At 43.4% G+C, this 144,179-nt stretch overlaps 2 protein-coding genes across 4 annotated transcripts; both read right to left on the minus strand.

Moving 5' to 3' along the window:
* Positions 1-36,127: 36,127 nt before the first annotated feature.
* On the minus strand, positions 36,128-57,717 carry SELENOO (selenoprotein O). Of its 2 annotated transcripts, XM_073328288.1 has the most exons (9): positions 57,116-57,711; positions 53,980-54,183; positions 52,858-53,038; positions 46,192-46,322; positions 45,470-45,750; positions 45,114-45,264; positions 40,840-41,025; positions 38,119-38,275; positions 36,128-37,394 (listed from the first exon to the last, which is right to left on the minus strand). In XM_073328288.1, exons 1-9 carry the CDS (start codon positions 57,691-57,693, stop codon positions 37,197-37,199), a joined length of 2,067 nt encoding a protein of 688 aa, XP_073184389.1. In that variant the 5' UTR covers positions 57,694-57,711; the 3' UTR covers positions 36,128-37,196. The 2 variants fall into 2 exon arrangements, with proteins under 2 accessions (XP_073184389.1, XP_073184390.1); XM_073328289.1 differs by lacking the exon at positions 38,119-38,275 and having other exon boundaries at positions 37,332-37,394; positions 57,116-57,717.
* A 7,051-nt stretch (positions 57,718-64,768) lies between these two features.
* On the minus strand, positions 64,769-114,675 carry TRABD (TraB domain containing). 2 transcript variants are annotated; one of them, XM_073328290.1, is made up of 11 exons: positions 114,513-114,675; positions 96,206-96,267; positions 93,506-93,584; positions 92,840-93,006; positions 90,322-90,462; positions 86,311-86,421; positions 85,331-85,431; positions 78,628-78,767; positions 76,351-76,518; positions 72,091-72,202; positions 64,769-67,961 (listed from the first exon to the last, which is right to left on the minus strand). In XM_073328290.1, exons 1-11 carry the CDS (start codon positions 114,664-114,666, stop codon positions 67,784-67,786), a joined length of 1,413 nt encoding a protein of 470 aa, XP_073184391.1. In that variant the 5' UTR covers positions 114,667-114,675; the 3' UTR covers positions 64,769-67,783. The 2 variants fall into 2 exon arrangements, with proteins under 2 accessions (XP_073184391.1, XP_073184392.1); XM_073328291.1 differs by lacking the exon at positions 85,331-85,431 and having other exon boundaries at positions 76,351-76,523.
* Between the last annotated feature and the right edge of the window lie 29,504 nt (positions 114,676-144,179).

Here is a 144,179-nt window from a genome sequence, read left to right on the forward strand (position 1 = left end):
CCCTCAATTTTTATGTCATCTGCAAACTTTATCAGTGATAATTTTATGCTTCTTCCAGGTCATTGATTAAAAATGATAAAATATGGTCAAGAACCAATTGCTGTGTGACCCCCTAGAAACAGACCCACGCAATGAAGCTGCCCCGTTTACAGTTATATTTTGAGACCTGCCAGTTAATCAGTTTTTAATTCATTTAATGTATGCCATGTTAATTTTATATTGTTCTAGTATTTTAATCAAAATGTCATGCAGTAAAAGTCAAGCGCTTTACAGAAATCCAAGCATATTACAGCAATACTATTACCTTCTCAAATAAATTTGTTACCTCATAAAAAAAGTTAGTGTGACAGGATGTATTTTCCATAAACCCATGTAATTCATGCAAATCAACATTACCGGTCTTTATTAATCGAGTCCCGTATCAGACACTCAGTTATCTTGCCCAGGATTGATTTCAGGATGACAGGCCTATAATTACTCAGGTCATCCCATTTACCTTTTTTAAAAACTGGCACAACATTAGCTTTCTTCCAGTCTTCTGCAACTTCCCCACTGCTCCATGACTTATTGAAAATCAACATTAATGGTCTGCAAGCTCTTCAGCCAGTTATTTTAAAACTCTTGGATGCAAGTTATTTGGATCTGTCGATTAAAAAATATGTAACTTTGGTAGCTTAACATCCTATAGAGATACTAATGGAATAGAAAGAGTGTCTCATCACATATAGTGATAACTATATCATCTGTGTTTTCCCCAAATACAGAGCAGAAATATTTATTGAACCCTTCTAGTTTTTCTGCATTATTATTGATAATTCTACCATCTTCATTTAGTAATAGACATTGTCAGGATTCTTTTTGTTCCTAATATAGTTAAAAAATTCCTTGTTCTTATCCATAATGCTGCTATCCCTAGATTTCTCCTTGTGTTTCTTGGCTTCCCTTATCAATTTCCTACAGTGCTTACCTTCTGCTTTATATTCATTACTATCCACTTCCCCTTTCTTCCATTTGTGTATACGCTCTCTTTCTCTCTCTCTCTCTCTTTTCACTTTCCCTATAAACCAGGTTGTTGTTTTTTTAAATCAGCACAGCCGTATTCCTTGACTGTGGCTTTTGGGGCATTTAGGAAAGTGTTCTTAACTAATTCTGAATTATCATTCACAATTTTCTGATTAAATTCATTCTCCCAAACTGGTCTCACAGCTGTGACTAATGATAACTGATAAATGGGAGCCCTCTTCAGCTCTGGATAATAAAAGAACATGGAGTATGGGCTATGAGCTACTGTTTTCACCCATTCAGCGGATTAATGAAGGGCCAGATCTATTTATGTTCACTTGTAGAACCCACATTAAAAGTCTGAGGCTGAGTCCTAGATAAGGAAATTAACTATATATTCTGCATTTTCTAACAATATTATGAAGGACCCAAATTTTCTCTTTGCTCCTGACAGTATGGAGGAATAGCTGTCTAATATAATTAATGGTGATCATTGAGGGTGCTGGATAATTCTTGAGCCATATGACAGACTGTGATGAAGTGGAGAAACTGCCTGCCAGCACAGTAGGGGTTAAAGCCAGCCTCGCCTCCATTGTACCTGCTGCCAATGCTAGGCCTGGATGGGGGAGAAAAGGAGAGAGCCTGGCTCAGTTCAACATTGACTGGCAAAGAGGTAGGCGCTAGCTGTCTCCCTACCTGAGTGGAGGGGTCACTAGCCTTCCAGCCTGGGCAGCCACCAGGGACCCCAGCCAAGGGACACTGAGGAGGAGACGTAGGAGTCTCCGGCACATGCGGTAACTGGGTGATTGCAGCACAGAGACATTGTGTGGTTTGGCCTCACCAAACTTATGCCTGCCCCACCCAGAGGCACCTAGGACCATAGCAGGGTGCTGCCCAAGGTTCATGAGGGAGCTCAGGAGGCAAGCCATGCTCCAAATGGAAGGGACAGTGGTAGGAAGTAGCCAAAGGCAGTGTATTTAGACTTTTTGCTGGGAGAGTCCCCTGTTCAGGGGTTGGCTCACACAGGACCTTGGGTTGGGACCCAGTTGAGAGGGAGGGTCCCACTACCTAAAAGACTAAGGTACTTCAACTCAGGGAACCAAAGGATTGGAGGTTCGGCCTGCCAATCACTAGGCAGCCCAGTCCTCCAAGCTCCCTGTTAAACATAAAACTGAGAAGTTGCCATTCTACCACCAACTTCAAATTGGGCACAGTGCCCTCAATAAGATAACTAGTTGTTAATCACTACTGTTCTGTTTCTATTGATAGTATATGCCTACAGGTGTTTGGAGGAGATTAACCTCAACCACATACTGTCGGTGTCTGAAAATAGCTCAGTTCAAACCAAACTACATGCATGGTTGGGAGCTAGACTAGAATAAATCTAACAGGCCAAAAATAAGATAAAATATGATTGAAATGAAAGTGTAACAGAATTTTTCAAAGAACTAGTGGGTCAAAGGAGAGGATGGCTGAGCTCAGGGAATGAAAAAATACCTACACAATTGTGCACCTGTTTCCATGTGCAGAATAGGTGAATGAGCATGATAATGGCTAGCTAGAGGCACAGCTATTCACTTATTGTTCATTCACCCAGTTATTGAACAGCTGAATGTGCTGAATTTCACCGTAATCCATCCACCTCATTTTGTTTGTTTGTTATTCCACGCTATTTTATTTAGTCCAACATGGTCATTTGTAATCCAGCTTCTCTTAGTTCATTTTGGATATACAATAGCTGTATACTTGCTTCCAAGTACAACAGAAGAAAAAAAAAAGAGGAAACAGGATTTCCACTCTTTATTGGAGTTTTACAGAACTAACGTGAAGTACATTTTACTTTCAGCTCACTAAAGAGTAATGAATGAATCCAATCCCAAGTTCCCCAGTACACTCCAGACAGCCAGCCCTGACATGTTTCTTTCATATGCCACTCTCCATTGAGATTAGCCATGCCACAGTGACTGAACCACCACCCGGAATAACCTATATCCTGGGCATAATTGGTGTATGCATGTCCACCAGTTATACATACATTGCAGCCATCATTGTCTCTGTCATAGGTAGTGAAATTATGGCCATTTTGATCCCCAAATTCTTCTGTGCCTCTGAATGCATCTCCTAAACAAAGAAAATGCTGTCATTGGAATTTCAGTGAGATGGTGGCATTCAGTGATATGGTAAACTATGGCATCTTACAAACTTTTTTTTTTTTGGCAGGAGTTGGGGAGTCGGGGGAGAGCAAGCAGCACTGCACTCTGCAAACCCAGAACTCCCACTGAAATCAATGGCAATTTCCTGCAGTATCTCGGAAGACCTTAGTGAATTAAGTTTAAGTATCTTTGGGATCCATTGTATTAAATGAATGGCTTATATATTATTGTGAGCCAGGATTGTATGTAACCTCTCGAGTGAGGAGACATGTGAGCCCTGGGGGTTTAAAAGAACTACATTAAACAATAAGAAAAGGAGTACTTGTGGCACCTTAGAGACTAACCAATTTATCTGAGCATAAGCTTTCGTGAGCTCCAGCTCACTTCGTCGTCTGATGAAGTGAGCTGTAGCTCACGAAAGCTTATGCTCAAATAAATTGGTTAGTCTCTAAGGTGCCACAAGTCCTCCTTTTCTTTTTGCGAATACACACTAACACGGCTGCTACTCTGAAACCTATATTAAACAATGTGTCAGACAAGAATGGACTCTTGGAACAACAAGAATTAAGTGGCTTTCCTGGGAAATATTTAGGGGGACGTACATGCAAATTCCCCACCTCCAGTTATGCAGCCTTTTGAAGCATCTCCCTGAAGAATGGGCATTGTCTGCTGATCACCTGTTACTTGGCACCAAAATCAAAGTCCCAAGCTGTATAAAGGAAAAACTGAACTATTCACATTTGTTCTCTTTCTGAATCTGAGACAAGGATCCGTAACCATGGGGAAGTCCCAGTTGTGGATTTTGAAGGACTGACACATACCAGAGCCTGAGGTGGAGTTGGGGCTGACCACTGGTAAGGTTTTTTTTAGCATGCATGTAGGTTCTTTTATCGTTTTTAATATGTTTTATTTGTAATGATTTCACCTTTAGAATAAATGTGCTTGCTTAGGGCTTGTCTACACTTAAAACACAACAACAGTTCAGTATAGACACTACCTACCCACATGAGTGGTTCTCCCATTGACATAGTAATCCACCTCACTGTGACAGGTAGTAGCTAGGTCGTTGGAAGAATTCTTCTGTTGACCTAGTGGTGTCTCCTTGTGAAGCTAGGTCATTTTAACTAATCCACTCAGGAGTGTGGATTTGTCACACCCCTGAGTGATGTAGTTATGTCGACCTAATTTGCTAATGTAGACCTGCTCTTAGAAAGACTTGCAACTGTGCTGTTCATGGCCTCTGGAGAGAAAGCAAAGTCCAGATGCTGACTTCTTAGGGAATCTGGCTTGCTGGGGATATCACAGTGTAGTCAGGGAACTGTGCACCCTGGAAAACCTCCAGTCAGGAAGCAAAGAGATGCAGGTTTCTCCCCAAGAGAAGTGATGGCTCAGGAGTCTCGAGTGGGTACTCTTGGAGGACCACAGAGGGGAAATACTGATACAATTGCCCTGAGCTGAGACAGTTATAGTGGAAAAAAAACATATAGTTTGGTAGGGATTTTCTACATTTTCTTTTGGGAATGGTGGGAAGTAAGGGGTCATTATCATCCTGCAACTATAGACTAATTACAGGAGCTGTTACTGTGGTACCTCACCCTACAGGATAGGCTTTTCTTAATTGGCAGCCATTACTTTGCTTTATTAGTATGTAAAAAGCCAGCAAAGTAAAACAAAACCAAAACAAAACCCAAACCAAACAAAAACCCAACCTTACAGGGAGGGGAACTTTCCAGCCTCTTTTATACATTGTAAAGAAGCAAAAAAGGGCACAACTAACTTTCCCCCTTTAAGTAGTCGCCGTTAAATCTTTTTGTTTGATTGTTCAAATAGCATTTTCCTATATGGGAACGAATCCTACTTCCACTGATGTATATAGCCATCCTTCCACTGATTTTTATGGTTGGATCAGGACATAGGTGAAGAGTTCTCCACTGGACTGTCCCCATTCAGAGATTTCTACCATATTTTAACTCTTCTTCCCCCGCCATCTTGCACTAGGCGTCATAGTTAGGATTGCTTGCTGAATAATGGTATATGCCCATCTTGAGTTAGGAAAAGGAACTGAACTAGGGGACCTTTGGTTTGATCATCCACAGATTCTACATGTATGTTAGGAGGTGTTAAATTTTTCCCTTCCCCCCTCCCATTTTCTGACACACTCTGGTATCTAATAAAAAGATTTTTACTATCCTTTTACATTTTTGAATCAGCTTGACTTCTTGGAGTATTTACCTACATTTCCTGTAAAGTTCCCTAGAGAAAGTTGGTATAATTCACTTTCATTGCCAATTTTGAAGGTATCATATAGCACATATGCGAGCTCTTCTTTGCAACTCATCATATCCACTCTTAGCTGGCACACTTTGCCTGGCTGCTGGCTCAGAGCATTAATGCAGTCCAGCCCCAGCCAATGTTCATCTGGAAGAAAGTTTATATAGTTTCTCTATCAGGATGATGGTGTCTGAGAGTTTTATTTCTCTTCTATATAGTTTCATATACCATCCTCATCACCACAGAATCCTAACACCTTCCACTAGTCCATTAAGTGCCATGCCTAACATATCTCCAAATTAAATTTTACCAAGTTAGTGATGAGCTGCCAGCATGTTAACAAAACTGTAGTTTAGGAATTGGGTAATATCCCTTTGGGAGCTGTCTAGTGGCCTTCCTGCCTTCTGTTGCAGAAGCCACCAAAACCTAATAGGGTTCTGTATATAGCCTTGGATGTTTGCATATAGTTAATAAACATGGTTATTTGGAGCCCCAGCTGTGGCTGTGTGGTTTCCTGATACTCCTAATGTTGTGTAGAGAGCACAGACACAATAAAATTCCTCTCTTCCCCCCCCTCCACTCAGGCTGTGGTAAACTGTATGCGTCACAGGCATAAAGAGCAGGGAAGAACTGGGGAATCTATTCAAATATTTTTCTCATTTAAACAAACATATTTCCTGAACAATAACCAAGCAAGAAGACAGCATCACTTGGCCAACAAATTTTAGAAGTGCCCTTTGATGGAAACATTTATGCTTGTTTCCCCCAACACAATATACAGGCCATATTATTAGTACTGTACAGTGTCCAACTTGTGATATTGAAATGGAGGGTGAGAATGTGTAAAGACCTTATCAGAGGTGCAATTATATGTGTCCTCACTTTGGAAATACTTGACACTTGGTGCAAACTTCTACAACAGCAATTTAAAATGTGTGCTCTTTGAAATTCTTTCCATGAGCTGAACAGAGAAGTGAACACTGACAGAACTGATAGATCTGTTGTGGAACTAAGTTAAAATTGGAGTTCTTGATCTTCAGATCCTAGGGAGGCCCAGGATATAGTGCAGGGGGAATCTAATGGACCAAGAGCCTTCCAGGTAAGACACCATTCTCTAAGTCTCTACTAAAGCACATGGTGTTTGTCTTGTTTGGTTGGGGGGTGTTGGTAGCTACCAGCAAGTGTCTTTGATTTATGGGCAATCACAGACCTTGTTGAAGCTGATGGGAATGCTAATCATCCTTGATTCAGTCTAAATGAGGGAGCAGTTAAGTGCCCTTTTATTTGGAATATGAGACATGTAGGGCTGGGAGGGACCTTGAGAGGTCATCAAGTCTGGACTGAGGCAGGACCTAGACTCTCCCTGGCAGGTATTTGTCCAACCTGTTCTTAAAAACCTCCAATGGCAGGGATTCCACAATGTTCCTTTTTAACCTATTCCAGAACTTAAGTACCTTTACAGTTAGACTTTTTCCTAATATCTCATCTACAGCTCCCTTGCTGCAGATTAAGCCCATTACTTCCTGTTCTACCTTCAGTGGACTTGGAGAACAATTGATCACGTTCCTCTTTGTAACAGCCCTTAACATATGTGGAGAGTGCTATCAGGTGCCCGCCCTCTCTGTCTTTTTCTCAAGATGAAATATGCTCAGTGTAACAGTGGCTTTATGGAAATATGCTTATGAATGTAAATATATAACTGGAATATGTTTTATGCTACATATGCCATGTAACATATCTCTGTAGAGGTTATGATCTACTGAATCTATTAATCCTATGTGTATGCACGTATCATTTTTGTATTCAAAGTTATGAACATTGGATGTGTACTGGCTTGATTTCTAAGTAACCTTAATAGAGCATTTGGTCAGTTCCTTGAGAAAGGAATGTGCAAATTAGGTGCCCAATCAAGAAACACTTAAAGGACAATTTTCAGAGTAACAGCCATGTTAGTCTGTATTCGCAAAAAGAAAAGGAGTACTTGTGGCACCTTAGAGACCAATAATAAATTGGTTAGTCTCTAAGGTGCCACAAGTACTCCTTTTCTTAAAGGACAATGACTCTTGTAAGGCTCCAATCCACATAAGAAGTCTACCTGAGGCCATTCGAGGAAGCATGTGAACCATGGCTGCCACCCGTAAGTTCTGAGTCATGCATGGACATGTGATTTGCCCATGTGACTCCAAAATGGCATTTTGGGATGTATAAGTAGGGGCATAGCGAGCAGATCGAGGGACGTGATCATTCCCCTCTATTCGACATTGATGAGGCCTCATCTGGAGTACTATGTCCAGTTTTGGGCCCCACACTACAAGAAGGGTGTGGATAAATTGGAGAGAGTCCAGCGAAGGGCAACAAAAATTATTAGGGGTCTAGAACACATGACTTATGAGGAGAGGCTGAGGGAGCTGGGATTGTTTAGTCTGCAGAATAGAAGAATGAGGGGGGATTTGATAGCTGCTTTCAACTACCTGAAAGGGGATTCCAAAGAGGATGGCTCTAGACTGTTCTCAATGGTAGCAGATGACAGAACGAGGAGTAATGGTCTCAAGTTGCAGTGGGGGAGGTTTAGATTGGATATTAGGAAAAACTTTTTCACTATGAGGGTGGTGAAACACTGGAATGCGTTACCTAGGGAGGAGGTAGAATCTCCTTCCTTAGAGGTTTTTAAGGTGAGGCTTGACAAAGCCCTGGCTGGGATGATTTAACTGGGAATTGGTCCTGCTTCGAGCAGGGGGTTGGACTAGATGACCTTCAGGGGTCCCTTCCAACCCTGATATTCTATGATTCTATGATTCTATGAAAACTCCATCTTGGAACTGGACTTTGCATAGGAGAGAGGAGGGGGTCTCCATTCACAAGAGAAAATCTATTTAAGCCCATGGGAGACCCCTTCATTTTGTCTTTGGCTAGCTAAAGAGAGAGCCTCTCCACCCCCAAGGATACCTGAAAGAAACTGGAACAAAGGACAGTAACTACGGGGTGTGCGAGTGATTGCTGGATCCGGACTAGAAGGAGATTAGTCCGTAAAAGGAAGCTTCCTGGAACTGGTGAAGTTTTGTCTGTATTCAGTTTTATTAGACATAGATTTGCGGGTTTTATTTTATTTTGCTTGGTAATTCACTTTGTTCTGTCTGTTACTACTTGGAAACACTTAAATCCTACCTTCTCGTATTTAATAAAATCACTTTTTACTTATTAATTAACCCAGAGTATGTATTAATACCTGGAGAGCGGGGGGCAAACAGCTGTGCATATCTCTTTATCAGTGTTATAGAGGGTGAGCAATTTATGAGTTTACCCTGTGTAAGCTTTATACAGGGTAAAACAGATTCATTTGGGGTTTGGACCCCATTGGGAGTTGGGCAAGTGTTAAGGACAGGAACACTTCTTAACTTGCTTTCAGTTAAGTCTGCAGCTTTGGGGCATGTGGTTCAGACCCTGGGTCTGTGTTGCAGCAGACTGATGTGTCTGGCTCAGCAAGACAGGATGCTGGAGTCCCAAGCTGGCAGGGAAAGCAAGAGCAGAAGTAGTCTTGGCACATCAGGTGGCAGCTCCCAGGGGGTGTCTGTGATCCAACCCATCACACTCAGTTTTTCTTTAACCTTTCATCATAGGTCAGGCTTTCTAAACCTTTAATAATTTTTGTTGCTCTCCTTCAAAGTGTCCTCCCAGATTGGTGTCACCTCTAAATTTTATACACGTGGTTTCCACTCCATTATCCAAGTCATTAATGAAAATACTGAACAGAACTGGATCCAGGACAGGCACCTGAGGGACCCCACTAGATACATCTTCTCAGTTCCACAGTGAACCATTGATATCTACTCTTTGAGTGGGGGCTTTAACCCAGTTATGAACCCACCTTATAGTATCTCTAGACCACATTTCCCACAATACCCTAGAATGTCATGTGGGACTGTGTCAAAACCCGTACAGAAAATGAAGATATCACATCTACTGCTTCCCCTTATCCAGTAGACAAGTACCATGTCAAAGAAGGAAAGTAGGTTGATTGGGTATTATTTGTTCTTGACCAATCCATGTTGGCTATTACATATTGCCACATTATCCTCTAGATACTTACAAATTCATTTAGTTTAGTGATAACTGAAACAACAGAATGACAGGTTTCAGAGTAGCAGCTGTGTTAGTCTGTATTCGCAAAAAGAAAAGGAGTACTTGTGGCACCTTAGAGACTAACCAATTTATTTGAGCATAAGCTTTCGTGAGCTAATGCATCCGATGAAGTGAGCTGTAGCTCACGAAATCTTATGCTCAAATAAATTGGTTAGTCGCTAAGGTGCCACAAGTACTCCTTTTCTTTTTGAAACAACAGAAGTCACTCACTGCCCAAAGCCATAAGACCAGCATGGCAAGGCTAGAGTAGCAGCTGAGCTATTGGGGTGAGGGTTTTCCCTGGGAACTTATTGCAAACAGGGTTTGGGCACTGGATTCCAGCTGGGTGTGTGATTGTGTGTGTCAGTAGCAGAAAAGGAGCAGGAAAACTGGGAGAAAGCCACAGCAGTATTAATAGTGTGGCCCTGGGAACAAGCCAAGATAGAGAGCTTCTTTTGGGCAGTGTACTGGCTGGCAGCAGGCTTAGATTTCTGAACAAGAGACCTGTCTCCTGGTGTGTGTTCTTACTGCATTAGGGAATCAGGTTTCATGTACATTCTTGGTAAATAAACAGGATTGAATGCAAGAAATACCTCACTATCTATCACCAATCTCTGCTCCTAACGGAAACAATTCAGAAAGGCCCTGAATATTGGCTAACTGTTCTGGCCTAAAGAAGCAACAATATATTCTCTCTCAGCTCCCACAACAGCAGTATCCAGCGCTGGGGGGAGGGAGGGAAATCCTTCGGGCCAAGGAAAATCACCTGAATTCTCTGGTTTATTTGTGGGAAATTAACAAGTTGTGCCCAAAAGTCCTTTCCAACGCTTTGCACTATGTGGGTGGAGCAGCTGCTTTACTGAAAAAGAACTGTACACCAAGTGCCTGTCTTCTCAAACCACCTGTTTCATGAAGCATTCCAGTTACAGAATGTCTGCACTCCATTCTGCATTGCATCAGCTTGTACCTGAGGACTGGAAACACTTTCAACTGAGACACTATGATTTGCCTGGTATATCAAGTCCCTCAGGTGCATGGCCAGACAGATAGTGACTTTAATCCACCTTTGCTTTTCCCTGATTCCAAGGCCACCTTGGACCATTCAGGTTGCTCTAACTTATTCCTGGCTACCTACAGCCCCAAAATGCTGTTCAGGTAGCTAGGAATCAGCTGGACATACATGTTCTGGCCACATCCCACTTTGCTCAGCCATATCTCCCAAATAGAAGATCGTAGGAGCTGTTCAGAGGGCTTATGCCAATAGGAGATTCTGCATCACAGAAATCCCCCACTGCCTGGATCCACTGGATATACAGTAGGGCTGGTTAAAAAATTTTCTTTCAAAATCATTTTTGATGGAAAATGGGGATTTGACTACATTACATTTTCTGCAAAAATTGTCTGCTTTCGAAGGAAAATGTTGACTTTTCATGAAAAAAAACGAATGCCCAAAACCAAAAATATATTGATTTGGAAATGCTGCTGCAGTGCCTCCTGGGTATTGTAGTTTGGTTGTCTCATGTCACTATTCTTTTATAAGGGCTGGACTACATTTCCCATGATACACTGCCTCCCTGCCAAGAGAGGAGATCATGGTGCATGATGGGAGATGTAGTCTATCCAGGGAGCCAGCCCACTGAACAGAGTAGGCGCTTGAGATACCAGAACCACAACTCTCATCCCATAGCAGCATTTCCAAATCAAATATATTTCAGGGGTTTTTTGTCAAAAGTTTTCAATATTCAAATTTCTGCCAAAAATTGAAGTTTTCAGTGAAAAACAAAACCATTTTTCATCCAGCTCAACTACCAAATCATTCTGAGACGGTGAAGCAGCACAAAGTGGCACAGCATGGCCATGAATCTGGCCCTATATTTAAATATTATAGTTAATAGAGGGAAAATAGAGCTGACTTGAGTGTTAAAACAACATTTAATTACTCTTAGGAAATTGGCAAATCCTGAGGCTTTTGGTACTGCTTAATTTCCAGGGTTGACTTGGGACTTAGGATCATCAATTGCTGTGGGGCAAAGGCCTTGGTTTGACTTTTCAAAAATCTATATGCTCCATTTTTGCCCCCCCCCCCTTCCATGACTTGCAGGATATAACATCATCCCATACATGTTCTAGATGAAGACACAACTTCCCCCCGTGATGACTCTGGGGGGGCTGCTAGGGTGCACTGCAGTAAAGAGAAAGCAAGGTCTGTGCTTGCCATGAGAAGGTACTGGAGTAGGCTGGGATTGGCCCAAAATCATTACCAATAACCCCACACCCTCTTCCCTAATGTATGTAAGCTGTCCTGGCCAACCTTACTGCTGGGCCCATCTCCTCCTCATACCCGGAGGCATTACACAAGCAGCTATGTAGGGAGCACTGGCGAGCCCCACTGAGCTGGTCATGGGCACAGATGGGAGAGGCTAGGGGCAGAGTGCATCCGATTCATGACCATTCAGAGGGGCAGCCTTTTTTAATACCTATCCACTGGGGTGGGAGTGGAGAAAGGCTTGTTGTGTGGATCTAGGAAAAGAAGGAAGCCAAGACTACTGCAAAGGAGAAAATGATGCGGTTCAAATATATATATATATTTTTTGGATCCAGTCTGTTATCTTAGCTGGTGACAAGTGTAACCCTTCTGCCCGTCAGAGTTGGCAGCAACAAGGGCCGGGTTCAATATCTAGGGGTTCCATTCCAATAACACAATGCAAACCGGCTCGAGCCCCCACCCAGTGACCTGGGACAAATATATACCACCCCCGCTGGGCGCCTCCAAGAGGCAATACTTCCCCTCTCGCAAGCACATAGTCTGAGTGTAGCAAAAGTCTTTTAATAACAGAGAGAAACAATGTGGCATTATGTTTGGGAAACACCACCAACAGGATTCATAACACAACCCATGAGCAAAAAAAAACCCACCCCAGGCAAATTGGGGCATGCCCTTTTCCCTTTGGTTCTTGAGTCCAGCAATCCCAAATCACCCAAAGTCCCAAAAGTCCAATGCCCCAAAAGTCTCTGTCCCTGGTCAGGGCAGCCCCAGAGTTCGAAAGTTTATCCGTGGAGCTTTACCTCCCAACCTGGGTGGAAATGGGACAGGGGTAAGAGGCACCTTACGTGATCTGAAGCTGACTGCCCCATAGCTCCATAGCGGCGCTCCGCTCCGCCAGCCGCCCCACAAACTCCTTCGCTCAGCTGCGCTCCGCTCCGCCAGCCGCCCCACGAACTCCTTCGCTCAGCTGTGCTCCGCTCCGCCAACCACCCCACGAACTCCTTCACTCAGCTCCACGGCCCACAAGCAGCTCCTGCCATCCACACACTGCGCCGCGTCGAACTGCTTCACCAGCCGTCCCGCAAACTGCTCCACAATATATCTTCAGGCTCCCCCACTACTTAACACAACACTCAGTGATTTCAGCTCATAATAGGGGAGCCCCAGTGCTGGTGCACTGTCAGCCCAAAGTAAGCTCAGCAGCCTATAACTAGACTTCTAATGAAATCAAAATTAGCTGTGATATTCTACAGTGGAGAGAGGAGGAAGTGCAATTAGCATGTAAGGCCCTCACCAAGGGGCCCATGCCACCAAGTATTACTACTTGTCCCCAGCCTCTCTCCATTCACACAGTTTTGGAACCCATGACCCTTGCCTAGCGAGTGCTACTTAGTTGATGGTGAATCCCTCCATCATAACAAAAGGCCACGTGCAGTTCCAAGCATAGTTCCCATAATCAGGGTAATAACAATTTATTCTTCCTGCCCCAATAACAGAGACACTGGGGATCCCACAGCAGCCAAAGTGACCATTTGGGCAGCTATGGTCTCATTCTAGGCGTGGTGGGTGTGCCTATGCAAATGAGATCGGCCCCTGAAGTTCTTTTCCACAACTTGCCACACCTCACCACCAGATGTCAGGGTGGAGCTCATCCTGACACTGCTTACATCAGTATACCTGTTCTAAAGGTTTAACTGTAATATACACTGTACAGGCATTTAGACTTCAGATTTTGAGTCTTAATTTTAAGGCCTATTTAAATGCAAGCTTCCTTGTAGGAACATTCTTACATATATGCAACATGTCCAAATCTTTGTTTGTAGCTGTCCCAGACCCTCATGAAGTTCACTGGTTGACCATTTTCACCTTTTCCATGGCGCCTCTGAAAAATAGTCCATCCTCCATCTTCACGCTTCTCACAGAACACCTATGAGGCAAAGACTCAACCTAAGGTAACGTTACAGCAGATTATCCACTTCATATACTGTTATGAGCAGGGTGGAATCTTATTATGGGTTGAATTGAAACCCCTGTCCCCCGAGACAAAAGGAGTGTGTAAACCCACCCAGGCGCTTTTGACTGAGTGTTGTTTTGGGTAGGGATGTGTCTGTGGGGGGTGGGGGAGACAGAACAAGAAAACCTGAGAACGAGAGCCTAAAGTTGCTGCTGAAAGCATGGTGGCTGATCCTGGAAGACACCTGAGAAGGGTTTCCGGGGCAGGGAAGCAAGCTGAAAAGGGTGCTCTTGGTGCTATGAGAAAAAGAAGCTGTTCCCTGATATTTGATTCTTTCTGCATTAGAAGACACAGAATTTGTACATTCTTTGTAAATAAATTGAACTGCATCAAAGAAAATACCAGACTCCATCAATTTCTATTTCCAGCTGGAACATCCCCAGGGCCCTGAAACTTTGACTAGCCACTTGGGTCAAAAAGGGCCAACAATACTATAATGAAAAAAAGGGAAATGGCCCAGGTCTTGTTTACCTGCTAATTCTGTCTGGTCAACAAATAGTACAATGGAATTCCAGGTTTAAAGTCAACTTTTAATTTGACTTTAAGCTAGAACAAAAACTTTTAGAACATAGATGGAAAAAACTGCCATGAAGTTTAGTGAAGTCATCTAATTAGCCAGTAAACATTGGGCTCATAGAGTGGACTGTTTCCTTTTCAAAGGAGATGGGGACACAGAATCAGTACGTTGTCATAGCTTAGTTACATTAAAAACATTTCAAGGCAGATATAGCCTTGAGCAGCTGTGCCAATTTACCTACACAGCACTTCTCTTGAACAACTCTGTGTATTCCTCAGTCCGCACAAGCCCTAGGTGCGTTCCCTTCAGTGGAACTGCCCTTTCCATTTTCCCAAACAGGCTGTGCACTTCAAGTCCCCCAACAAAGAACACATTTCCCGTTGTTGTTAGCTTAGCTGTTTTACCTCTGTAGGTTATACAGGTACCTTACCATGGGCGGTGGGTATAATAGGCCAGTGGAAGCGCCTCTGGACACCTGGGCTGTGGTGGCCCTGCCTGCACGCCACCCCTTCCCTGAGATCCCCAGCAACCACTGCTGCCTGGCGAGTCTCTTCTCTCCTCCACTCCACCCCCTCTCCGCAGGTCCCCGCCCCTCACCACATTCCTCCTCCCCTCCACCTCCTCTCCCACAAGGCTGCCCGCCTCTCCCCAGCAGCCAGTGAGGACTCAGCTCCAGACGGCAGCCTGGGGCTTGGGCTGGCTGGCAGCTCAGGGCAGCTCAGCCCAGAGTTCAGGCCAGTGCTGGGGCCAACAGCACAGGCTGGGCTGAGCTGGTGCTCAGGCCAGTGCTCGGGCCAGTGCGCAGGCCAGCCCTGGGGCTTGGGCCAGTGCTCGGGCCAGCTTGGAGGTTGGGGCGGTTCGGCTGGGGCTCCTCTGGCCACGGGAGGATGGGGGCAACTCAGGGCTCCGGTGTGCGAGGGGGGAGAAAGGGGCGGGGTAGTGGTAGGGGCACGGCCTTAGGTGGAAGGGCTGGGGCTAGCCTCCCCAAAGGGGGTTTCACCCACCACACATGTACCTTATTCTCTGCTAACCTGATTCCTCTTTGGGTGCAGCCATTTTGTAGACACAAGGCAATCCACTTGAAATCAAATATTAAGGAACTTCAAAAACTTCAACTTGGCAATGTCTAGTTAAGGGTCAAGAACATATTGCCACTGTATCTAAATGAAGGTTTTCTAACCATCCAGAGATAAAATTACAGCTAAACTACTGTATAAAGGACACAGGAGATGACCTTCAGTTGCCAGCGTGCATTGTCTGGGTCATGTTTTTTTCTTAATAAAACACAGATGACCATGAAGCACCTAATTGGGAAGATATTTTCACAGTCTAGTTGTAAGTATTCTGGCGCCACAGTAAATTAGTGAGCTGGATCTCTAGAAAGAGCAGTTCTCAAAGTCTCTTTATAAATGCTTGCTTTCATAGTTGACATCGCAGTTCACAAAGGCCTTGATCCTGCAATCCAATCTCCATCGGAGAACCCTTGCACTTGTGTGGCAATCCATTGACTTCAGTGGCCCTCCCCGAAGGTGTAAGGGTACACCCAGACAGATCGGCGTGGAGGATGGGGGCCAAAGTTTGGCTATGGATATTTTTATAAGTGTAGGGCTGTCTGGATCCAGGATTTTGATACAAGACCAACAAGAAATGTCCAGAATTTTTGGATTTGTTCTGTTTGCTGGAACAGGGTTAATGGTGGCTTAAAGAATTTGTAACAGTCTTCTGAGCAATCTGAGTACAAAATTCATTTCAGAAGAAGAGACTCCCTTATGACTGTCTGTCTATCTAGTGCCAAATCACAGTATCATCTAAGCATTCTATCAACACTTTATCTAGTGGCTGATACAGAAGAAACAGCTAGCTATTTGTACTAGATGCTTTCTAGACAGATCTGAAACAGCCCCAATACTGGAAATAGCATCTTACCTTAAAAGGCTTTGCAACTTTTTCTGGTTTTATCAGGTAAACTCCACTTTCAGCATTAGGATTTTCAGCAAATATTTCTGTGCAATCACATCCTTTAACTGAAAAAAATTACAGGGTTTTTTTTTTTGAGGGGTGGGGAGGGATTGATTTTGTTTGTTTTTAAAGCTGAATGAAGTGTCTGAGGTGGGAAAGGGTGCTATATACTAGCATTTTTATTACACCTGGTCAAAAAATGTCCATTGAAACTTTTCTTTGACAGAACATGGCTTTTGATGGAAATTTTTGCCAAAAAATTGCTTGCATACAAAATGTTCTATTTTTCCATAGAAAAATTGCATATTTGTAGGGCAGGGGAAGATAACTATTATGAAAGCCAAAATATTTTGAAGAAAAATTTCAGCAAAAATGAGCGTTTGTTTTCATCAACAATTTTCACGGGAGAAAAAATCATTTCCTGTCCAAATCTGAAAACCAGACTACTTATTTTATGTGCCTTGGCGAAATGTTTCAAACATGGTTTATGTGTCAAACTCCACTAGAAAAGCCAACATTTCTTTTGGTTGAGGAGTTTGAAATTTACTGCCCTTGGAACTCTTCCAGTCCCACCAATCTTAAGGCTTGATGCAAGAAGCCATTGAAGGACTTCCATTAATTTCACGGGGCCTTGGATAAGGCCTTTAGAACACCCAGTTTTCACTGCTGTGGGCACTATGGAAATAAGTAATAATAATTTATGTAAGATCCATAAATAGAAAAAGAAAGACGCAAAGTTATATTTTGGCAGTGCTGCCATTCTTAAATTTAACATTACCATTGCTCTTGATGTCTGAAATTATTTTAGCTTATCACATTCTCTATGCAAATATATTTATTTATCTTTGTACTGGTAGCTGATTAATATCTGAATTAATAATGGATTAGTGGCTAAAATATTTACTCAACTTCTATCATATCATTAGCAGCCTCTGCGGTCATCACCTGCAAAGAGATTGCATAGTGTTTATTTTACACTAAGCTATAACACTAGTGGTACAATGCATAGAAGTTTTGCGTAACTCAACAATACAAACAGATGAAAACTAAAAGAATTCCTCCTTTTAAAAGGATTTCTAAGAGAAGGAAGAGCTCTGTAAATGAAACATTCACCATCTACTTTTAAGATTTAATATATGAGAGAGACAAGCTGGGTGAGGTAAAATCTTTTATTGGACCAGCTTCTGTTGATGAGTGAGACAAGCTTTCGAGCTACACAGAGCTCTTCTTCAGGTCTGGGAAAAGTAATCAGGGTTTCCAGACCTGAACAAGAGCTCTGTGCAGCAAAAAAGCTTGTCTGATCCACCAACAGAAGTTGGTCCATTAAAAGACATTACCTCACACACCTTGTCTCTCTCATATCTTGGGACCACTATGGATACAATACTGCAAACATTTAATATATGAAGTATTTTTAATCCACACCCACTCATTGTGGCACTCTGTTCCCCTTTAGTGGTGGCTGGGCCAAACATAGAGGCTCATGAGCCTGTTACAGCCTGGACTAATAGACTTGGCTCTCTTACCTTAGGCTGCAGCGACTCATGCTTAAAGTTCTAGAGGGTCAATGTTCAACCCCCACTGGCAATGACCCATCCAAGGGAAGGCAGTACCAGGTTGATGAACATCTGTATGTGGCCCACCCACCACTGGGTTACAGATCATCACTTGACACACAAAGTGGCTGCTTGGTCCAATGAACATGGGATTAGCCTGGGAGGCAGGAAAGCTGATTTCTCTACACGACCACAAGACTTGAGAAAGCCACTTAACCTCTAAGCGTTTCAGTTTCCCCATCTGCACAATGACGATTATAATGCTTACTCACCTTTTGTAAAGCTATTTGAAATCTGTGGATGAAAAGTACTATTTAAGTACTAAATATTGTTCTGATCTGTTATTAAAATGTAAAATTCACTCTCTAAGTCAGTATCAAAACATAAAAGCATGAAATAAGTCAGCTTGATTGGTCAGTGAAAACTCCAATTTTCATCAATTTGGGCCAATAAACTTGTGTTTCTTTTTATGCGTATACTGAAGTAATGGTATATCTCACCTTTGCACTTGCTTGCTGAAAGTACAGGCTTAATAAGACTATTGCAATGCTGTTTAATCAGCCAAGAAAATTCAGTTTCATAACTGAAACAGAAAAAATTTAGAGAAATAAATTCAAACTGTTGTGTTCCTTTAGCTAAGAAGAGCAGGGAACAGTGATCTCTACCATCCTAGCAGAGGATTAGCCACTGCACAACATGATAGTGGGCTAAATTCATCCATGGTGTTAGTTATTTAAGTCAATGGGGCTCCTTTTGAACCACTGCTTTTATTACTGACCATTTAATGTAAGAACCTATTGCAAAGGAGGTGATTAGTAACATTTATTCCAGAAAATTATATACCTGCAACAAATACTAGTCTTAATGGCACTGCATGTTTTCAGTTAAATTTCATTTATTGTTGTCGCAATTACAGGGCTAGCTGCACCTCTGTCCCCCTCCTGGTCTGAGTGCATCCCCTCAGGTGTCAGGTCTCATGCCTTTACCTGTCCTGGGGTGGAATCCCACAATTCTCCTACTCTTAGACCAGGTCCTGGACTACCATAACCTGTGTGTCAGCCATTCCTAGCTGCAGCTCAAACTGGGCTCAGCACCTGTGGTTCTTCCCTTCCAGAGACTATGTCCAGTGACAAGACCGCCTTCTTAAAAACCATGTCTACCTTACCTAATGGATCACCATTCCCTGACTGTGATCTATGCAGCTCTAACTTCTTCACCCCCCAGTTTGTATCTGTGCCTGGTTTCCCAAACATCTAAGCCCCTCCCTTAAGATAGAGTCTCTGTTTAAAGTGTCAGAGGTCTTTTGTGCTTCTGAGTTTCTGGTCTTGGCCATCGTCATCAAAACCGGTTTTGTAGGTTGGCTGGAGCCGGAGGTAAAATTATCAGAGCGAACATATCCGGCTGACTCGTAACAATTCTCATATGTTTGCTGAGAGATGGCTTATCTTTTTGCTCCCTGCTTACTTTTCCCAACAGGCCCCTATTAAACTAATCCAATATATTGATACAATAAACATTCCAATAACAAGGCCAACTTAGAGTATTTATAAATTATTACAGAACAGCTCGAAATCCATCACAACTATACATATAGCAACAGGACCTGGGTGCTATACAGTGCAAGAAACATGAACATATCGCACTCCCACAATCTGCAGCCCAGATGTATGTCGCAAGCAGCACTGCCCACCGTTCAGCTCTGCCCTCACCCTGCCTAACGCATCCCACTAACCAGAACCAGAAATACAAATGATGGAAGAATAGAAACAAACCCAAGAGCAATTCAAGGAAAAGCCGGAGGGAACAAAAACCCTTGCAGCGTGACCAGATTGAGGCTCTGGCTCAGAACACAGCCAGAATTAGCAAGGCCCAGGACAAGCTATGGAAATGAGTCCAGAATAGCCCCAAGGGACAATGACGGTTGTTGGCAAAATAGACATGGGAAAGTGAGCTCAAAACCTTACTCCCTCCTGCAAATCTCACCTCTCCCAGCTCCCCCCAGCTGCCCCCTATAAATCACTCTCCCACCCCCACATCAGTCAGTTGCAGAAATCTGCCCTTTATCCCTTCTACCCCCAGGGGAGTGGAGCAGGACAGAAATAACTTTCCCAGGGACCTGGTGGGGCATGGTGCCAGGAAATGTTCTCTCTCCTTCCTGAAGGAGAGCTGGCATTGGAGGGAGGGGCCAGGGGTCCGTAGGAACTTAAATCTCAACATTTTGGCCATTGCATTTAATTAATATGGCATCTCTGATTTTTAGGAGGTGAAGTAGCAGCATCTCCAGTTACGGATGAGGAGCTGAGGAGCCTTTATCCATAAGGAATTGGCCTGATTTTCAAAAGTCCTGAGCACACACAAATCCCATTACAGTCAGTCTGAGCTGTAGGTGCCCCTCTCCTTTGGGAATCAGGCCATTTACATTTAGACACAAATATGAATTTAGGACTCCAACTCTAAACACCTTATTTTGAAAGTGTTGGGAATTATCACTGCCAGCCCAGCTCCCCCTCAGCCCTCCGCCTTCCTGCCAGCCCAGCTCCCCCTCCCCACTGTGCCTGCCTGCCCGCCCAGCTTCCCCTCCCCACTGTGCCTGCCTGCCAGCCCAACTCCCCCTCACCGCTCTGCCTGCCTGCCAGCCCAGCTCCCCCTCACTCGCCCTGCCTGCCAGCCCAGCTACCCATCACCACTCTGCCTGCCTGCCAGCCCAGCTCCCCCTCACCCACTGTGCCAGCCCATCTCCCCCTCATCCACCCTCCCTGCCTGCTAGCCCAGCATCCCCTTGCCCCCGCACCCACCCTGCCAGCCCAGCTCCCCCTCACCCACTCTGCCAGTCCAGCTCGCCCTCATCCATCCATCCTCCCTGCCAGCCCAACTCCCCCTCAGCCCTCTGCCTTCCTGCCAGCCCAGCTCCCCTTCACCTGCCCTGCCAGCCCAGGTGTCCCTCACCCATCCTGCCTGCCATAGAACCAATATATGCAGTTTTATCTTGCTATCCATGTTCCGTATTGGGAAAAGTGTAAGAAGCAGGTTACGCAGGCTGGTTCTGTTAATCCACTCTGGCACACACAGACATTGGCAGTCTGTGTGCCAATGCACCTATAAATGTAAACTCAGCTGTAACTCCACCTGCAACAGCAGCAGCAGCTTCCTTACCTACTGTGTTCAACAGAGCATGTCCTCTGCTTCACTGAGAGAATGATGAGAGCAACAGCGCTCTGGGTGAAAGGGACGCCCGGGAGGAAGAATGTAGCCAGGTGGCAGAGTGGAGGCCAACTCTCTCCTCCACCGAGAGGATGAACCATTGCCTCTCACCTGGAGGTGGGAAACAGAGGTAGGAAGGGGAAGGCCTGAGCCTTGATTACCTGGTGCTCCAATTGTAGGCACAAGTGCGGGGAGAAGCAGTTTATCTGAAACATATTAAATAATTGTACAGGCTTAGCCTGACCATGGTGAGCCTGACCCAAAGCCCCTGAAGGAAATGCCGACGTTGCCATTGGTTTCACTGGGCTATGGATCAGGCCCAGAATGAGCAGAGCTCCTGCCTGTCAGAGTCTAGACATTTGTGGTCGTATTTTCAAGATGTTTCATTCTTTGATATGGCACAGTAGGGTTATAGCACAGGTGGTGCCTAGCCCAGGCCCACAGATGCATGGAAGCTGTCACTAGGGATCTTTGGGGAGGTCGACTGGGGACTCGCTTTGTAACACCATTGAAATACACTGCAGGAATTGAAACAAACTAATAATGTCCAGGAAGGAATGTACCAGGGTGACACACTATGATTGTGACCTAACTCGGGGAAGGCATGTCCACAGTGAGCACACACAAACACACACACCCACACGAATGATAGGATCTGCCATATTTAAAGAGAACAAAGGTCTGGTTAGTTCAAAATTCTGTCTCTCGTGGTGATCTGTTTTAAATGGCGGTTTAGATGCGGGCAAAAAACAAACCAAGCACACACCCTAAAAAACCTGGACAACTGTACAGTATTTTTCATCCTGGCCCCAGCAGGTGGTCAGGTTATGCTCTGCAGCATGACATATTACCACTCCTTTGCCACTCTATTGAGTGCACCTGCCTTCTCATCTAATGTGCAGGGCCAATTGAGTACATATTATGTAGAGCTGTAGTCTGACTGCCTGAACTTAAGCATTGGAACAGTATTGCCACAGGGTGAAATTCCAACAGCCAGCTAACCCCTTTTGAGGCGGATACGTTGCGTGCCATGCAGTTTACTATGTTCTGGATCTTTCAGAAGAGACCTTGAAAAGCAAGCGCTGTACAGTCAACAAAGATTGAGCTGAGTTAGATAATAGTTAGAGTTAGATAAAAACAAGCAACTGGTCAAAAATAAAAATAAGTGGCTGTATACAAATATGAGCTGCTTAAAAGAAAAAGCGGTGAATTAGACTGCCTTGTAATGGATAAAGCCTTTGATAATATAGGTATGACTGAAAGATGGTGTCATGATGCCATGACAGATGTGGAGCTGATATGTACTCATGTTATGAGTACTGAGATGTAACCTTTTTATGAACACTGTATGTGATCTGGTCAGCAACGGGAAGTTGTGGTATAGTGACTCAGACTATCCTGTATAACTATCACTCTAACTTACTAGAGGGCTGTGAGAAGAGCAAACAGGAAGGCAATAAAATCAATCTACCTGAGGACACCCCAAAACACGCTTGACAGACAATGGGTCAAGCTGTTAGCTTCAAGACTCCTGTCTCTGGTCACTAATAAGTAGGGTGACCACCTGTCCCTTATTTTAAGGGACAGTCCCTTATTGCATTGATTTGTCCCTTCCTTAGGGGGACCAGCTGTCCCTTACTTTAAGATGTATTGAAATGTATTAAAACTAGTATGTACCATTTTAAACATTATATTGAAGCTTATGGTAATTGCATTGTATACCTGAGGGCAGTAGAAATGTACACTCGAGAGAAAAATACATGATGTGTTAAGGGAAATGGTTTTTCCCTAAAAATAAAGAAGCAGTAGTTTTCATGTTTTTTCTTTCCAACGAAGGAGGTCACCCTACAAATAAGTTGCAAGCTTCACTTTGCCAAAGCTCTGCAGCTAGAGCTCAAAACGCTAACAAGTTAAAAAGCCTTTCTCAAGGGCAAAAAGGGTACACTTGTCAACAGCTGTCTAGGGAGACAGGCTGCCAAGAGGAACTCTGCAGATGGAGTCCACGTGGTAGGGCCTTTCCCCCTCCAGGGAATGGTAAACCTGAAGGGGAAAGATAGACAAGCATAAAGGCTAGTTTATTGTTTTTAAGATGTTTTCTCTGAAATGCTTTTGTTCTAAATTCGCTTTAAGGAGCCTGTTTGGTTACTGATTACCACTGTCATTGCTTCCAGAGGGAACAGAGCTGCAGGCACTAACGATAAGTCAGGCCTGCTGAGGTAAATCACAGTTGATATACAGGGGACTAAAACTCAGAGCTCAGTCTGAGAGTGGAAGAACTGTGTTACTTCACCCCAAGAGACAGCTGGAGGCCTGAGACCTACTAGAGGCAATGCACTCAAAGAGACCAGGAGGGGGAGTCAGAGGTGCGTTAAACTGACAGCCACAGACCAATGGGATACTGTAATACCTGGTTACAAGACAGACTATCCCAGAGAGGTGAGGGAGTACTGCCATATCTAAAGGATTCCATAGATACCAGTGAGATAAACATTCTGACTGGAGAGGAACACACAGTTGAATCTATGTGGATACAAATCTCAAGCTGTAGGGATGTAAATATAGACACAGGGTTTATAGTACTGGCCTGTGGATCAAAAAAAGAAGAAAAAAAAAGGAAATTGTGTGCTCAGTGTTGAGAAAGTGGCAAAAAATTGTTTCTCTAAACTTTGTCCCATCTGACCAGTTTCTGTGTGGGTAGCTGAAGTCCTCCATTATTATCACATTATTAGAGGTTGCTGCCTCTCTGATCTCTAAGTGCTTTCTTCTTGAAACAGCTAATTCTAGCTCACACAACAGGCGAGACTATGCTCCTTAGTTTTAGGTAACAAGGGGCGATAATTCAAGAAGTAACAGTGGCTGAGGTCCAGATCCTTAAATGTATTTAGGAGCTTGTCTGCCTCTTTACATGCCTAAGTCCACCAGTTAGGCTCCACTGAAATTTTCAAAGCCACCACTCAGCTGCCACCTGACCCCCATAAACACCTATGTCCCCTAGGTGCCTACATTTCCACCAGTTGGCATTTTACTGCTACCCAATAGCTAATAACCTAGCTCAAGCTGAGGCCTGGAAGCAGGCTTTTATAAGCTAGATGGGGAATGCCTATCTCACTCTCAGGGCCCACTCCTGTAAGTGTGCGCTGAGCATACCTATGATGCTTGGGGAATCTGGCTAGGCATAGCTTATGAATTCTGTTTGATACAGGGGGCTCTTTAAGTGTATCTGTGTCAGACTGCAGACTCCATTTTCAATGTGAGGCTTACTGCCTTGTCTGTTGTCCTTTTACCTCCATGTTGGACTGAAATTCCATTGGCTGGTGGCCCAGGGATAACATGAGTGGGTCATTAAGCTTTGATGGTCAGCTATTCAAATAGAAACCACTACATTTGGCAAAGAGTTTGGCTGCCCCTGAGAAGAATCGGTCTGCCCAGGATGGATGGTAATCAAGCAACAGATCACCCGGTGAAGGACATTGATCACTGGATGATGAGGCTGAACAGTGTCACCTGAAAAATGGGACAGGAGATTATAAAAGACACGGTCTCTCACCAGCCATTTGGGAGAAGCGACCAGAAGAAGCTTGGTGATGAGTGGAAGGGCATTGACTGCAGTGGTCAAAGGGAGAGAACCTGCATGATTCTGAAAAGCCATGTGCAGCAAGGGAAACCCAAACTCTGCAGAGGACTCTGCCCAAGCCCCGAGAACTCTCTGGAGTGGTGAGGAAGCCGAGGCAGGGAAACATGTAGAGGTGTGTTTATTATTTTGTTGACCTCTGTGCTAAGTAAAGAGTAATTGTGCTTAGAATCCTGTGCAAAGGTTATTTGTGTGGCTGTCAGCTTTCACTGTTATGTGCCCTGGAGAGTTAAACTGTAAACCCAGAGTGCCCAGGATGGGGAATCCTGAGAAACGGTGTGCTTAAGCTACAGGAGAGTGTGAGGGGTCTTCACTAGTCCCAGGGACTAGGCTGTTGGATTCTGGGGGTTCTCAGCACTCAGAAGGGGTTGCTTGGCAGATGATCAGCACCCTGAGATTGTGCTTAGAGACCCCAGCCAGGGGAAGTACTTGGATTCTGTTCAGACTCAGGAGGCTGACAGCACATGGGGCCCAGTGAGATGGGCCCCCAACACAACAGCCTTGTAAGTGTCTAACCAGGGTTGTGTGTGTGTGTGTGTGTCAATGTCTAAGATCTGATGTCCATCAGACTCTGCAGCAGGAGGGCTGGATGCAGGCCACAAAGCGGTGGGAGGATGCCATTAGTGAACGGGACAGGTGCAACTCCCTGGGCAAGGCTGATGCAGGAAAAAAACATTTGTCAACAGATTTTTGAGCCTTTGGCCAGTGAAATGTCCAAGGAGTGGGAAGCCGGCTTGTCTAGCTGGACGATTCCTTGGGATTCTGCTGAACCTGTGCTCACCCTGTCTGGGCAAGAGGACACTCCCAGCTGCTGAACAGAAAGCAGCAGCAATGCTGGGGACTCCCTTTCTGGCTGGACAGTCTTGGCAGTTTATTTATTTCATTCCTGGCTCCCCACCAGGAGGCTGGCTGCCCCACCCTACCCTTGGGCTGTTGGCTCCCCACTCCCCACCGGGAGCATGGCAGCCGCCCGGGCTCTCCACTCCCCGCCGGCAGCCATGGGCCACATTTAATGGAGGCTGAGAGAGGCTAAGCCTCCCAAAAACCTCATGCTACTGGGGGGAGGCAGTGGTGGAGCAGCGAGCAAGGGCGAGGCCACACCTGGAAAAGGCGGGGCAGGGGGCACAGGCAGCAGCTTCACCCACCGCCCATGAGCAGATCCTTGGTGCAGCTGGGCCCCCAGAGGGGAGTGGGGAGCCTCATTGTAGCCGGGCTCCAAACAGGGAGCTGGGCGCAGGGAGCACAGGCAGCAGCCTGGCTGGAAGAGGGGACCCCAGGCTCTAGATGGAAACTCGCACCCCCAGCTATGAGTGGCTTTCTTGTCAATTTCACAGCTCCAGCATGGAACCATGAAATTAAGAAGAATGACAGCCAACAGCCAATGTAAGTAACCTGCAGTGTCTACACAGACACTGCATTGACCTAACTACACCAACATAAGCCCTATACCTCTTGTGGCGGTGGAGTTATGATGTCAGTGTAGCAGGGCACTTACATCCGCGGGAGAAGGCACTGTACACTGACATTAGGTGGCTATAAGCTACCTTACATCAACCTCACTGTAGTGTAGACCAGGCCCCAGTATTGTCTCTTGAAGTTGTTCCATTGGGGCTACTTGCTTAAAGAGGCATTGGGCCAAAGAGCGTGCGAGACTGACACTATAGTCTAGTGGTTAGGGCACTGAGATGGGACACCCATGGTCCACTCCCCTATGCTCCAATGCCTCGTCAATCAGTTATAAAAAGTGGAACAGCTTCAACAGGTGAGATTGAGGGAACCCACGTCAGAATATCTCATTGCCCAATGGTTAGAGTGCTCTGGAAAGTTGGGAGATCCCGTGTTCAAATCCTTTCTCTCCCTCAGGCAGAGGTGGGACTTGAACCCAGGTCTTCGACATCCCAGGTGACTGTGCTGCCCACTGGGCTAAAAGTTAGAATGTGGGTAGTTCATGTGCCTCCTGCTGGATTTTGAATGGTGCTTAGGCGAGTAGGTGCGCTCTGAGCCAACCTACCAGGTCCAGCAGGCAATGTAAGGTGGGACTGTCTATCTTCCCCCAGTTTATGGGCTGCGCTGGGGCGTAAGCATCCAGCGTGACCCTAGGACTAGAATGACGTAGCAGTGCACATGCCTGGAGGCAGACACGTAGGCACCTATGCAACTTTTATCTTGAAAATTTAGGCACCAAATGAGTTTAGCTGCCTAAAGAGTTAGACAGCAGACAAGTTGGCGTGTTGGGGATCTCAGTGAAGCCTAAAACTGGGACGTAGATGCTTACATTTGAGATTTAGGTGCCTCAGCCCCTTTGTGGTGCTGGGCCTTACTGCAGATTGAGGTGTGCAATATTTCCCTTCAAGTTGATTTTCTTCTAAAACGTGAATCAAAGGCTTGACTAGCAAAAAATGCCCAGTCTGGAATTTCATTAAAAATCTTGCTGTTGGCTAACAACAAACCCACCATGATGGAGTTGCTGACATGAAACTGCTGAGTGTCCCATTCCAAGGTACAGCACAGTGGCTCAAGGCACTCCCTGCCTGCCCCCAGCTTTATGGCTATTGAGATGAAAATGTGACTGCTGGTCCTGTATCATTGACATGTTGGCAATACTGCCCCTGAGATAAAGGGTGCATGGTGTTAACAGTAGCTCACATACTGAGGCATAAAGCACAAAACCTTGTGGTTCTCCAGGCTGAAGGGGAAGCCTTCATTTATTCCACAAATGGAGGGGTAGGTAAAGAGCCTAAATGCTGCAAATGCAAATTTCAGCTTTGCTAGCATTTGACTCATATTATTATGTGTAAATTGGCACAGAGCCGGGCAAGCTACCACCACCAGAGGAAACATTTTGTGCTTGAACATTTATTGTCCACAGAGAGCCCTGATCGCCTCATTCCCCAGGCAGGGCTATGCAAGCAAAATGATTTTTAAAAGGTCTTGTGTCAGGGTTTTATAAACCTAAAAGCCAGCACCTCTTAAAGACTGATTTCCAGGGGTCAAGTTTCCTGGACCTCTTCATAGTTTTCTGCTTGTAATTACTCTATAGGTGGAGGAGGAAAGCAGGTGGTTATGGACAGTGGTGAGCTGGAGCCGGTTCGCACCGGTTCACTAGAACCGGTTGTTAAATTTAGAAGCCCTTTTCGAAGCAGTTGTCCCGTGAGGGCTGGAGCACCCAAGGGGAAAATTTGGTGGGTGCAGAGCACGCACCGGCAGCTCCCCACCCCACACCCGGCCCCAGCTCACCTCTGCTCCACCTCCTCCCCTGAATGCGCCGCCCTGCTCTGCTTCTCTGCCCCTCCCCCCCGCACCCCGGCTTCCCGCGAATCAGCTGTTTGCACGAGAAGCCTGGGAGGGCTGAGAAGCAGGCGGTGGCTTCGCGCTCAGGCCCAGGGAGGCGGAGGCAGAGTGGAAGGGGGCACGCAGGGGAACTGCTCCCCGCCCCAGCTCACCTCCGCCTCCCTGGGCCTGAGCGTGAAGCCACTGATTCGCGGGAAGCAGGGTGGGAAGGGCGGAGAAGCAGAGCGGGGTGGTGCATTCAGGGGAAGACGCAGAGGCAGCGCAGAGGTGAGCTGAGACCGGGCGTGGGGTGGGGAGCTGCTGGTGGGTGCTCTGCACCCACCAAATTTTCCCCGTGGGTGTTCCAGCCCCAGAGCACCCAGGGAGTCGGTGCCTAAGGCGCCACTTTTGATGTGATCAGTGGGGGGAGTGACCACTCCCCCTGCTGCCCCCCTAGCTATGCTTCCCCGCCCCTAGGAGCCAGAGGGACCTACTAGATGCTTCCTGGGAGCTGCCCCAGGTAAGCACCGCTGGGACTCCCCAGCTCACCCCCCAGCAGGTCCCTCTGGCTCTTATGGGCGGAGTGGACACCCGCTACAGTGGCCCACGAGACCCTCCTGCCTAGTTCTGGGGGCAGTCAGAGGACAGGGGAGGGGGGTGGATGGGGCAGGGGTCCGGGGGTGGGTGCGTCAAGGAACGCGGGGGGTTGGACTCCCTCGTGAGGTGAGGAGGGAACTGGTTGTTAAGGTTTTGGCAGCTTATCACTGGTTATGGACCTACGTTAGCAGGATGGTAGGAAAGCAGGGATCTTACTTCCTGTACGGCTATAAGGCAGGTGAAAAGGGAACCTTGATCTTTGGAAGGATGTGGGCAAGGGATAGAGGAGACCTGCTATGGGGCTAGTATGGGATCATGCTATTTGATCCTTGAATGGATTTTTAGGTGTTGCATTGCCTAACTTGTAGGCACCCTGCCACCCAGTGGAACCTGAGTTAGGCACCCACAACTGTGGGTTAGGCACCCAGGCTCCCCATACAATGAATGGGGAGACTTGGGCACATGAGAATGGAATTCATGGAAGCCAGCAAGCCAAGCAGGGAGCTGCTTAAGCAAGTCAGTAGGAAATACTGGGGAGAGGGATGGGGCCTAAGCTCTGCCCCTCAAATGGAGAGGGGGTGGGGTGTGCCCAGTGGTCAGCACAGTCATCTCAGAGGTGGGAGACCCACATTCAAATCATCACTCTGCCTAACATAGAGCCAAGACTTGAATCCAACTCTCCCAGGTGACTGCACTAGGCTATAGAGAGACTATAGCAGGGGTTCTCAAACTGGGCATTGGGACCCCTTGGGGGTCACAAGGTTATTATATGGGGGGTTACTGGGCATCGGGACCCCTTGGGGGTCACAAGGTTGTTACAAAGCTGTCAGCCTCCACCCCAAACCTCACTTTGCCTCCAGCATTTATAATGGTGTTAAATATGTAAAGAAGTGTTTTTAATTCAAAAGCAGGTTGGTGGGGGTCACACAGAGGCTTGCTATGTGAAAGGGGTCACCAGTACAGCAGTGAGAACCACTGGACTATAGGCTACTGGCTATGATGGGTGTGTGTATGTCTCTCTCTCACCTTCCTTGCCCCTGGTTTTTCAGAGTAGGGTAGGGCAGGGTTACCTAAGTGGCTGACCTGGCTGTCACCAGTCTAACTCTAGGAGAAGATTCATGGCAGAGAATCCTTAGTGAAGGTGACATCGAGTGGCCCAGATCCATGCTAGTTAGGTTTCTAATTATCTTTGAGGATTTGGCCATAAGCTCCACCCTGGCTAGCTTCTGTGAGTCCCTTGCTTACATGCCTAACTCTCCCCATAAAATGCACAGGGAATCCAGGCATCTAACTCAGGCCTCAGAGTAGCAGCTGTGTTAGTCTGTATTCGCAAAAAGAAAAGGAGTACTTGTGGCATCTTAGAGACTAACAAATTTATTTGAGCATAAGCAGCTGTAGCTCACGAAAGCTTATGCTCAAATAAATTTGTTAGTCTCTAAGATGCCACAAGTACTCCTTTTCTTTTAACTCAGGCCTGTAAGTTCCAGGGTTTAGGTGTTGCATTGTTCAAGTACCTCTGTGGATTTAGTTTCCTATCAATCTGGAGATGAAAAGTCATTTTTAGATAGTGTCAATATCTGGTCATCCAAGCTTAGGAGCCTGAGGCTTAGCAATGCTTTGACAAATGGGAACTTCTTGGCTAGTTCTTCAAAGTGTTTCTCCTTTCTGACCTGCACGCTGGGTTCAACATGAGGCAGATGCTCTTCATCTAAGACGGTGGTTCTCAACTCCGGGCTGGTTTGTTTACCTGCTGCGTCCGCAGGTTCGGCCGACTGTGGCTCCCACTGGCCGCGGTTCGCCACTCCAGGCCAATGGGGCCTGTGGGAAACAGCACGGGCCGAGGGATGTGCTGGCTGCCCTTCCCGCAGCCCCCATTGGCCTGGAGCGGCGAACTGCGGCCAGTGGGAGCTGCAATCGGCCGAACCTGCGGACGCGGCAGGTAGATAAACCAGCCCGGCGAGCCAGGGGCTTTCCCTGAACAAGAGATGGACCAGAGTTGAGAACCACTGATCTAAGAGCTCATTTCTTCTAGGCCTTCTGACATCGAGCAGTAGTGGTGGTTGCATCATCTGCAAATGATGCACATTGGTTATCATTGACATTGGTGGCAGCTAAGTCCCTGGCATCTCCTGGTCTCTCCCAGCTGTCATCATGATGACGAGCATATCAATTATGTTAATTTAGAAGCCACTTCTGAATGTCAGGTTGCTCCACTCACACACTTCCTGTGAATGCTTTAGAGCAGTGGTTTTCAAACTGTGGGTCGCGACTCATGCTGGGTTGCAGAATGTAAGGCACTGGGTCACGGGTGCTCTGATCAGCACCGCCGACAGGGCCATTAAAGGTCCCGTTGGCAGTGCTGCCTGGCTAAGGCAGGCTAGTCTTTACCTGTTCTTAAGAATGTAAGAATGGCCACACTGTGTCAGACTAAAGTCCATCCAGCCCAGTATTCTGTCTTCCGACAGTGGCCAATGCCAGGTGCCCCAGAGGGAGCGAACCTAACAGGTAATGATCTCGTGATCGACCTCCTGCCATCCATCGCCACACTCTTGACAAACAGAGGCTAGGGACACCATTCCTTACCCATCCTGGCTAATAGCCATTAATGGACTTAACCTCCATGAATTTATCCTGTTCTCTTTTAAACCCTGTTATAGTCTTAGCCTTCACAACCTCCTCAGGCAAGGAGTTCCACAGGTTGACTGTACGCTGAGTGAAGAAAAACTTCCTTTTATTTGTTTTAAACCTGCTACCCGTTAATTTTATTTAGTGGCCCCTAGTTCCTATATTATGGGAACAAGTAAACAACTTTTCCTTATTCACTTTCTCCAACAGCAGACAGCAGCAGGTCCCACTCCTAGGTGGGGGGGGGGGCGGAGCACGAGGCTCCACGCACTGCCCCTGCCCCAAACACTGGCTCCATATTCCAACTGGTCACTTCCCATCCAATGGGCACTGGGGAGGGGTGAAGGGCAGTGCCCGCGGGTGAGAGCCATGTGGAGCTGCTTGGTGCCTCTGCCTAGGAGCCAGACCTGCTGCTGGCCGCTTCTGGGGTGTAGCGCGATCCGTGGTGCCAGGACACACAGGAAGCCTGCCTCTGCACCCCTGCTGCACTACTGACCTGGAGCCGCCTGAAGTAAGCCTGTGCCCCAACCCCCTGCCTCAGCCCAGGGCCCCTTTCTGCACCCCAAACCCCCTGCCCCAGCCCTGAGCCCCTCCCACACCCCAAACCCCTTATCCCCAGCTCTGTTGGGTCACAGGCATCAACAATTTTCTTCAGCTGGGTCGCCAGAAAAAAAGTTTTAAATCCACTGCTTTAGAGCCTTCCAACACACTTCTTTTCCTTCCTCTGCAACCTACTTCCCTGACATGCCCTAGGCACTCCTCCAAGCCTCCCTTCCTTGCACCTACGTTCATTCTTACGATTCTGGCATTGAGATCGTGACTGGCATTTGCTGGGGAAGCCCACATGGGGGACTGGAGTTGTGGGGGAATGAATATACATTAAAGAAGTTGCACTAAAGGTGGGTGCCTCACAAAAATAGGCATGCACAGGAAGAGTAGAATAATCAGGAAGCAGGAGTTTCTTGGAGAAATGTGTTTCTACAGCAGCACCTCTGGAGAACCAGGTCATAACTAGCTTTCCCTCTTACTTCTCCATAAAGGCATGATGGAGCAGGCCAGCTCATGCATGTTTAGTAACTGATGGCATTTAGTAACTGATGGCAGAAGTTACAACTGTAGCAAACAGCGTGACTGGCCAAACCTCCATTCATGCATTATTTTCAGTCTCAAGTTGCCCTTTCTTCTTGCTAGAACACTCTGCTCCACGGCAGATTTCAAATTTCAAGCGGAGACTTCCAGCCTTGGCCCCTGAGCTGCTGGAATCTCTGCACCTGCTTCAGCTCCTGTATGGAGAAGTTGGGGGAGATAATAGTGCATGCATCTTATTCTAAAATCCTCAGAAGGCAATATAAAAGTATTCATATTTTTAATCTTCTAGCAATGAGCTAGGTACTACTGTAAATACAGCTACTTCTAAAGAAACCAAGCACACTGTAATAAAGAGTGCAATAGCAGGCCAGCAATTTAAAGCATTAACAAGGAAGGCAAAATTGCAGCTTTATCTCATGGTACACTTTTTTTTTTAAAGAGTAAGATATGAACACTTTTTAAACTGTACACAAGTAAACATGAATTAATGGCAAAACAGGCAGCTGTAAATTTACAAGCTTATGAATAGAGATTGGTGGTTACATCTTATTCAATCATGAGAGCAACACACCACTGGCTTTATGCTACTGGAAGAATTCAGAGACTTGCCCTGTCTTACATTTCTCATTTGAAAGCTCTGCAAGCTGCTACAAGGTTATATCTACTCAGGAGTAGCTCAGATAGGTGCCAAAGTGCTTTTGAAAATCCCAACAGGCACCTAAATAGCTTTTAAAAATCCAGCACTGAACTTAATCTCCTGGGTCCAAGTCCTGCCTTAATATAAAGCCCCATATCCAAAGTCAAGCACTGAGAGACTCCAATAGTCTCAAATAAATTCTTAATAGAAATATTTGTTTTTCATGCTACAGGTGGTCATGGCACTTCAATTTATCTTAACATTCTTCCTGAATGCCTTCACCTGTTGGAAGAATTTAGTCCAAAGGGGAAAATGATTTGTGATAGACTGACACAGATTCACATGAACGTACCACATCACCTTGGTCTAAAAATTTTCTTCTTTTGGTCTGAATCTGGTCTAACAGAAGTGAGAGTTGATCTGATTTAGAAAGAATCTGAATCAATTGAAGGCAGATCACTGTTTTTTCAAACTTTAGTCAACAGGGCTTTTGCAACACTCCTCACAGTGCTAGCAGCTTTCCCCTTCCCTTTCTGGGGTGATATTTACATGGTATTGACTCACTCTGTTAAACAAAACAAGCTTGGTTGCATGGTCTGTTTTCAGTGCCCTCAAATTCACATATGGAGTGTTAATCCCGGTTGGCAGTCGTTTCACTCACAAAGCCAGCAACTGAGAGAGAACTCACTTGTACAAAGATGAATTCTTTCTAAAAGCAAGGTAAGTTGTACCTGCTAGTATTTCTCAGATCCGCATGTCTACGACAGCCACTCTGTCCTTTGACTACATCATACCACCATTGGTCTGATACATGTACAAGTAGACATGTTTGGATTTATTTTTTCAAAGAAAGCCAACACAAAAGCACCTCTTAAGACATACTTTTAATATGTGGCATTCTGTCAATGTCAGTCTGAATAGTAGTTTATGAAGCCTTATGTATTAATGTGTTATGTAATAAACTCTTTGGTATTCTTCTTCCACAGGTAGAGAAACAGTGTGATTGTTTAAACTGCTTTATTTCCAAGCTTGTCAGCATTTGAGGAAGATGTTAGAGTAGGACAGAGCAATCCTAATGAACAATAAAGTTTTTTCTATGTGACTATTATACTGGGAGAGGTGTTGCCATGGTACATTTGAATGTCCCTAAAATCAGTTTCCAATATACAGTATACCCCCTGCTTGATTTTTCTGACTGACAGATGTATTATTTGAAATGCTCAAAACCAGTTTGTGACAGAACGTGGGTATCCTCCTAATTTCTGAGCAAAGAAAGGCACAAGATTTCAATTTTACTTTTTGGTTCCATACTTTGATTAGTTTTTGCTGAGAAGGCAAAAGCTGATCAATCCAGGGAGGCTGGTTACTCTTAACAATACTAAGATGAAGCCTTGTACAGTAATTGATAAAGCACACTTTAAAAGTTTTTGCACTCCTAGTGGAAGCAGCATGGCTAACCCTTAAAATAATAAAGCACAAAGGTACCACTTGAACACATTCTATTCTATGTAACAGTGTGACTGACACTAGGAACGTACTATCCAAGTGAGTAAATATTTTGACTGTTTTGGATCTGCTGGCAACTTCTTTCAACCAGTAGCAGCTCCCTGGAGAGACTGCAATATTGCTTTCTTTTAATGTGAATTTAGATCACATTGGTTGTCATTTTAAAATTGATCTTTGATGCATATTGCCTTAAGTTGTGGTTTCCCCATATGACATTGAGAAGTACACAGCACCATGTACTATACAAGAGTGGGTTGCTGAGAAACACTTAAGGGATGATAGTGACAAACGGTGTGGAAGATTAATCTTTTTTGGTCAGTATCGCAGAAAAAAAAAGTGAAACTGGAATACTGGCCAAGGATAACTATTTAGAAACAAGTTTGCTTTACAGGGTTTGGGCTGTCAAAATCCATAACTAATACTCTTAGAAATTGTGAGTAAGATTCACAAAGTTACTCTTCCATTATTTTTGCAGAGTCCAAAAGAAATAATGAGATTTCATTCATTGTATAAGCTTCCTGCCTGAAGCAGTCTTAGTACAGGTCATAAGCCTACCCAAAAGAATTATAAACAAAGCAGAAGTTTCCAGCGTTCTTTACTGGTATGTGATGTGATCCATGGGGATATGTCTACACTGCAATAAAAAACCCACAGCACCAAGTCTCAGAGCCCAGGACAGCAGACTCAGGCTCACAGGGCTAAAAACTGCAGTCTAGATGGTTGGGCTCAGGCTGGAGCCCAGAGTCTGAGACCCCAAGCCTGAGACAGCTGACCCAGACAGCTGCAGCTATGCATCTCTGACTGCAGTGTAGATGTACCCATTATAGTCAGAGAAAGAGCTCAGCATTATTTCAATGCCCAAATCGGGAGAACCCCAAAACAGTCTGAGCTGGCTAAACCACAGAGAAAGCTTAAGGTACATAAGCTACTGCTAAGGGTTTGTTTGAGTACCCAAATTATCCCCACTGCTGATACTACAGCCATCTCTTTTTCCCACAGCACACTTATCTTTATTCAATTTCTTTTCCTTTGTCCCTGATGATAATCATGCAAACCAAGTTTAAAAACAAAAAACTTAAATCCAACCTCCACTTAAAAATATAAAATGCTATAATTTAAAAAAATAATAATGCTTTAAACTACTGCCCTCTAGACTAAAAAACTGAATTAAGGTGACTGAAGTGGCTTAGCTCTGGAATACATTTTTCCAGTGAGAGACACATAAGAATGGCCATACTGGGTCAGACCAAAGGTTCATCTAGCCCAGTATCCTGTCTTCCAACAGTGGTCAGTGCCAGGTACTTCCAAGGAAATGAACAGAACAGGGTAATTAAGTGATCCATCCCCTGTCATCCATTCCCAGCTTCTGACAGAGGCTAGGGCCACGATCCTGGCTAATAGCCATTGAGGGACCTATCCTCCATGAATTTATCTAGTTTTTTTTTTTTTTGGAACCCTGTTATAGTCTTTGCCTTCACAACATCCTTTGGCAAGTTCCACAGTGTGCAGTGTGTGAAGATGAACTTCCTTTTGTTTGTTTTATATGACCAATCAGGATCTATTTCCGACTCCCTAAGTACTATTTTAAATTAACAAGGAACAGTTTCACACTGCACATATAATGAAATATACAACATTCAGAGCTCTTCCTTTCACCTCAAACATATCATCAGTATCCATCAAAATACAGAAGCAAAACTGCATAAAGTCAACAAGAGGGGAAGTAGGAGTATCATTTATATATTCTCAGACATTGCCACCCCAGATTTTAGCAAATAATATTAAAATGGCAGCTTTCAGAGTAACATTTCCATAGATTGATGATGATGGATGGATAGATTAAAGACTAAGTTATACAAGAAGAAAGTACGAATACAAAAGTTGCATTGAATAATCCTGAACAAGTACACATCTGCCAGTTTAATGTAGAAGGAACTGCGTCAACAGCATAATCAATCAGATAATGAACGCTTATATTAAGTACTGGGTAGCTTATAGGGAACAAGCTAAGTTGGCAAAGTGATCTTGTTTAGATCAACTGACTTACAAGTTGCAGTCCAAGATTTTAATAAATATTTGTACATGTATATTTCACACAAACATATTAAAGCTGAATATATTTTTCTGCTAGGACTTCCAAGTGCAAATATGTATATCCCCCTAGGTTCTGATTTCTATACTATATATTATAAAAGAATTATACTCCATTGCTTCCCCCCCACATCAGCCTGCAAAAATTCTCTTAAAAAAAAAACTGATGTTAATATGAAGGTTCACAAGAAATGAACTACTCAGTTAAAGGAATCATAGCTTCAGAGAAGCAATGATAGGCCTATTCCTCCATTAAAGAGGATCAAACATCCCTGCAGAGTAAAAGCATTAACCACATTTTGGGACTAAGTACTATTAATTCATCATCAGTCAAAAATAGATCACATTTCCGATTTGTTATTTTTGACTTCACACAAATAGTTACATTTGGATGTTCAAAGATCACTGTATGCCTACACCTAAGACATCACTAATTACAATGTGGTGAGGAGGAAAGAAAGTTGTTCAGCTCCCCAAACATTAATCTAACAACATACATGGACTGTTTGTCATTGGTCCATTAAACCTATGAACAATTCTTATTTTGATTCAATCATGGATGCTGAAGTGTGGTTGCAGGTACATCCAAATGAACTGTTTCAGTGACTTAACAGCACTTTGATTTTGCCTTGTTTGATTCTCCACTACTGAAGAAGCATCTCCAGTTTACAGTGAAAAATAAAACAAAGCGGTTACGAAGATCACGTAACACAGAGTTCTGAAGCCCAGAGTGGAGGTTTACTGCTATATGGAAGTCTGCTGCTGGCCACTGGAGCACAAGTAGCAGCTGCTGCTGCAAGTGTTTCCTCCTCTTCTTGATCTTCCTGCACCGCAGCGAGACCTTCTGTCTCTTCAAATGGATTTTCCAAGCATTTCAAAACTTCTCTTACCTAGGGGGAAAGCCGCAACGTGTTGCAGTGAGAAATTAAAAAGTAAAAACTGAACCTTCGATGGGTTCAAAGCAATCTGAAAAACTGTATTTAATGGATAAGCAGACTATGAAGAGCCACAAATGAAAAGATGAAAAAACGTGATACGCTGATATAATCTAAACTGAAAATAGAGATCTGCAATTATTTTATCGTCTATTGTAGCCTGCATGGAACACGGTATGAGCAACAGCAATTGGGAGGCTTATAGTATTCAAAGTAAAGTACCTGAACACCTTTACATTAGCATCAATACTATACATATATTAATTGTATCTGCACACTGTAGTATTTAAACATAACGTTGAGCTAAATATGATCAAATGTTGTATTTTAAAACACCATTTGGCAAATAGGGTTTTAAGTACACACTAACCCTCAGCACTCCTGTGAGTTAAGTATCATTTTATAGATGCAAAAAAAAAAAAAAAAGGCTTGCCCAGTTGTGCAGCCAATCAGTGCAGAGCAGGGGTTGAAAAAAAGTCAGGAGTTCCTAGCTCTCTGCCTCATGCTGTATTCACCAGACAACCTGTAGCTCAAAAAAAAAAAATTGGCCCATCATATTCTATTTTTGTCTTTTAATCTTGTTGCACATTATGCAACATGTAATCTGGACTGTAAAATTCCTTGGAGGATTTTCTGAAGTGTCCTGCATACACAGCCATGTTGAATAGTAATACTGTACCTCTGTGAAGTCTCCATTCTCAGCTGCTTCAATGGCATTCTGAGCAATGTAATTTCTCAAGATATATTTTGGATTGTTTGAATTCATAATCTTCACACGTTCAGCATTCCAGACATCAGCATTACTAATACTTTCTATCTCTTTTTCTAATCGGACTCTGAAAATAAGCAAGAAGGAACAAATTAAGAATTTTGTTTGGTTCAAGATTCTGTTTTTAAAATTTGGACCCATTTTCTTGAATTTGCAAGTGTAAATGGGAATTTACAGATGAGAACATGGCCTATGATCCTCCTTGTTGGTCTGGAAAGCTCAGCCATTTTTAAATTTCAGCTACAAAAACTACCTCCCACTTCAGTTAAGAACCAGTTTCACAGTCCATTAGAGGCAGCAAACTGAAGTTCAGCATGCACTAAGTGGCAAGCATACACACTTCCCTTGAAGACTTCACATTTTTGAAAATATCATTACTTATTTGAACAGGTAAAACATGTTGCATAAGTCAGCATATGAATGTTCCTGCACTTTCGGGAATCAACTCTGAAGCTTTTCTATGCACTTTATTGTATATTTAAGTTTCTTGCATGCTTACACTGGCAGAGAGATGGGATACAGTCAAGAATCAGATCTATGACTGGTACTTATTCCTGCTAGAATTCTCAGATGTAGTGAAGAGGGTCAGTCACAGGAAGCCAGCTGTGCCTGCCATCACAAATTAAAGCAGGACTTCGCCTGCCCTAACTTACACTGCTGGTGTAATAGGCTGCTACACTATACCAACCCCATCAGTTCTGGCCCAGCAGAGATTATTCCTACCTACACAGAAGGATTTCTCTGTCAGGAATCTTGAGCTATCTTAAAGCCTTGTGGCACTTCTATGAAGCACCAAGTGACCTTAGTGGTAAAGAGAATGTGGGCCCCATTGTTTTGATTTACCTTACGCTCCCCACCTGCTCTTCTAAATTCAAATACAATACTCAATGCTCTTGGCAGTTTTTTACTAACGACCCAAACTAATTTACTAACGACCCAAACTAATTCAATCAAGTTTAGGTATACGTGTTAGAATTAAAGTCAAAATACCTGTTTGCATCCAAATGTCTTATTGTATGTGCACCAATGCACCAAACTGGGATTTAATACTAATTAATTTATGAAATTTCCATGGAAAAATATTGAGCATGTGGGGGTTTTATTCTAACTTTTGTAGCTTATTCAGATGTCGGTGATGCCAAAAAAATAGAATCTGTTTTATGTTGTAAAGCTTTGGAGATGGGGCCATGCGGTCTTTTATTTGTAGAGGGCTATGTACTGTTGCTCAGTATAGCAGAACCTCAAAGTTATGAATACCAGAGTTATGGACTGACTGGTCAACCGGACACCACGTGGAACTGGAATTAAGTAATCAGGCAGCAGCGGAGACAAAACCCCAAACCAACCAACCAAAAAACCCCAGCCAATACTGTACTGTGTCTATATTGCATCTTAAAGGTAGGCACATCTGGGCTACCTGTCCCCACCTCCACTCCCTACTCGCCACACGGGGGGCAGCCACTTTCAGACAGGAGGTGAAGATGCTGAAGTTTACAGACACAGCTGTTAAGTCCCTGAGCAGGAGCAGCACTGGGGTCTGCACTGCTTTCCTGTAAACCACGGGTGCAGGTTCCCCCTCTACCCCTGTAATCAGGAGGTGGACAAGCTTACAAGCTCAGTCCTAGCCCGGGAAAGAAGTTTCCTGAGCTCCTGATAGAACCCGACCTGGAGAGCGAGCTGCTGAAACTGGAGCCCAATCTCCTCCTTGCATGCTGTGCTCTGGAGAAGCGGCTCAGTTTTAAAGGGCCACAGCCTCCACTAGGGGCAGCTGGATCTGGCAGAGCCCAGCTTACAGATAAAAGATACTGCGGGGGGCGAAAGGGGAGGGGGGAAGAGGAAGGAGCTGGAGGGTTCAGAGCAGCTGCAGTTCTTCACATGCCCTGAAGGAAGGCGGCAGTGTGCAGGAAACTCCACACAAGCCTGGGACCCAGCATCAGGCTGTTTTCCCCTTTGGAGCCCTGAGCTCCCAGAGTTAGGAGGTGTGGGTGTCTGGGCTGGGGGGAGGGGAGGCATGGAGGGGGCATAGCTGAGGTCTGGGCTGAGGGGGCCGCAAAGCTGGGCTCTGGCAGACAGCGGGTGCATGTGAGTGTCTCGGCAGGGGGCTCTGTAGCTGGGCTCTGGGAGATAGGGGGTGCAGATGTCTAGCTGGGGGCACCCCACGGCTGGGCTCTGGGGGGTAAGGGAGCAGGTTTCTGACCCCCTGCTGGACTCTGAGGGGGAAAGGCAGAAAAACAGGGATTTACTTAACTCCCTACTCCTGGGGGAATTTTGTGTGTCTGTCTGTATTGTTACAGTCAATCACTGACAAGTATTTTGAAATAAATTACCAAAATAATTGAAACTGGCCTGATTATATCATGTTATTTTGACAAAATATGCAGAATTTTAAGATATTGTGTGCAGAATTTTTAATTTTTGATGCAGAATTTCCCGAGGAGTAGGAGGTGAAGACGCTGAAGTTTTCAGGAAAAGCTATGAGTCCCCGCTCCGAGCAGTCCGCCCTGAGGAGCAGCCCAGAACCTCTTGTGCAGAGTTATGAAAAACCTCCATTCCCAAAGTGTCCATAACTGAGGTTCTAACGTAGATATGACACAGCACAAATGTATTGCAGGCAATATTTAATAATCTCACCTGTACTTCTGCAGCCATTCTTTCCAGTGTCTTTTATTTCTACTCAATAAGTCAGCTGCTGTTAATTGCTGCAGTTTAGAAAACTGGTCTATGCGTTCTAATTCTTTAGTTATATTAGCTTTTGTTCCAATTAATGCAAACAGTTGAGGATTAGACTGAGCCAACATTAGCATCATGGAAAGTTGTCTGCAGGGAAGAGGAAAGTTATATCAGACTTTAAACTCACAGTAACAGGTAAGAACTGACTTTTTGTATCCAGACTAGTTTAGCAAGCAAGTAACCTTGTTTTTTGTCAGCAAAGCTAAATACCCTATATCCCATAATAAAAGACTAATTTATTATGCAAAAGAACATTAATTTTACTGTTATTTCCCTCCTCCCATTTGTTTAATCCACTTCTCTTGTTGTGTCAAACCTAGATTGTAAGGCTGAGAATTCACAGCCACCTAGGGGATTTAGATGCACAATTGCCCCCTGAAATTAATGAGCTGTGTGCCTAAATGCCCTAGAAAGCTTTGAAAATTGCAGCCTCGTGTTTGTAAAGTGCCAAGCATAATGGGATTTCACTTTTACTTGGGGGCCCTAGGTACTACTGTAATACAAACATCATAGAAAAGGAAGCAAAAACACTTTAGAAGAGTGGGGAATGAATGCAATGGTACCGCTTTATAATCAAGCGGTACAAAGTAATATAACCATAGACTTGTTATATATTTTATCCTATTTTGCCAGAAAGGATTGTGGACAAAAAACATACCTAATTTATGTAATTCAAACTAATTTATTGGATAATCACAGTTAACTCACACTATTAACTCAAAAAAATTAATGGTGATTAATCGCACTGAATACCAATTGAAATTTATTAAATATTTGTGGATGTTTTTCTACATTTTCAAATATATTGATTTCTATTACAACACAGAATACAAAGTGTATACAGCTTACTTTATATTTTTATTACAAATATTTGCACTGTAAAAATGATAAAGAAATAGTATTTTTCAATTCACCTCCATACAGTACTCCGTACTGTAGTGCAATCTCTATCGTGAAAGCACAATTTATAAATGTAGATGGTTTGTTACATAACTGCACTCAGAAACAAAACAATGTAAAACTTTAGAGCCTACAAGTCCACTTAGGCCTACTTTTTGTTCAGCCAATCGCTAAGAGAAACAAGTTTGTTTACATTTTACAGGGAATACTGCTGCCTGCTTCTTATTTACAATGTCACCTGAAAGTGAGAACAGGCGTTCGCATGGAACTTTTGTAGCAGCGTTGCAAGGTATTTATGTGCCAGATACGCTAAACATTCGTATGCCCCTTCATACTTCAGCCAACATTCCTGAGGACATGCTTCCATGCTGTTGATGCTCGTTAAAAAGAAATGCATTAGTTAAATTTGTGACCGAACTCCTTGGAGGAGAACTGTATGTCCCCTGCTGTTTTACCCATGCTCTGACATATATTTCATGTTATAGCAGTCTTGGGAGGATGACCCAGCACATATTGTTCATTTTAAGAACACTTTCACTGCAGATTTGACAAAATGCAAAGAAGGTATCGATGTGAGATTTCTGAAGATACCTACAGTCCTTGACCCAAGGTTTAAGAATCTGAACTGCTTTCTGAAATCTGAGGACGACGAGGTGTGGACCATGCTTTCAGATGTCTTAAAAGAGCAACATTCAGGGCAGGTCTACACTACAGCTGGAATCGATGCTCTGAGATCGAGCCACTGGCAGTCGATTTAGCAGGTACAGTGAAGACCCTCCAAATCGACAGCAGATCGCTCTCCAGTTGACCCCTGTACTCTACCCCTGACGATAAGAGTAAAGGTGTAGACCCACAGTGTCTCAACCTAAGGTACTTCAACTCCAGTTACGTTATTCACTTAGATGGAGTTGCGTAGCGTAGGTCAACTTACCGCGGTAGTGTAGACATAGCCTGAGATGCAGAAACTATAGAACTCGAACCACCAAAAAAGAAAATCAACCTTCTGCTAGTGGCATCTAACGCAGATGACGAAAATTAACATGCGGCAGTTTGCTCTCGTTATCGAGCAGAACCCATCAGCATGGACACATGTCTTCTGGAATGGTGGAAGCATGAAAGGACATACGAATCTTTAGCGCATCTGGCACAAATATCTTGAGATGTTGGCTACAATAGTACCACACAAACACCTGTTCTCACTTTCAGGGGGACACTGTAAACAAGAAGCAGGCAGCATTCTCTCTCCTGCAAATTGTAATCAAATGCCTTTGTCTCAGCGATTGGCTGAGTAGACTTGTGGGCGCTAAAGTCTTACTTTGTTGTATTTTTGAATGTAGTTTTTTTTGTACATAATTTTATACTTGTAAGTTCAACTTTCAAGGTAAAGAGATTGCACTGCAGTACTGTATTAGTATTTTTCAATTCACCTCTTATTTTTATAGTGCAAATAAAAAATATAAATATAGATTCAGCACTGTACACTTTGTATTCTGCATTGCAACTGAAATCAATATATTTAAAAATGTAGAAAACATCAAAAAATATTTAAATTGTATTATTTAATCGCAATTAATTATTTTTATCACTTGACAGCACTAAAATGACTAATATACTCTGCTAAAGAGATATGTTAATGGTTTTAACAGGACTAATTTATTAAAGGACAGGAGTTACTATGGTTAATAGAGCCAAGTTATTTTGGTGTGGTTTTTATTAGGTTTCTAAAAGCTGTATACCGTTGGATTGTGTTAGTGGGAGCTGTCCAACAGTTTTATCACTTATTCAGCTGTCTTCTCCTCCTTCTTCCAGTTTAAGTAAACATTTGTTTTTGTAATACTGTATTTTTGTCATGCCACACCAATGTAAGTGGAAGTCTCAGAATAATTTTCTAAACTTTTCATTAATGCATACATAGAAAGTAATTAAAGGACAGAAAAAAACCCAACCTATCAGCACCTACTAGCTAAAGGACAACTCATCACTAAAGATAATTAAATATAATATCTAGCAGTTTTGATTATTCAGTCTACATAAATTACCCTCCCATTTGATCTACATATGCCTAATGCAACTATCACTGGAGTGCTGTGGTATAACAGTTGTTGCACTTAGTGTAATACAGTACTGCATTAAAAAGCTTTGCTTTCATACCACTCTGATTTATTCATTACATCTCCTGCTCCTCTGTACAAAGTCTAACTATAGTAACCCAAAAGGATTGATTTGTGTATAATCAGATTTAATTCTTATTACAAGATTTATGTTTAGGCTCCAGATTTGGTTTACCTTGAAATCATAATCTAGTAATATCAACTGGCTTCTTAAGTATGGATTTCTTCCTTTTTCAATTTACCACATCATTGCTAGAACTCAACTGCCCATCTATTCAAAAGGCGATAACCAACAGTATCTCAGCGTGATATCAGAAATGTGTGAACATTCCTACTGCTCAGAGTAGAAATTAGACACTTTTGTTCACACTGACAATTCTGAGAAAAAGGTATATGTAATTATGTTGGCTTCTGCAACACTAGGCACACAAAACGTCTGCCAAACAAACAATTAATAGATCCTAGAAAAATATATAAAATCTATTCATATTAGAAACAATGAAGAACACTAAGGGTCAGTTTCACTAGAATGCTCTAATTTCCACTGTTTCCAAGATGCAAAGCAGATGTAATCCTGATGTAACTGGCCACATGAGTCAAGTTTACAGCTGCTCTGCATTGCTGAGTGGTGCAGAACAGCTAGAGTGTACCAGTAAATCTGGCCCCAAAGATGGAAACTGGATGACTCTGGGGATTTGTAACAGTATACAGAGCATCTAATACACATTTTAAATTATATTTAGCACAGTAATTGAAATATAATGCTACCACTCAGCTTGTTGGCAGTACACGTGAAATGGGTTTTGGTGATTAAAATCCAGTTTAGTGAAGTGTGTCCTTACCACAAAACTACCGAATTTGACACACTTATTAGCTTATGCCACAGAGAAGCCAAATATGGAGGAAAAAAAAAAACAAACCAAAAAAACCCCCAAACAACTAGTCTGTCAGGCCATGGTTAAAATGTCCTGGCATGGCAACACAGGAAAACTCGCACTGCTGTTGATCTTATATTCCTGGTCTGTGGACAGTCTGAGACTGTCACTCTGGCACCTTAAAGATCACTAAACTGATTTAAACATTAAAAAGCATACAAAAAACAGCTATATATAGATAGTATGCCTGAAAACAGTTCAAAATTGTCCTTGTTTACTTCAGTTGTACCTTGGATCCATCTGAGGCCTGAAAGCAACTTTTAATTCTTCCATGGAAGCACACTGCATGGCAATCTTTTCAAGGAAATCTTCCAATTTTAGAGGATCCAAATCGCCCGAGAAAGAGCTCAGCAAACGGAAAGTATTTGTAAAGTCTCCACCTGAACACAAAATTTTATTCTTCAGACATAAGACAGTCTAATTTAACTTCAACTTAAAGTTTATAGTCTAATTTGTTTCTACCCGATACATCCACATTTTTGAAATAAGGTTAATTTGTTGTCAGTGGAATATGATTCTCTGATTAGTTATTTTTCTAACATGGTAAACAAGACAACCAAGTTATGTCCTGTTTTCATCACTAACCTGTGAGATGCATAGTTTCCAGAAGTTCAGACACCAATTTATCATCATCTTCTAATTCCAAATGAATGAGACCTAGCTTCTTCCTCATCTTCTGCAAATAATGCCTCTCAAATTCTGCATCATACTCCTCTTCAAGAATGAGTTCACTGATCTCCAAGGGCAGTTCTGGGACTAAAGCTTCAGCCAGCTTCCCTAGATTCCACTTGCAGATCTCTGGCTGTTTGTTATAAGCATAGCGGCCTCCATTATCTGAACCATTGCAAATGTGTTCTGGGTCATATCTACAGACAAAGAAGAAATGGTTAGTAGTCTTCTTCTAGTTAACAGAGTGACTACTGAGTTAGATCCTTTAGGAGACTAGAAAGTGCAAGAAGGAAGAGTGCTTTTAGTTCTGACATTCCTCCAAAACTATTAATCTAAGCATGTGCTTGTATTGCCCTTCCTTAGGATAAACCCAAGACCTTTCAAATACAGAAAAGAACCATGCTAGAAAATGAACAGGTTATACATATATGGTTGTGACAGCTACAGAAGGTTAGAAATGGTTATGTCACGGAATACAAACAATTAGGGCTAACTTAACTGGACTCGCCACAAATAGGGCGTAATAAATCCACTTAGGAGGATGTTGAAAAGGAATGAAAGCAATCAGGAAAAGCATGAGGATTATTTTGCACAGTAAACACACAGTTGTACATTTCAGGTAATTAAACTATACTGACCTGTCCATAAACCCAAAAGGGCCATAGTCAATTGTAAGTCCTACTATGCTCATATTATCTGTATTCAGCACACCATGGCAAAACCCAACACATTGCCATTCAGCAACCATCCTTGCTGTCCGCTTTGTTACCTAAGAAACAAACACTTCAACTTTGATTATGACTTAGACATGTCTATATATTTCAAGGGATCTATCATTTTAACCTAAACAGTGTTATTTTACAAGGTATGACTGCATTACACTGTAGGGCTTGAAATTCAGGGGGAAAAAAACAAACGCTACTTCCACTGAAGTATGGCCTCCTGCTCCACTAACATAGTTAATTCCCAAGAGCAAACAGCGATTTAGCCCAAGTCCCAGCAGTAGCAACATTTTAGCAGCATCTCCCCCAAACTAAAGGTCTGCTCTGACTGAAATAAAATTCATATGGACTTCAATGGGAGCAGGATCTGGCCCTCAGGATGTATATATAAAAAGTTTCATTAGCCTAAATGCTGTGTGTCTGTTTCCTTTGTTCATTATGACCCTATTTTCCACTCCCACTTCTTTCCTCATGCCATTTTCTTTCCTACTACATCTATCTTAACTGACAAGCCAGCTCATACAACTTGGCCCTATGAGTCACAGTGGCTCCCTTACCGTAGCCTGCCACTGAATTTGTTAATGGTGGGTTGGGAGAAGTGATAACCAGAGAACAAAAAAAAAAAAAGACAGATGCAAGAGGCTAGGAGCGAAAGAACAAAGGAAGTGACTATTAGCACACTATGAAACTAAGGGCACCTGTCCAAGAACGATAAAAAAGGCTTCTAACAGAAGGTCAGAACCACTAGACCAGTGGTGCTTAACCTGAGGTGCACGCACCCCCTTGGTGTGTGAGATGCCCTTTCTGTGGGTGCGAAGGTTTTTAGAAGGTATTTTTAGAAGGTAAATCATTGAAAACACAAATTAAGCACAGGCATGTAAGTACAACTACTTTGTTTCATCAAACCTATGCGTTTATTAACATTATACAGTTAACAATTACTGTAATATACAAACAAAAAATATATCTAAGTTTAAAGAACTGACCTACTTCAATAATTTTTGATATGGGGTGCAAGATCATATTTTGAGAACCAAAGGGGTGCAGGCTGCAGTAAAGGTTAAGAACCACTGCACTAGACTAAGGTTGATCTAGATTGAATAAACCTTCACTATTCCAGTCTTTGCAACAAATATCTCCTGTTGCCCACTTCTAATTCCAGAACAAGAGCTGTAGGATTTCCCCATAAGAAGTGCAAGTTGGTGGGGCAGGGGGACGGGACTTACAAAGATTTAGAAAAATGAAGACGTGTTAAACAAGGATCATCAGTGTTAGACTTTGTGGTAGGGGAATATCACATTCCTTAACTATGCTAAAGAAACAAAAGATGCAAAGTTAAGTAAAAAAAAAAAAGTCAGGAAATGCCAAAATTGAATTTTTATGTACAAGCTGAACTCTTCCTCATTGTATCCATACATTACAACAGTTTTTAAGTTACTTTTCCATAGTATTGTTTCTGCAGTGAGCAGGTTAGATGAGGTATAGCACATAGAGAAAGGCATGCAATATTTTTAAACAATTTATCAATTTCTTCATTTCCGTGCTATCTGCCAACCAATATTAAGTCTGTTCTACGAAAACAGTTATTTTAACTTTTAAAATAAATCTAATTAGTAAATCTATTACTGATCTGCTACCATTACAAAAATCACTGACACAAACTATGATTTTCAAATCCTCAAAACCTGGTCAAATCAAAACCTGTTTGCACCAGAACACTGACTTCTCCTCTGAAACAGCTATCAACTTGTCAAATTTCAAACTTCCAATCCTTCCTTCTAGAGCTGTTTACGGTAGAAAAAGTGTTTATATAAAAAAGAGGAAAAGCCAGCTTCACACAACTCTCATTCTCAAAAATGGCAGAACTGTCTTTGCTTAAACTTTCATCAAAATCAACCAACCGGGACAGGCTGGAAAATTTCAGCCCCGAGGAACAAAGTTCCAGAAAGTTAGAGAAACAGAAAGAAGGGTTTAGAACACCAACATTTTGGAAATTAACTTTATGCATTCCCCTCACCACCATTTTCCAGCTTCCACGCTGGCATGCATTATAGTGCTTTCAAGCATAACACTTTATATGGTTTCCACACTACTCAGAAGGGCGGTAGAAAGCCATACGACACAAGTTACTCCAAGCAGCTACATGTGCACAGAACTGATTAGAAATATGCTATAAACAAGTGCAAGTGGCCACACTCTGTACTATGGCTCTATGCCAGAGAGATGAGATACCACCACACAGTAAATTAATCATAAAGATGAGATCCAAGCTATTGAAAACAAAAGCTCACAGAACGATAAAGACATGTGAACTGCACGGTGCCACTGCATAAAATGATTTGTTATTCTAGCAATTTTTTTTTTTTTTTTTTCAAACTGCCAATGAAAAGCTTGTACTGCAATTAAAACATGGATCATTCCCAAAGAAGTGTGCGCTGATTAGAATGAGGTTGTCTGTGTTCTAGCTTCAATTACCATTTCTCTCCATCACCAATTTCTAAACTTACTGATTTTTACAAGTAAGTTTTACAAAAAGAAGAGCTTGGGAAATTATATGTTACTGAAGCCCACCACTTTAAAATGCCTGTTTACATTTTACCCTTGTTAAAAATGACATCTAAAACTACTGTAACAAAGATTCAAAAAAAAAAAAAATCTGTTCTCTTTACATAAAGTGATATCAAATGCACTCACTTTTGCTCTCTGGTTTAGTTTCCTTCACAGCGGAAAAGAGGCGACAAAAGCATTTTATATATTATAGGCAGGCCACAAAGTGCTGCCTATTAAGGTTGTCCAACACTTCCATTATAAGACCCTACTTTCAGTTGCTTATAACTAACTGTCTGGTCTGAAATTTTAAAGGTCAGGTGTCTGTCTCAGGCTGAATTTTTGTGGAAACTATCAGTCATTTCCAAGGAGAAAAATATGTTGTTTTGCCCTTGTTAAAAAATACCGGGGACCTTTTCTTTGAAAAGTTCTCACACCCCCGTGCTTTCGAGCAGAGACATGAAATTTGGAAGAGGGCGGCATATGTATTAAATGTGCCTTTTGCAATCCCTGTGAAAACATGCTGAAGTTTGGCCAAGTAATAAGCTTATGAAAAATGACAGCTGACACTTTGAACAGGTTACCAAGGGAGATTGCGGAATCCTCATCATTTGAGGTTTTTAAGAACAGATCAGACAAACTTCTATTAGGGAGGGCTTAGGTATACTTAATTCTGCCTCAGTGTTGGAGGATGGTCTGCTCACCTTTTGAGGTCCCTTCCAGCCCTACATTTCTATAATTCTGTACTCAGTAGCAATTTAGATTTTAGCAGCTGAAACCTCCAAAGATGGTCTAAACTGAGCAAGCCCTGAGGCTGGAGCAGGACTTTCCCTGCAATTGCAACTCGGGACTGTTGTGTGCCCGGCTGGGTCCTGCCACTTGAGCTGAGAGAGCAGGAAGGCTGTCTCTCCTGCACTCTCAATGACTCTGCCGCTGGGCCCAGGCAGCGCAGAGGAGGAAGCTGACTGATTTGAATATAGAGGGTACAAGAGATGAACCTGGGGGAGAACATGGAGTAGTTTGGAACAAGGAGGTTGGGGGGGAGTGGGATGAAACTGTCAGGAAGATGGGGAGAGCGAAATAGGGACATAGGGTATATGTGAGGCAGGAGAACGGGTCTAGGAGCCAGGTGAGAAAGCATGTGTGGGAAACTAGGAGCCAGCAGGTGGGAGCGTGAAACAGACTGGATGAAGAGCAAGGTGATGGAAACAGGGACTGGCTAGGCAAGTTCACTGGCATGGGTGATGGGAGCCTGGAGGAGTGATTTACTAAATTAGATGGGACAAGAAGCTTAAGAAATGGAATTTGGGATGAGGAGTCTGGGATGGGAAATGGCTAGGACTGGGACAGTGACAGGTTGGAGGGAATGGAATGGGGTGAAGTTTGGGTGGAATGGACAGAGAGTCTGTGCTGACTTGAACACAATACCCAAGATTCCTAAGCCTCAGTGTCCCTAGGCTGTCACCACATATCTGTGAAACCCACCGGCAAAGTGCCCTCTCTACTGCTGGTCCACAGAAATGACGACAACCTATTACTATCATATCCTATTAGCTCAAGCCACAGAGGTCTGTTGGGGATCAAGCAGTTGCAACCCTGCTGATGATATAGGTATCTATGATGGAATTTGTGTTTTCACTTCGCTTTTTTAAAAACCCAGAAAATAAAACACAAAAAAAAAGTTAAAAGAAGATTAAGATTGCAAAGTCACACACACAGAATTCAGGAAATGCTAGAATTAAAGTTGCCTATGCAATCCGAATTTGGCACCTTTGTGCAGATTCATTATAAATTCAGTCTTTAATTACACAATCTCATACTATTTCCCCCCCCACAGGACCCCTGCCTCATTCAGGACACAGGATGGACCTACTCTAGGGATGAACCAGGATTGTGTAGCAAAGGAAACTCTTTTGCGGGAACCTTACTTCATTTGTGCAGAAGTAGGAAGATGTGGTGAACGAGGAAGGGGACTGCAGGGAGAGAAAGGAAAGTCATGGGCAAGGGCTGCCCTGGAGAACTGGATTTATAAATGTCTATGCTAGAGTCCCTAGCATCATATAGGAAAGTCACTTAAATGAAACTTTTCATAGGGGTCACTAACTGTTCCTCGGTGCTAAGCATTCACAACTGCAACTGAAGTCAGTGGGAGTTGTGCTATAGAATACTAAGTACTCTGGAAAATCAGCTCATAGGCATCTTAAACTGGGTACCCAAAAGGAGGGAACTTTTAAATTTAGTTCCTATGCCTCAGTCCCCCATCTGTAAATTGGGGATAATTATACGCCCCCACTTAATAGGTGTGTTGTGAATATAAATTAATGTTTGTGAAGCGTTCAGATACAATGATTAATGCCATAGAAAAACCCATGAGGAAATTAATAATTCTGTCTTCAAAGCAAGGTTTGAATAGTGTGCAGCTAATAAGGCCTGGGGCCACACATTAATTTAAAAAAAAAAAAAATGAGGAGAAAAAAATACTGAATAGCAGTCGCCAAGAGAGCACCATCCATCCTGTGCACTGAATGAGACAGGGGTCCTTTGAGGAAAAATAGTATGCAATCGCATAACTGAAGATTATCGTAATGCATGTGCACAAAGGGGCCAAATTAAGCTTGGAAAGGCAACCCGAATTCTGGCATTTCATAACTTGAGAACCTGACTTGCAACCTTAATGTTTTAATGGTTTTTAAGTGCAGTATTACATATAAAATGACAGACCATAATAATTGGCAGGTGGGCCAGAAGTAGATCTACTACCTCAAACTAGTTTTAAACTTTTTCCACTGACTAGATTTAAAGTAAAACTGTCTAAGGCTTGAGACAGGACAAGAATCAATGATTAATTCAGGAGGGGGAAAAAAATCAATTTGAGGGATCTTGCCAGAACACAGTGCTGTTTGTAGAATTTACATAAATTATTCTAAAATAGCATTTTTATTGTTCATTTTAAGCTTCCTAAAGTAGCTGCTGGCTATTTCCTGCTAACCTTGCCAGCTTGAACAAAGCCTTCTGAAATACTGAACCAGGTATCAAGTAGCTGAAATGGTTTGTTTTACTGTATTGGCAAATTCCTCCTCTTTCACATATACCTCCTTATGTTGCATCATGTGGCTGCGCTAAGACTTTTCATTCTTCCTTTAAGAAAAATCAGAAAAGCCCAGAAGGCAGGTCGTATGGCCGCTTTCCAGCTTCCCGATTTAGGTATTGTATTTAAATTGAGTGTACTGGACAGAGCCCCAGAAAGCACATAATATTTGAATATACAATTAATGAAACAGAAACAGAAGCATTTCATCTTCCCTAACCCCTTATTTTGCTCATTGAAAAAAGACACACTTATTTCCACCACCTTACAAACAACTAAGGAAATTGTGTGAAAAGTGGTGTTAACACAATATCAATGTTTCGATGTAGAAGTACACAACAGTCAGGAAATGTGAAGTTATAATTCCCACAACAACTTTAGCTCAGAAACATTACATATTTCTATTAAGGCATAAATTTAGCAGTATATACACACACACCAATGCTACATATCTGCCAACAGCTCAAGTAATGGTTATTGAGGAAACCATAATTGAATGTTCTGGCTTCTGAGCATTTAAATTGTGAACCTTTAATTTACATTCTTCTCAGTCAACATCCTTTTTTCCCCCCGTCTTTCACATTACAAAATGAGTACAGACCCTTTTTACATTCTAAATCATTACCTCATCAGCAGCCAATCAGGTTCCAGAACTCCCCAACATTCTGATATACTCAATTTATTATGCATAGTCTTGTACAGCTCTTCAAAAGCTAGGGGAATCTTGACTTGCTGGTGAGGAGGTAACTAGTCTCTTAAGTACATTTCAGTATACAGTTCTACCAGGAGTGTTTTTTCCAAAAGCAACAAAAAAAGTTAAAAGATAACCAAAAGGGGAAAAAAAACAAAAAACAAAAAGTTAACTCACCCCATATTCCTCACACGATGAAGTTCTTGTACCTTACTTCTACATATACTACGAAAGGAAAGAATTATCAGTCTCATACCTCTCTGAAGAAAGCAGCATTCCTCTGAACACTGTTGTCAGAGTAAGCCTGCTGGATTTCTGGATAGAAAGTGCTGATCACATAATTAAGCATCTGTATTCGAATATCATTTCGGTTAACACTGGGACCTTTGCGTCCTGTGTGTTCATCTGTAGGTTTAAAAATCTCAAAAGATCCAAACCTGTTTTAAGATAAGACACTTCTTATTCATTTATATTACAGCAATAAGAAAATTACCACTTAGAAATATTACTGTAGTACCATCTCCTTAATTTAGGCCCCAGTCCTGCAAATGACAGAGATAATCAAAATAACAGTGCCCCTCTGAAGCACCACACAGCAAAGGTGTGCATCCACGTGCTGCCACGTGAAGGATCAGGGGCCCTAGAGAGCATTAACAGCTAATTCTTAAGAGCTTCCTAAAAATATTCAATGGAAGACAATGATTATATGGTGAACTTATTTTAAAAAGTAACAGCAAACCAAAATAAAATACTGCCTATACAAATGAAAGACATCTTGCAAAAAAATTGGAAAAAAGATTTTCCAAGCTTTATATATTTCCTATTCCTCAGCCTTTCATTAGGAATTTGTGACTTTGCAACGGACCAGAGATCTTCCATAGAGTCCTAATATGGTTTCAAGCAGGAACTACCTTCCATTTCTAATATGTAGTCTCACATTTATCACGATCTAGATTTTGACAATTTTATTCCTTATCCTAAAACCCTTCATTAAGTGGCTTTTAAAACAGTCCTCTCCCACATAATAGTCACCCACCAGCATCAGGAGTATCATAAAGACGGCTTTTCTTTGCCAGGACTTGAAAATAATTTTTTTTAAAATTTATGAAGCTTAAAAAAATTCCACTTTCCATAACACCCCACCGTGATTTTCTGTTTTACTCCCTACTAATTAATGTTTACCTGGCAGTGTGCAAAGATGCCAGTGCATCCCATCTACTGGATGGAAAACACAGAGTTCCACCAGTCTAGCACTGAAGAGCTAAAACCCCAGAATGAGAATCATATATAGATGGCCTTGTTAGAGAAATAGTGTATTTCCAACAGGATGATGGTTTTGTTTTAACAAGAAAAAAATTGAAAACAGGCTTCTCTTTACCTTATAAAGGTGGAAGCTATTCTCAGGACAATTGTGCATCTTTCATTTTTTGGATTTCCATCATAGAGTATGTCCCGAACAACTTTTGAATCGGATGTTACACACGTTCCAGCCCTTGTTGTAGGTATACCTAGATGAAACATGGCCTCACTACACAGGAATTCTCTTATACTCGACCGCAGGACCTTTCGACCATCAGCTTGTCTATAAGAAAAACAGTAATACGACTTAGCTCTTGTGTAACACTTCTCATTTCTACATCTCAAAACACTTCACAAAAGCAGAGTATCATGACCCTCATTTTCTAGGTGGAGAAATGAAGGCCCAAAAGGCAAGTGACTTGTCCAAAGTTGCCCACCATCTCCTCTTAGTTTCAATTTACAATGTGTAATGCTATCTCCTTATTGGAAACATTTATTTTTGGTATTAATACCAACATTCATAGTAGAACATATCCTCCTTTCCAATCACCTCTTTTGTTGTTTGTACAGGTTCTATACACTCCTTAAGCTTATCCCAGTATTTAAATTCTGTAGAATACATTGTTAATGGAACACAAGGGCCAGCAGAAGTGTTCCCATCATTTTTTAAATTTTAATAAAGAGCTTTTCAAACAAGTAGAAATTCATCTGCAGACCAGACATTACAGAACTTCACCTAGTATTGTAACTGCCTATAAAAAAAAAAAAGTGAAACTGGCTTCATTATTTTTTATTATCCAAACTCCAAAAAACCACAATCTATGAACAAGTGAAATAAGTTGACTGAATTTTTAAAAGTCACTTAATCTAAGGTTTTATTAGTAATGTCTACTACCAAAGTTGACAGTGTCTCTTTAAAGAAACGATTACGACTTTGGAATTAGCTGCAAAAGTAACTTCTTTCCCCATTCCCCCTTTAAAAATGGAGATTAAACATTCACAGGATTTAGTTATCTCACACCACCGACAAACAATCCAGTTTGAATATTAGCTACCACTGAACATAAGTTACTGCAGTAGTTTTCAAACTGGCCCGTGGCCCAGATATCTACAGCTTCTGAAGCTATTAGAAAAGCATACAAACTGTGATTCCTTCTGCTAGCTGTAGCCTACTCTAGGACTTCAGTTTTAAGTTTGTTTTTTTTTGAACCAGCTGAACTTTAAAAAAACCCTTTATCCTTCATGACTGCTTCAGATCTTTCTTTGTCAGATGTCTTTAATGCAGTGGTTCTCAGCCCATAGTCCATGGGCCACTTGCGGCCAGATCAGCACACAGCTGCAGCCCATGTGACACCCTCAGGGCCATACACACAGTATATACCGTATATATTGTTTGGTCACAGCCCACATAACACAGAGAGCTACATATATGGCCCACAACGGTAAATAGGTTGAGAACCACTGCTTTAATGTATACATTTAAATATAATCAATTTTTTTGACCATCACCAAAATTAAAAAGATAGGAAACAAACAGAAACAGGACCAAACTGCACAATAATCTGAAAGTATAGAATAATAGGAGCTAAAAATCAGTTACTCAGTCTGTGCAGGTACTCCACTATAGCACCTTTTGACTTGTTTACCTATTGTTTCCCCGCTATTTCTATGACTAAAGCTCCATAATAACGCAAACAATATGCTGGCAGCTACCAGTATTTTATCTACCAGGAGAAGATCCTGGCTGAGCTTAGTTAAACAATACAACAGAAGGAAAAAAAGGGTGGCTGCTACACACTAGCATTCCCACCACTATTATCAAATCTCTAGCAATAACAAAGGTGGAAAATTTGAGGGAAAATGCCTACTGGGGAAGGAAAGAAACAACAAATGCAAAGTGCAGGAAATGTAATTAGTTTCATCCCTCACACTAAAATATCTTTATTTTTCATCTCACCTCCTTTGTACCACTCAACATTATCTTTTTTAACCAAACATTATGATTGCTGTAGGGATGATGAAAAATCAGGGTTAAGAGTAGAGCCCTACCAAATTTATGGTCCATATTGGTCAATTTCACAGTCACAGGAGTCTAAAAATGATAAATTTAATTTAAATCTGAAATGTCATGGTGCTGTAAGCGTGGGGGGGAGAACCAATACCATTCCACCCTTACTTCTGCACTGCTGCCAGAGGGGTGCTACCTTCAGAGCTGGGTGCCTGGCCAACAGCTGCTGCTGCTCTCCAACCACCTAGCTCTGAAGGCAGTGCAGAAGTAAGGGCAGCAATACCACGACCCCCCTTGCAAATACTTTTGGGGTCAGGACCCCCAATTTGAGAAACACTGGTCTCACCCATGAAATATGTATAGTATGAAGTAAAAGTACGCAGAAGACCAGATTTTACAGGGGAGAAGAGAGAGAACATGAGCAGGGCTGTCCCTAGCTATTCTGGGGCCCTACACAGCCCCCCTGCAGGGTGTGTGAGGCCCCAGGCCTCTGCGGGGAGGGGTGGAGGTGAAGGGGCAGGACTGGCTTGGCGGGCAGAGGGGAACCACCCCTCAGCACTCACTGGCAGCACAGCAGGGGCAGGGTCGCTGCACTTCCCACAGCCACTGGTGAGTGCAGGCCCGCCCCCGCTGCAGTCCTCAGGGGAGTGGAGGTTGGGCTGGGGCGGAGCGGGGAGGGGGGCATGGGGAAGAGATGGGGCAGGGGCTGGAGCAGCACACAGCTGTGCAGGGCACCAAGAAACGTGGTGCCCCAAATTTCCTGGTGCCCTACGCAGCTGCGTACTTTGCGTATGGGTAGGGATGGCCCTGAACGTGAGTGCCCCATCTACACTAGCACACATCCCCAGCTGCCACCGCACCTGTCCCGGGCATTGGCGAGGCATTTCCCGCGGTGGCAAGCAAAGGCTCCTGGGCTGGGGACACTGTTGCGTGGCAGGATGGGCTGCCAAAGGGTGAAGTGACTCAGGCTGGGAATGGCAAAGGCTTAAAGCCCCTACGCCGAGCTCCCCAGCTGCAGCAGCAGCCCCTGGCAGCATCTCACAGGCGGGACCGGGGTGCCCCGGGGGCACCAGAGCAGTGGGCCAGGCGGGGAACCCACAAGCTCTAGGTATGATACAACCTGCGACTGACCCCGCAAAAGGGTGCGGCGCCCCCGCCAGCCCCTGCCCGGCAGAGGGGCAGGACGCGCCCGCCCGCGAATGGTTACCGGGAGAAGGGGGTGAGCCCGGCCCCCTTGAGCTGGATCTCCCAGCGCTCGCCCCGCGGGCTCAGCACCTCGCCCAGGTACATGGCCGCGCCGTCGCCCAGCTGCCCGGCGAAGCTGCCGAACTGGTGCCCGCAGTAGCAGTGCGCGGCGGGCTCCGCGCCGGGTAGCAGCCGGTTCCCGCTGAAGTACAGCGCGGCCTCGGCCTCCAGCTCCTCCAGCGCCCCGGCCGCGGGGGGCTCCAGGCCCAGCAGCGCCAGGGCGGGCAGCGACAGGGCCACCAGCCGCGGGCTCTGCACCGGGCTGGGCCGCACCCGCGAGAAGCAGGCGCCGGGCACCTGCCGCGGCACGTTCTCCTCGGACGGGTCCAGCGGCAACGAGCGCAGCGCCCGGTTATCGAAGCGCAGCGCCCCGAGGCAGCTCGCCGCCGCCGCGGCCGCGCCGGGGCCCGGGCTCCCCGGCCGGGCAGCGAGGGGCGGGGGCTCCTGCATGGCGCCGCTGCAGCAGCCGGGAGGGCGCAGGCCGCGCGGGCCCGGGCTGGGCAGCAAGAAGCAGCGGCCGCTCCGCAGCACCGCGGCCATTCACCCAGCAGGGCGAGGGGCGCAGCGACCCCGCCCCTAGCGCGGGGACAAGATTGTGACGTCACGCCCAGCGCCTTATCACAGGGCGCGCTTTCTCCGAGCCCCGCCCCGCCGGCCGCTCCACGCCCGCGGCGGTGCCTAGCCCCCCAGCCACAGGGCGAGGTCGTATCGAGGCCCCGCCCCGCCCCGTGGCTGTCCCGTGGCCCAGTGCGAGCTCTGGAGCCGCGCTGCTGTCGTGGGGCAGGCCAGATCGATCCGGGCCTGGCCCCGCCGCCCCCCACCCCTGTCTCTGCCGGGCCGAGCCGGCGCCGGAGGCCGCGCGCGAGTGCGAGCAGAACCGATCCGACACTCCAGCCCGAGGCAGACCGGCGGCCCTGGGAACGTATAAGCCCTCGCCGCCTGCGCCCCGGGAGCCAGCCCGGCGCTGCTTTACTGCAGGGTAGACTGGCCCGGTGAGAGCATGAGCCCGGGAACGATCCTGCACTGGCAGAGACGTGGACTGGGTGCTGGAGTCTCTTCCAGCTCTCGCTGTCCATATCCGCTTTTCGGGTGGAATACACCGTACAGTGCCCTTCTAATCCAGCTGCAGTGAGTTAAAACAAACGCATTAATTACACAGTTATTACACAGCAATGATTCACCTTTTGATTATATTCTGCAGAAGGCAAAACCCCACTTGTAAATACAGTGTCAGTCTCTACCAAAGACTTTTAAGAATATGTTTGTAAATGGCTACAATTCAATTGAAGGCCCAGAAGATGGTTTAAGATTGAGGGGAGTTTGTGTTCATAGACGTATTTCTCCAACACAGCCATTTATATTTTGTTACATGGTTGAAACGGTGATATAAAACAAGCCCCTATAAGGAATTCAAATTAATGCACTTGTTTATAATTGGAGGGATTAATCTATCTTCTCTCATAACAAGTTCCCAACCAGAGATGTCTTCCAGGTGGTGTACATCAACTTGTCAAGATAGTTGCAAGTTTTACAGTAGGCTACATAAAAACATTAGCAAAACAGTACAAACTAAAAGTTCATACAATGACTTATTTATATTGCTTTATATACTATACACTGAAATATAAATATTTATATTCTGTTTTATTTTATAATTATATGGTAAAAAGTAGAACAATTTTTCAGTAATACGGTGACTGACACTTTTGTCTTTTTATGTCTGATTTTGTAAGCAAGTACCTTTTAAGTGAGATGAAACTTAAGCATACAAAAGACAAATCAGACTCCTGAAAAGGGTACAGTAGTCTGGAAAGGTTGAGAGCCACATACAATTGTTGCCAACTCTCATGATTTTGTCATGAGCCTCATGATAATTATTGTTTTCCTTAAAGCCCAATCTCTGGGAGTCAAGTGGATATGTGATGATTTTCAGCCTTCATTCTTAAAGAAAAGGCAAAGTTCTGGCTCTTGTGACTGTGGAGAAAGCTTTAAAATGTATCCTAAAGGCTCAAAAAGCAGAAGGCAAATAAAAATAACATTTCTGTTATTTTTACATTCTCTCATTATTTGAAAGCTAATTTCATAATTTTTGAACATTTGTGTTTGGCAATACTGCAGTGGAAAGCTCCTTTTATCACTTTTGAATGAAATACTCAGATTAATACAGTTACAACTAAACATGACACCATCACTGTATATTAAAACCATAACAATGTGTTCATCACCAGTAAACAGTATGGGGTGGCCAGAGGTATTTGCATAATGTGAAATTGTCCACTGGCTTACCTGCTAGAGAAGGATAAAAATAAAACTTCAACCAATCACTCTTAAGGCCATGTCTACACTGCCACTTATGGCGGCAAAACTTATGTCGCTCAGGAGTGTGAAAAAAAAAAAAACCCATCCCCTTGAGCAACATAACTTTTGCCAACATAAATGGTAGTGTGCACAGCGCTCTGTCACCTGGAGGGCTTCTCCCACCAACATAACTACCACTGCTCATGGAAGTGGTTCTATGGAGATGGGAGACCTCTCTCCTGGCAGCATAGAGTGGCTACATGAGCTATCTTACATTGGCACAGCTGCAGCGGTACAGCTGGGCTGCTGTAAGCTCGCTAGTGTAGACATAGCCTTAGTTGCCTTTCTTCAAGGCTCACTTGATTTGAGCAAAGAAAATCCCTAATGGAGAGCAAATCAACACAAAATAGTGGGGTAATAACTATTAGAAGCTTTTCCAGCTTCAGTCATCTGTGAAGGTAGAAGACACATCATTCCCCTTTAGTAGCCTCATCCCTGGTCTCCCCTTAGGCTGATGAACTCAGGGCAAATATCCATACAGTAAGTTCCAAAAATGGACACCTGATTACTGGTCACATGACCTCTGGACTCTGTGCCACCCTAGGAATTGCAACTCCCAGAATGCCTGTTCTTAAAGGCTAAAGTGCCATAACAGATACAAATGCATGCACTCCAATCCCCAGTACCCCATTGTATGTATGATTAATACTTGCATTGGTAAAGTTCTGAGGTCTACTTAGTGCTGTCTTCTACCTGCTGAAAATTACATGTAGAAACTGTTCCAAGGCACTGAAACTTAAGTCCAAACAAGGCTATACTTCAGCTTCAGAATTCTTTCCGAGATTTCAGAAACCAGTTGTGATTTGCACTGTCAGATCAGGACTCTATTTATATAATTCTCCAGCCAGAGACAGATAAATCCTGTTTGTATTTGTGTTAATTGGACAACATTCAGTGGTTTCAAGTTGCTGGGGTTCACTTGAAACTCATGAGGCCCTTTTCCCCCACTGCAAGTTCCATAGAACTTCCTTTAACTAGGTGCTAACTGTGCCCAGCTGTAGATGCTTCTAGGTTTTTAGGTTGTGCTTGGAAGCCCACAGCAGAGATCTCATTCACTGTTGGGGTCCTATGGTATATATCTAGAGAATAATGACAAACAGTGGTTCTAAATTAATTAATTAATATTGTTTGGCTTTCTTATGTATATTTCTGAATGCTACTAAATGGGTGTAAATGGGGAGTGTAAAAGGGACCATTCTCCACCAGTGTTCCCTCTGATTTTCCCCCCAGGCATTTGCAGAATGAATTTTGTTATATGCACCAATATAGAGGTGATGTGTGATATATGCACCAATATTGGGGTGATGTAACAAAATTCATGTGGGGGAGAGGGGTTGAGCGTACAGGAGGGGGCTCAGGGCTGGGGCCAAAGGGGTTGTGGGCAGGCTGCCCCAGGGCTACGGTGGGAAGAGAGGACTCCCCCCAACTCTCTCTTCCTGCAGCAGCACCTGGTCTCAGGGACAGAAGCACGTCTCCCCACTGCAGCAGCTCGGGGGTTGGTGCCACAGGGGCACCTCTCCCCCCGGCCTTCCCAGGTCCGGGGCTGGGGGAGAGACATCTCTCCCCACCGCAGCCCTCAGCTGCTGCATGGCCACGCAGCATCGAGGAAACTCAGCTCTCCACCCAATTTTCTATAACGTGGACCACATCTCTTTGCATTCATGGAGCATTGGACATCACTGTACGCTCTCCACTGTATGCTGGAAAAACAAGGAGTAGGAAAATACGTATTTTTAATGATCAGAATGTGACTTGCTATTACCTTGTCTTCATCTTAATTTGTTTTATATATATTACCAACTTCCACAAAGAAATTCTTCAGGTGTGTGCCAAAATGTACACCGAAAGAAGAAAAGGAGTACTTGTGGCACCTTAGAGACTAACCAATTTATTAGAGCATAAGCTTTCGTGAGCTACAGCTCACTTCATCAGATGCATATCGTGGAAACTGCAGCAGACTTTATATATACACAGAGAATGATATTCTCTGTGTATATATAAAGTCTGCTGCAGTTTCCACGATATGCATCTGATGAAGTGAGCTGTAGCTCACGAAAGCTTATGCTCTAATAAATTGGTTAGTCTCTAAGGTGCCACAAGTACTCCTTTTCTTTTTGCGAATACAGACTAACACGGCTGTTACTCTGAAACCTGTCAAAATGTACACCAACATACTTCTAAGGTTCTGACCCAGTTTGGATGATGAAGGCATCAATGGAGGGGGCTGGTTGGTTTATCTCCAGTGTCATAATCCCACTATAGGACAGAGAAAGGATTGAACAGGAGGCAGACGACAATTGCTTTGATTTATGTCTGTTGTCAGTCACAATAGGGAGGAGACGATGGAAGAGATATGGGCAAAGTAACACGGGTGCTATCTGGACAGTTCACTAAATGATAACAAAAGGTTGAGGGGAAGAGGGAGAAAGAACTGCCCTAATTATACCTGTCCTGAGACTGACTCCTAGGCAGTTACTATATAGGATGCTTGTATTGCTAATTATGATTGATCGTGTCTGGATGCAAGTTTGTACTGTAAGAGTTTCCGTAGTCAAAAAATAAAAGTTTAAGAACTATGTGCATTTGCCATCACTGGGGAACATTTCAAAATACAACTATCCTCTTATTGAGTCCATTAGTTACCTCCACTTAAAAAAATATATATTGCTATTGTCATACCCCTTGCAGCCAGTTGATGGAACTAAATATTTTAAAGCATGCAAAATACAGCAGTTAAAGTAAAATAGGGCCAGATTCTGCCAGTATTACTCATATTGAGCAATATCTTATTCTGCAAGTAACCCCACTGAAACCAAAGGGGCTGATTTGTAGTTATGGGCCTCCGGTATTAATCAAACACCAGAGGGTCAGAAACTGGCCCTTAATTATTTTGTGCACTTTGTGTGTTACCTTCATAGTTGATAGCTGGTAGTTTGTACCATTGTTTGACATGGAGTTTCTCTTTGCTGGGAGGAGATTATTTTAAAAAAATTTAAAAAGCTGAAGAGATGCATTTATGTTTTTTTTTTAAAAAAAGCTGAACTCTCACTTCTTTCCTCAGCACAGCACACATCTAAAATATTTTGCATCAAGCTGGGATTGGGTGAGAGGTGGAAGTGACTGTATGACTCAGTTTGTTTATCCAAACCAGCAATCAGAAGTCTTCCCCTTGCAGCATTTAAAAAATAAAGAACACTCCAGATGAGTGAAAGGAAAGTGCTTACGTCAGAAGCTGTGAGCTCTTCAGAGCTGCCCTTGCACCAGCACAGCCTCTTGGAACACCAGCCAGGGCATCAAGCAAGAGGCAGGGGACACACTGCTGAAGGGGAGGACCTGTGAAGAAAAACATGACACAACCTCCTTGCTAATTGTCTCCCCCAGTTACCTCTTTTTCCCCCACTGCTAATGGGGGCAGAAAGGATAACTCCATTTCTTCGCTGCTATTGGTTCCCCCAGTAGAGGAAGCTTTCATCTGATTCCCTCCCAATAAGAATACAGCAGGCAAAAGAAGAAGAATATACATGGCAATTTGACAAGTCACACATCTGCCTCAGCATAGGAATGCCGAGCAGAACATCTCCATTTCACATAGCTGGCACAGAGGGACTCTTTGTGGCTGCACAGTGCCACGGGAATCTACCACATAGTGGTATTTCCCAATTTTAGCCTAGTTGACACTCAGCTGCTCCCCTCTATAGCTCAGACTTGCAGTCAATATCAAAAGGCAGGTGAATGAGCTTAGCCTCATGCTGGATATGGCCCTTCATCAGTGCAGCTGTAAAAATATGTTATTAGATAGGAGTTATTAGACTTGAAGTAAAGAAACAGTCCTGAAACATCAAAGTCTAAAATTAAAGTTTATTTTAATTTCAGAGGGAAACAACAAACAACTACAAGTTTGTCTTAGAATTACATAAATGACATAATTTTCCTCTTTTTTAATGTGTAGTTCCCACTACTGTCTGGCACTTTGAGATAACGTGTTATATTTCTCATAACTGGCACTTTTTAAAGGGTTTTACATTTCATATGCATAGCTTCAGATAAGCAACTTCCAGTGGAACTCTGGGTGATTTTTAATTCAATAATTTAAATTGGATTCAGTATTATGTCAGCATCTATTAAAAAGACCTTTCATCATAAATACTATCTTGGCCAAATGTATGTATACAGCAGTGATAAACAATAGATTATAAAAGTAGGTGGCTTCTATTCCTACACAAAAGAGTAGATTAAAAACATACTAGAAGGGATGCGGGTTGGAGGAGAGAGAGCATGGCATTCCTTTGATTTAGCTGCCTCACCCTAAGCACTTCTGTATACTGCATGCCCAATCATCGTGTATTATTTCCATTGGGTTAGCTAACTGATCATCTTTGCTGGAAGTGTAGTAATTTTTGTTTTACTTTAAGGCTTTTTTTCCAGCAGCAAAATGAGGGTCCAATTCTGGAAGGGAACAAGGACCCTCCTCCATTCAACATCTTGCCAGATTGGGCCGCAACTGAGACAGTACTTTCAGAACTCATTTAACAATTTCCGTGGCATGTCAGAGGGAAGTTCCATGGCTAGCACTTTATTTTAACATTTATTTAAAAACAGCGTCTGCTTCCATCTAAATAGCCTATTCAGCACTCAGTCAAAGATCACATAAGCAAAACTTCTGCTGATGGCAAAGAAAGGATAACAGGACTTAATGCTTATGCAACCCTGTGGTCATAAGCTCCCTTTCTTCACAAAAATGCATACAAATAGTATAGGCAGTTGAGTGGCAAATCACATAGCATATTCCATTATCAGTAAATCGACTATTATATATCTAACTGTGTTACATATGGATTTATTTTCAATATGAACATTATCCTGACAAAATTAAAGCTCTGCACATATATTTTTGCAAGGGTTATTTTGATTAATCTGGTCCAATTTTCAAGATTAAATAAATTCTGGTTTTATTTTGCCACAAATTCATGCACCTTTAGCCTCTTATGAGGCTCAGTCCTTCAAAGTATGAGTGTTCTGGTTCTGATCCAAAGCAGAACACTTAACCACATGATCTACTTCTTATGAAACTACTGATGTGCTCAAATTTAAGCATGGATTTAAGTGCTTTGCTGGATTTGGGCCAAGCTGTTCAGCAACATAGTCATGGTATAGAAAAATACGTTAGGTGGTGTGCATATTTTGCATCTATTTTAGTTAACCAGTATTTGTTTTTTAAAAATGATGACTAATATAAAAAATAAATGGCTTCAAGAGAAACAGTGGTTAAAATATTTTATTTGGATAACATAGAACATACTGCTGTTTACTCTAAACTGTTGTAGACTAAAAGGCACACGCTTGTTAAAAATACTTCAGATTTACATAAGATGTACAAATGCATAAAGCAAATGCACAGTTTACCAAAAAGTACAATATGGCTTCACAGGGTTGAGTGAGGGCTGGGACAATTCAACATGTTTAAATTTCACTGAATGTTGTTAACACCTAAAGGATTGATTGTAGAATACAGAAGGAAATTAATGGAGGGTAAAACATTGATCATGTTACATAGATAGTATAGCACATCAAGTATACAACATACACCACTTATATGTGGATTCATAGGATTGTTAGGTCTGCAAATTCATCAGGCATTTGATTGCCCCAGGATAAACACTTGTGGGTTTTGATGATCTGCCAGTTTGAAAACAAATTCTTCATCAACAAACAGCTTGTGTCAAGAATCTGTTTATATATTTTAAGAGATACAGAGGGGGAAACAATATACTTTTAAAAACAAATTTTGGTAATTATCAAATTGTCATTAAAATCAAAGAGTAACTGACATATCCATTTTCCAGGGGTGCAGGTAATTGTGCGCATGTGGGAAAAAATAACATACTAAGCATCTGAAAATGCTCCAAGACAATCATTTAGTGGTAGCCCCACACAAATTTAAGGCTCATTTGTCTGCAATTTTCCTTAGTTTTTTTCTTTTGTGTAAAATTACCTGAGCACAGATATGTTCACAGATATTTTAAAGCAAAAAACATTAATACATTGAACTAAACCTCCTAGAGAAATCTCAGGAGGGGAAAAAACTCCCAATCTTTTGGTAGGTCACTAAAGCCAGGAGAAGAATGGGCTTAAGCTTTTTCTTTAAAAATGTACATAAAAATGTAATAAAATTATTCAAATAGGACTGCTAACCAGGTTACTAAATTATTACAAAAGATCAAGACTCAGAATTCAGGTGGTCTTTCTAGTCTTAGTTATTTGCTAATGCTGCCTTCAAGCTCAATACAGATCACTGCTTGTTTCTCAAACGTTAATAAATGGAAAACTGAAGACGAAGGACCCAATTCCGCTGTGTCCTGCATTGTCATTTGCATCTGTGAAAAGTGAGTATGAAATACAGCCATTCTGAGTAGGCAGTATTTTACACTCCCTTGCACAGGTATATACCCCAATTCAGAAAAGCACTTAAATACATAAGTGTTTTAATTGGGATAGATTTAAACACATCCTTTAAATTAAGCATCTCCAGAAGTGGTTTCCTGGATTGGGATCTAAATAACTACACAAGGTGCAAGGAAATGGAGTATCAGGCCCAATGGACATACCAGCCTGCCAGTGATGTCAGTGGCATAAATGCAAACAGGATTAGGCCATTCATTTCTTAAGGGTTAAAGAGAAAAAGCTTCTAAAAAGACTCTGCATGAAGGTTACACGCACAAAAACGTTGGACAAAATAGATTGTGTGAAGACATTTCCCCCACACAAGACTTTGGAAACATACCCTACTAATAACCAAGCACAGTTTGTTAACCTTATTGAACTGTATGAAAACCAAAATCAACCTCTCCTTGCTGCCATCCCTCAGATTCAGCTCTTCCTCCCCACGTAAAGGTACTAGAACAGATATGGACTTCACTTCAACCAATTTGCAATTGCATAGGAGCTCCAGTAGCACATGGACCTCTTTTACATAAAATTAAGAGATTAAAACATTATTGATATGACAAGTATGATTGCTATACCATCGGGGAGGGAATAGTTTGTTTCCAAGGGCACTTATAATCAAGGGCAATCCTGTCTTATGGATACAGAAAGAACTATAAAACATAATGAACATAGGGTTAGAAGTAGATGTACTGAAAAAAAGTGTTTAACGTTACAGTAATTGAAGTCATACCCATAATTCTACAAACAAACAGCAAAGATAAAAAACTCAACCTCATAGCTAGTTAAAAAAATTAATTGATTTTTGCTTTTCTTTCTATTAAATAGGTAAAATACTCATCCACTGAAAAGTTATAGTGATAAAAAAAAAACATTTGCATGTGTGGAGGGAAAACAGTAAGGTCAAGTACTGCATATCAACCCCAGACACATTGTCCAAAGAAAGAAAGAAAAAGCTTTGCAACATGAAAAGTAAATTAGACAGTAGTTCTAGCCTCAAAAGTTTACAATACTGAACTTAAAGCCAAAAGGATTTGGCTAACTAATATGGTTAAATAATCAAATCCAAAAGGAACAGAGTGCCCTGTAAACACTGGAAGTTAACCAACAGCTGCTGATAAAGCTACTGTGTGTACCTTTCCAACAGAGGAGAAAACTATTACTGATGTCTGTAAGGAGAGATGCAATTCTAAAGGCAACGTTTCAGTTCTTTAATAAGGCTCATAAAGAAACTTGGCGGTGTACGTCTGATAGCCTGTACCATTCTGATTTTTTTTGAAAGCTCTGAAGTTTAAAAAAACCTAAATGTATACAAAATTTTCTGTAAGAAGATGTCCTTCTAAATCATTTTATAGGTGCTTAGCACCAGGAACGATCATTTGGTATTATACCGAAACACTACTCATAGAGGTGTCCTTGCGCTGTTGAGCGGAAACACAATTAAGTTACCGTATGTCGCTTTGTTCCTCTGAAAAAGTCAAGAATATACACTCTTTACACTGTCTGTACTACATCATCATAAATATATATTATATATACACATAATATATAATATGATATATAATATGTGTAACATATTTCATTTACCTCAGACTGGACTCATGTACTTTCATACCACACACTTATCAGGAAGCAGACTCATTCATTAGGTCACAGCTGGTGTAGCTTTTAATAGCAACCCATTTACTTCACAGCAATTCAGCACGGCTCAGCATCAAACGGAATCTATGACTAGAATCCTCAGTCCCTCTTTTTCATCCCAATTAGCATGTGTTGTCTTTAGCACTCTTTTCTGCAATTATCTCCAGACAGTATTTCAACTGGGCGTTCAATGTCGAGGTCTAATTTCCATCAGCCTCTGAAGACAGTTCTGTGTTGTTGGCATCGAGAGAACAAATTGAACTGTCCTTTGTCCTACCCGGTAGCAGCCATATCCCATCAGTCCGAAAACTGTTGCCTTTATGACAAATCTGAGAACCTTACTCGAAGTTGACGGTGGAGGCACACTGAAGTAAAGGTGATAAAGACAAAGTTACCATCCACATAGCTGGAAGAAAAAGATCCTTCCCCATCTTCATTAAATGCTGATGATTTTTGCCACAATGTTTGTCATTACAACACACTTTACTAGTACAGGAGCCCTTGCAAGGAATGGGTATATTAAGACAGAGCAAATGATTCTTTCAAGGTCATAGATTACATCCAACATCTTATTCCAAATCTAAGGGTAAGTAGTATACTCCTGAGAAGTACTTAGGCTCTTAACTTCCACTGAAATCAATAGAAGTCTAAATACTTTTGCGGATCTGGACCAATGACCTTTCCAGCCACATAGGGCACAACTTAATTCCCTAAGGAGCTTGACCTCTTTTACCATCAGAATCCCTAACAAACACAAAGAATGCTGTCAGGAGTATTGTGGAGAAATTGAAATCAATGCAGAATTGTTTTTAATGTGACTATTCATTTAACTACAAAGAACCAAAATCAAAGGTAATGTGTGAGGTGGCATAAGTTAAACATCAGTATGAGGATTTAAAGAGGGTCAGGACTTGCCATTACTACAAAAAGTTTCACTGGTACAAATAAGTGTATTTACATTTAATTACATTGGTGCCATCCTGTAATACAGACAAACTGGATTAAATTGAATCTCTATTACCATGATTTAAACTGGGTTAAATGTGTACATATATTAGAGATTTGCACCGGGTCACTAGGTTGATTTTAAATTAATTTAGTTACAATGAGTATAAAAGTTTCCTAATATAAACAAGATCTTGTATTTTGAGGGGTTGGAAAAAAGGTACAACTTAGAGAGAGAATGTGGGGGCGGGGGGAGGAGGACAGGGGATAGAGATACAACAACTACTTTAGCTTCCATCTTTTTATGTCCCCTTATTAGTTAGCTTTCCCCTCTTTTTCAGTCTCTCAACTAATTTAAATCACCTCTGAATATAAACGCAAAAGGGGGTTCAGTAAGTTCAATATAGGATGATCCAAAAATCTGTAAATGGAAATACACATTTGGATTCTGAATCCTAAGAAAGGTTATTTCCAGATCACTGTGCCCCTTATGAGGCATAATAAAAAGGTATCTGCAGTACAGCAGGAGAACTTTAAATCTAGGAAGAATACCCAGAGAATACACAGCCGTAACCACACAGACTGTACATCTCAAATATGCTGAGAAAGCTGAAAGTTCATACACCAGCCAAGAAGTCGGGGTTTGAGAATGGTTGTACTCTGAGGGTTATTATTTGCTTTATACTTAGGCTTGGGAAGATTCAATTTTTATCAGTAAATGGCTGTAAACATCAATTTCACTGTACACACACAAACTGACAAAACTATTTCCATTATTTGGTTATAATCAAATTTTACAGATAGGCAAAGTAAGAAAAATGCTGCTTAAATTAGAACTCAATTTGAAGATATTTACTTTTTATATTTTGACACGTGAAGTTGACAATTTGTGTTTCAACGGTTATAAAGCCTTCACTTTTTGAATCTATGCCCATTGTCATTAAATAATTTTTGTCTGACCCATCCCAGTTTCCCGCAACTGTGAAAGTGTAAACTGATAAAAATTGAAAAATGCTTAAAAATTATCAATATCTTTAAAAATTATAAAAAAATACCAAACCAAGTTCTGCCACACCTATTTATACTATTAAAAAAAACAGGAGAATTTAAGCAAACTTAGTGCCTTATGAAAGATGTTGGACTGACAACTCCTCCACAGTCAGAGCCTTGAGTAGTGTCAGTTCAGTCAAAATGTCTTAAGCTTGACTTAGAGGGATCCCCTGTGTAGGCATGAAGATAGGTAGGTGAATTTCCATGCCATTCAGTCTTCAAACTCACTAATGAAAATGCAAACAAATGTACCAATAATGCCAGTTACTGTGACTCTGATGTGGATCTCTGTCCACTAGCAACTGGACTGAGAATACTAACCAGCCATCAAAAGATACGGTCTAGTTGTTAGGGCACAAGCCTATGACTTGGAAGGCCTGAGTTCAATTCCCAGATTTCCTATGTGATCTTGGACAAGCCTCTCTGTGCCTCAGTTCCCCTTCTGTAAAATGGGGATAAAAGGATTTCCCTCCCTCATAGAGGTACTGGGAGGATAAATACATTAGAGAAATTAAGGCACTCAGGTACAACAATAATGGGGCATAATAGATTCAAGGGGAAAAAAAAAATCAAATGGTGAATTCTGGAATTTGCTAATCTGGGCTGAATTCCAAGGTATTATGAGTATGTCTACACTGCAAATCAGGAGCTGTGACTGCAGCACATGTAGACACACCCATGCTAGCTTTGAAAAATTAAAGCTAGCTTGAGGAACAATAGCAGTGAAGCCACGGCAGCATGGGCAGCAGCTGCCCAAGATGCTGAGCAGGCGGGGCTAGTCTTTGTAGTCTCCTGTTCTGCCGCAGTTTCACTGCTATTCTTAGTAAATGGATTACGAGAAACTGTGATTTTGCACTTCAAGAGGCAGTGCTGCCTGAATACAACAAAAGCCCAGAGGTCAACAATGTCTCACTCTTTGGTTAAAATATATTTGAAGCTTCTTGTTTTAACATACTACAGGTCCCACCTGTGAATCACATACTCTACACTCATTTTAAAAGCCCTAAACATAGGTCAATACAATTTTTTCCATGGCATGACAGTTTTCTGATCAGATGCCTCACCCTGGAAATCCAGCTTCCCCCCTCCCTTTACAGCTTCTCTCATGTTCTTGTTGTAAGAACAATCTGCAAGTATTATACACCATTTCACGGCTGACCCCCAGAGCCCCACAATGCCAGCTGGCAGATGGCACACCGTAGCACAACTCACATCAGGCCTGGCACACACATTGCCCCACCTCAGTGTTGTCATAACCTGTATCTAAAAAGTGTCATGTAAGGTAACCTACCTGAACTGATAATATGCTGGTCATTAATAATACTGAGTGACGTATGTACATGCAGAGTATAAAGAATTATAGACGTGTGCTGCAAATGTGTTTGTAAAAGGCATTTGGCAAGCATGCTTAAAAGCCCAGCCTGTCCTAGACAAAGGTATGTTGTTTTGCCTGCTTGATTGTGTCTCCAGTGTAAATGGAGCCTGATGAGCCCAGAAACAATGGAAGTATATTTACACATACAGTAAACGCAGCTATCAAACCAGCAAGTGGGGGAGATGATCACTTAGCACTTACAAGAGGGATGGAGGCTATACCCCTAGGAAGCCTTCCTGGCTCTTGAAACAGAGACAATGGACTTTAGGAATTATAAGTAGAAACAAACACATTTTGGCCACATCACTTGAAAAACACATGTGGCCAGAGTTCTAGACATCTGAGAAAGGTGGATCCTTCAACCAAGGGGGTTGAAGTCCCTGGGAATGTACTATAGGTGAGAGACCTGATTAGACAAAGATTGAAACTTGCTGACATTACGTTTTAGTCACTAGAAAGCATGTTTTGTTAGTAACCTTTCATATCTCATTCACTCTTACCGGAAGAGACAAGGTGGGTGAGATAATATCTTTTATTAGACCAACTTCTGTTGGTGAGAGACACAAGCTTTTGAGCCGTACAGAGCTCTTCTTCAGGTCTGTCCAATAAGAGATATTACCTCACCCACCCCGTCTCTCTAATACCCTGGGACCGACACTTAAACCTATGTTGTTTGTTAATAAACTTTTTTGTAGTAACACACGACTCTCTCTCAGTGCTGCTGTACTAAAGTGAAGTGTGGGTCTTCAGCTAACCTAACAAGCTAATGTGGGCACCATCTCTTTGGAGGCAGTGAACTTAACAACTTCCAGTGAGAGGAACTGGACACTCCAGAGAGATGTCTCTTGGGAACTGGGGTTCACTGATTGTTACCTACAAGGCAAGTTTTGGACTGACAGAGTCCTGAAGAGTTTGCTGGCAAGGCAGACAAGCTGGTGAAGCGGGGAGCTGACACTCAGCTTAGCAGCAGCAAAGCTCATTCTTGTTGAGGCAGACTGGTAACAGTGTGGCTCACGGTTCTGGGTGACCTGAGCAAGATGTTATAAGCATTAAAAACAAAGGCTACTGCAGACTGTAAAGCTGAGGAGCTACTAAATCAACACCCAAAAAGGAAAGAAAGTTACCTCATGATTTCCTGGATGTTTAAGTCAGTGTTCCAGTTCTTTTCTATTCCAGGCACATGACCCATCCCAACCACTCCAACTACAACAGACGGGATACATTTTCTGGGTTCAGCTAAGAGAGAAGAGGGGAAAAAAAATATATCAGTCTCTTCTCCAGTGAGAAAAACATTGCCAAACTGTAAGCAATCTTTAAATTAAAAAAAAAAAGTAATCATATTTCAAGGGAACAATTTCAATTACGCCCCGTAAACATGAAACAAAATTTTTCAAAAAGTTAAAAAACACATGTATAAACACACCCCCATATGTAACTTATTTTGACTAGCTCTAGTGCTACTTTAAGTCCTAGAAGCTCCAGCTGGGGCAGAATGCAGCTCCTCCCTAGTACAGCCTGCCATGAGCACATAAAATTGGGGGAAGTTTTTGCATTGCCTTCTTATTGGCTTCTGAAGGGCAGCATTCAAGGTTTTCAGCAATGATCCAAAAAGCCCTGAATGATCTCACACCTGGTCCCCTGAAAGACCTCCTCTCCTATTATATCCAGCTGTGGCAGTCAAGGTTGACAGATAAGCACTTGGTGTTGGAAGCTTACATATCGTAGTAAGTCACTCTCCATTGCCCATCTTTGGAATTTGGGTAACCTAGATCACCCGAGTCTAGTGACCATCAGGGTACAATACAAAACACGTTTGGGCCCCGAGCCTGCAAAGGGAGCTCTGCAAAATTGGACCCTTCCGTCTACACAGAGTGCCACTGATTTCAGTGGGGATCCTAAGCAGCACAGAGTTTGGCCCACCTGGTTCTCTTTACATGACTGGGCAATTATCCTATTTTTAAAGTATCTGATGGTCTTCTTTATTTTTGTTTTGGGAGCGGCATTTCCAATTTGTGTTTCAAGCACTTAATATCCCTTGCTCAAATATAAATAAAAATGAACCTCAAATCACCTTCTAATATGCACTCACTATTTAGCCCACCAAAGTCTCAAGAACAAATTTTGAGGTCCTATTTGAATACATGGCCTTTGAATACATGAACCTCAAAACATGGTATAAGGTTTTAGCTCCCCAACTTGAGTAAATGCTACAGCAAGACTGGTGCCATTCTGGTTCTCTCTGCCAGGTATGGTGGATCAGCATGATGGGGATAAATCAACATATAAATAATAAATACACAAACAAGATTCTCCTTTTTGCCTGATTCACTAAGAAATTCACACTAGTGTTTTCTGACACCATAAATTGCTTGTGACGTGCACACATGCGTGCACACACACAACACACAGTTGTGTGCTAGACTTCTTCAGCTAACAATTCAATAAATGAAAAGCCTCAGAGACAGACAATCTCCTTGAAAATCCAGCTGCTTTCTTCTATCCCCTAGGTCTTTGCCTGATCTCTCCCCTGAATTTTCTCTTTGTTCCAAATAGCTTTTATCTATCCTCCCTACTGTTTTTTCCTTTCCACTCTTTGCTTCATTGTCTCCCCTTCCTCTACTCCACGCTCCCCCCATTTTTACTTCTCTTCTCCCCCTTCACCAGCATGAACAGATTAAAGAGTTTTGGGGCCCTGTGAACTATGGAATTGGGAGCCCACCCACCTCCCTTAAACTAAACAAGAGCATGTGATATATTGTCTGCAAATAAAAGAAAAATCTACATTTATTATTAGATCAGAGGAGACTTTTAAAAATATGAAATATATTAATAGAGATAGAATATTTAAATATTCATGGCAATTTAATTTAAAAAAAAAATCTAATACCCACTCTCCTTTTTCTCCAGGAAATGTTACCTAAGTAGGCTAATCACTTGGCTATATTTATGCAACATGACTTAGAAATGAGCTTGACTATGCTCAGCTGGCTCTGCACCTCGAGGGAAAGTGATCCGGACGAACACAAAACTTGCTGGAGACCATACAAATCACACAAGAGCAAGTAGTTTGGTACATTGGGTTTCGGAGGCTCTTGAGCCAGAGACAATTCGCTGCCTTTTAAAAAAGGGGCAGAACTAAGAGGAACTTTACCAGCTCCTAAGGAAAAGGGGCATTGAGTCTCAGCTGGCTCTGGACGCAAGTTTGATCCAAATTGATACAAATAAGGGACTGAGACACTGATTGTGGGATTGGGCTTCAGCAGCTGAGGGAGCAGGAAAGCTGGTTCTTTACCCCTGGGAAGAAGAAACATGGGTGCCATAATGGCCAGCCACCAGGACCCCAAAGCAGATACCTGATGGGTCACGACACCAGTGCCAGCAAGGAGGCCCAAAGAGCCAAGCACAAGCTGAACCCTGAGAAGGGACTTGAGAAACCAGACCCCACCCTGAAGTTCCCCTACTCTTACATGGCCCTGATCGCCATGGCCATCCCAGAGACAGCCAAGAAGCAGCCCAGCTGCCAGGGTGCCAAACCTGTCTGCATCTCCCTAGGGAGCCAAACCTGAGTGGCACTGTGATGCTGTGTGGCAGGTCACAATGCCACTCACTGATGTTTGCCCCCCTCTTCCATTCATAAGCCATGGTGAGGGGGGTGTCAGAGGGCAGCTGGGCCAAACCTGGTCAGAACCCAAATAGAGCTGCCACCTCCAAGAGTCCGAAAAAAACAGCCACTGCTTTCCCCACTGCTTCAGTTCCCAGGTGCCACCCCTCCCCACACAGCCTGACCCTCCTCTTCCCCTCCCAGGTGTCCCCCCTACCACAAGCCTGAACCTCCCTTCCCCTTCCACACAGTGCCACGTACACAGCCTGACCCCCCTCCTCTTCCTTGCCCAGGTGTCCCCCCCCCACACAGCTGGACTTTCTCCTCCCCACACAACCAGATCCCACTCTTCTTCCTCATCCAGGTGCCCCCACCACTGCCAAGACTTCTCTTCTTCCCCTCCCAAGTACCCCATCCCCACCAGCCTGAGCCTCCCTTGCCCACCCCTACCCTCAGCCTGACTCCCTTGGCCTATAAGCCCTTAACACCCACCCCCTGCCAGGAGCCCCAGCCCAGGGAGCCCCCCTGCTATACCCTCCCAAACTCCAGGAGCCCCTGCTTCACCCACCACAATCCCTGCTCCTTATGCCTCCCCAATGGTAGGCCTTGGGCCCATCCTGCTTTCCAGCACCAAGAGAAGCAGGAGCTACCGTGCCAGCATGAAGAGCAGGACCTGGGTGGAGCCCCTTTCTACTCGTGTCCCTTGGAGCATCTCCTTTTTAGTGATGGAATCTAATCTACCCCCCCCCCCTTTTCCTCCTTCATCTCTCATCACCAGGCTCAATCATGCATGAGGCCATTGCCATGCTGATCTTGCATAAAGCAGTTTTGTTTTGCTGCTGGAAACTATGTGATTCTGAGCAGTTTCACCCTGGTCCTCTTGGGTCACATGGGAAGTGCCATGCAGAGAAACTGCACAAACTATCCTCCACTACTGCTGAGGTATTTGGGAGGAGAGAGGTGGTAAATTTTATCACCTTTTCTTCTCGGAGAACTCCAGACCCAACAGTAAAGGGAGACAGTTCACATGTTGCTTTGACACCTACTGCTTCCCTCATGACCCAAATGGGACTGACAGCAAAACTGAATGATTTTTCTCCAGTTTCACTCTGCTGCTGCTCCAGCTGGAATCACGGAGGAAAACACCATGTGAGGGAGCAGCAGAGGCCCAAGTGCAACATTTGTGAAATTTTAAAAGCGGGAGACAGTCTCGGTGGACCTACACTAAAGTTACATCTAAGATCTTCTTAAGATATCAGGTATAAAATAACCCATAATTTATTATTTTATGCATCCCAAGGGATTATGGATCACAAAAGTGACAGCCAAGTGCCTTTAGAGACATGAGAAACAATATTCAGTATGCGCACCCTCCCTGAAGTATATTATTGCTTTTATAAAAGAAGACTAGAGTCCCATCCTGTGCTGTAATATTGACTCCTGCATTTTTCAAACTTTAGCAGCCTAATTAGTATTTTCCTGTTTTGAAATAGGCATGATGGGAAGGAGGAATCCATTATTCAAAGCACTCTCATAAAGCTAAAAATTTCATTCTACTTCTATTTGTAGAAGAGGCTGTCATACTAATTTAACAATATTCTCCCTTATTTTTTAAGCATTATAATTTACGAAGACATCTCATTTATTACACCTGGTACCTATCTACAAAGCAAGATGGCAAAGCTTTTCAGATTTCCTGAGAAGAAGGAAAATCATGGAGTACTACATTAAGAACATATTGCTTGCTAAACACAAAGTTAAGAATCTGCTTTAAAGCAATTACTTTCTGAAGCACGAGGTAGTTCTATTCGCTTAGCTGCTTGCTTCAACATGTAGGTCAAGTAAATATCTCGCTCCGATACAATTGTTCGATGAAGATCAGGAAATTCTCCAATCATTTCAGCCATCATCTGCTCCAGTAAATCCTTCTGTTTACACTTCTCCACGTCATCTTTACTGAAAGAAAGAGAAACAGTCCCAATGTCTGTAGAGTCATATTCTAAGCAGTGTGTCTGAACTCAGTGAAAGGGAAAGAAAGTGGTCAATCATCTAAGAGCTATTCAATAGAAGTCAGTCATTACGCCTTACTCATGGGAAGCTAAACAAATACATAAATTGGCCGCACACCTGACAACGTGCCAAGGCTTTGAGGGAAGGCGCTATCACCACTGCCCAGTTAAGGAGCATTATTTACAGTGCTCCTCCTGGGGCTTGTCAAGCAGTCCTGAAGCAGCAAGATCAGTCACCACAACACAGAGCATTTGAGAGCATGCACAGGGAGAGGAACAGAAGGACACCTCCAAAGGTGTACCCTCAAAGCCATGAATTGGAGGAAACGGGAAGAATTCTGTATGTTCCTATTAAAGTCGGACACCCCCGCTGAAGATCTGAGGAAAAAAGTTCTGAGCTGGCAATCCCCTGAGTGGGAGTGAGGAATGAGGATGAGTAAGAAGCTGCAGAGCAAATTCAGCTCATTTACCACGTAGTACTGTAGTATTTCTGGGAGTTCTGAGCCTTGGGTTTGTTTCTAGAGTTGTAGCGCGGGCGATAGTTAAAAGAAACATGAAAATAAACGTTTATGTAAATAAAAGTAATGAAGACACCAAAATGTGTTTTATTTGCTTACTTTCCATATAGCTGAGTCATGAAACGTTCTGGGACTGGGGACATTGCCACAGGAGCCAAGGACAACCAAAAGCAGAAGTGTACTGTGCATTTTCTACAGAGTATCTTAAGGAGATCATTCCAGCTTGTTTGGACTAAATGTAGATATTTATTTAAAAACCCTTCACATAACCATCAGGATATGAGTGTACCAGAACTGAGTCATCATGATCTTAAAACGTTACCGCTGTCTTTCCTTACCTCCCTCTTACCCTCTATATTGTTACCATCAGTTGTTGTCACACACAAACTTAGATTGTAAGCTCACCTGTGTAGGGACATTTCCCATACACATAATAATCAACAAAATTTGCCTGTTCTTATTTAATGATCAATGTCTTCCTGGGAGGAAAATGCAGAGAGGAGTTGCACAGAAATCCACCTTTCAGTCAATGAAAATTTTCTTAAAATAAGAGCAAAATTCATGTCACAGGCTGACAATGAAGCATATTAGTTACCCCCATATTTTGTAGATCAGCTGCTAGTTAACAAGTCAAAAGAAAGAGTCAGACACTGGCTCCAAAACTGGATTTGGCAATATATGCATAAATGGAAACAGCAATAAATGAAACCTAAATTAAAGCAAGGATGGGAGACAGAAGGTGAAACCGTCTTGGTTCAGTTCTAGGTCCCTAAAAACCCATGTAGTTTCCTCTAAGCTGTTCATGGTTCCAGTCACAAGAGCACTGGACAGGTGCTATGGGTCAGACAGAATGGTCCAATGGATTTTCGCATATATCCTCCTCACCCAATCCCCTGCAAACCCACTACCACTCTTTATACATCTGCTGGGAGCACAAGTAAATTGCAAGGGCATCTAGGAATGCACTCCTCAGCCATGCAAATTAATGCTGCTTTTGCAGAATTATTTGGCCCCACCTATTTTTTTTGGAAGGAAAAAATCCACAGACAGAACAACGGGAATGGGAACCATTGCATTATTGTAACACTTCCTGGAAAGCTAACAAAGACCCTTTATAAAGGGTGATATTAATGAACAGAACAGTCAGACATTTAAAGGTTACAGTCCATAGTCTCTTCTGTGCCAAGACCTCCTTGCATAGAGAGCTGGTAATCGTATCTCAGTTCTCAAGCTGAAATATGACAGCACGCTATGGTCCCTAAGGGACCATAAAACAGCTGTGAATTGACACAGTAGAGCTCCACTTTGTCCCTGTCACAATCCCTTCTTCTACCAAAGGGTGCAGGGAGGCTGGACAGGAATAAGAACTTGCTGATAATTCTTCCTCTAGGCTGATTTTGAGCCCAATCATCTCCGACAGATTGCTGAGGACTTTCATCTCCCACTGAAGTGAAACTGAGGATGCTCAGCAAACTGCAGGATCGGTTACTTACAATCTACCTTTCAAATAAAGCTAAAAACACTTACTCATACCTGATTGGGTCAGATAAGAAGCAGAGGCCCCAGGCAAGCTTGACTTTTTGCCAGAAAGAAAGTGCAGCGATGGCTCTCTTAAACGTAACAGGGATAGGTCTGTCCCCAAGATGAAACTTACAGAAAGGTACTTTACCAGCCTGCAAGAGAAGGCACACATTAGCTGTTAGCAGATTGTTAGGACACCATTACTAGTTACACTAACCTACATGTTCTAAAGAACACTAAGGAAACAAGGGCAAATATCATCACACTTACATATCAGGTAAATGGAGGTTACTTACAGGTGACTGGAAGTTCTTTGAGATGTGTGGTCCCTATCTGTATTCCACACATGGGTATGCATGCGTGCCAGAGTCCAGAAATTCTGACAAGCAGTGTCCATTGGCCCACACATGTATAGTGGATCTCCTCATTCTCCCGACCAAGAGCACAAGAAGCAGTGCAGGCTGATGCCCCTCCTGTTCCTCTTCTTACCTCAAATCCAGCAGGATCCAAAGCAGAGGGGACAGAAGATGGGTAGTGGAATACAGATCAGGACCACAGATCTCAAAGAACAGCCAGTTACAGGTATGTAACCTTCATTGCTTCTTCGAGTGCTAGTCCCATGTATTCTGCACATGGGTGATTGACAAGCAGTGCTCAGATATGAGCAGGGTGTGAGGAAGATGCTTGCAGTACTGCAATTCTCACTGCTGCATCTGGCCTGAACTAGCACCCAATGCATAGAGAACGTATGGAAGGAGCTCCAGGTGGCCGGTCTGCATATATCTAGTATTGGAATGTCTTGTATGGATGCTGTAGAGGTGGCGTTTGCCCTTGTGGAGTGTGCCCTGACTCCATCAGGAGGAGGTATGTGTGCTAACCTGTAGCGTTCAATGATGCACCCAGAAACCCAGTTAGAGATTCTCACAGAGGATATTGCTTGACCTCACAATCTTTCTCCTTTGGCGAGAAAAAGTCTTGGTGATTTTCTGATAGGCTTGGTCCTTTGCAAGTAGAACACCAGGGCACATCTGATGTCAATGAAGTCGTGTCTCTTTGGCAGAAGCATGGGGTTTTGGAAAAAAAAAAAAAGGACAGGTAAAAATGGATACTTTGGTTTACATGGAATTCAGAAATAACCTTGGGGAGGAACTTAGGATGGAGGCAAAGAGATGCCTTTTCCCTGTGAAAAACTGTTTAAAGAGAGTCTGCCATGATTGCTCCCAACTCACTCACCCTCCTGGCTGAAGCGCTTGCAACAAAAAATGAAACTTTCATAGACAGGTGGGACATGACACATGTCACGAAGGGTTCAAACGGTGGTCTGGGGTGTGTTGACAGGAGGAGGTTGGAGGTCCCATTGAGGTGTAGGTTTGACCACTGGTGGAAAGGTCCTGACTAGGCCCCTCCTGAATCTTACTGCAGTTAGGGGGGTGAAGACAGAGGGAGGGAGGCAGGCAGGCACTAATCAGTCACTGTGAGATGGACTCACAGTGAGCTAATGGAAAGGCCCGAGTTTTTTAGATACAGGAGATAATCTAAAACAGCCGGAATATCTGCAATGCCTGGAGAAGGCGGATTATGCTCCACACAACTAGAGAAATGTCTCTATTTAGCTAGATAACAGATCCTAGCTGAATCCTTCCTACTCTGGCTAAGGATAGCCTGAACAGGTGCCGAACAGGAGCGTTCTACTCCTGATGCCCATCCAAACACCAGAATGTGAGATGGAATGGGTCCAGATTGGGGTATTTGATGCTGCCCCCCCTCCTGAATTAGGAGGTCTGGGAAGGGGCAGGTCCTGGACCAGGGGGAAGGTTGATATTTTCAGGAGCTCTGGGAACGAAAACTGTCTGGGCCAATTGGGTGGTAGGAGAATGACTCTGGCCCTGTCATGACAGATCTTTCTCAGGACTTGCAGTAGCCGGGGAATGGGATTGTTTGTCCATGACAACAGGAGATCACCATGCTAGAAGCTATGGCTCATAGTTCCTCTGAAACGGTACAGGGGAAGTTTTCCGTTTGCTTGGAGAACAAAAAGATCCCATTGAGGTGTACCCCACTGAGTAAATATTTTCTTCAGGACAGAGTCATGACTCTCCTACTCGAGGTCCACTGTGAAGTGCCTGCTCAGGTTGTCTGCTAAAAAGTTCTGACCACCTGGGAGGTACATGGCTTGCTTTTAGTCAAAGAGGAAGAGATCCTGCTCCGCCCTGTTTATGTGAAGGACCACAGTGATGCTGTCTGACATCACTTGGATATGGAGCAAATGCATAAGCCGGAGAAAGGATCCGCAAGCCAAGTGGACTGCTCTCCATTCTAATACAATGGATGTGCAGTCTGGCCTCCCATGGAGTCCAGGTACCTTGTGCAGTGGAGTTGTTCAGGTGAGCACCCCAACTCGGAAGGGAAGCTCCCGTTATGCTGGTGGCTCTGGGGGTGGAAGCATTGGAGGCAAAGCCCACTCTCACTCTCTCCAGGTTCCACCACCCAGGTGAGGGAGCCAATGACTCTGGCTGGAATGGTCACTTGGAGTTGATGTGACCTTTGTCTGGTGAATAGACTGACCAGAGCCAGGCCTGTAGACATTGTAGATGAAGGCTGGCAAATGGTGTCACCGAAGTGAAGCCATGTGGCCTAAAAATGAAAGGCACATTCTGACCACATTTCTTGGTCTGTAAGTAATCCATGTTATCAGGCTGCTCATTAACTGAAGTCTTTCTATTGGAAGGAAAACTCTCACAGAAACAGAATCCAGCGTGGCTCCAATGAAGGGCTGCTAGAAGTTGGAGCAGATACTCCATCACCATCTTGACCTCCTAGCAGGAGTGCCAATCACCCAGATATGGGAAATTGTAACTGCTGTCTCATTTAGGCTGCCACCACAGAAAAAACCTTTGTAAACACTCTGGGTGCTGTTGCTAGCCCAAAGGGGAGGGTGTCATCAGAGTAGTAGGCAGCTGGGAATAAGAAGCTGACTCAGGCCATGAGGCAATAAGAAGGAACTGGAGAGGCGTCAGCCCATATTGCCTCTTATGCTTGGTCAAGAGCATGAGGAGATTTACTGTGCACATACACACTGCTAGTTAAAATTTCCAGACTCAGGTGCATGGCGTGCATGTGCACCCATTGGGAGACAAAGAGGGACTAGCACTCAAAGAAAAATTTTATATTTTGTAGGCAAATAACATTTTCATTTTCAATGTAATATCTCAAAGGAATACTTCTTCCATGAAATGCAACAGTTATTACAATAAAAACCCAGGGCTCTATTCATATCAAACAGCACACTGACCCTCTCTATCTTCTTTTGTACCATACCGAATAAGTCATCAGCTTTTTGGCTAGGCAGAAAAAAGCTTTTTGCACATGACTGCATTTGATAGGATTGGGATCGAGACTTGGATTCAGATCTGGATAAGGTCAAAAGCAAAAATGATTTTAATTATTTTAAATTTTGCTTTCAGAGGATCTGTAATATCCTGGATCCATCACACAATATGGAGTGAGAGGCAGAAAGCCTAAGGCTGGTGGAAGTGGGATACTAGACACTACATGGCTTGCCCTGGTGAGAAAAGATTTTGCTATAACAGATCTTTGAGTCAGAGCTACGTGAAGCCACAGATCTTTTAAAGCCCTGTCTAGAACACATGAATTTCATGTTAGGTGGACCCTTACGCAAACCTCTTTCTCCGCCTCTCAAAAAGGTCCTTCCAAACATGATTTCAAAATACTTTGTTCTGTCAGTGAAGATTCAGATCAGTATCATTTTAGAAGAGGTTTGAGAGTTGGTATGGGTACTACTTTCTCAATTGGTATGAACATATTTCTGCCCAGCTTCTGCTGAGCAAGAAATAACATCTTAAGCCGGATACCACAAAAGAACCAGTCCATGGCTGGCAGCATGACAAATGGCAAATGAGGGAGAGGAACATTAAACCAAATGAAGCAAAGATACGAAGGTTTACTTCACAAATATTTAAAGGAACCAGACTCTCTATATAGTACGGGAACTTATTTGGGACAAAAGTGTCTTTCATATGATCAATAAGATAGATCACATCAAGGGCCTGATCCTGCAGTGTGACAGGATTGGGACCATAGTCACCTGGGCAAATGACTGAACTCAGTCCCATTTAGCCTTTTTGGATTAATACATTGGGGTTTATTAACATTCCAGAGGTAACTTCCCAGCACAAAATCCTGATGCTATTGACTTCAAAGGGACAAGGATTTCACTCCCTAGTGTTTTATCAAGTGATTTCTTGAGCCTTTAAATTTACTAGATGATTCAGGTAAATATGTCTAAATTGAGGCCACAAAAGATAAGCATTAAAAAGGGCTAAAATTTTACTTTAAAGTGACATCACCATATGCTCAGAGATTTGGGATAGATTTACAAGGTCCGGCTCTGTTTTCCACCTATAGGTTGCAAGCACAAGTAAAGTATTTTGGAAATCAGGTACCTGATTGTGTCTGCAAGCTCAGGAACTCAGTCATCCAGATTACCGTAGTTATATCTGCAAACAACTTTGGGCACAATTTTATGCCTATAATTACTACTTACTAGTTCCCACAAAACTATAAGTGCAACAAGAGTTAAGGCTAGGCTGAAAAAATGTGTCCCACTAACAACTATCCACCAAAGGACTGCAATAATCCTAGTATTTATGAATTCAGTTCCATGCAGATATGCAAGCATTGTATAAAACAGATTTGGTCAGTTTTGTTCCACTTAAACACACACTGGATTATAGAAAAAAACTGGAAAATATTTTTCAAATTATGACATTAAATTTCCTTGAGATTATTGTGAATGCAGAGACTAACATCAGCATACCTGCTGACACCCTCTTTCCTCTTATTTAAAAAAATAATTTTTATATTACAGCCTGTACAAAACTAGATTTACAATAGTACTTGGAGGGTGGAGGGATAGCTCAGTGGTTTGAGCATTAGCCTGCTAAACCCAGGGTTGAGAGTTCAATCCTTGAGGGGCCATTTAGGGATCTGGGGCAAAAATTGGGGATTGGTCCTGCTTTGAGCAGGGGGTTGGACTAAATGACCTCCTGAGGTCTCTTCCAACCCTGATATTCTATGATTCTATAATCCATTAGGAGTTCCAAAGACAATGGGCAGAATACCCCACTGCCTTGCATTTTGTGTAGTCATCAACACCTGTACAAAGCGGTTGTAAAATGCTACCATGCTGATTTGATACCACAGTATTTTCACTTTGCATAGGTGTAAATGACTACATAAGGGGCAGGCAGTGAGGAATCAAACCAAATGTGTTTACAAAATACAGAAATAAGTCTACTGGCAGGATTCTACTTTTCTCCTTCAATTGATAATGGACTTTCAGAAAAAAGGAGACATCAAGTTAGCAGCATTATTAAATTTAATGCCTGATGGGCTGACAAGGGTTCTGACACTGCAGAGTATTTGGTAGAACAATATGGGTCAGGACCAGTTAGTATATTACTACACAACCTTCTTGCTACTTTTCCCCCCTCCATTCCATTCCAAAAAAGGACTGGACACACACAGGTCCCATCAGATTAGTATTCAGCTTTGTGCCTCATAGCACAGCCCAGACATAGCATGATCAGTGTAACTGTATTACTTACTAATTACTGAACGAAAGCTCTGCAGTAAATGGCACTATTCACTCAATTTGACTGCATCAAAACAATTCAGCATTTAAAGATCCATGCAGTAAAACTGAAATGTCAAGAGACACTGAGTGGAGCAGGTCTCTGCTTAGTTTCCTAATACATCCAGTTCACTCCTTTCAAAGTCCTTCTACCTAGGACTCAGACTGTATTTCCCCATGAATTATAGCATATAGCTAAAAAGCAGTTTTCCTGGCATTGTTAAGCTGCAGGAGCACCATGAAATCCTTGTAGCATGTTCATGTTATCACACAAGTTTCTGTCCTGGGCTTAAAGGTGAACTGCAAACCAAACAAAGATTGTGTATGTGCCCTTTCCCTTATTACTACTATTTAGAGAGCTGCAAAGACTTTTTTCAGTCTGTCTTTTTATATTAGAGATAAGACATCTTGGATCCCCCCAGTTTTGGCTGGAGGATCCTCTGAACTAGGGATTCCCAAACTTGCCCCTGTCACAACCCTATTAGACTCTCCTAATGATTGTGGCCCCACTAGAAACTCTATTTATAACAACAGGTTTCAGAGTAGCAGCTGTTAGTCTGTATTCGCAAAAAGAAAAGGAGTACTTGTGGCACCTTAGAGACTAACAAATTTATTTGAGCATAAGCTTTCGTGAGCTACATGCATCTGATGAAGTGAGCTGTAGCTCACGAAAGCTTATGCTCAAATAAATTTGTTAGTCTCTAAGGTGCCACAAGTACTCCTTTTCTATTTATAACAAGTTTCAAAACACACCAGGCTCATGAAGAGACATCTTGTCTCAGCCAGTTTAGGGGAGATTTACCCCTCCACAGGACTGGCTACATTCTTATCTTGTAGGTGGTGTTCATAGGGTGGCTGGTTCTTCCTGCTACTGACAATAAAGGGAAATAAATGGTGCTGGGGAGCGGAGCAGCAGATTTTCACAGACACAAGTGTAGCAGAATCCATCTCTTATTCTTAGGGAGACAGCTGAATTCTGAGGCTGTCCTCATCTGTGTTCATGCTGCCGTGTTCCCCATGTGGTTCAACTGCCAGTTTAAGAAGTAGCGTTTCCTCTCTCACCCATTATGTGTATGTTCAGCTTCTGGATCACCAGACAGACAGTGCTGGCCAGCCTGCTCACACACCACCTCCCTTTCACACGAGGGATAGGAAAGACACAGCTTTTAAAAAAAAAAAAAATCAGTATTCCCCCAACAGTCACCACACAGTGCTATGTGAGATAACATTTTACATAACATGTTAACCTAAATATAGGGAAAACTGTGGGAACTGTTGGCAAATGTTGATTTTAACAGCCACCACTTCATATATTTAATTCAATTAATTACGTTTTTGCTCATTGCAAAAGTAGTACATTTTGTTAATTCAAAGTCTCTGGTCCCCTGTCCCCACTTCCCCCATAGAGAGTTCCAATGCAGTTGGGGAAATGCTGATCTGGAGAACTAGAAGGACAACATTGCCATCAGGACATAATGAACCTGAGCTGCAGCTCTCTCGCCCTCAGCTGGAAGGGGAGGAGAGGTCTAGTCAGACAGGTGGGTGTGTTTGCAATACCCATGCAAATCCTTTTGACTCCAGACAAAGGCATTGGAACAGGGTTCCACCCGCAAGGAGTTCGTTGAAGGACCAGTGCCAAAACTGGGAGAAAAGCTGTGTGTGAAATGTTTAGCAACCCCTCTCTCTCAGCTGGAGTCCTACTGTGATTTCATTATCCCCCAGCAAAAACAGAGATGTAAGAACTGAATATCACTATTTCTAGGGAGAAGACAAAAGCCGTTAAAAAAAAAAAGCCAAATTTTTTTGTAAAGTCTTTATGGAACCATCTTTATATACACATCAGAAAGGAGCAGACACCACCATTTTCCCTTCTTCTTTGTAGTTCACCTTTAAGGAAAAGATCTTTAGTTCTCTGGCCTCACCATGTATAAGGCAGGGATCAGAAAAGAGCACTCTAGCCAAACAAGTGCCTTTATTTAGTTTGACTGAGGTACAAGAGACCAATATTTTTACCTTAGAAACAACCAACTTCCAGCCCCTACCTCTTTGAAAGCCTCCCTGAATTCCCCTCCTGGGGCCATTCCCAGCTGTTCTGTGATGTGAGCAGAGACCTTCAGCAGAAGCATTTGCATCAGTCCTGACATAACTCCATTCTACCAGAAAAGGGAAAAAACTATTAAACAGGAAGTATCAAACTGTATGGATTATTGGGAAGTACACGCAGACATTGTGCCATTGACAATCACTGAGAACCATCAACCATTCTGATGAAGAAACATTGTAGCCGTCCTCTGGAGCTGATTTAGGGCTGAACACCATTCTCATTATTTCAGCTTTCATCATTTATATGCGGGATCATCCTTAAAAATGCTCTTTGAGCAAACAATCTGGTGTGTAATCAAATAAATAATTAAATAAATCAGTCTTGTTTCAGCCCCCCCTGCCCAAGGTGAGAAGAAAGCATCTGTCCATGTGAACTGTAAGAGTAGCTCATACCACACATTTGTAATTGAATGAATTAGAACAAACACTGCATTCTCCTCCGAATACAAGTAACACAGAACATGACCATATTTGCTCTGCATTTGTCCTGCTAGAGGGATAGTGGAGTGGGCTACATCTAGCAATCTAACCATGAAACAGCTAGATTCTTCAAACAGCGCTGAACTCTGGCTGAGTCCAATCAGACCTTCCTCTTTCTAATCTAGATAAGCTGAGCACCAGGTAGTTTCCTGTTCATGGACTTGCAGATGAGATCTTAAATAAAAACCCTGAGCTTGATCCACTCTGTGGGCATAAGAAGGGATGCAACTTAGGGGGCTGGCAACTGTAGCACTGCCAGTTTCCGTGAAGGGAAGACAACTTTAAACTCGACCTGGGGCTGCAGAATAAGGGAGGAAGGGTAGTGAAAATGAGTGTTCATTCACAGAACAAAGGACAAATGCTTCCACAAATTCAGGAGAGGTCCCCAGCAAGAGAATAAAAAACCAAAAAAAAAACCAAACAAACAAACCGGATGTACTTGAGGATAAACTAGACAATAAATACAAGCCCCCATCCTTAGGCTATATTTGAGTAATCTCTCAGCAGCATTTTACTCACATAATTGTTTGTGCATTTTCATTTAAGACTTTAAATCTCTTTGTCTGGACTTGTGCTGCTATCACCTATTATTTTCTTGAGTCTGAGCAAATAGGACAGGCACTGCGTTTTGGGCAGATTAAGAACATGATTGACTGAAATACACTGCAGTTATGTCCTTCTGCTACAAAGCAGGATGGAGTGTTTCCATCACTGTTCAAAAAGAAAACCCAGAACACAAGCGAGAATTAATTACATCTGTCCTAAAGAAGCAAACCGCAGCAAGTGATCTCAGCAGGAATCCAGCCTCAGCCGCTTTAGTTAAAAAAAATTAAAAAACCTCTTATTTTGCTGGGGATCTCTCCTGAATTTGTGGACGCATTTGTCCCATGCGTTCTATGAACGAACACTCGTTTTCACCACCCGCCCTCTTCCCTCCCACTCTCCTTGCTGGCCTGATGACTTCTCACTCCTGGTGCACTTCACTTGGTAGTTCCCGGTGACCTGGCCTGGCCTCACAACACCACCTCCCCAGCCACCTCCCTGTGGCCAATTTCTAGCTTGAGGAAGCAAATGGGCACCTGGCATAAGGGAGGGTGGGTCATTTCAGCCATAAGGTGTGGGGTGGGAGGGAGGAGAGAGGGAGGGAGAAATCAGGATGAGAGGCGAGGTAGCTCTTGGTTATAGGGTTTAGCAGTTTGGAATTTGCTCTTTTCCAAGAGTCCCGAACTGCCCACTTTTCAGAAACCCTCCCTTCTCCCCAGTACAGCACTCCCTGTCAGTCACTGATTGCTAAAGAACCCTGGGATGATGACTGGGTGGCTTTGACTCTTTGACTGAAATCAAGGCAAAGTTCTGCTGTTTAGGTTGAGCTTTGCTTTGTATTTTGCGTCTCCACTGCAAATCAAAACTCAGGATGTGAACCAACAAGAACTGAAACTGGAAAAGAGGCCTCAAAAATCCCTGCTAACTAATCCGGGGCGTTTCACACTGCTCTAACACATCATGCTGTCACAAACAGGGAGCAGGTTGCTGAGAACAGCCAGTTATGCTGTAGAGTAGGTGGGAAACCATCAAAAGCACAGATGACAGTTAGGGGGCGAGCTCTTATTGAGAGTCAGTGGGACTTGGGTGTCTTTGAAAATATCCAACCAAGGCAGGCTTGATTACTATTGGGAATTGGTAAGATGCACAGTGTTTCTACATATACAAAGGACCCTCATCCACAGGCAACTTTATTTATTGACCTTATATTTTGAAATGGTCATTCAAAGAACAGCACAAGAATTATAATAATTTAAAGTGAACAAGGTCCAATATCGTGTTACTCGCACTGCCCCTAGTGGCACAAAAGGAGAGTCATCCCAAGTCCTGGCAGGAATTGCTGACTACACGACACTACAGAGCTGCCATCATGAGCTTTCATAAGTCTCCTATTTAGGAAAAAATATAAAAGGTCCAACAATGATTTAAAATTAGTTTTCTATAAGATTTTCATTGGTCTTTTCCTCTAACAAAGTTGCAAGGCAAAAAACTACTGCATTCATATTTAGATATAATAAGCAAAGAGTAATATTTTGTTCCTATTTTAATTGTTTAGAAACTTTGATGATGATCCCTTGATTGCACAGAGGCTGTGTAATTTTAGTCATTGCTTAAAGAAAACCTTACAAAAAAATGTAACATTTAAATATGTTGCAATATCCTGGTCTTTGAGACTACATAAATACAAAACAGGAAGGACTAGTTATTGCTCTAGCAACAGGAGTCAGAAAGAGACCATACACACACAGAAAATTACTAACTTCTTATTCACATGTGATTTCAGATTGGCAACAAGTGTTCTTGTTTTGGGACCAAGCCTGTAAATACCAACTCACAAGCAGTCCCACTGATGTCAATACTACCTACTTATGCCGAAGGTTCAGGATAAAATCAAAATATCTGCAGTAGATTATGAACCTGTCCTTTTAACTTGATTATTTAAGACACCATTGATTGGTGACCCAATGCTTGTAGTCTGTTCAAGTTATGATAAATATACCATTTAATCAACTTTTATTTGTTGCCCCACTGAGTAATTTTTACTTCATTAAACACAAATACAATTCACTGTTTGATAAAGATAAAAAAGGGCTGAATTTATATTTGCATACACACTCACACATTAACAACCAGCCAGTTGGATAGGACCTGAACGTAATCCACTGACAACCCATCCATGATATAACACAAATAGCAAATACTAACATGATGTAGAATGGAATTAATAATGAAGGGGAAAAGCAACCAAATCTACCACTCAGAAACTATATACCCAGAACACACAGATATACAAGATGTCTGGCTAAAATTCCAGAAAATAGTGTCAAAAGAACATTAAGGTTGCAAAGTTAATCTCCAGTCCTGCAACAGGCTCCATATGGTGAAACCCAGGCAGAGCCCTGCTGACATCAAAGGGGCTCCTTGTACAAATCCAACTATAGAATCAAGGCGGTAAGCACTGAAAAGCCAGGAATTGCCGAAACCAAGGCTTAACAAACAACCTTAACTCTGAGGGTTTGTCTACACAGTGAAGTTAATACAAAATAAGCTAGGTTGTGAATTGAAAGCGCAATAGCTATTCTGCACTAGCTCCCCATGTAGACACTCTTATTTAGCACTAAGGCTATGCCTACACAGCCCCACACTTCGGGTTAGGGGAGCATGAACTGTAGCCCTAACAGTGCTTTTGTGCAGTTTAGCTTAATCCACTTCAAGAGTGCCCATATGGGGAGCTAGTGCAGAGTACCTATTCCATAACAGCTATTCCAGGCTATTTCCCCACATAGACAAGCCCTGACCATTGCAGCTATGCTCACACTAGGGCTGAAGTGCTAGTAGGCGTGGTAGAAGTTGGTAGCAGCCATGTTTCCGTTTGCTGAACTACCTTTTAGCACAGATAGATTTAATTTTCACTAAGGTAATCATACCTGCTTTATGGCTTGCTGAAGTTTCTCCAGATTGATTTCTTTGGCTTCCTTTAGCAATGTCTTTTCATCCATCTTTAACATAGAAACTCTGTATTGGCAGAGCTCAACCACAACCACATCGGGCTGCACCTCCTGTATTGTCTGAAAAAGATGAATTTATTTACATAAACGTGGACAAGATGGAGAGCTACTGCAGCAAATATTGATTTTTTTATGAGAGCTATTTGTAAGGTATGGGGCTTAATAGGAATCCATTCCAAAAAATCATTTTCAATTAACACGGCAATGAAAAATAAACTGCTTCAGGCCATTGATATTGCTCTGAGTTATCACGTGCTTTTAGCACCTGCCAACCATCTGGGGACAGGAACATGGAGTAACAATTGCGCTGGAAAAAAATCTGATTTTAACATATTCCCTGCATGTTAGCAAAGTTCATTTTAAACGGTACTTTATGACCTTCTGCATCACAAACCTAGTTGGGACAGGCCTTTCCATCAGCAAGGACTAAATGAAGAGCCCAAAGTGCTGGAGGGACTGATTCTAGCACAGATTTCCTCCTGCTCAGCTTCCAGTGCCAAGCAGGGCGGCGGGGCCAATCTATATTGCAAAGTTTGCATGGGACATGGAGCTCTGCTAGCTCTTCAGACCTGTCCTGATTCAGTTATTTCTGCCCCAAAGTTTGAGAAACAATCCCAGTTTTTACAGGCCTGTTCCACTTCCCACAGTCCTAGCACGTAGAGCAATTAAAAGTTCCTTCCAGCTTCCATTCTCAGCATGATCCCAAATGACTATGCGATAACATATGATCATGTGTTAGCATCACAAAAGTGTTACAGTTTCCTGGAATGACTATCATTAAATTATCAATAGGAGAGAATGCAAGCCCTGAAGCCAGCTACCTGTACTATACCTGCATCTGGCCTAAAAATATACAATTAGGTGCTTTTATGCCAATTACTGATAACATTTGGGACTTGCTAGCAGTTCACTTTAATCAAATTATTGTTTATACACTATGGCTTACAACTTCGTACCATAATCCTGTAGACCCAACAAGCTAACCTTAGGGAAGGAGTCTAGGAAAGCACAGGGCTGAGTCAAGAGACTTAGATTCTATTCTCAGTTCAGCCACGTACTTGTGATATGGTGATTAATTACCCTTCCACAGCAGTATTGAATCATTGACCCAGGTACTATAAAGTGTGCCATACTTTGGAGGAGATGTAAAACCAAGGTCTCAACCATGTATGAATACAACAGCACTCGTGGCACTTTGCACAAGATTAGAGCTGTGACGTCTTTGCTCTCTACACAACTTTAAGAATATGAGGAAAAAAACACAGACACAGTTGGGTTCCAAATAACTGATTTGAGGGACGGTATACAAAAATACAAGGCCTAGCTACATAAATACACTGTTGCTCTGTTAGGATCTAGTGGCTTCTGCAATAGAAGACAGGGATGTCTATTAGAAGCTACTTAAAGGGATGCTACCCAATCCTATACACTACCATGCATGTTAGTTGCAAAGTCATGGCTGAATCATGCAGTTATATTCTGCTACCCTAACCCCGAAATGCCCTGACACTATAGCAAAATTCTAATTATTATGAAAACAAGTTAGTTTCTTGTTAACTTTCCAGGATGTCATAAATATAAAGGGAAGGGTAAACACATTTAAAAGCCCTCCTGGCCAGAGGAAAAATCCTCTCACCTGTAAAGGGTTAAGAAGCTAGGATAACCTCGCTGGCACCTGACCAAAATGACCAATGAGGAGACAAGATACTTTCAAAAGCTGGGGGGAGGGAAAAACAAAGGGTCTGTCTGTGTGATGCTTTTGCCAGGGACAGAACAGGAATGGAGTCTTAGAACTTAGTAAGTAATGTAGCTAGATATGCGTTAGATTATGATTTCTTTAAATGGCTCAGAAATTAAGCTGTGCTGAATAGAATGGATATTCCTGTCTGTGTGTCTTTTTTGTAATTTAAGGTTTTGCCTAGAGGGATTCTCTATGTTTTGAATCTAATTACCCTGTAAGGTATTTACCATCCTGATTTTACAGAGGTGATTCTTTTTATTGTTACTTCTTTTTTACTGTTACTTCTATTAAAATTCTTCTTTTCAAGAACTGAATGCTTTTTTTCCCAGTGTTCTGAAGATCCAAGGGTTTGGGTCTGTGGTCACCTATGGAAATTGGTGAGGATTTTTACCAAACCTTCCCCAGGAAGTGGGGTCCAAGGGTTGGGAGGATTTTTGGGGGAAAAAGAAGTTTCCAAACAACACGTTCCTAATAAAATAAACCCAGATAAACGTTTGGTGGTGGCAGTGGAAGCCCAAGGGCAAAGGGTAAAATAGTTTTATACCTTGGGGAAGTTTTAACCTAAGCTGGTAAAAGTAAGCTTAGGAGGTTTTCATGCAGGTCCCCACATCTCTACCCTAGAGTTCAGAGTGGGGAAGGTACCCTGACACAGGCATATAATAAAATGTTACTGAATGGCTCCACCTGCATGCTTACCTTCACTACATCTCTTTTGCTGCTGTCACTGAAGTGGGCAGTACCAACCACGAACACCTTAGACCCTTCCTCAGTCACGAGTTCGGTCACAGTGCTTGGTAGATTAGGCTTTTTCTGTCTCTTCTTCATCTTCATGTCCAGGAGAATTTTAAATGCATCTGCATCAGCTACAAATTTTATTAAAATATGCACGTCTATAAAAAAAGTTTATTTTGGCCATTGCAACACGATAACATTGCATCAGTAACAATGACAAAACGTCCTCATGACCTAGTGCAACATCACTGTCATTGTAGTGCCATGATACAGAATCCAATATGTACATACCCAAGTATTGCCTAGAGAGAAGGACCCGGCTTAAACACAAGCTGGGTATAACTATGATCTCAACAACAGAACATATTTACTTTAGTTTTAAAATATGGGAGTAGATAAAACCCTAGACTAATATGCCCTTTTTTCATCATTGCTGTTTTCAGATTTGGCCTTTACAGTAGAGCTTTGGCAGAAATGATGAAATTCCCCCACTTACATGTCTACCTTTTTTACACAGGGTCATTAGCTCCTTTTTAGACTAGTCACCACATTCTTGCTAGTAGTGCAAACATTTAGCTTTACATTCTACAGTTATGACATGTCTTTTTTCCTGATCAAACTAATACATACAAATATTTGGTGATGCGTCTGAAGTTTCCTTTTGGTCATCTTCCGGTGCATCGGAGGAGGACATTGGATCTGCAGCAGCCTGCATGAAATAAGAATTCAAAGGACAATGGGAGTTATAATGAAATGGTTTATACTCCTCTCTCCTTGTTAGTCTGGTTAGTTTTAATCCATGTATAATATTTAAACAACTAAATTAGTTAGACAGTGACAGAGAGCAAAATCTGATTTTTTCAACAGCTCTTTTGTAAGCTGGAAATTTATGATACAGAAAAATATATTCAAAAGGCATTTAAAATCTTTTGAAAGAGATAGTATTTATAACTAATACAGAGCTCACACAATCTGATGAAACATTCTAATCGAGCAGACTACTCTCTAAAATATTATAGAGAAGAATCATGTGTGTTTTAGAATCATCTGTGCACAGATGATTCTAAAAGCATTGCTACTTATGGAAAACGTATTTCACAGCTTTTTAACTTGTGTACCACTGGAAGTCTAAGAAGAGTGCAAATCAGATATCACAAACTATCTACATTCTTTCAAAAGGGTCTGTTATGTATTATGCCATTTTAAGTTATATGAGAGAAAGAGAGAGAGAGACTCTGACTGACTCTGACTACAAAATAAGGCCTGATCCTGCAAACACTTATTCACAAGCTACTTCCCACACATGAATAGTTCAAGTAAATGCACACATGTAAGTCTTTGAAGGATTGAGGTCTATCCGACTTGATATCCAAATATTTACCTCAAAAATTTTACAACTTGAGATATCTGAAGCAGCTCTTTGACTAGCAAAATCCCTTCAATTCCTAGTTAACATATAAGCTTTAACATCATACAACTACAGACAATGCAGACTTGGAGCACTCCCTGTAATTCAGCCTGCAGTATTTTGGGACTGACCAAATCTCCAATCAAGTCAGAGAAATATAATTAATGCCAAAAGATACTACAAACAAAGTAAAGCCCAACTACGAGCTATGTTTAGGCAAGGGCATTATTTCAAATTATTTCTGGTAATTGTTGGGAGGATCTGGAATTCTTCATCAGCACATTCTCAAGCCAGTGACTGGATGTGGCTCAATAATTATTCAGAGTTCCTTTCAAATGAAGCACCGGTAATGAATCAACACCTACCAATATTTACTTGGTAAACAATGTAATTTCCAAAGGATGTACATTTCCTATTTTTAAACCTTCAAGTTTGTTAGTTTCTTCCTACAAAAGATGTAACAATGCCTCATAGGAGGAAACTTTTCACTACATCTACCTTATTCTTTCATACCACAATATTTCTGCTTTCAGAAATTCTAGCACAGTTTACATTTATCATGTTTGCCATCCAAGGTAAAAACAATTACAAACTTGGGTACTTAAATATCCAAACCCATATTTAAAAACCTGAACACAGACAACTTAGGTGCTTCAGTACAAATATAGCTACACCCTTTATGCATCCAAGTTTGAAAGTTTGGACCAAGATGAACAACCCAACAAACACATACCACAGTAAATTATGTATTTGGTGACTGCAAGTTCATCTTATATGGCAGTTTCAACAGCATCTACCCCATCACAGATCCCATTTAATTCATATTTTTACCTAGAGGTGCCTTTTTGGGGGCACTTTAATTGAAAGTAAGGACAGACAAAACATATCTGATGCTTGAAAGCTTTACACTACTTTTAGCAAGGAAGTTTTACTTCTCAAATCCTTGGGGCGTTTCATTAGTCTAGTCAGTAATTCTCAGTTGTTAAATACTAGGGGTGAAATCCCGCTCCTAGTGAAGTCAATGGGATTTTTGCCATTGACTGTGATGCAGCAAGGCTCTCAACCCCAGCCAGTAGCAATCAAACTCCCAACCTGTTTCTGACTTCAGCTCTGGAGTACCCAATCTAAGTAATTCAAGGCAGTGCACCACATACCTGTTCTGCAGTAAAAGAATATTTATAGACAAGATACAATCATCAATATAATCAAGTACCCACTCAGCCTCTGAGTACCCATTCTTTGAGCCTTTCAGAGTAAGCAACTCTATTCAAACATTAATAATATTTCATATTATATTTTTCAAATATGTGGCATAGAAAACCCCCTTAAATTCTGCCATTTGTAATGGCTTTATCAATATAATGAGGGTGAATCGGAGGTGGGGGTAAATACTATTTGCCAGATGAAACAGTGTCTTAATTTTATGATTATTACACACACACGTACACATACACGTCTTCCATAGCAAAATATTTCAGGAACATGGGAAAGTGAGTTGAAAGAGAAGAAGGGAAACAGAAGGAATTCAAGGGTGGAAAAAGGCATCTAGGCCACAATTCAGCAAGGTACTTAAGGTGCCTACAACGGGACTACTCGCATGCTTGAAGTTACTCCTACTATTTTACCATGAGCCCTTGAAGTCAGGTAATTAGGTAAGAATCTCAGCTTTTACTTAAAAATAAAAGGGTACACTTCTACCCCTCCCGGTTGCAAAGAAAAGCCTGAAAATAAACCCTAGGGGTCCCAAATCTGGACAGCAAACCACCACCACCCACGGTTTAATTATTTTTAAGCCAATCCCATGATTTTTGAATGCTTGGCGCTGGTAATAGTGGGCATGTGCTTAAGTACCTTGCTGACTCTGGGCCTTGTCAAGTGCTTTCTATCATCACTACTGGGGAAGAGGTTATTCCAAACCTTACCTCGGGCTGTTGCTCCTCCTGCATTACTGAAGTGTAGTTTAATTTCACTAATCTGAAGAGGCCTGTAAAAAAAATAAAAGGTGGGTGGGGGAAAATAAAAGGTTATGGGTTGTAACTAGCAAAGGTCAGAGCATTTATGAAAAAATGAAGAAAAATACTGAAAAGTATAGGCATTTCCATCCCCCACCTTCTCCAGATAAACAGAAAAGATAATAGAAGCAACCTAGAGATATATAGTACAAACTTGTTTATGGAAAACATTTTAGAGACAGCAAAAACATCTGGATCAACGGGAGTTGGAAATAATGGGGATTTGGAGTTTACTAGCCCAGCTACCCAGTGTTCTGCAATGTACAGGGTTATATCAATTTCTGCAGATCAGCTACACACAAAAGGAAATACAAGGGAGGGTGTCGGGGAAGAAGAGAGAGTTCTTGGTAATAGGAAAAGTGTTGTTCCATTGCATGTGGTTCTCTATCTTTTTCCTGAGATGACCCATATCACAACAGAAAAAAAAGTTTATGCACCCTCTCCTTTATTTTGGCGACGACTCAGCCACCTGGCTAAAGAACAGGAAGGTGCTCACAAACCCCACACCCTGGACCCATTTAGCGGACTCTCACACCCCAGGCTGAGAACCCAGGCATTAGTTTTTGCCTCCCATAACGAACATTTATATTGGTGTCATGCATCACACAAAACTTTATGAACCAAGAGGCCTGACTCTCAGTAGCCCTAAGGCCCCTTTACACACCTCTCTGTCTGGAAAAAGAGGCCTTAGTGGAACTTAAAAATCAGGCTGTTTGGAGGCTATGGTGACCAGATGCCCTGATTGTATAGGGGCAGTCCCTATATTTGGGGCTTTTTCTTATATAGGTGCCTATCCCCCCCCGCCCCCATTTTTCACACTTGCTATCTGGTCACTCTATTAGAGGCTGCTGAGATAAGTTTGCCTAATTCATCCCACTCTTGTTTTCAAGCTGCATTCTTCCACGCTGCAGCATATACCTGGAATACCTTCTTTCTCCCTGGACCCAATCATGCAAGGTTGGTAAAAAGGGACTTCAGTTATAGTCTAGGGCAGGGGCTCCCAAACTGTGGTACGCGTACCCCTGGGCGTATGAGAGATGTCTCTGGAGGGTGCGTGGGAGAAAATATGTAACGGTCACTTATTTATTATTTATTGCATTTTCATAATAGGCTACTCAGACAAAGCTTTAAAACTCTGTGGGAATTTGTTATATAAAATATGGTATTTACTTCAAGATGTACCAATGAGAACAGGTACACACAGACACTGATGTACAGAGCCCTCACCTCCAAACACTGTACAGCATGGGTTCAGTTGCCCAACAACTGTCCAGTCTAACTGAGCTCAGAACTTGGGGGGAGAGCGGGAGGGAGGAGGAGGAAAGAGGGGTTTTGTATATGTCACATTCTAACTATATCTGTAGGTAACAGTGAAATATGGACAGATGGCTAAAGACAACGTTAAGAAGAACATACACACACACACCAGCGATGAGAGGGGTAGGGGTACGCAGGCAGCTGGTAGATCTGGAATGCTGTGTGCAATAAGAAAAGTTGTGAACCTCTAGTCCAGGGCATGCAGCAGATTGTAAGAACTATTGAACTAAATGACTATTCCTTCCTTATGCAAACTTCTTCCACAGATTGTTAAACCACCAAAACAAATGTTAATACAATAAAGAAATAATGAGCATGCAGGGATTTGGAATCAGAGTCTTCTGTAACCTGGTTCATGGAGATAATATTGTTCAGACACCACACTTAGAATGCGAGCTTTTTGGATCAGGGACCAGGTTTTATTTCGTGCTCTGTACAGCACGTAGCGCATTGACGACATCTAATAAAATCAGGCATGACTTCACCCTCCATCAAGTCAGTCTACCTGAGCAGATCATGGAAGACACTCACCCAAGATTATCTTCTTTTTTGCACACTGGGATGTAAGAGACACAAAGACTGTACATACTCCTTCACCTCTATTGCAGTACATTAAAAAAGGATAGCATTTTAGTCTTTTGTTGCAGGCTAGACTTCTAGTTTTCATTAAAATGGATTTTTATTGCTTTCCGGCTGCCACTTAAAGTTGGATATTAGAAGAAAAAAATATCCAACAGGGCAGCAAGAAGCATCAGCATGTAGCTCAGACAGCTGCCCATATGAATAGACCTGCCTTAATGATTCACACGATAAGGTTGTCTAGTGCTACTGGTCACCCAGAAAACTGGAGAGGGGCATGGGGAGAACAACTGCAGTTCAGGCAACAAGACAAATTACAACGAGACCTAAAAGCCTGACTCTGCAGACTCTTTGTAGGCAGAATTCCCCATGAAGTCAGAGGAATGCTATGCAGAGAGCAGCTACAGATCAGGCTCTGAGCCTGTGGGGCAAACTACATTAACAAAACAAAAATTACTTACAAAGACTCCAAGGGATTAAGTTCCTGATGATTTGTCCATATGCAGACAAGAGTTGTACGTATGCAACATAACTGCTAACATTCTTTCAAGAAGAATTATTTTTCTTACCATGTGCAGTTAAGAACAAAACCCCCACAACTCCACCTGCTTTTTCTTTTTAAAAAAACATATGCAAAACTTAAGGTAAAGGGATGGGTGTAGCTGAAGTGCTATTTTAACTTACACCTGTCTTTTATGCCTCAGTAGCATTGTACATAAACATAATGAAAGGGAGTTCCTGCTCCAAATAGCTTGCATGCTAAACAGACAATGCAGACAAGCATAACTCCAAATTAGCTGTGCCTCAGTTACTGACCTATTCCTTTGTACTAGGTCAACTTGGCACTTGATTTTCTCATTTATGTACAAATACCCAGAGTTTTTCCAGCATCCGCATACACCTGAGCTCTAGAGGCAAACTGAAAGGTTTGGTAAGTTTGAACACATGCCTTTTACCTACAGTTGGGAGTTAAAGAGTAAATTAGAAGCTCCATTTAAAAAGCAAACTCTTATACATAGGCTTGGAAGGATTAGGTTTTTATCAGTAAGTATCACTGTATACACAAAAAACAATGAAAACCTATTTCCACCAATAATAATTGAAATTTATGGACAGACAAAGTAAGAAAAATGCTGCTTGAGAACTAGACTTTGATTTAAAGATATTTACTCTGTATATTTTGACATGTGATGTTGACAATTTGTGTTTTAGCAATTATGAAGCTTTAGGTTTTTGAATCTCAATATCTATTGAGATTCATTGTCAGACCCCCTCCCATTGTCTGACACACACCCACACCCATAATTTTGCACAACGGTGAAAATTTAAATTGATAAAAATTGAAAAAATGCTTAAAAATAAAACACTGAGATTACCTGTTGAAATTATTAAAAATAAAATAAAATTGAGTTCTGCCAAGCCACGTTATACAGAAGCATCAAGTGATTCTAAATCATCACGCAGATAAAATTTAAAACGACCATCTCCAATTCTCACCAAATTGTGAATGCCACTATGCACAATTAACAGAAAAATCTTCTCTGAACTTCACCTTGTTAATTCTAGCCTCAACAGCATCCTTGGTCTGTCCTGTCTATTTGGAATGTAAGCTCTTTGGGGCAACCACTGTCTCTCACTGTGTGTATCATGCCCATCAAAATGGGGCGCCAATCTCAGCTGGAGTCCTCTAGGCAGTACTGCAATACAAATAATGATATGCGGCACAGTAAAGCTGAGGTTGATCAACACTTTCCATTTTAAGATTCTGTTTTCAGTTGCTTATAACTTTGCCAAAGTTAATTGTTTGGGCTGAAATTTACCATGCTGGCTGTCCACAATTTTTTTTGTGAGGAGATGGAAGGAGGAAGATTTCAGACAATGGTTCAACCACTTCCAAAAACAAAACCAGAGAAAAATATATTGTTTTTCCCATGTTAAAAAATTCTTACAACGGTACTGTTAAGAAGCTTTAGCACTCCCATGCTTGGGATCATGGACTTGTACTATGGCAACACCCTTGCCAAATTTCTAGGATGTGCTTTTTGCAATCTTACTGAAAATCTGTTCAAATTTGTCCACGTTCAGAGCCTCTGAAAAAAAAAAAAATCTCAGTTTGCACATGCTCATTAGAGACTTGAGAGTTTGGCCTGAAGTTCTACAAAGATTCCATCTGTACTGAAAAGTATATGCTCTGTCCCCACACAGCTCCTATGGTCTGACCACATTTCACATGCACCATCCCATTGACTCAGAGTACTCCACCCCGAGGTTGCAGGAACCAAGCAGGACTTTTCTTGCAACTGCTCTTTTCACCGGCCAGCGACTGCTGCAGCACCAAGCAGAAGAACTGAGAGTAGGGAGACTTGTCTCTCAAGTGCTCACAATACTCCTGTGATGGGTCCCCCCTCCCCTTCGGGATGCTGCCTGGAACTGGGGTACCATTGACGCCGCCTGACCCACCAACCTGTATTGCTGCTATTTGCTGTATTGCTGCGGCAAGCCAGTCCAGCCTTCCCCCAGGCTTCAGACTGCACTTTACCAGCACACATACAGGTAGGGACACACCCAGCTGCAGCTACACACACAGATGCTGAGATCAGCTCTGCATGGGAAGGCTCAGCTAAGGAACTGCCCAGTATTCAAGTTCACATCCCCTCTGGAGTGTAAACCCAAAATTATACTGTCTTGAACTGCATAGAGAACTGTACAGCATAAGCTCATGAAATTCACCCTCTCCCTCAATGTGGAGGGGAATATACACAGCTTTCTGCCCCAACATATGATTTCAACACACACTGGTTTTAGACAAAACAAAAACAAGTTTATTAACTACAAAGGACAGATTTTAAGTGATAATAAGGGATAGCAAACAGATCAAAGCAGATTACCTAGCAAATAAAACAAATATACTAAAGAAACTGGTTATAAGTAACAAATTCTCACCCTAAATGTTTTTTTAGGCAGATTGCAGAGATTCTTGAAGACAAGCTGCATTGCTTGCAGCTTAAAACTCCAGATATTTCTTTCACAAGACAGACAACACTCTCACCTGGGCTCAGCCCTTCCCCGCAGTCCAGTCTTTTTGTTCTCAGGTGTTTCCAGCAGTCCTTTTTCTTAGGCAGGGAGTCAATGAAGAACGAACCACAATGATGTCACTCCCCTGCCTTAAATAGTTTTTGCATATGGCGGGAATCCTGTGTCTCCCAGTTTGATTCCCACCCCCCGTATTATCATGGAGTCCAGTACCAGCCAACTTGGTCACATGTCACTGCAGCCATAACTCAGAGGCTGTTTGCAGCATCCCCAGGAAGGCTTCCCGGTGGGAGATTAGCATCTTCTAAGACCTATTGTTTTCCCTAATGGCCCTTCAAAACCAGCCATCTAGACTGATTGCAGTCTGCCTAGTGGGCATTCTCCAGGTGTAATCACATTTGTAATAGATGTATAGACAATATTTTTTATGTCTGAAGTTAGGAAAAGAGACATGCATACAAATAGGACAATCATATTCAGTAAATTATAACCTTTCCAATGATATCTCATATGCCTTATCTTGCATAAAATACATCATATAGTTATGCCATAATCATATCATAACAATATCACTATGAAGAATACATGGGTATAATGCCACAACTCCCATTACTGGAGCCCAGGCAGCAAGGGGAAGAATGAGGGAATTGCTTGAGTGGCAAGGAGCTGGGCTTGGGGAAGGGCAAGTAGGGAGACTGGGATGAGGAATCAAAAAGAGTTGGGAAGGGGAACTAGGTCAAGGAGCCAAGAGGGGAATGTGAGGGAGGTGAGACTGGTAAAAACTGGAGGGGCCAAGGGCTGAAGGGTCTGTAACCACTAGAGAACACTCTCCTCCATAGCCTGGAATGGAACACAACATTCCCTAGTCCAGGGGTTCTCAAACTTTTGTCCTGGTGACCTCTTTCACACAGCAAGCCTCTGAATGCAACCCCCCCCCCCTTATGAATTAAAAACACTTTTAAAATATATTTAGCACCATTATAAATGCTGGATGCAAAGCGGGGTTTGGGGTGGAGGCTGAGAGCTCACAACCCCCCATGTAATAACCTTGTGACCCCCTGAGGGGCCCGAGCCCAAGTTTGAGAACCCCTGCCCTAGTCTCAACACTCCTATGCTGTCAGCAAATAGCTGTGAACCCCCCTGGCAAAGTGCATGCCTCATCCCCTCCTCTCTGCTGGCTGGCCTACACAGAAGATAACCTATCAGTGCTATAAATTACTCATTTAGCCCAAGTGGCAGAGGTTTGTGCTCTGGATCTAAAGGTTCCAACTCTGCTGGTGACCCACATTGGAGTCAATATGGTTCCACATAAGGATATTTGTTTTTTTCAGTTTGCTTTTTAAACACGCCCCCCAACCACCCACACACAAAATGATATTGCAAAACCCAGCCCTCAGAAATTAGGACATGGCAGCATGAAGGTTGTCTGTGCAACCTTAATTCAGCCCACTCGTTCATAGAATCATAGGGTTAGAAGGGACCACAAGGGTCAGCTAGTCCAGTGGTTTTCCAACTTTTTTTCTGGGGACACAGTTGAAGAAAACTGTTGATGCCCACAACCCAAAGAAGCTGGGGATGAGGGGTTTGGGGAGGGCTCAGGGCTGGGGCAGAAGGTTGTGGTGCAGGGGTGAGGGCTGCGGGGTGGGGCCAGGAATGAGGGGTTCAGGGTGTGGGAGGGGGCTCTGGGCTGGGGCAAGGGGTCAGGGCTCTGGGTGCAAGCTCTGGGGTGGGGCCAGGGATGAGGGGTTTGGTGTGCAGGGGGGCTCAGGGCTGAGATGGGGGGCTCAGTACTGTGACAGGGGGTTGGGGTGTGGGAGGGGGTTGGGGCTCTGGGTTTGGGGGGCTCACGGCTGGGACAAGGGGTGCAGGCTCTGGGGTGAGGCCAGGGATGAGGGGTTTGGGCTGCAGGACAGTGCTCTGGATTGGGGGGGCTCAGGGCTGGGGATGAGGGGTTTGGGGTGCAGGAAGGGGTTCTGGGTTTGGGGAGGCTCAGGGCTGGGAATTGGGGCCTGGGCTTACCTCCGGTGGCTCCCGGTCAGCGGCGCAGCCGTGGCGCAGAGGCAGACTTCCTGCCTGTCCTAGCACCACGGACTGCGCTGTGCCCTGGAAGCAGCCAGCAGCAGGTCCGGCTCCTAGGCAGAGGTGTGCAAGCGGCTCCGCGTGGCTCTCACCTGCAGGCACCACTCCCTCTCCACGCAGCTCCCATTACCACTTCCACGGTGCAGCGCGGTGTCAGAACAGGTAGGCACTAGTCTGCCTTAGCTGGGCAGTACCACCAACAGGACTTTTAACATCCCAGTCAGCAGTGCTAACCAGAGCCACCAGAGTCCCTGGGTGCTGAGCAAGGTGACCCAGTGCCTTACATGCCATGACCCAAACTTTGAAAAACACTGATCTAGTCTAACCCTCATCCAAGATGCAGGATTTGGTGCATCTAAACCATTGAAGACAGATGGCAATCCAGCCTCCTTTTGAAAATCTCCAGCGAAGTAGCTTCCACAACCTCCGGAGGCATCTGATCCATTGTCCTACTGTTCTTACAGTTAGGAAGTTTTGCCTGAGATTTAATCTAAATCTACTTTGCTATCATTTCAACCCACTGCCTCTTCTCCTGCCCTCTGTAGCAAAAGAGAACAACTCTTCTCCATCTTTTTATGGCAGGCTTTCAAGTATCTGAAGACCGTTATTATATTCCCCCTTAATCGCCTCTTTTCCAAATTAAACATATTCAGTTCCTTCAGCCTTTGCTCATATGGCTTGATTCCATCCCTTTGATCATCTGTGTCACTTGCCTCTGGATCCTTTTCAGTTACTCTGCATCCTTTTTATACATTGGTGACCAAAACTAGACACAGTACTCCAGCTGGGGCCTAAACAGCGCCGAGTAGAGCGGTACTATCATCTCCTATGACTTGCATGCTATGCCTCTGTTAATGCCTTTGCCTTTTTGCAACAGCATCACATTGCTGACTCATGTTGAAGTTGTGATCCACCACAACTCTCAGATCCTTCTCAGCAGTGCTGCTGCCAAGCCAGTTTTCCCCCATTCATGTAATTAAAGATCATCATACTGCACAAGATCCCATATTGTTTTTTTCTACAGCACCCCTGTGTAAACCAATGGGCCAACTGACCAGCTAGCGCATCATAAAGCATTCTCAGCTGCCCGATTTCAGTCCTTTTAATTCAGGGCTCAAATTTTATTCCTCCAAAATAAGACAGCTTAACTTAAGTTTGAGTTATAAACCTGTCCTGGGGTCTCCTGAAGGAGCCCAACTACTCCAAGCAGGTCTGACTCTTCAGGCCTTCTGCTTCAGCTTTCCTCCAACAAACTGGTTTCCAACCTTCCTGGTCTGCTCCCTGCAGGACTGTACTCCCAGGCCATCTATCTGGCAGTTAAGGAGGGCCTCTCTACTTCCTTTGTATATCTAGCCTGTGCCCTGAAATCAGGCTGTCCTTTATATCCCAGCAGCCTGGCTCTGAGACACAGTCTTAAGTCCTGTTTCAGAGTAACAGCTGTGTTAGTCTGTATTCGCAAAAAGAAAAGGAGTACTTGTGGCACCTTAGAGGCTAACCAATTTATTTGAGCATAAGCTTTCGTGAGCTACAGCTCACTTCATCGGATGCATCTGAGGAAGTGAACTGTAGCTCACGAAAGCTTATGCTCAAATAAATTGGTTAGCCTCTAAGGTGCCACAAGTACTCCTAGTCTTAAGTCCTGTAATCACAGGACTTATTTCCTTCAGCTGGGAAGGTGGGCTGACCTGACACAGGATGCATCTGAGCACCGACACCCTTACCACATCAGCTCACCCTATGACAACTGCCTCGTACAGTTGCAGTATCGAGAATGGAACATGCTCTGGGGATGAGTTGGGGTTGTATAGCGAAGGAGGCTGTTGTCTGTAGGACTCCTGCCTCATTTGTTGAAAAAGTCAGAAGGTTTGCAGTAAAGAAGCCCGGGGACTGCAGGAACTGAAAGGATGGTCTCATAATAATGTCAGTTAGATGCTGCACTGGAAAACTGGATTCTATCTGTGCCTCTGCCACAGAGTTTTCAGTGTGATGCTGGGCAAGCCATTTAACCAAACTTTTCCCAGGTGGCCACTAATTGTGCGTTCCTCATTTTCTGGATTTCCATCTTGACACCCCTGGGGTCTGATTTACAGAAGTGCTGAGTGCTCACATCTGCAACTGAAGTCAATGGGAAATGCGCACATAACAAATAAATAAAGTGCTATAAAACATTATATGTTCTTTGAAAACTCAGGCCCATATCATCTCAAATTAGGTACCCAAAATTAGTGGACACTTCTGACATTAATGCTTTTGTGCCTCAGTTCCCCATGTGTAAAATGGGAATACTACCACTGTAGCTCCCCAGGTGTCGTGAAGAGAAATCCATTAATGTTTGTGAAGCACTTAGATGCTACAGGGATGAATGCCATACAAAAGCGCACGTGAGGAAATGAATAATTCTCTTATCAGAGCAGTGTTTGAATAGTGTGTGGTAAATAAGACTGGGCCACAGTTTGAGCAATGAGGAAAAAACAAAAGATTGAACAGCTGCTTGTTCAGTAAGCATCATCTATCCCTTGCACTGAATAAGGCATGGGCCTCTAGAAAAATAATAATAGTATGTGATCATGTAATTAACGCCTGTATCAGAATGTATATGCACAAAGAGACTGAATTAAGGTTACATGGGCAACCTTAATTCAGGCTTTTGCTAACTTTTCAGTGCTTGACTTTTCAATTTTAACATTCTTATAGTGTAGTTTCTTTTTGTATGTAATACAAGTAACATATACAACCACATAATACTAGGGAATCTCAAGAAATTACCCAACTCCTGTTCACGGGTCTCAGCACTGCAACAAAAGAAGACTGATATTTCAAAGTTATGCAAAGCCTTCCACAAGGTCAAAGACCCCAGAGTCCGTGCAGCCTATAGCAGGAGTGAGACTGGGACATTTCCTGAAACACAGCAGTGTTGCCTAGTGGAGAGAGCATTGGATTAGGACTCAGGAGACCTGGGTTCTTTTCCTGGCTCTGCCACTGGCCTGCTGGATGACCTCGGGCAAGTCACTTTACCTCCCTGTGCCTCAGCTGCACAATCTGTAAAATGGGGAAACTGATGAAAGTTCCCTCATGAAAAGCACTGCATAAAATCTAAGTGGTGGTATTATTATCATCACCATCCTCCTCCTCCTCCTCCTGCTGCTGCTGCTGCAGCAAGACAGCTTGGGTGGGCAGCCATCTTCACTTACACCGACATTTCCTGGATTGGGGAGAAGAGACTGCAATATCCTCCCCTAAAAGAATTTTTTTTGGGAGGGGCGGGGAGGCGCGGAGCCGGGGGAAAGGTTGACTACCCAGATTTACTTGAAGATCTTTGAAGGAAGGGACATGCTTTTCCAGTAATTCCTATCCTGCACAAAATGAAATGAATAAATAAAGGATATAGTGAAAAAGCAGATTTCCCCAAAGTAAAGCCTGGCACTGTATCACACCAGGCCTTGTATTCTCCTAGCAGCCTCGTCAATGATGGGTATTCCAAGGTCAATTCAGGAAGGCATCCAGCATGTTTAGCCAACGTATGATCCGTAACACCACCTCTGCCTTGGACACTGCAGGTACACTGATGGCGGGGAAAAAGGAATCAGCGAGAGTAAGAGTGTCAGAATGCTTGCTGTCTCCTTGGGTGGACTCTATTAGTAAACTATTGGTTGCAGATAAAGAGTTTTTTTCCTAGCATATGGTGTCTTAGTTCACCACACTGTTTCAGTTCTTGTTGTATAATTAGGTACCTGAAACTGTCCCTGATCTCTTATTCTCCCCACTGCAAACAGAGGATAAACACACAGTCATCAGACACATGAATGCAGGGTTCAGACAGGACTTTAAACTGAAAGACACTAAAAACAAGTTACCATCAAAGAGTCATTCCTCACCTCCTCTGTTGTTACTATCACTTTGTAGGAACATATTTCAAGCATAGCATAAGAAGAAAGGACTTTCAGGCAGATCAGTAGAAATTGCACACGCGCGCACACACACACACGGATTGAATTTGGCCCTATATCTTTGTCTGAACGCACCTGAATATTAAAGAACTTGTTCCGTTCAGACAGTGAATTGGAGTCAATCAACAAAATGCTTTTTTAAAATTCTCTCCCTTTCTATTAATGATATGATGTGGTCAACTACTTTTTTGAAACCAGGTTTTTTTAAGCCAATACAGTATTTATTCTTCATTATTATCTCTGCAGAAACTTGAAAAATAGCATTTGTTTCACCCAACATTTTATTATCATCTCCATTAAGGAAATACAGTATATTTTTCTCTGTTTCTAGAACTGCTCTGTGTTTATTACAGTCTATGCACAAACATCATTGGTATAACTGGTCAGAAACAGCGGGAAGGAACTTGCTACAACTTGTTTTAATTTTTCATTGAAACAAACTTTCAACAACTTTTTATAAACATGCCTAATTGTCTGCAATGTCTATATAAGGTACTCATATGGCCCACCATTACCATAGTATCTGAGCGTCTCACAAACTTTAATGTATTTATCGTCATAAACTCTGAGGTAGGGAAGCAAGATTAATTGCATTTTACAGATGGAAAACTGAGGCACTGAGAGCCCAAGGGCCAGATTTTTAAATATATTTAGGCACCTGATGGGATTTTCAAAAGCACCTAGGTGCCAACTTCTATTGAAATTTCCAATCCCTTTTATTTGTGTAGAGCAAATTTGGTGCCAACAACCCTTCAGTCTGAAGTCCTCTTTACCCACAAACAGGGATAGCACACGTCTTTGTTAGCCGTGCATATTTCCCCATGCTGACGTGCCAATATGCCTCAGCCCTGCTCTTTTGGGATCAGTGCTAGGGAGTAGGGAATGCAAGAACAATCATACTGGGTCAGACCAATGGTCCATCTAGCCCAGTATCCTGTCTTCGGACAGAGCCAGGTGCTTCAGAGGAAAGACGATCCACCTTGATGCATATTCAGTCCCTGGCCTCTCTGCCAAGACTGCCAATTAGTGCAAACTGCCATATGAACATTCATTCTATGGACACTAGACTGAGACCACTAAAGTACTTCACTTAGATCACAGAACAGCCACGAAATGTAACAATGGTCATTAATGACCAGGGCTGGATTCAAACCAGCAACCACATGTAAAAGGCTCTATACTCCATTAGCAAACCCTGAGCCATCTTGTCCCATGATACTTCAATATTCTTGGACAGAACACAATTTATCTGTTTGTTTTCAATGAAAAAGCATAAGTAAAATCTCACTCAAGTCTACATACATTAAAAATCTATTGCATTCCTTTTGTATACTAAAACTGTAATTTTGTCAGAGATAGCTTTTTGAGTTTGTCAGGGTACAGCCAGCTTATTGTGAATCCATTTGCTTATGTAATACGCTGGATAAGTATGTCCCATCCCACTCTAACAAGATCCTACTACTACTCCTCACTAACCAAATAACTCTTTTTTGCATAAGTGGTAGGTGCAAACCTGTGTTTTGGAGCTGAAGATACAGGGTTCTGTCATGACTCATACTTATCACTCATCTATTGCTCCCTTTTGTGTATCTATGATCCCCTTCCCCAACCTAATATTTTACCCAGTATGAAAGTTTAGCCAGCCAACTGGTATGTTCCTATGTCTCTTTTTACTTTTATCACAAAAAAACAGAACGGTACGAAGGATTTAAGGCTGATACAATTTAAATGCTTATAAATAAAATCTTACAATATTTACAGACAAGTCATCTTCATTTCCAAGTAGTATCTCTTTCCTATTTACATACTACAAATATCCAACATGACACATCAGCTGAAATCTGGTGCCCAATGATGCAACAAACACAAATTTAGGAATTTGAACCGGTTTCAAAACCGGTTTCAGAGTAACAGCCGTGTTAGTCTGTATTCGCAAAAAGAAAAGAAGTACTTGTGGCACCTTAGAGACTCAGCTTATGCTCAAATAAATTGGTTAGTCTCTAAGGTGCCACAAGTACTCCTTTTCTTTTTGGTTTCAAAACCATCACCAAGGTGACCTATTCTATCTATGTTTTGCACATTTCACCAGCACCACCCACACCTCTGAGACTTAGCAGGAGCAACTAGCTCTGACCACAGTCGATTGCAGATCATGGTTCTGCCTTCTTGTGTGTCAGGGAATACTTGTATCAACATATTTCAGCAGCTGAATTTAAAGTGACTCTACAACCCTGAGAAGAGACAGGTTGCCAGATTTGGAAAGAGGTGATAAAGAGGCAGAAGTAGTACAGTCCACGTCTGGTCATCTGTTGAAGAATCACATTAGCTCAGGGACTAAGTGCCTGCCTAAAGTCCATGGTAAAGATATGACTTTACAGAGAAGAACCCGTTTTAACTGGAGCTAATATTCTAGACTTCTCACAATCTAGATTCAGGCCATGACATGGGACCGAAACTGCTTTCGTGGCACTGATGGAGGATTGCCTGCTGTCGATGGATAGAGGATAGGCATTTATTCTCATCCTCCCGAATCACTCTTCAGCATTCGACACCGCTGACCATGAGATTCTGCTGTCTCACCTAAGAGAGGTAGCAGGGGTCCAGGGTATTGTGCTAAGATGGTTTGAGTCCTTCCTGGAGAGATGCATCCAATGAATAGTGATGGGAAATTGCACCTCTACCACTAGACCCTCACTACATTGCACACACACTTCTCCCTCCTGGAGAAAGGATGACAGAACAAGCCACATGTGATAGATATTAGTCACATACCGTAATGCACTACTGGAAAGAGCTCAGTTATTAAGGTGATAAGCATGGTATAAGAACCTACAGCCTCCTCAGAGCTCTATATGCTAAGTGCTAGTAACCTCTGGCCTGTGGACATTTTATGGGACTAGAAATTAATTATTTGTGTTTGTTATAAAATATGAAATATGTAACTGATGAGTGGAACTGGAGAAAGTGTCAGGGTCTAGGAGGAACCTAGCTGAGTTGGGTACCAAGGACGCAGGAATGCATGTGGATTCCACTCTCCAGGCTGCTAGTTCTCAAATTCTGTAGCCCCAGCAGAGCTATGACTTTTTTGTGTCTTCAGCTTTCCTTGGAAAGAATTCTGCCATGAAGTATGTGTGTAGTATTTTATATTCATAGAATCATAGAAGATTAGGGTTGGAAGAGATCTCTGCAGTTCATCTCTAGTCCATCCCCTGCTCAAAGCAGGGCCAACCCCAACTAAATCAACCCAGCCAGGTCAAGCCAGGCTTTAAAAATCTCTAAGGATGGAGATTCCATCACCTCCCTAGATAACCCATTCCAGTGCTTCACCACCCTCCTAGTGAACATTCTCCTAATATCCAACCTAGACCTCCCACACTGCAACTTGAGACCATTGCTCCTTGTTCTATCATCTGCCACCACTGAGAACAGCCGAGCTCCATCCTCTTTGGAACCCCCGTTCAGGTAGCTGAAAGCAGCTACCAAATCCCCGCCCTCACTCTTCTCTTCTGCACACTAAAAAAGCCCAGTTCCCTCAGCCTCTCCTCACAAAGCATGTGCCCCACCCCCCTAATCATTTTGGTTGCCCTCTGCTGGACTCTCTCCAATCTGTCCACATCCTTTCTGTAGTGGAGGGCTCCCAAAACTGAATGCAATACTCCATGTGTGCCCTCACCAGTGCTGAATAAAGGAGAATAATCACTTCCCTCGATCTGCTGGCAACCCTCCTACTAATGCAGCCCAATATTCCATTAGCCTTCTGGGAAACAAGGGCACACCGTTGACTCATATCCAGCTTCTCATCCACTGTAATCCCCAGGTCCCTTTCTGCAGAACTTCCACTTAGCCAGTTGGTCCCCAGCCTGTAGTAGTACATGGGATTCTTCCGCCTAAGTGCAGGACTCTGCACTTGTCCTTGCTGAACCTTATCAGATTTCTTTTAGCCGAATCCTCCAATTTGTCTAGGTCACTCTGGACCCTATCTCTACCCTCCAGCATATCTACTGCTCCCCCCAGCTTCCTGTTTAACTTATTGTTAGAGGTAGACCCAACCAGAACACTGGATCTTGACACCCTCTAGAATTTTCGATCTGTCCACTCAACATACTCAATAAAAGATCTCTTTCCTACAAGTCTGCCCACCTGCTTCAATATTATTGCTCAGGACAGAACAATCACATTTGATACATAAGGCAATCTATATCTCAGTATTTATAAACAAAAATTGTAACCAAAAACCCACCCTCCAAAACATATTTTATTCCTATTCCAGGTGGTTCCCCTCTACACTCACCTCCCTTTCCCAAAAACAAGAAAGGCCTTAGGTCTGTGCCCGACTTATTTTTCAGCATGTAGCAGTAAGAATACACCCTCCCACCCAAAAAAATCCATTTAACACTGTCATCACTGAATTAAACAAGACATGAGTATACTGTTAGAACACTGAGATTTACGGTTAGATGCTGATGTTACAGGTATGACACACACACACAAAACAAAAAACACACAACCAATCACAACCCAAAACCTAGAAAAATCAAATTGCTGAAATGTGAGAGAGTCTGCTTAATCCACAAACAGAAAAAGGACAAGATAATGAATTCTATTAGCATACCTTTACATTTTTTTTTTCCAAGAAACCCATACAACCCACTACAGTCAAGCAATTTAAATATCTAGAGATAATGTTATGTAAATGTATTTTCCCTGTGTGTAAGCTTAATATTTGCTGAAAATGGAGGATTGAAAAATTCCTAGAAGCAAGTTTCCTCTATTTTGTGTGTGTGTTATTGACAGTACCATGCATGCACAACTACAGTGTCACTGCAAAAAGTTTAATCTCCTGGGCATTTTTCCTCCAGAAGCGAGAGTTAGCAGTTGTCAAGTTGTTTTCTACTTCAATAAATACAAAATGAAAGTCTCTCAGATAAGTAAACCCTTACAAAAAACACACCCAAAAGTCAAAAACTTTTTCTGGAAACTGGTTAAAAATAAATACTCCAATCCTGCAAACAGCAACACATGGGAATAGTCCCAAGTTTAAAGCTCACTGGAACTACTCATCTGAGTAAAGTTAAGCATGTGCTGAAATGATGGCAGGTTTGAGGCCAAAAATTTGCTACCAAGGTCTGTGTGAAACATGACTACTTTTAGAGCTTAATTCAAGCTCTTTATTTCACAGGAGTTTACTTTAAGTTATAGGACAACACTAACATCTGACAAGAAAACAGGAGTATAAGATAAAAATGGGGGCGGGAGAGAGTGGTGGTGGCGGCTGTTTAAGACTGAAGTAAAACAAAAACCAAACAAACAAACAAAATCACAGAAGTGTCCAAAGCTCTTAGAACTGTTTTCAAATCACCACGCAACCACCAAGATCCTGATCCTGCCATACTGCCTGTTAATACAGACTCATGCACCAGGATACAGACCTCTTGAAACCAACGGGAATTTGTACAAGGATTTGTGCAACCATTTGCAGGACCACTGTCTTAAAGATGGATTTTTTACTTTAAATTGGGTTTATATCCACTCTTGCTCTACAAATTATGCTGAGGAAGTTCTATGGCCATTGGCCTGTGCTGTACAGGCAATCAGACTAGAGGACAACAGTGATCCCTTCTGGCCTTGGAAACTAGGAAGCTATGATATATGAAGAAAGCCTTTTTAAATGCTTCATGCTGCTTTGTCCCTTGAGCTGCATTCAGGGCCAAGTGGTGGGAAAAATGGCTTTCCCCCCCTCTTCTTTATATATCGATTTAATGTTTTAAGTCCTGCTCTCTCTGAGCTGAATATCATTATCTCAGTTTTACAGAAAGGGGAACTGAAGCACAGATAGTTTAATGGTTTCAGAGTAACAGCAGTGTTAGTCTGTATTCGCAAAAAGAAAAGGGGTACTTGGTTAGTCTCTAAGGTGCCACAAGTACTCCTTTTCTTTTTGCAGATAGTTTAAAGCAACTTGCATAAGGCTATCTAGCAAGGCAGTGGCATAACCTGGGTTAGGGTTCCTACCTCCCAGCCATGTCCTCAGTCCACAAGAGCATGCTACTTCACTTTGTTTTGTTGTCAGCAAATCTGACAGCCATTCTATCTGGTTATTCACACGCATCAATAATTGTACCTTTATCACATTGTACATCCTGACACAGAACTTAAGGCTTACAGTTTATTTAAACCTAATATTGATTTTCAATTATTTTCTCCACTCTATAGTGAGGTGTGGGGGAGCCCTGAAAGTTGTTTAAAGTTATTCAGCAATAGATATAACAATTTGCAACGTTTGGTTTAAGTCGACACACTTTTGCCCCTTCATGACTGCTTCCGATTTTCTTTTGAAGTTTGTTAAAAAGATAACTCTTCCCAAAGCTCCAGAACTTTGCCGACTATGAAAATAACGTCAAACAGTTCTGCTTGTGAAGGGATTTCTCCCACGGAAAGAGCTGTTCATGCATGTACACAGTACCTTGCCGAAAACTTGCTAGCAATTATAGGTTTTAAAGTGCCCTGTTCCTAATTACCTGACTGTCATGAGCAAGGTGAGCCACCCCCAGCACCTGGGAAAGGAATGAAGCAGTTGAAGGAGAGCAGAGCAGGAAGTGATCAGAAGAAGCTTTTGCTTCATACAAGTACTTTGTGACACATACTTTAAATAGCACGGTAGGGTCAGTTTTTGACTGGTCACAAGACCCCTGGAAAGACTACAAAAGTCCCAGGCTATGAATTCTCTCCGCCCTCCACCCCCATATGCTACCAACTTCCTGATCAAACGAAAGCTCGGCAACTATGAAACATTTTCCGAACTCTTCCTTCACACGCACGCCCTTTGCCCAAAGAAGAAACCCACTTCAGGGTGGAGAATCACAAAGAGAGGCGATATTTTCGAGTGAAAGTCGTTAAGCAGAGGTGGGCGGGGGCGGCGTGGCTTGGGAAGCAAAGGCGGATATCCTGGCTCTTAATATTAAACTTCCCCCCTGGCAAAAAATCTCTGCCCAGAGCCTGGAATACGCGAAGCAGGAGGCACAAAGGTGACAGCCCCACCCCCCTCCGGATGCTCGGACACATTGTCGCAGGCAGGCGCGGGGCGGCCGCCGCACGGACCGCGGAGCCCCCGAGCCGGGGCCTGAGCCCGCCGCCCAGCTGCACCACGGCAACAACACGCCGCCGCCGCCGCCGGGGAACAGCCCGGGCAGCCCCCGCCTCGGTGCCCTGAGCCCGGGCGAGCCGGGGTGGAGAATGAAGCCCCCACCCCGCCCCCACTGACTTACTTGGCGGGCGCCGCCGGAGGGTGAGTGCCCCGCGAGGGAGGCTGGCTCGCGGCTGCTCAGGCACCGCCCCGGGGGGAAGGAGAAGCCGAGGCGAGCGGCGCTCTCCGGCTCCGAGGGGCACGTTAGCCGCCGGACAACATGTTGTATTAGTCATTCATACGGGGCGGGGGAGGCGGAGGGGGAGGGGGAGGAGAAAAGCGGGTCGCTCTGCACCCTGGGAGCTGTAGTTCCCCCCGGGCGGCGCCGCACCGGGAAGCGGGGGATGATAAACTGCAGCTCCCAGGGTGCACCGCCCGCGCACGTGCCAGGCTGCTGCGAGCAGTTTCCCCTCTGCCCCGGCTGGGAGCTGGGGGCGCGTGGCTGGCGCTGCCCGATCCCGTCTGCCCAGCGCGGCCGCCTGCTGCCAGAGAGGGGGCTTGTCGTGGGATGTGGCTGGCTCCCCTGCCCAGAGCGAAGCCGCTGGGAGGCTGGGGCGCGGCAGAGCGTGCCTGTCTCCTTAGCCTGGTGTGGCAGATCGCAGAACCCTAGAAGATTAAGGTGGGAAGAGACCCCAGGAGGGTCCTCTAGTGAGTCCACCCCCGTGCTCAAAGCAGAACCGACAAACCGACCCACGCGGTACTGCAGATGCGGTCATCCAGTCCTGCCCCTGCTCCTCCTTCCCCTGGAGCAGCGGCGGGGCAGGAGGCAGAGTTTAAAGTGTGTGTTTAAAGGTTATAGCTCCTACTCAGGGGCCACCTCCTGTCTCCTCATAAAACAAATCTACGGGGGGCTCAGTGTATAGTTTTCTGACATTTAAACTCTTGTTGTTGGTATCATTAAATCACCCACTCCGACTGAAGCCCTGTGCAGCCTACTGTATTTCTTCAGACACAAGTAGGGGATGTTTAGAGATAAGCCTGTAGCAAAGAGTTGGAATAAAATTTTCAATAGGACCTAGGTGACTTGCAAAAAGAAAAGGCGTACTTGTGGCACATTAGAGACTAAGTAATTTATTTGAGCATAAGCTCACGAAAGCTCATTCTCAAATAAATTGGTTAGTCTCTAAGGTGCCGCAAGTACGCCTTTTCTTTTTGCGCATACAGACTAACACGGCTGCTACTCTGAAACCTGTCTAGGTGACTTGGGCACTTAGGAGCCTACATATCACAAAGGCAATGGGATTTAGATTCCTAAGGGCCTAAGTCACTTAGGGCCCCTGAGTCATTTCAATACTTTTTGAAAATTTTACCCCTAGTCTTGCTAGACCAGAGGTGGGCAAACTCTTGCCCGCGTGACCGTCCTGCCCAGCCCCTGAGCTCCTGGCTCGGGAGGCTAGCCCCCAGCCCCTCCCCTGCTGTTCCCCCTCCCCCGCAGTCTCAGCTCACTGCGTCACTGGTGCAATGCTGTGGGCGGCAGCACAGCTGCAGAGCCGTGGCCTGACCCGGTGCTCTGTGCTGCGCGGTGGTGTGGCTGGCTCCAGCCGGGCGGCGCGGCTGCCTGTCCTGGTGCTCTGGGTGGCACAGCAGTAGCGCCGCCAGCCACCAGCGCTCCAGGCAGCGCGGTAAGGGGGCAGGGAGTGGGGGTTGGATAGAGAGCAGGGGAGTTCAGAGTGGGGTTGGGGCTGTCAGAGCATGGAGAACAGGAGATTTGAATAGGGGCAGGGGTTCCGGGGGCGGTCAGGGGACAGGGAGAAGGGGTGGTTGGATGAGGCAAGGGTCCCGGGGGGGGCAGTCAGGAATGGGAGGAGGGGTTGAATGGGGCGGCGGGGGGCAGTCAGGGGACAGGGAACAGTGGGGGTTGGATGGGGCAGGAGTCCCAGGGGCGGATATAGGGGGCAAGAAGCGGGGGGGGGGGTGTCGGATAGAGAGTGCGGGCCGGGCCATGCCTGGCTGTTTGGGGAGGCACAGCTTCCCCTAAGCAGCCCTTCATACAATTTCATAAACCCGATGTGGCCCTCAGGCCAAAAAGTTTGCCCACCCCTGTGCTAGACCCACATATCCAAATCCGGTCATCTCAGCCTTTCCTCCATCTAAGTCAGACTAATCAGTTCTTTCCAGTTTACTGTCTACATGTAATGGGGTGAAGGGTGTATTTTGGTCAAGATCTTAAAACCCAAGGTCCATCTGCTCTCCACAGACTTTAATCACATGGCACTTTCTATATGAGCAGCATTTTACTCTGGTATCCTTAACCAAAATGTTCTTTCACATTAGTGTTGGTCTCTGGCTGGCCACAGGGCTATCATTCTTCACCCAGAGGTGCTTAAATGACTTGTTTGTTTCGGTTTTCACCAAGAAGGTTAGTGGTGATTGCACATCTAAAATAGTGAATACCAGTGAAAATGAGGTAGGAACCATAGAATATCAGGGTTGGAAGGGACCTCAGGAGGTCATTTAGTCCAACCCCCTGCTCAAAAGCAGGACCCATCCCCAATTAAATCATCCCAGCCAGGGCTTTGTCAAGCCTGACCTTAAAAACTTCAAAGGAAGGAGATTCCACCACCTCCCTAGGCAACGCATTCCAGTGTTTCACCACCCTCCTAGTGAAAAAGTTTTTCCTAATATCCAACCTAAACCTCCCCCACTGCAACTTGAGACCATTACTCCTTGTTCTGTCCTCTTCCAGATGGTTCTAGACTATTCTCAGTGGTGGAACTACCTCTCAGGTAGTTGAAAGCAGCTCTCAAATCCCCCCTCATTCTTCTCTTCTGCAGACTAAACAATCCCAGTTCCCTCAGCCTCTCCTCATAACTCATGTGTTCCAGGCCCCTAATCATTTTTGTTGCCCTTCACTGGACTCTCCAATTTATCCACATCCTTCTTGTAGTGTGGGGCCCAAAACTGGACACAGTACTCCAGATGAGGCCTCACCAATGTCGAATAGAGGGGGACGATCACGTCCCTCGATCTGCTCGCTATGCCCCTACTTATACATCCCAAAATGCCATTGGCCTTCTTGGCAACAAGGGCACACTGCTGGCTCATATCCAGCTTCTCGTCCACTGTCACCCCTAGGTCCTTTTCTGCAGAACTGCTGCCTAGCCATTCGGTCCCTAGTCTGTAGCTGTGCATGGGATTCTTCCGTCCTAAGTGCAGGACTCTGCACTTATCCTTATTGAACCTCATCAGATTTCTTTTGGCCCAATCCTCCAATTTTTCTAGGTCCCTCTGTATCCTATCCCTGCCCTCCAGCGTATCTACCACTCCTCCCAGTTTAGTATCATCTGCAAATTTGCTGAGAGTGCAATCCACACCATCCTCCAGATCGTTTATGAAGATATTGAACAAAACCGGCCCCAGGACCGACCCCTGGGGCACTCCACTTGACACCGGCTGCCAACTAGACATGGAGCCATTGATCACTACCCGTTGAGCCCGACAATCTAGCCAACTTTCTACCCACCTTATAATGCATTCATCCAGCCCATACTTCTTTAACTTGCTGACAAGAATACTGTGGGAGTCTAAATAGGGAAAGAACAAGTCAAAAATTACTTAGACAAGTTAGATGTCTTCAAATCACTAGGGCCTGATGAAATGTATCCTAGAATACTCAAGGAGCTGACTGAAGAGATATCTGAGCCATTAGCAATTATCTTTGAAAAGTCATGGAAGATGGGAGGCATTCCAGAAGACTGGAAAAGGGCAAATATAGTATATCTGTAATAAATATATATCTATAATATATCTATAAAAAGGAAATAAGGACAACCCGGAGAATTACAGACCAGTCAGCTTAACTTCTGTACCCGGAAAGATAATGGAGCAAATAATTAAGCAATCAATTTGCAAACATCTAGAAAATAGTAAGGTGATAAGTAACAGTCAGCATGGATTTGTCAAAAACAAATCATGTCAAAACAACCTGATAGCTTTCTTTGACTGGGTAACAAGCCTTGTGGATAGGGGGGAAGCGGTAGACAGGGTGTATCTTGACTTCAGTAAAGCTTTTGATACTGGGTCACAAGATCTTCTCATAACCAAACCAGGGAAATGCAACCTAGATGGAGCTACTATAAAGGTGGCTGCATAACTGGTTGCAAAATTGTTCCTAGAGAGTAGTTACCAGTGGTTCATAGTCACGCTGGAATGGCATAACGAGTGGGGTCCTGCAGGGATCGGTTCTAGGTCTGGTTCTGTTCAATATCTTCATCAATGATTTAGATAATGGCATAGAGAGTACACTTATAAAGTTTGTGGACGATACCAGGCTGGGAGGGGTTGAAAGTCCTTTGGAGGATAGGATTAAAACTCAAAATGATCTGGACAAACTGGAGAAATGGTCTGAATTAAATAGAATGAAATTCAATAAGCACAAATACAAAGTACTCCACTGAGGAAGGAACAATCAGTTGCACACATACAAAATGGGAAATGACTGTCTAGGAAGGAGTACTGCGGAAAGGGATCTGGCTGTCATAGTGGACCACAAGTTAAATATGAGTCAACAGTGTAACACTGTTGCACAAAAAGCAAACATCATTCTGTGATCTATTAGAAGCAAGACACGAGAAGAAATTCTTCCGCTCTACTCCGCGCTGATTAGGCCTCAACTGGAGAATTGTGTCCAGTTCTGGGTGCCACATTTCAGGAAAGACGTGGACACATTGGAGAAAGTCCAGAGAAGAGCAACAAAAATTATTAAAGATCTAGAAAACATGACTTATGAGGGAAGATTGAAATATTGAGTTTGTTTAGTCTGGAAAAGAGAAGACTGAGAGAGGACATGATAGCAATTTTCAACTACATAAAAAGTTGTTACAAGGAGGAGGGAGAAAAATTGTTCTTCTTAACCTCTGAGGATAGGACAAGAAGCAATGGGCTTAAATTGCAGCAATGGTGGTTTAGGTTGGACATTACGAAAAACTTCCTAACTGTCAGAGTGGTTAAGCACTGGAATAACATGCCTAGGGAGGTGGTGGAATCTCCATCATTGGTGATTTTTAAGAGCAGGTTGGACAAACACCTGTCAGAGATGGTCTAGATAATACTTAGTCCTGCACTGAGTGCAGGTGACTGGACTAGATGACCTCTTGAGGTCCCTTCCAGTTCTATGATTCTATGAAGAGCTGACTATATTTCAGTGATGATGTATAAAAATATATAGGAATAAAAGGCACACTGTAAATGTAAGAAGAAAAGGAGTACTTGTGGCACCTTAGAGACTAACCAATTTATTAGAGCATAAGCTTTCGTGAGCTACAGCTCACTTCCTCAGATGCATATCGTGGAAACTGCAGCAGGCTTTATATATACACAGAGAATATGAAACAATACCTACTCCCACCCCACTGTCCTGCTGGTAATAGCTTATCTAAAGTGATCATCAGGTGGGCCATTTCCAGCACAAATCCAGGTTTTCTCACCCTCCACCCCCCCACACAAATTCACTCTCCTGATGGTGATAGCCCATCCAAAGTGACAACTCTTTACACAATGTGCATGACAATCAAGTTGGGTTATTTCCTGCACAAATCCAGGTTCTCTCACATCCCCCCCACCCCCATACACACACAAACTCACTCTCCTGCTGGTAATAGCTCATCCAAACTGACCACTCTTCAAGTTTAAATCCAAGTTAAACCAGAACATCGGGGGGGGGGGGTAGGAAAAAACAAGAGGAAACAGGCTACCTTGCATAATGACTTAGCCACTCCCAGTCTCTATTTAAGCCTAAATTAATAGTATCCAATTTGCAAATGAATTCCAATTCAGCAGTTTCTCGCTGGAGTCTGGATTTTAAGTTTTTTTGTTTTAAGATAGCGACCTTCATGTCTGTGATTGCGTGACCAGAGAGATTGAAGTGTTCTCCGACTGGTTTATGAATGTTATAATTCTTGACATCTGATTTGTGTCCATTTATTCTTTTACGTAGAGACTGTCCAGTTTGACCAATGTACATGGCAGAGGGGCATTGCTGGCACATGATGGCATATATCACATTGGTGGATGTGCAGGTGAACGAGCCTCCGATAGTGTGGCTGATGTTATTAGGCCCTGTGATGGTGTCCCCTGAATAGATATGTGGGCACAATTGGCAACGGGCTTTGTTGCAAGGATAAGTTCCTGGGTTAGTGGTTCTGTTGTGTGGTATGTGGTTGTTGGTGAGTATTTGCTTCAGGTTGCGGGGCTGTCTGTAGGCAAGGACTGGCCTGTCTCCCAAGATTTGTGAGAGTGTTGGGTCATCCTTTAGGATAGGTTGTAGATCCTTAATAATGCGTTGGAGGGGTTTTAGTTGGGGGCTGAAGGTGACGGCTAGCGGCGTTCTGTTATTTTCTTTGTTAGGCCTGTCCTGTAGTAGGTAACTTCTGGGAACTCTTCTGGCTCTATCAATCTGTTTCTTTACTTCTGCAGGTGGGTATTGTAGTTGTAAGAAAGCTTGACAGAGATCTTGTAGGTGTTTGTCTCTGTCTGAGGAGTTGGAGCAAATGCGGTTGTATCGCAGAGCTTGGCTGTAGACGATGGATCGTGTGGTGTGGTCAGGGTGAAAGCTGGAGGCATGCAGGTAGGAATAGCGGTGAGTAGGTTTCCGGTATAGGGTGGTGTTTATGTGACCATTGTTTATTAGCACTGTAGTGTCCAGGAAGTGGATCTCTTGTGTGGACTGGACCAGGCTGAGGTTGGTGGTGGGATGGGAATTGTTGAAATCATGGTGGAATTCCTCAAGGGCTTCTTTTCCATGGGTCCAGATGATGAAGATGTCATCAATATAGCGCAAGTAGAGTAGGGGCTTTAGGGGACGAGAGCTGAGGAAGCATTGTTCTAAGTCAGCCATAAAAATGTTGGCATACTGTGGGGCCATGCGGGTACCCATAGCAGTGCCGCTGATCTGAAGGTATACATTGTCCCCAAATGTGAAGTAGTTATGGGTAAGGACAAAGTCACAAAGTTCAGCTACCAGGTTAGCCGTGACAGTATCGGGGATAGTGTTCTTGACGGCTTGTAGTCCATCTTTGTGTGGAATGTTGGTGTAGAGGGCTTCTACATCCATAGTGGCCAGGATGGTGTTATCAGGAAGATCACCGATGGATTGAAGTTTCCTCAGGAAGTCAGTGGTGTCTCGAAGGTAGCTGGGAGTGCTGGTAGCGTAGGGCCTGAGGAGGGAGTCTACATAGCCAGACAATCCTGCTGTCAGGGTGCCAATGCCTGAGATGATGGGGCGCCCAGGATTTCCAGGTTTATGGATCTTGGGTAGTAGATAGAATATCCCAGGTCGGGGTTCCAGGGCTGTGTCTGTGCGGATTTGATCTTGTGCTTTTTCAGGAAGTTTCTTGAGCAAATGCTGTAGTTGCTTTTGGTAACTCTCAGTGGGATCAGAGGGTAATGGCTTGTAGAAACTCGTGTTGGAGAGCTGCCGAGCAGCCTCTTGTTCATATTCCGACCTATTCATGATGACAACAGCACCTCCTTTATCAGCCTTTTTGATTATGATAGAGTGCTTCCGCCGACGTGCACGGGCTGAAATTGTGGAAAAGCAGCATCACTTGCCCCATAACCTCAGCCATGCGGAACACAATGCCATCCACAGCCTCAGAAACAACTCTGACATCATAATCAAAAAGGCTACTCACTGCTATTCCTACCTGCATGCCTCCAGCTTTCACCCTGACCACACCACACGATCCATCGTCTACAGCCAAGCTCTGCGATACAACCGCATTTGCTCCAACCCCTCAGACAGAGACAAACACCTACAAGATCTCTGTCAAGCTTTCTTACAACTACAATACCCACCTGCAGAAGTAAAGAAACAGATTGATAGAGCCAGAAGAGTTCCCAGAAGTTACCTACTACAGGACAGGCCTAACAAAGAAAATAACAGAACGCCGCTAGCCGTCACCTTCAGCCCCCAACTAAAACCCCTCCAACGCATTATTAAGGATCTACAACCTATCCTAAAGGATGACCCAACACTCTCACAAATCTTGGGAGACAGGCCAGTCCTTGCCTACAGACAGCCCCGCAACCTGAAGCAAATACTCACCAACAACCACATACCACACAACAGAACCACTAACCCAGGAACTTATCCTTGCAACAAAGCCCGTTGCCAATTGTGCCCACATATCTATTCAGGGGACACCATCACAGGGCCTAATAACATCAGCCACACTATCGGAGGCTCGTTCACCTGCACATCCACCAATGTGATATATGCCATCATGTGCCAGCAATGCCCCTCTGCCATGTACATTGGTCAAACTGGACAGTCTCTACGTAAAAGAATAAATGGACACAAATCAGATGTCAAGAATTATAACATTCATAAACCAGTCGGAGAACACTTCAATCTCTCTGGTCACGCGATCACAGACATGAAGGTCGCTATCTTAAAACAAAAAAACTTAAAATCCAGACTCCAGCGAGAAACTGCTGAATTGGAATTCATTTGCAAATTGGATACTATTAATTTAGGCTTAAATAGAGACTGGGAGTGGCTAAGTCATTATGCAAGGTAGCCTGTTTCCTCTTGTTTTTTCCTACCCCCCCCCCCCGATGTTCTGGTTTAACTTGGATTTAAACTTGAAGAGTGGTCAGTTTGGATGAGCTATTACCAGCAGGAGAGTGAGTTTGTGTGTGTATGGGGGTGGGGGGGATGTGAGAGAACCTGGATTTGTGCAGGAAATAGCCCAACTTGATTGTCATGCACATTGTGTAAAGAGTTGCCACTTTGGATGGGCTATCACCATCAGGAGAGTGAATTTGTGTGGTGGGGTGGAGGGTGAGAAAACCTGGATTTGTGCTGGAAATGGCCCACCTGATGATCACTTTAGATAAGCTATTACCAGCAGGACAGTGGGGTGGGAGTAGGTATTGTTTCATATTCTCTGTGTATATATAAAGCCTGCTGCAGTTTCCACGATATGCATCTGAGGAAGTGAGCTGTAGCTCACGAAAGCTTATGCTCTAATAAATTGATTAGTCTCTAAGGTGCCACAAGTACTCCTTTTCTTTTTGCGAATACAGACTAACACGGCTGTTACTCTGAAACCTGTAAATGTAAGGTATCATTATTATGACATGTCCAGTTCAGAGCTATGACCACTGTGAATACGCCTGCTATTTGTTTCTTTTGTCTCCGTCCCCCTTCCTGACTTTGTTGGTCTCCTTCATTCCATTTCCTCTCTTTCCCCATGGTCCGTCCTTGCCTCTGTTGTTGCATAGTTAATGTTATACTTGTAAAACCTGGAAAAATCAACACTTGTTTAATCACAGGCTGTATAATGCAATATTTCAGAAACAAAAAATGGGACTAAACATGTAAAAATGTCTCAGATAGAATATGTTCTGGGTCTGAAAAACCTCTTCCTGTGGGGCCAGGTGTGTGAGAGCTCATTATAGGAACCGATTGTTTACTAATACCTTGTCTAGTCCCTTTTTACTGCGCCTCCTCCCTGTCATTGGCATTTATATATTCAGAATAGACAATATTTCTTCTTTATATAGAGTTTTCACTAGAACAGGGTTTAACACAAACTTTATAGTGTTCCTCATCTGGTTTTCTTCCACTCAGATATTTTACTTGATTAACAAATTATAGCTCAGAGTTGGGCTGAATTGGTTCGGAAATATGTAGTATGTGGAAATCAGGTACAAACATGTTAATGTTTCTTGATATGGCAAGGAACTACACTTTCCATTAAGAGTAATAATAGTTTGTACTTACCACGCAACCAAGGATTAGACACGGACATGGAAGAGAACATGAACAGTTATATTAGATATGATCAATTCAATGTATAAGGGGTATAACTCTTCTTGCTTCTGGACATAAGCCAACCACTGACCGATGGGTTAGGAAGAAACTTCCCCAATGAGCGGCTTATTCCACAGATGTCCACTAAAGGTTTTCTAACACCTTCTTCAGAAACCATCTGGTACAGATCACCATCCAAGACAGGCTAGATGGGACGTACCGATCTATTCTGGTCTGGCAATTCCTACGTTCATTTGAGATAGTGCGAGACCCTACTTACCTATTGTTCCCCTGGTTTATGACACTGTCCCCTGGTTATGTCAACAGGGGCATATGTTTCCACTTTTGATTATTGTTTTCTCTCCTGCTTCAGCAAGAGCAGAATGGTGGTTGAATGTGCCTTTGCAAGGACAAAGGTAAGATGGAGGGGCCTTCTGCAGAGAAACAATGTTCTTGACTGTACCCTCTGTATTGTTTCAGCCTGCTCTATGTTGCACAACATTTTCTGAAAGCAAAGAGGAAGTGCTCCAAAGGGTGGGGACTGATCAGGCAGAGGAAGCCGCAGCATGGCTACAGTCAGGGTCCCAAGGGTTGCAGGACTCAGCAGCTGCTGACAAAAACAGGCTTGCTTGTATCATTAGAGATGCCCTCCGCAGGAACTTTTCAAGTGACATAGTTGACAGTGCTGACAGCTGTGCTTTTTTTCCTTTTTTTTTTGTGGTAGTTTTGGGGAAGAGAGGATTGTTGTAAACTGAATGCTGAATTAATTGTATTGAATTAATTAGCAGTTACTAGGTAGGTTATTGCTGTCTGCTAAGTAGCTTAGCATAACAGATCTATCTGGCTTTTTGAGTTGGCCTTAATACCATGTGTCTCTTTTTGAGAACTTCATTGCTGACCTGGAACAATTTTGGTGCCAGTGACAAGAGCCAGTGGGAAACAGGGAGGCAGCAATAGGGGGGCTGATATATGCTTTCTCTCAGGATGTCACATTTCAGATTATTTTAAAACTCCTTAACATGTTTAGGTGAAACATTGGGGACTGTCAGCAAAATGAGAAAATAAAATCAGAGTAAACGAATGTTACTTTCTTCCCAACTCTATAGGCCACTCACAGCTGTTGATTATTTGGAAGAGCTTTTCCAGATACAGGATCCATGCAGGTCAGATGCTCCAGTGCCTAGACTGTATAGAGTATTTCAGTATGGGGCTCCAACATAGCACCAGCAGAAGAGCATAAGTGACTAGCCATCAACTCCCATAGAGCACAAGAACTTCAGTGGCTAGCCATCAACCACCATAGAGCACTGAAGAACATTTTTGAAGTGTCTTTAGTAAAATGTACACATTCCTCTAGGGGGCTCCAAAGCAGGACCTCACTGATCAGCTGCTGTGTCAGCACTGCAGGGCACTGAGGAGACATTAAAAGGACCACACACACACATGGAGCCTGCGCCCTTTTACGTTTCTTGATGATGTATACAGAAAATCTGAGTAGTGTTGGTGGCTTGTGTGTATGTGTGTGTGGTCTTTTAAAAAAGAACTGCAGGAAGGAGGGGGTTACCCGTGTTTTACATTAGTAATTCAGGTCTTGCCTGCCCTGAAAGACTTCATGGAGACTGGAGAACTAGTGAAGTGATGGCATCACAAAGTCAAGCAACTGAAAGTAGAGAGGGGATGTGGTTTTCATAGAGTCATAGAATGTAAAGCCAGAAGGGACCATCAGATCATCCAATCTGACCTCCTGTATACCACAGGGCACCAACCCCACCCAACACCTGCATACTACACCCAACAACTGAAATTAGAACAGGGTATTACAGCTCTCAGGAGACCAAACTATTATGTACAACAGGCAGAGAACAGAAGGGACCAAAGTGTACCAGTGCCAGTGGCCCCTGCAATGGCAGGAAATTGAGTAAGTGAGATATACCCACATAATCCTGACAAACAACCAGTGCTCCACACTGCAGATGCAGAGGAAGACAAAAACTCCCTGTCAAGGTTCCTCCCCCACTCTGAACTCTAGGGTACAGATGTGGGGACCTGCATGAAAAAACCTCCTAAGCTTATTTTTACCAGCTTAGGTAAAAACTTCCCCAAGGTACAAAATATTCCACCCTTTGTCCTTGGATTGGCCGCTACCACCACCAAACTAATACTGGTTACTGGGGAAGAGCTGTTTGGACGCGTCTTTCCCCCCAAAATATTCCCAAAACCTTGCACCCCACTTCCTGGACAAGGTTTGGTAAAAAGCCTCACCAATTTGCCTAGGTGACTACAGACCCAGACCCTTGGATCTTAAGAACAATGAACAATCCTCCCAACACTTGCACCCCCCCCCTTTCCTGGGAAATGTTGGATAAAGAGCCTCACCAATTTGCATAGGTGACCACAGACCCAAACCCTTGGATCTGAGAACAATGAAAAAGCATTCAGTTTCTTACAAGAAGACTTTGAATAAAAATAGAAGTAAATAGAAATAAAGAAATCCCCCCTGTAAAATCAGGATGGTAGATATCTTACAGGGTAATTAGATTCAAAAACATAGAGAACCCCTCTAGGCAAAACCTTAAGTTACAAAAAAGATACACAGACAGAAATAGTTATTCTATTCAGCACAATTCTTTTCTCAGCCATTTAAAGAAATCATAATCTAACACATACCTAGCTAGATTACTTACTAAAAGTTCTAAGACTCCATTCCTGGTTTATTCCCGGCAGAAACCAGCATAAGACAGACACACAGACCCTTTGTTTCTCTCCCTCCTCCCAGCTTTTGAAAGTATCTTGTCTCCTCATTGGTCATTTTGGTCAGGTGCCAGCGAGGTTACCTTTAGCTTCTTAACCCTTTACAGGTGAGAGGAGCTTTCCCCTGGCCAGGAGGGATTTCAAAGGGGTTTACCCTTCCCTTTATATTTATGACACTCCCCAAGGACACTAGTAATCAGACCTGGGGAAAAATCCCTTCCTGACCCTACATATGACCCTGAGCACGTGAACAAGTACCAGGCAGGCTATGGGCGTCGAGTCTTCTAATCTGCCGGGGGGTGCTCCCACCAGCTCTGCCCATGCCCCACCCCCATTCCACCCCTTCCCCCAATGCCCCATCCCTGCCCTGCTTCTTCCCACCCCTGCTCTGCCCCCGCCCCTCCTCTTCCCACCCCGCCTCTTCCCCACCCAGTTCTGCCCCCTCCCCCAAGTGTGCTGCGCCCTCACTCATCCCCGCCCCCCCCAGCGCCTCCTGACACCACGGAACAGCTGATCTACAGCAGACAAGAGGCGCTGATCAGCGGGACCTGATGGTGGGCGAGAGGCGCTGGGGGGAGAGAGAGGCATTGATGGGGGGCTGCCAGTGGGTGCTGAGCACCCACCATTTTTTTCCTGTGGATGCTCCAGCCCCGGAGCACCCACAAAGTTGGCGCCTATAAGCCAGGCAAGCACCCACAAGAGAGAATGCTCAGTGCCACCTCAGAGCATCAGCCCACCTTGTCCAGTTTTAATGGCAGTTTAAAACTCATTGGGGAAAATCCTGGCTCTTTTCAAATTAATGGCAAAACTCCCATTGACCTGAGTGAGCCAGGATGCCACCCACTGTTGTTCTGTTTGTTCTTGTTAACACCTTTTAAATTTCAATAATTAAACAAGATTGTGAGTAGAGATTCAGCATACCTTTGTCCTTCAGTTAAGATGTAAGAGTTCCCAATACATCTGATAATTAAAAGGTTAAAAATCAAGCAGGAAACCTCCTTAAAAGCCTTTTATGCCTTATTTATCAAAAAGAAGTTTTAATTTTTAAAAAATCCTAGGCATTTCACATCTAAAATCTTACCTCTGTAGCTTCTGAGGTCAGTCAGAGTTTTGTCACTGACTTCATTGAGTGCAAGCACAGACCTTAAATGAGCACACACACAGAACATAGCCTTAAATACTGGCCTGCCAGTGGTTACTGGTGCACTTAGGAAGAGGGGAGGTTTTAATAGAAAAGTAAAGTAATGCTTTTAATGCACCAATAAATCTAAGACTTTGAGCTCCCCTCTCCCCCTGCATTTCTTGTGCAGTGCATCCAAATGTTCCATTGACTTCAATAGGAGTTTTATGCGCTCAAAGGCATTTATCCTTAACTCAGCTATTTTTTTTTTTCAAGAATTACACCAAAACCTCCCACTGTTTTCTTGCCCCGTGTCAGAAAAACATGGGCTACAAATGGCATTTTGGCATTAGCTCAGGTTCTCCTTTTCTTCTGGTTTAATTCAGACTCATTATTTGAAGAGAGCACCCTGTGATTTAATTGTTTCTATGCAGCAACAGGACTCTAAATAAAAGCAACTTTTTCATCTTATCTTCCTCAGCTTTGACATTATGTTCCATCATGGAACTTCTTTGTGTCTCTGGTGAACAGAAAGATTAAATTTTGCATGTCACACTGGCATTCTTTAATTTCTAACCTACAAAACTGTAGCGGAGTCTACTCATGGCAGGCGTGCCTCCCTGGATTCAGCATGGGGTAGAAGCTCTTCTCCTTTGGTGGCCCCTGCCAACAGCTGCCCTGGCCCTGTAGTGGTCTGCCTTTTCCTGTGACTTGGCCATCCAGGCAGCTCACTTTTAGTCATGCCTCCTCTGGAAAAAACAAGCCAGGCAAGTCAGTGGTTTGGCACCATCACACTGGAGGTTTGCCCCAATGTCAGGCTTTTAGGGCCTGCCAGCCAGCTCTTGGCTCCAGGATCTTCACACCCCACCCTTTGCGGGCTGGGAGGGGAACCCAGGCCCACCCTTTACTCTGGGTTTCAGACCAAGGACCCTGTATGAAGCCTAGGAAGTCTGTTTGTTCAGACCCTCTGCTACATCCCTGAACTACTTCCTACCATGACTAGTTAGACCTTTCTCACAGTCTTTTCCCCCACTGACTCTTCTGCAGGTCCCAAAGCAATAGGGTAGTCAAACTAGCTATAAAAACAAATGAAACAGGCCTACCTGTCCCAACGTGGCTCTGATCCTTAAATGTATCTATGTAAGCTCTATCCCCAGCTGGTTCTTCCTTCCAGGCAGCTTCAAGGACAGCCTCCAGCCAGGGATGAAAGTGACCGGTACTGGGCCAGGCTGGCTCCGGCCCCTGGAAGGGGCAGGACCTCGGGCAGAAGGGGCAGCATCCCCCAGCCAGCCCTTCCAGGCCGCTTGGCCTGCGCCACCCGGGGCTCCAGTGGCGATTTAAAGGGCCCGGGGCTCCGGATGCCGTTGCCACTACCGCTCCCTTTTAAATCGCCAGCCCCGGGGCTGCTGCTCCCTTTGCCCCTCCATTGCCCCTCGGTGGCCGAGGGGGGGGAAAGGGGCAGGGATGTTACAGCACTGCAGGGTCCTTTCCACGGCAGCGCTTTAACGTCCCTGCCCCTTTTGCCTCCCCTGTGGGCAGCCCTGCTGGTACGGACCCTACCAGCAGGGCCACTGACGGGGGGAGGGGAAGGGGCAACGATGTTAAAGCCCTGCCGCGGCAGCGCTTTAAGGACGGTCCTTTGCCGCGGCAACGCTTTAAGGATCCTCACATTGCTGCACCTTCCCCCCGCCCCTGTCGGCGGCCCTGCCGGTACAGACCCTACCAGCAGGGCCACTGACGGGGGAGGCCAAAGGGGCAGGGACATTAAAGTGCTGCCCCGGCAGCGTTTTAATGTGGGCTGCATACGGGCCGGCGCGGGTTCTCACTGGTATGCCGTACCGGCTCACTTTCACCCCTGCCTCCGCCCCAGGCCGTGTCCCCACTCCACCCCTTCTCCCAAGCCCACCTCCATCCTGCCTCTTCCCACTCCTGCCCCACCTCTTCCTACCCCCACCCCACTTCTTCCTGCCCGGTTCCTTCCCCTCCCTCGAGCGTGTCCTGCCCTCACTCCTCTGCCCCTCCCCGCCCAGCGCCTCCTGCACACCATGGAACAGCTGATCCGCAGCGGGCAGAAAGTGCTGGGGGGCGGGGGGAAGAGGGGGAGGCACTAATGGGAGGGCTGCCCATGGGTGCTCAGCACCCACCTTTTTTTTTTTTTCCCCTATGGATGCTCCAGGGCTGGAGCACCCCCGGAGTCAGAGCCTATGATGGCCATTTCACCACCAATCAATCTATCTTTCTCAATGACGGAGTAAGCCTTTTCCCAGGAAAATATGTTTCCAGTCTTATACAGCACTGATGCTCCTCTCCATCTATATCTTGGGACAATATGGCTCCCAATCCTACTTCTGAAGTGTCTGATGCCCTACTTAGGCAATCCTTCAGTGGCTGGAAGGCCTTCTCACATTCCTTCAGATCAGTGGCCTTTTCTAGGATCACTACCTTTAATTAGGTCCGTGAGAGGGGCCGCTATCGTGGAGAATCTATGTACAAATCTGCAGTAATACCCCATGACCCTGAGAAATCTCAGAACCTGTCTCTTCATTGTTGGACCAGAGTAGGTTTTAAGGCTTGGACTTTGTCCGTCAGGGGGCGGACTTGGCTTTTCCGCAGTGTATATCCAAGTAAGCCATCTCCTACTTTCCAATTTTACATTTTGCTGTGTTTGCTATCAACCCAGCCTCCTTTAGAGACTGGAGGACTGTAACTTCTTGGTTTAGATAGGTTTCCCAGTCCTGTCTACAGATAACCACATCATCCAAAGAGGCGTTGTCATACAAACCGTGAAGATGGAGCCACTGGAAGGTGGCAGGAGCTCCATGGATGCCAAAGGGCATGGTTCAAAACTGCTATAACCCAAAGGCTGGAGAGAAGGCAATCTTCCCACAAGACTCGGCATTTTTAATATAAGGGACCTACAATCAATCAAACGTAAGCCCTGCCCCCTCAGGCCCCACCTGACCCCTCAAGCCCCGCCCCTGGCAGTATTACTTCCGGGGTCAAGGCAGACACATGACTGGAAGCAAAAGATGTCATCTGACCCCCTCAAAGAACTCCTCCCACCGCCCTCTACCAATCAAGATGGGTTCAGGCAGAAGAGGACCTCCCCAAGAGCAGATTTGACCAATCAGGGGGAGTTCCAGAGCGGGATGATCCATCCGGAAGTGGGTCGTGTGACCCCTTTAAGAACTCCTCCCATCACCCTCTACCAATCAGGATGGGTTTCTGCCACAGAGGACCTCCCCAAGAGTGGATTTGACCAATTCGGGGAGAGTTCGGGGGCGGGGTCGACCTGCCCAGAAGAGGGTCATGTGACCCCTCTAAGCTCTCCCCCTACTTCCCTCTAGCAATCAGAGCACAGCGCTGCACTGGGAAGCCCCAGTGCTGCACAGAAGAAACAGGTTTCAGAGGAACAGCCGTGTTAGTCTGTATTCGCAAAAAGAAAAGGAGGACTTGTGGCACCTTAGAGACTAACCAATTTCACTCCAAGAACGTGTGTTTTAGAACTCATGGAAAGTCTGAGAGAAAACATGGACTCCTTTACCACCCCCATGAGAACTTCAGACTTTGTTTTAGTGCCGAGGGCCTTCGACTGCCCACGGAGGAAGCGCTACATCAGCGACAGTTCCAAGGAGGAGGAGGGAGTGGTCATGGGGAGCCCTTTGGCCCAACCCTTGATGGATACACTGGAACCCAAACCCAAAACCCAAGTGCTCGCGAGGAAGAGCAACGAGTGTGAGAGCATCCCATCATCCACCCCCCTAGAGGAGGAAGGCCACCGTGGCTCATTGGAATCACTGGTGGACAAGGTGAACAGAAAAGACGTCGCTCAGGTAAATGAATGATTAAGAAGTGATGGTTGAGGATGGGATGTAATGGGGTAGGAACCGAACTGGGGGTTGCATTAATCTAAAAAACAAGCGGTGGGGCTTACAGCTGTTTCTTTTCTGAAAATCTCTCGACAGTTCGACGATGCCTTTCTAGAGGCCCTGGAATCCCCGGACAGTGTTGTATCAGACAGCGAAGATAAACAGGGCCTGCCTTGTTTTTGCTCAACGCCAGTACAAATCATTGATGAGGATGCCAAGGATTACAGCTATGTGGAGTTTATGAGGAGGGTTGGCATAGAACTAACTGAGCCAGTGCCACGTCAGGAGTGTAAAAAGTCATGCGGTCTATTGTACGTGTTGCTGTTTATCCTGGCCTTAATCACTGTCTTAGGGAAAAGCTTGTAGAAGATTGTGAGGGCTGTGTCATAGATGTGCCAGGCCAACAGCACCATGACTGTGTGACTTGAACTTCAGAGGATATAAACTGCAAGCTCCGGGACCTGTGTGCTGAACTGTGTTCGGAAAGCTTATTAAACGCTGTTATTGCCATAGGTTATGCTATGCAATAGTCAAAGTCATTAACTCAAGAACATGTAGCACAAGGTGACACCTTGTAAATGCTATGCAATTTGGTCGAGACCCTGACAGTGTTTTAAAGAAAATACACCATACTGTATAAAATAAGCATTTGCTGTAAGAACAATCAAACATTTAAAAACTATGAAAAAAATCCCTAAGAATCAAACATTTAAAGCTATGGGTATTTGTAGAGTGTTTACTATGACTGTGCTACATCAATTTTATTTAAAAACAAATCAAAACTTTAAGCATGAAAGAAACGTTTAAAAAAACAACAACCCTAAGACATACATTGATATCTGCAAGGTCCCCCCAATCAGGAGAGGGTACAGTAACATTAAGGATTGTTGTGTATGGTGATTTACTGTTTAGTACTGTAAGAAGGCCCTACAGTTTTCATTGAAACAGAAAAATGTATTTTAACTTTAAAAAAAAAATCCCAGTTGCGCAGATCACAAAAGGGGGATGTTTGGGGAGGGGTGCCTAAAATCCTTTTTTTTTTTTTTTTAAAAGAACGAGGAGTACTTGTGGCACCTTAGAGACTAACAAATTTATTTGAGCATAAGCTTTCGTGGGCTACAGCCCACTTCATCTGATGCATGCAGTGGAAAATACAGTAGGAAGATTGTATATACATACACACACACACACACAGACCATGAAAAAATGGGTGTTGCCATACACACTATAAGGAGAGTGATCAATTAAGGTGAGCTATTATCAGCAGGAGAAAAAAAAACCTTTTGTAGTGATAATCAGGATGGCCCATTTCCAACAGTTGACAAGAAGGTGAGAGGAACAGTATGGGGGAAAAATAAACATGGGGAAATAGTTTTACTTTGTGTAATGACCCATCCACTCCCAGTCTCTATTCAAGCCTAAGTTAATGGTGTCCAGTTTGCAAATTAATTCCAATTCAGCAGTCTCTCATTGGAGTCTGTTTTTGACGTTTTTTTGTTGTAATATTGTGACTTTTAGGTCTGTAATCGAGTGACCAGAGAGACTGAAGTGTTCTCCGACTGGTTTTTGAATGTTATAATTCTTGACGTCTGATTTGTGTCCATTAATTCTTTTATGTAGAGACTGTCCGGTTTGGCCAATGTGTTTAAGTATCTTCCGGGATCAGGGCCTTAGGGCTCGATCCAAAGCCCACTGAAGTCAATGGAAAGACTTCCATTAACTTCATGAGTAGGCTTGGCAGCATAGGATTTTATTTTTTTAAATAATTTTGACAGATATTAATGTTTATTTAAGATTTTATTTCCCTATTTTTATCCATTTAAAATTTCACAGTTGCAGGAAATTAGGAAGGGTGTCAGACAACAGTGAGAGTAAAACAATAATTTAACGACAATAAATGTTGAGAAACAAAAAGTTAATGCTTTATAAATTGTTAAAACACAAATTGTCAGCATCACATGCAGAATATACAAAGTAAATATTCTTAAATCATGCTCTAAGTTCTCAAGCAGCTTTTCTTACTTTGCCTGTCTGCGACTTTTGATTATCAATAGAAATATTTTTTCATCCGTTTATGTGTGTACAGTGAAATAGATGTTTGCAGCTAAAAATCTAATCCTTCAAACATATTCATAAGCATTGGATCAATCCCTAAGTAATCTTTTACTTACATGCAGCAATATTAAATGAAGATTTGACTTTATTGATTTGACAGTATGGGCCACAATTATGCAAACATTTACACACAAGAATAACTTTCTGTGGGTGAAGAGTCTCTTTGACTCATGAATTCCATTGGTTAGTAAATATAAACAGGGATACTTGAAGGTTTAATTGTTTTCAGCTAGCAATAATTTAGTCATTGGGCTTTTTGTACAATAAATAAAAGAAGACTGGGGAGAGCCAATACTGTTAGAATAGCACCTTTTCTAAATATTTATTTTCACTTTAAGAATGATTGGTGAAGAGCTCCCTGTTATTAACCAGGAGTATTCTGATCCATAAATCCCAACTTTTTCCCTGTTCTATTTTAAAGGGTCACTTGATACTTGGTGATAGGATCATGTAAACCAGGAATGTATGGAACAGATGTTTTATTGTATCTGGGTGCCTTAGCCAGAGCTTTGAAAGACAACTGGAAGAAAGATTGAATTTACTGCTGATACAATTTATATGTTACCCTTTTATATTTTTGTCTCAATTTCATGAGATAAATCACACACACCAGAATTGGAACTCTGGGTATGAATGTCAGGATACTTGATTAGTTGGACAAGGTGTCTGAGCCAGAATATTAATTCCTATGTTCCCATGATAGATCCTGAGATAAAGCGAGATTAGCTCCTGCAGGAGGTACTTATTCCATGGACAAAAACTGCTTCTGAAAATCCTAAGAACTAAACCTTGGAAAAGAACTATAAGAAAACCCATAAAAACTACTAAGGACTAATTGTCAAGAAGGTCATACAAATAATAATAACAATGTGAAGCTGCTATCAATTTCTCCTTATTTGCAGCTAAGCTTTGCTAAAGGCAATCACGTGTAAGATGAAGATGTGGAACAAAAACATTTTCCATCTGAAACCACTGGACCAAGAAAACTTTGAGTTGCTTGTTTTGGTGGTGTATTTCCTGACAAAGGTCAGGATTTATAAGGGGAAGAGGAAAAAAAAAAAAAACCTGTTGGAAAGGAATCATACTATGGAAAGTGGTGAAAAGCTACCATGTGAACACAAAGAACAGGTGCCTTCTAACTGTGATAGAACCTTTCTTCCAATGAAGGCTTAAAAAATAAGGTAAGACAAGTTAGGTTACCTTCCAAACTTGCTGCACTTTTTAGGAAATGAAGGCTACAAATGGACAGCAATGCATGATGTCTGTTACACAAACGGGAATGATTGGTTTAAATCCACGTTCACAGACTGCGTGCCACAATTAATGAAGATGCCCTGTGAGTGCTTTGCTCAACATACTGACCTGGCCGCTAACAAGAAAAATGTGGCACTTACCTACTTAAGGAAACATACTGAAGATGTTAATAAAGCAAACTCTGCAGACATCATCCATTGATGATGATGACGACCAATAGCATTTCTCAGCATAAGTCAACCAAAAACCTCTGTATATGGATTCTGTTGGTCACCTAATAGCTCGCGAATTATGAAGTGGAATAATTGGCAATGGAAGGTTTGAGAGTGCTTGTAAATTTGACCAAATCTAGTTTAAATCGGGAACTTGTGCTCATAGAATACACACACACTGGGTCCCTGTCATGAGGATAAACTAAAATCAAGTTCTGTGCAAGATGACCCTCTCCTAGAAGTGGCCATAATGCTTGGAACTGTATTACAGATGGTTCCTGTGCTGCTCTGCTAGCTGTTCCTGGAATCATTCCAGCATGCTTTGAACTGAGCAGTGAGATGAGGCATTTTTGTGCCAAATCATCTCTTTTTACTAGATGGTTTTCCATCAGCCATCAGAGATGTCATCAAGGAACTTAGACTCTAGCTTACTGAATATACCAGATGCATGACAGAAACATGGAGATCTGCAAGGTCTACGATAACACACGTGATATTATGATAGAGTATGCAGAAAAGTGGGCTGAGAGGATGCAGAATGAGAAGCCCTCTCTCAGGGCTTGATCCTTGAGTCCACTCTTGCTGCTTTGTACCAGCATGGTAGCATTTTATATCCATTTTGCACAGCTGTAAATGACTATACAAGGTGCAAAATAGTGGAGAATCAGGCACTATGTGTTACAGCCTATGAGGCTAGTTTGCTAGCTTGCTATCTTGCATAATGAATTTTCTTCATTGGTTTGATTGATTATACTGTTTGGGATTTTGTTTATACCAAATTCCAGTATATATTACTCTTAATATTTGGCTATAGTGCAAGGAACCAACAGGCCTACATCCTGTATGATTAAGCTAGAGTAAGTTGGCATAAGTGTTTGTAACCTTTGGCAAAGGTTACCTGCCAATTACCCCTATTTATCTTTGGGGAACTGAATGGAGAACCGAACGGAGAACTGAATGGGTTTACCATGAGTCTGGAACAGACCAGTAACTACAGGGTGCACTGCAGAACATGGAAGTCATGATGTAGTCCAAAGGTAAAGGTTTCGGGGATGAGATAATTGATATTAATATGTATGAATATATGTTAAAATGTAAGCCTATAGAATAAATGTACCCGAAGATTTATCTAGGTGAGGAAATAAGATTTGGGCATGGTAGATTGGGCACTGATATGAATATTCAGGGCATTGCCAGGACCTTATAAAAGGGCAAACAACCATGCAGAGGGGGTCACTCTTTTCTATCAAGCTATCAGCTCAGCTTTGGCAATATAGCTTAGCTACTCAATACTCAAACCTGATCTCGACCAACTTGGGGAGACTGGACCATCGAATTCATTGGGCATGCCAGAGATGAGGCAGACACCTAGTACGGAAACTTTCAGCCCAAACAGTTAAAGTTTGGCAAAGACACAAGCAACTGAAAAGTGTCTTATAAAGGGAAGTATTGGCCAATCTTAACTACAGGTGGTGCTACCAGCCACCTCTAATTCTTGTACAATGCTGTGGTACAAAATCATGATGATAAGCACTTGATTAACGATGATAGAATGTGATCCTGAGTGAATGGTACAACAGACAGTTTCCAAGGACAGGAATAACAACATGTTTAAGAAAATGATGAAGGCTGCCAGGCATGGGCAGCATACCTAGTGGGTGGAACAGGACCTTGCCAGTTTGGAGTAATGGCAAGCCCAGAGTCAGGGCAAAGAAACCAGCCAAAAGTCCGAACCGGAGCCAGGACTGGGAACACCAACCTGAAAGGTAAGCCGAAGTTAGTGTCAAGAAGTCAAGCCAAAGGCTGGAGCCTGAATCAGGGCAAGGAGGCCAGGATTAGACTGAAGCAGAGAGGAATCAAGGCTGGAGCAAGGAGTGAAAGCAGGGCAAGTTCAGCTGCAGGTGTGGTACACACTGAGCAGCCACTGTGCTCCTGGCGCTGCAAAGCTCAGGGAGCAGGCTGCTGGCTCCCCTGCCCACTCAGGAAGCACGACCATTTGAAGAAGGTTCCCTGGGCTGTGCTCCTGACAAAATGCCCTTACTGGGCAACTAAGCAAGATTCCCCAGCACTGAATTGGGCACAGAATATTGTTGGCAGATTATTGCAATGGCTGAAGGAAAGATACCAATGTGATGGGCTGCCAGTGCACCGTGTGCTGTCTTTGACTGGTACTTGACATATTAAAGTGATGTTTTGCTTGAGGACAGTGCATTTTTGCTCCAGTAATGCAAAGCCGCTACAAAGTTTGATAGATCGGGATATCCTCTGGTAATGTAATGAATGTCATGATAACGATTCCTACACTGAGTAGAGATTCCTGTGCAGGAAACGTGGCTGAATTGGAGGCATATATAGGAAATCCCCATGCTGTGGTGTCCTCAAACTGCTGGAGTAGCCCCTTACGATCCTAAGGCTGTTATAACTTACACAGGGATCCACCAGGGATCTTATACCAATCCCTGGCCAGCTCCAGGATTGAGAAAACAGGAAGGTGGCTTAAAACCAACTTTTCCTTTCCCCCACATCCAGTCTCATCCCAAGCACAGCTCAACTGCACTGGTGAGAGGAGGGGAGGAGTGTAGGCCTACATGTATACACATTTATGATACACTCATTGACCAGCATCAAATATAAGTTCATATATATCATTATGAAGGAATGGATGGGGCTTTTTTTAAACAGCTAACAAAATCATCCAAAGCACAGGACTTGGTGGTGATGGGGGACTTCAATTACCCAGACATCTGCTGGGAAAATAACACAGCGAGGCACAGATTATCCAACAAGTTCTTGGAATGTATTGGAGACAATTTTTTATTTCAGAAGGTGGAGACAGCTACTAGGGGAGAGGCTGTTCTAGATTAGATTTTGACTAATAGGGAGGAACTGGTTGAGAATTTGAAAGTGGAAGGCAGCTTGGGTGAAAGTGATCAGGTAAGAGGGAGAACAGCAAAATAAAGACAAGGGATTTCAAGAAGGCAGACTTTACAAATCTCAGGGAGTTGGTCAGTAAGATCCCATGGGAAGCAAGTCTAAGGGGAAAAACAATTGAAGACAGTTGGCAGTTTTTCAAAGACATTATTAAGGACACAAGAGCAAAGTATCCCACTGCGTAGGAAACATAGGAAGTAGGGCAAGAGCCACCTTGGTTTAACATGCTTTTACTAACAAAAAAGTAGGTTTTTTTTATAAAAATATCCAGTCTATCAGTTCATTCATTAACTGATAATATTATTTTCTTGTGGCCCATTCTGTGCTTCTGTAGCAGAGAACTCCACCTTTCCCCCAATCCCCTTATACCACTGCCCTGGCTTCTCACTTACCAGAGAGCTGCACACATGGGGAAGTCGTCTTCACAGATGTGTTACTCACCCTCCCACACAGATGGATTGGGAGCAGGCAAGTGGGGATGGGGAGAGGGTGGAGCCTTGGCTGATGCTAACTTATGTTGCTTCTCAGGTGGCTCCTGAGGTAGCACAACTATGGGCTGCCCTTGCTCAGGGCTTGTGGGAAAGCCACAATCTAGCCCATAGTTATCATTATGACATCTGTTCAGGATCAAGTGAGAAAAGACAATGGATCTGAAAGAAGCAAGTCCTTTAAATTCAAATAGTTTCAAAACCAACAAAGGTTAAAGGTAGCAAAAAATTATGACAAGCAAGTAGAAGAGAGAATAGATCCTTGCTGGGTGACCTTTCTAAATGCAACGGAACATGAAAGTCCCACTTATGCATATGTGTATATAGGTGAGTATAGATTAGTGTCATGTGACTTATGGACTGTCAGTATGCCTGGCTGCTGACAACACTTATTATCACATTGGACCCAATTCTGTGAAACACTGAATGCCCTCATCTTCCAATAAAGTCAGTGGAATTGAGAGGGACCAGTAATTTGTAATCAACCCTTCCCACGCTCAGGCCAAGAGTCTGGTAAATGTTTAACATGCACTGGTCTTCCATAAGCTGTTTCCTGGCCAGGAAAAGAGAAGCCTAAGTGTTTTATTCTTTTTTTACCTCTGGGATTTATATTACCAGCACTCGCCAGCCATTTAACTATCCCATATGTGGTTGGATGGGCTAGCATCGAGACCTATTTTAAAATGTCCAGTGTGTGACATTATTGACATAAACTGGGACCATATAGATCATTGTTGCAACCAAGATCCTGTAGTGGCACCAAATCTTGTATAATGAGGTGTCTAAGACAAGGTTATGGTTTGCTGGTTATGATCATGCGATCTGTATGCATGTATCATTTTTGTATTTAAAGTTAAGTATTGGCTCTATGCTGTCTGTATTTCAAACTTGTGCTATGCTTCTGGGTGACACGCCAGACAAGTTGGTGTCAGCTCTGCCTAGCCTGCTTGAAGGCCCATTAAGGACCATCAGCTACACAACTGAGAGAAGGCAGACACGCCTTGGGACTCATCAAGGTATGCAGGAACATGCCTATGGACAGAACTCTTGAGGTTTTTCCATGCCATGTGATGGACAGCTTGTCTTTGGAACAAAGAAAGAAAGACCATATGGCAAGAGAATATAAAAAGCTGCTGCAGCTCCTCCATCCTCCTTCTCTTCCTCCTTCAATCCTGCTTCATACCTCTGGAGGAACTTTGCTACACTGAAGCTTTGAACAAAGGACTGAAAGACCCATCTCAGCTATGGATGTACTCCAGAGACTTGATTTGAACTTGCAGTTTATTCCATCACTGCTACAAGCCTGAACCAAGAACTTTGCCATCACTGTGTGTAATTGATTCCATTTAACCAATTCTAGCTCTCATCTATATCTTTTTCCTTTTATGAATAAACCTTTAGATTTTAGATTCTAAAGGATGGGCAACAACGTGATTTGTGGATAAGATCTGATTTGTATATTGACCTGGGTCTGGAGCTTGGTCCTTTGGGATCGAGAGAACCTTTTTTCTTTTACTGGGTTATTGGTTTTCATAACCATTTGTCCCCATAACAAGTGGCACTGGTGGTGATACTGGAAAGCTGGAGTGTCTAAGGGAATTGCTTGTGTGACTTGTGGTTAGCCAGTGGGGTAAAACCAAAGTCTTCTCTGTTTGCCTGGTTTGGTTTGCCTTGGTGTACACAGAAACCCCAGCTTTCGGCTGTAACTGCCCTGCTTTAAGCAATTTGTCCTGAATTGGCACTCTCAGTTGGGTCCCGCCAGAACCAGCATTGTTACACAGTGTTTAAATAATTTTCTGTGATGTAATTGGAAAGAGCATTGAGTTTGTTTTGATTGTTAGACTTGAGCAAGGCATTGATCATGGATATTCTTTGGAGCTGTCGCAAGGCTTATACTGTATATCCAGGATTTAATGTTGTATTATATTTTAAGGTTAAATAAAACATTACATGTAAATCATTAATCCACAGAGTTTCTTGTCTTTGCTGTTAATAGTACAAGCAGCTGATCTACAAGGTAGATTGCTATTTTTTTCAGGTCATTTCATTTAACTATATGAGAAACTGAGATACCCACTCTTTTTATTGCTGCTACTTGAGGCACATTACTAAGAAACTTAAGGCCAGGTTCTGCCCCAAGATCACACTTGCTCTAGGCCAGGTTGTCAAACCCCTTGCTCAGCTGTGCAGGGTAGCAGGGTCTCCCTCACCCTCCTGCACAGATTGTCAATCTAGCTTCATAGCCAGATCAGGGGCTATTCACCCAATACTCTCCTGTGCAAACAAGTGGGCAGGGAGATAGCAGAGGGAATGGAGCGTGAGTGGAACCCAGCCTCCAACCAGGCCCGAGTAGCTGGCAGGGCACACAGTGTAAAAGCTGCTCCATGAAAACAATTGAAGTAACTTAAAACTTTTTTGTACTTGAAACACTCACTATAGCGTAGTAGTTCTCAACCTCTTTACCACTGTGGGCCACACATGCAGTTCTCTATGTGTTATGTGGGCCGCATCCACACAACATATATTCTCCCTATATGGCTCTGAGGATGTCACATGGGCCACAGCTGGGTGCTGAATGGGCCGCAAGTGGTTGAAAACCACTGCTATAGTGACAGGAGGTGTTCTCCTGTCAGCACAGTTAACCTACCTCCCTGAGAGGCAGTATGTAGGTCGATGGAATAAATCTTCCAGCAACCTACTGCTGTCTACACCAGAGGTTAGATCGGCTTAACTATGTTGCTCAGGAGTGTGGATTTTACATACCCCTGAATGGCATAGCTTGGTTGACCTAGCTTTTGAGTGTAGAAAGGGGGCTTTACTCTCAATGCCAGAGCAATGGGAGAGCAGGGGAGCAATTGCATGCAGTCTCTGAATCACACTTTGTTCTCTGGTGTGTTCTGGGCATGGTGCAGCTACGGGCTACCTCTTAGTCATTGGGAGATTGCAAAGTTACAAAACAGCCCTTGATAAATAGTCCTGTTTTGTTCACTTTTATACAAAGTATCACTCATCAAATCTAAGGGGAGCAGAATATGATGCTTAAAGCGATCAAAAGGCTCAACTCAAATGAAGTAGTACCTTCCTATGGGCCTACTTTAACACCTTGCTTCAGTAATAGTTCCATTGAAGTCAGTGGGACTTGTGGAGTGAGATGCTACCCAACATGAGTAAGGGTATCACTCATTCTCAAAATGTGGAGCTGTGAGAGGTTCGGTCACAGAGACCCCCTTGGGACTGTCACCTGATGTGCTGAGATTACCTCTGAGCCCGTTTTCCCTTCCAGCTTGGGACTCCAGAATCCTGCCTTGCTGAGCCAGACACACTAGCCTGCTACAACATAGACCCAGATCTGGTCCACATCCCCAAAGCTGCATATTTTAACTAAAAACTGCTCAGCAGGTCACCAACCTTCAGCACCCAGACACCCAGTTCCCAATGGAATCCAAACTTCAAATACATCCATTTTACTCTACACAAAGCTTATGCAGTGTAAACTCAGATTGTCTGTCCTGTATAACACTGATAGAAAGATATGCACAGCTGTTTGCTCCCCCAGGTATTAATCACTTACTCTGGGTTTACTAATAAACAAAAGGTTTCCTGGACCAATTCACACAAGCGGTCCATTTCCTGGACATTACAGTGCTAATAAGGGATAGTCACATAACCACCACCCTATACCGGAAACCTACTGACCGCTATACTTACCTACATGCCTCCGGCTTCCATCCAGGACACATCACACTATCCATTGTCTACAGCCAAGCTCTAAGATACAACTGCATTTGCTCCAATCACTCAGACAGAGACAAGCACCTACAAGATCTCTCTCAAGCATTCTTAAAACTACAATACCCACCTACTGAAGTGAGAAAACCGATTGACAGAGCCAGAAGAGTACTCAGAAGTCACCTACTACAGGACAGGCCCAACAAAGAAAATAAACAGAACGCCACTAGCTGTCACCTTCAGCCCCCAACTAAAACCTCTCCAGTTCATCATCAAAGATTTACAACCTATCCTGAAAAATGATCCCTCACTCTCACAGATCTTGGGAGACAGACCAGTCCCCACTTACAGACAGCCACCCAACCTGAAGCAAATACTCTCCAGCAACCACAATACAAAAACACTAACCCAGGAACCTATCCTTGCAACAAAGCCCAAGACCAACTGTCCATATATTTATTCAAGTGATACCGTCATAGGACCTAATCACATTAGCCACACCATCAGGGGCTCGTTCACGTGCACATCTACCAATGTGATATATGCCATCATGGCCAGCAATGCCCCTCTGCTATGTACATTGGCCAAATCGGACAGTCTCTACGCAAAAGAATAAATGGACACAAATCTGACATCAGGAATCATAACATTCAAAAACCGGTAGGAGAACACTTCAACCTCTGTGGCCACTCAGTAAAAGATTTAAGGGTGGCCATTTTGCAACAGAAAAGCTTCAAAAACAGACTCCAATGAGAAACTGCTGAGCTTGAATTAATATGCAAACTAGATACCATTAACTTGGGTTTGAATAGAGACTGGGAGTGGCTGCGTCATTGCACATATTGAATCTATTTCCCTAAGTAAAGTATCCTCACACTTTCTTGTCAACTGTCTACATGGGCCATCTTGATTATCACTACAGAAGTTTTTTTCTCCTGCTGATAAGAGCTCATCTTAACTAAATTAGCCTCTCACAGTTTGTATGGCAACTTCCAACTTATCTTCTTACTATATGTTACATTCTATGCATCCGATGAAGTGGGCTGTAGCCCATGAAAGCTTATGCTCTAATAAATTTGCTAGTCTCTAAGGTGCCACAAGTACTCCTGTTCTTTTTTTAAATAAACAAAAGTGATTTTATTAAGTATAAAAAGTAGGATTTAAGTGGTTTCAATAACAACAGACAGAACAAAGTAAGTCTCCAAGCAAAATAAAGCAAAAACACATAAGTCTAAGCCTAATACATTAAGAAACTGATTACAGGTAAAATCTCACCCTCAGAGATGTTCCAATAAGCTTCTTTCATAGACTAGACTCCTTCCTGGTCTGGGCCCAATCCTTTCCCCTTGTACAGTCCTTGTTAATCCCAGCAGACAGCTTAGGTGGAAAAGAGGGGTCTTCTCATGACTGGCAGCCCCCTTTGTTCTGTTCCACCCCCTTTTATAGCTTTGGCACAAGGCAGGAATTTTTTGTCTATTTGGGTCCCCGCCCCTCCTTCTAAACGGAAAAGCACCAGGTTTAAG

This window comes from Lepidochelys kempii, chromosome 1 (genome assembly GCF_965140265.1).
Source record: "Lepidochelys kempii isolate rLepKem1 chromosome 1, rLepKem1.hap2, whole genome shotgun sequence".
In the NCBI taxonomy this organism is placed as follows: Eukaryota; Metazoa; Chordata; order Testudines; family Cheloniidae; genus Lepidochelys; species Lepidochelys kempii.

Coding starts and splice junctions, on each gene's coding strand:
- SELENOO (XM_073328289.1), bottom strand. CDS start 57,693: ATGGCCGCGGTGCTGCGGAGCGGCCGCTGCTTCTTGCTGCCCAGCCCG. Junction 53,039..53,979: donor ATAGCTTCCACCTTTATAAG/GTAAAGAGAAGC, acceptor ATCTTAAAACAG/GTTTGGATCTTTTGAGATTT. Junction 41,026..45,113: donor AGGCCTCAGATGGATCCAAG/GTACAACTGAAG, acceptor TCTTCCCTGCAG/ACAACTTTCCATGATGCTAA.
- TRABD (XM_073328290.1), bottom strand. CDS start 114,666: ATGACTAATACAACATGTTGTCCGGCGGCTAACGTGCCCCTCGGAGCC. Junction 78,768..85,330: donor GCTGAACATACACATAATGG/GTGAGAGAGGAA, acceptor CTTCTCTTGCAG/GCTGGTAAAGTACCTTTCTG. Junction 76,519..78,627: donor TTCTTATCTGACCCAATCAG/GTATGAGTAAGT, acceptor CTTTCAGTAAAG/ATGACGTGGAGAAGTGTAAA.